Source organism: Mya arenaria, chromosome 11, assembly GCF_026914265.1.
Source record: "Mya arenaria isolate MELC-2E11 chromosome 11, ASM2691426v1".
In the NCBI taxonomy this organism is placed as follows: Eukaryota; Metazoa; Mollusca; class Bivalvia; order Myida; family Myidae; genus Mya; species Mya arenaria.
In genome coordinates this window covers 69,940,785-70,084,963 of record NC_069132.1, presented here as the reverse complement: position 1 = coordinate 70,084,963, position 144,179 = coordinate 69,940,785, and the positions used below count along the sequence as shown (strand labels likewise).

Here is a 144,179-nt window from a genome sequence, read left to right as displayed (position 1 = left end):
TCTACCTTATGACACTATCGTTGATCGCTGTTATTCTTTATGGACCCACCAGGCATTTAATATTTGTGCATTTTTTTGTATTTTTCAATAGTTTATTATCTAAGGCAAAGCAAACATATAAAAGCCTTTTATAAAGCAATGAACGTTCAACACTGTTGTAAAAAGTATTAAAACTTTGGAACTTCTATTCATTCTTATATAGATTCTCATAGAAGCCATTAAGACCTTATAAGATATAACAGATTAGTATGTTATGTATTTTAAATATTTTTCAGGGGTGTTGTGTACACAACAGCCATGCTTTTCCGAGAAACAAACCTGATTGAACGACTCATCAAAAACAACATCAGGCTTGAAGTTGTGAAAGAACAATTCCCTCTGTGGACAATAGATGGGCTCAAATTATAATCCCTTGGTGAACAATAGATGGGCCCAAATTCTTGTCCATCTGTGAACAATAGCTGGGACCTCACTATCAAAACTAACTTTATCTTTGCCATCTAATGTAATTTGCCATGACATTATGTCATGTGAGACTTTTGTATGTAAAAATCTATTTTTTACAAATTATGACATGCCTTTGTAAAGAAAGCAATAAAGAGTATGTTTATATTAAGTAAAATAATTGAGGCTCTTCGGATTCATAAGTCATAATTTTAAAGCTTTCTAAACCTATGCTTTGAGGTACAATAAAAGGTACCTGTATACATTACTATACATAATATATAAATACTAATATATGTAATATTAACTATAGGTATATTCTAGTATTTTTTGCAATCAAAAGACACACCGTAATTCAAAAGCTTTCTAATAATTTACCTTGAGTTTTAATATTAGCTACCTGTGTATTCAAACAATATGGGCAATCAAAAGTCGTAATTTAAAAGCTTTCTTAATCTATATAGTTTGCGGTACGCTATTTTCTACATGTATATTTTTGATAAACCCAAAAATAATTGCTAGTATCATAAATCAAGTCACATGATAATTATGATGTAAGTGGAAAACACCGAGTCACAGTTCTGTGGCTAAAAATAGAATGAAGGCACCCATGTGTGACAAGTACCTAAGTTATAGATATTAGATGTACATTTTAGTAGGGGTTTCAATAATTTGTATCTTATTAGGTCTATTGAAGATTGGATGCACACTTGTGTACTAACATGGTAACATTATTCGTTTATAATTATGAATAACAAAAACATATCTAATAAAATCCCCAAAACTGATACAAGTAATTCAGCATAGCAGAATACCTTATATTTATCAACCACTTGGCTTACTATAATTATTAATCGGTATTATAATTACTAGATGTACACAAAAAATACATAGTGTAGAAACGATTACATTCTTTTCCTTGTATAATTAACGAACATTATTGGTTGTAATTCTTTGCATTGAACATTGCTTCCTTATTTGCACATGTATTCGTTTTGTTTTTACTGTATATGACTTTCTATATAACGATTGTTCTTACTTTTACATTTATAAGCTAAACTTATTATTTCCAACTGTTAATGAAGTATCGCTATAAAGAAGATAATAGAAAAGAGTTCTTATTGTTTTTGAGTTAATGAAAAAAATGTATTTTAATATTCTTAGGTTGGAATCTGAGTTGATCATGACTTGAAAAATATTGATGCTTGTTGAACATTATTAGGCAATTGAACGAAGTCTTGTCAGTGTGCAGGCAAGTGAACGAAGTCCTGTCAGTGTGCAGGCAACTGAAAATAATCCTGTCAGTGTGCAGGTATCTGTACCAAGTGCTGTCAGTGTGCAGTCAATTATCAAGTCCTGTCAGTGTGCAGGCAACTGAATAAAGTCCTGTCAGTGTGCAGTCAATCGACAAGTCATGTCAGTGTGCAGGAAATGTAACAAGATGTGTCAGTGTGCAGGCAACTGTTCTGTCAGTGATTATCCAGGCAACATGTTTGACCAGTATGTTTTTCAATATTCTTTGAGAACAAATATCAAGTTATATTGATTACAAAGATTAAACTCTTTTACTCAGGTGAGCGATTTAGGGCCATGATGGCTCTCTTGACAAAGGTATTGACATATGTAACTTGGATTCACATGCAATGCAAATTTTCACATACTCGCCAAATACAACGTATTCGATATTACAGGCCTTGAAGACAAACAAATGATTTCCGATAATACTCGATCTTATAATCCCTTCCAGCTACTCAAAAAAAATGTCAAATAGCTCTGACTAAAATACTTGTCGAGTTATGACCCTTAATCAGCTGATAAATAGAAAATTGGACTCGTTATAGTTTATTTATTACTGCATTGCCTTTGCTTTAATATGGATTATTCTTGGTTGCAAATCATGCAAGGAAGACCATGGAGCACCTTACAAGACACCTAACTCTAACTGAAAAACATGCAGAGTTATTCCTCTTGATCAACTTAACAAACATAAAATCATTGTCCACTGCTTGCAATACTCTTGTCTATACCCTTTAGTATAACATTGTTTTATTGCTTTATTAAACATTGTCGCATGGAGTTATTCCTTTTTACAGGTTGCAAGAGAGACGAAAGCTTTAAAATGTAGGGAACGTCATCCACCATCTTAAAATGAGGGAATTTTCGAAACTGCTTGGGTTTAGCAGGTTTTCTAATATAATATATTTTCCCACCATTTTAAAAATATAATTCTTTACACCGTTTTCAAACACGTGTACGTATTATTTCAATTTTAAATGTAAACCGTTCAAAACTTTGCCGACTCAAATGGACACCTTTTTAAGCTGTATATTTTAGAAGTTTACTTGTAATCATGGGATATAAGTGGAATCAAACAAATAACTAGCCAATTGTTTTATCTTTCTGCTATTCACGGTTTATATAGAGTGTATTACCAAAGTCACCGTGATATGTAAGTAAGAAACTCGTTTACATGATAATTAAGTCGATTTCATCTAACATAGCAAGGGAAATAAGGGATGTAACGTGACGCATAATATGGACAGGAGTTATTGGTTTAAACTTGTTTAATACATATGATTTGTTTCTAAAATAAAACTCAAGATGAAGTTAACCGTACTCAGACTAGAAGCAGTTGATAAAATCAAATTTTCTACGGTTGAAATAGAATATGTTTTTTTCTGATCTTTATAATTTTGCTTATATGTTTGCTAAAAACTGTTTAGTTGCTTCAATTCCTTTAAAATCAGACGGGGGGGGGGGGGGGGGCAAAATGACAAAAAAAAATCGATCGCTTATTACATATTATTTTTTTCAAAAATATAACACAAGATGAACAGTGGTAGATACAAAGTTTTTGTACTCTGTTTAATTAACGAGGCCCCATAATGCTTATTTCGTATTTTTTATATTCTTTCAAGTTCGTTTTCTACCCAACGTTCGATCACTTGCTCCCAGCCGTGCGGGTTGTCCTGCGTCCGTGAATGACCAATCCTGTCTGACGTAGGGTTTTAATGTCTCGATTGGGCTTTCATTTCCTAAACGTTACTAAGCGTTTCAAAGTTGTCTCTTTTCGGACATCTGTCCTCTCGCTGAACTTCCTGCGTTTATCACGAAGGTCAAGTTTGGCCTTTTGTGGGTAATAGTCGAATAGTTTATTTGATATTGGTGTCCTGGGATTGCATTAATTAGTACATACTTTGGTTTGCTACTTACAGGAAACATTTAAGCATATCCCCGCCACATAATAATTGAAAGGTTCTATCTAACAGTTTGACCAAAAATGAGATACTTTTGTTTTTGCGGTGGATTTATATAAAGTTATGCAACTACTTTAAAAGATCTTAGGTACAATTTTAATATTTTTGAAATATTGATTAGAGATCAAAGGCTGTGTCCACGTTTTCATTTTTCAGATGATTGTGTAGCCTGTATGCTTTCATGTATAATGTATGCTAATAAGATAAAGAAATTGTAAATAAACAAGACCCGGGTGATGGTTGAATGTTTAATATTTAACTACTGTGCACATGTACAGCAAACATACAACGACCAGAGCCTCGGTCAGACTGATTGGGCTGTGTCATTCAGTATGCATGATAAAGCTATGACCTCTTCGATACCAGTTGTAGGTCATATTCCCTAGCTAACGGCGATCAATCATAAATTCTCCCACTGTGTAAATTCTCACAGTTAGGCCAAAGCCAAATACAATGCAACTTTGTACATTGAAACGTTGTGTTTAAGCGCAATAACGCATCGTGATCAATACTTATATTTATATATTATTTTAAATAATTATTAAACATGATTAAAATTAGCAGTTTATTCTGCAATTGACTATCTGTTCTAAAAGAAATGTTACCGACAACATACTTGTGTATTAAAGAATAGCTGATAAAAGTGATATCATATATCATGGGTTAAATGACGTCACGCTTATCCAACCAGACCACAATACTGAAATCAACAATGATGGCATAATCCATTGCGTATTATGCAATATGAAACTCCAGCTGTATCTACACTTAAGACTTGGCGAATACAAAAATTGAAATATATATATGTTTTGCCTGTTTCAAGGGATTTGTTCATGTATCTTAGTGTCAGACATCGATTAAATATTTTGTGTAAATTTTAAGAAAATGTTTGTTCCAAAGCTTAAACTCCAACTGAAGTTCAAATGAAACCCCCTTGTATATATCAATTTATGTGACAGGAAATGTTCAATTTCTAATAAAGAATGTTTTTATGCTGGATTTACAAACTCCTTTTCAAAAGATCAAGAGTATCTGTAACTCCGTTTCCACAAAGTCGAATTCTTATTGTATTCACCCTAACCTCGATGAAGGAGTCCCTTTAAAAGACAACTGTCTTATACAATGTAGATGTGAAAAAAGTGAAGAGAAGATGCATCTACTGTAAAAGCCTGGGGGCATTCGTGTACATCGTTGGGGCATGTGGGTTTGACAGCGTGCCCAAAGATATGGTTGTAGCCTTCGCAATTCAACAGTTTAAGGCAATAGTTCATCAAACTTAGTGATCAGCTTGATTACAATTTGTGTCGTTTGGTTCTGCTTATTTTTTTATATTAACGGTATACAATTAGTTTGACAATTGAAACTATTGATTTTGCTTGGCCAGTAATTTTAAAAATATAAATTTTGCTTTATGTTACTTTATGTACATTTTCGCATGATTTCTTGAAGGAGATCTAAATTCTGTTGAACTGTTCATTTCTTTGGAAGCTTGGCCAGATGTAACGCTTAAGGTATTTTGAATTTAGGTTTGAATAAAGATTGCTGATAATTTCCATCAAACTCGAAAGGTTGTCTCCAATAGTAATGCATAGTCAAGTATTAAGACATAATTATGCGTAAGCAAATAGAAATAAAAAAGTATCATACTTTTATGTATTGTTCTATATCAAGACTCACTAGCCTTAGACAGGGTTATTTGTCATGTTCCTCTGACAGCTCTTGTTTCCACCTTAAAACTTGATAATAAATTTATACTCACAATACAAGTATATCATCCATTCAGGGTCTGGCCGGCAATATGACAACCCTGGAAAGTGCCCTGCATGGTTTTAGCCGTCGAGCTAAAAATCTCTCTACCCAAACCGTCTGTCAAGGAGCAAATACCCGCTAAAAACTAGGTGAGGCATTGGAGTGCTTAAGGCATTTATTGACAATTATCACCATTTTCATTTTGACATTCATTTGTAAGCGAAGGTAAATGTGAATGTAAATAAAACCCCATTTTGTCAACTTACAAGGTGACTGTCATTGGATGAGCACGCCTTAATTTAAATTCGAGCTTGGCAGTGTTGTCAACTAGCTCTATTATATGAAATACAGGATTTGTCTGCAAATGCATTTTACCAGTGTCAAGAGGGTAAACATATTACAACCTGCATTGGTTTGATTGAGGTTTTTTGTCTGAGCTGCGAAGTGGCGACAAAAAAATTACAGCTAATAAAGCATCTGGAAATTAAAATACGAAGCAAGTTCCTGCTTAAAAATAGGTGAGATTTCCATGTTGGCATAGGAGTGCTTAAAGCTTACCTAACAATTCTTGATAAACACAACTTGTTTTCATTATATGGTATAAATGTGTTGTTGTGGAGATTTGTGCTGTTGTTCCATGTTTCTTGTTTGTGATATTTTGTTTTTGTGTTCTATGTCTTTGGCTTTTACCCTGTGCCATATAACTTGTTTAAACCTTTCGCTACGGTGTTTCTGTAGTTGTTCACATAAGTATTCATTGACCATTATCACAATTTATAGCTTGCAAGCCTTACAATCCGAAGGTGAACATATTATATAATATATACTATCTACCAGGTGAAAACAGATTCCAAAATATCTATTTTTCAAAACATTTTGCACCAATCTTGCAGCTCAGACACAAAATCCTCACTTAAACTGTTGCTGATTCGTAAAAAATGTATCCCTCTGTGTAAAGCTTTCAGGCTTTTGCCAATATTTTTCAACTCAAAGAAAGACCATTATTGAATGATTGTGTCAAACTGAAAAACTGTACATTGCAATAAATGTTTGTTTAATCGTCAGCCCATATGTTAACGTGGACCCATACGAAACTAACTCTTAAATCCAGTCCTAGTCTACACGAACAAATGATAATAACCTTGGACACAGCTTAATATGATATATGCTGTAAAAATACATGTGCATTTATTACTCTTTCAGGATGGCTGGTTTCATGCCAGATGTTGAGAATTGGTGTCTGATATTCCAAGGCAGCGATCGAGCAGTCGTGAACAGAAGCGTCAGATACAACTATGAAGTCAATATTCAAAGACCGGTATGATTATGTTTTACAAACGTTTACTGTTCAAGATGTAATCAAAGTTACTTTGTACTTCATACTTCACACAGTTGTTCAGGACCATTAAACAATAAGGTTACATAACTCCATATCCTCCTACAAACAAGAATGGTCCCTGATTGACTTAAGAACTTCGGTTAAGGTTTTAGGGAACATCCAGTCTGGTTAAAATTTTATGGTAATATTTTTTTTACTTATAACTTATATATCCTTATTCAATTGACTTTATACTTTACACAATTGTTGACTGCCATCAAATAATTAGGTGACATGACTCCATGTAAACCTAAACAAAAATTATTTCCTTTGATGGACTAAGAAAGTTTGGTTAAAGTTTAAGGGCAAGTAGGGATTTTCACTGAGATCTCAAATACAGTTAATTCAATAAACTTCATACTTCACACAGTTATTCACAACCATCACACAACTAGGTTAATAACTCCATATCATCCATTATACAAATTAAGGCCATTGACTTGTGTCTAAGATAGGTTGGTTAAAATTTGGGGGCAAGTAGGGATTTTAACTCAGATCACACATTCAGTTCATTCAAGGGACTTTATACATCACGCAGTTGTTCAAGACAATAACTCAATTAGATTACATAACTCCATATTATCGTAAATAAATTTTGGCATTTGATTTGGTTTTACAATATTTTTGGGTTTTAACTCAGATGTCAAAAATTATTAACTCCATGGACTTCATACTTAACACAGTTGTTCAAGGCTTTCACACAATTAGGTTACATAACTCTTTATGAAAATAAAGGCACACTTTTTAATAACTTTCCAATAAAAGCTGAACTAGCATTGCAAAAACTTGGCTGTAAGTTAATGACCATTCAAGATATTCACATGGAACTTTGTATACACTAACCAGTGAGAATCTGCACATGTGTAGAAGGCCCACTATTCTTGCTTCTTTATGTGTCAAATTATGCCCCTTTAATGAGAAAGAAAAGACACGCTATATGGTTCGTTGCGGTGACATCAGGCTATATCCATTCAAATGATTTTATTTTTTTTAAATGTAAAGGATAACTGATAAAATGAGAAGTTTGTTTATACAGGAGATTCATAAATAATTAAGGGCTTTTGGACTTTTATTGTGTAAATGAAAAGAGCAATATAAAATTCTGGAATAGAATTATAACAAAACGTACAACAACATTTTGTTCTCTTTGAATATGTATGATATGTTTTAGCATTTTTATAGGTCTGTTCATGGAACTTTTCTAAGCCAATTCTTAGAATGGGACATATTATAGTTTCACCTGCATTCAAAGAACGGGACATATTATAGTTTCACCTGCATTCATAGAATGGGACATATAGTTTCACCTGCATTCATAGAACAGGACATATAGTTTCACCTGCATTCATAGAATGGGACATATTATAGTTTCACTTGCATTCATAGAACATGACATATAGTTTCACCTGCATTCATAGAACGGGACATATAGTTTCACATGCATTCATAGAACAGGACATATATAGTTTCACCTGCATTCATAGAACAGGACACATAGTTTCACCTGCATTCATAGAATGGGACATATAGTTTCACCTGCATTCATACAACAGGACATATAGTTTCACCTGCATTCATAGAACAGGACATATAGTTTCACCTGCATTCATAGAATGGGACATATAGTTTCACCTGCATTCATAGAACAGGACATATAGTTTCACATGCATTCATACAATAGGGCATATAGTTTCACCTGCATTCATAGAACAGGACATATAGTTTCACCTGCATTCATATAATGGGACATATAGTTTCACCTGCATTCATAGAACAGGACATAAAGTTTCACATGCATTCATATAATGGGACATATGGTTTCACCTGCATTTATAGAAGAGGACATATAGTTTCACTTGCATTCATATAATGGGACATATAGTTTTACCTGCATTCATAGCTTGGGACATATAGTTTCACCTGCATTCAAAGAACAGGACATATAGTTTTACCTGCATTCATAGAACAGGACATATAGTTTCACTTGCATTCATAGAACATGGCATATAGTTTCACCTGCATTCATAGAATGGGACATATAGTTTCACCTGCATTCAAAGAACAGGACATATAGTTTTACATGCATTCATATAATGGGACATATAGTTTTACCTGCATTAATAGCTTGGCACATATAGTTTCATCTGCAATCATAGAATGGGGCATATAGTTTCACCTGCATTTATAGAACAGGACAATCATATAGTTTCACATGCATTCATAGAACAGGACATATAGTTTCACCTGCATTCATAGAAAATGACATATAGTTTCACCTGCATTCATAGAACAGGACATATAGTTTCACCTGCATTCATAGAATGGGACATATAGTTTAACCTGCATTCATAGATTGGGATATATATTATCATCTGAATTTAAAGAATGGGACATATAGCTTCACCTGCATTCATAGAACAGGACATTTAATTTCACCTGCATTCATAGAACAGGACATAGAACAGGACATGATAGTTTTCACCAGCATTCATAGAACAGGACATATAGTTTCACATGCTTTCATATAATTGGACATATAGTTTTACCTGCATTCATAGCTTGACACATATAGTTTCATCTGCAATCATAGAATGGGACATATAGTTTCACCTGCATTTATAGAACAGTACAATCATATAGTTTTACCTACATTCATAGAACAGGACATATAGTTTCACATGCATTCATAGAACATGACATATATTTTCACCTGCATTCATAGAACAGGACATATAGTTTCACCTGCATTCATAGAATGGGACATATAGTTTAACCTGCATTCATAGATTGGGACATATATTATCATCTGAATTCAAAAAATGGGACATATAGTTTCACCTGCATTCATAGAACAGGACATTTAATTTCACCTGCATTCATAGAACAGGACATAGAATTGGACATGATAGCTTCACATGCATTCATATAATGGGACATATTGTGTCACCTGTATTCATTGAACGGCACATATAGTTTCACCTACTTTCATAGAACAGGACATATAGTTTCACCTGCATTCATAGAACAGGACATATAGTTTCACCTGCATTCATAGAACAGGACATATAGTTTCACCTGCATTCATAGAACAGGACATTTAATTTCACCTGCATTCATAGCTTGGGACATATAGTTTCATCTGCATTCATAGAACAGGACATATAGTTTCACCTGCATTTATAGAACAGGACCATAGTTTCACATGCATTCATACAATGGGACATATAGTTTCACCTGCATTCATAGAACAGGACATATAGTTTCACCTGCATTCAGAGAACAGGACATAATAATAGTTTCACCTGCATTCATAGAACAGGACATATAGTTTCACCTGCAGTGTAAGGGTGTTGAATCATTGGAGTCCAGTATGTTCTGTGTCTTGAGGAGCATTTGTCCACTTATCACAAAATTTGGTCAGAATGTGGATGGGCATAATATATGGCATAAGTTAAATCAAGCCATATTGCCTATGTCAATTGCAGACATTTGAATCTCTGGCAATGACAGAGAGGTACATTTGGGTCTACAAGTCGGTAGATTGGGTTAAAAAGCGATAGAATTTCTTAATCCCTTTTATTTTTAACTCAAAAACAATGATGGACAAAATGTTAACAAAATCTTGATGGTTGTTTATATTTTTAGATATTCTGAAAATACGCATGAAATACGTCATGATTAAATTGGTTCAGGGTCTTGTCAAATGTCGGTGTTTTATGTCTGGCTAGTGAAATATGAAGTTTATATTAAGACGAGCTCTTGATAATTCAATCAGACTGCCAAACAGGTCTAGAGTAGACGACTGCAAAATTGTGTATGTTAATGTTCTATTAGTAGGATGCCAATTAACAAAGAATGCTGAATAGTAGGATGCCGGTGGTTCTGAGTGCCGTAACTCAGCAACGATCTCGGCCTAGGTGTCAAGTTATTTGACAGGTTGTTTATTGCACCATTTTCTTAAAATGACAGATTATGCGGTATTTAGGCATGGTTGATATATATTGAGGGTTTTCAAATGAAATTTTAAGGCCAAAGAGCGGTAGTTTCCATCACATGAGCAGTAGAGCGATAGGGGGTCTCACATACTGCTGATTTTACATACTGCCGGTAGAGTTCACATGTCTGCAGTTGAAGATGATGGCCATTTGATTATAGAAATAACCTAATTTCAGTCTTGTACGATCAATAACTTTAGAAGTCTTTGTTAAATCATCACCAAATTTGATCAGAATGTGTATGGACATCATAACTTGGAAAATTTGGCACACAGCCATATTGCTCAAGTTACTCGAGAGTTATCACCCTTTGACTATAGAAACTCTCTAAAAAGGCATAATATCCGTAAGTATGATAAACCTCATCTTTGGCACTGCATAATTATAACCCTTTAATTGGGAAAATGTATTTAAAACGATCATCATTGTATTATTTGCAAGAGGTCTTAATTTCTATCTGATCCCAGTCACGTTTAAAAATGTTGAAAACCACTCGGTGAATCATTAAGGCCGGATTCTTTGTTTTTCCAAAGATTGAAAGAGCACAAACGAAAAGCAATTTTGTATGTACAAAGTTCAGAAATAACCCAGCATTCTAAAATCTTGCATTCATTTCAACCTATTAATAGGCAACACGTATGGGGAATTCCCTTTGAAACCAGATCATTATATACATTATGGGCATGCCTATTATACTTAAAATAATTTGAATACAAGATTTGAAATATGATCTCTGTCATGTACGAACAACCAACATGGAGGCTGACATTTTATTATATTAAAACAACACCGTATAGAACAAGGTTACACACAACCATTAGTAATACAATATCTGACATCTCCCCCTCTCTAAAGAAATGTTACCATGGTTACATAAATAAATGTATCAATCTTGACATTAAATGATATTACTTCTAATCTAAGTTCATAGTGAAAAGACAGTTCCATATTCATTCATGTTCAAGTATCTCAATAGAATAAAAGCAATGCATATAAATTTAGTATGTCTCATAGCCCCTATTTTTATAGAACAGTTCAAACATACACTTTCACATTCATACAAATCAAACAAGTTATCTGTCATATCATGTTTTAAAATTAACTTTCATATTATTTGAATGATAATGGTATACTTATACCTTAAATCTAAATATCAACAATTGTTAATGTATTGATCTTAAAAGTACATGCATACACATAAAATATACATTATAATATTAGACTTAAGTGTATCATGATAATAATGTATCTTTAAAACAAACTTTTAAACAAAATAGTAAAATCAAAGCTGTGACTCTTGACTCTTCTTCTGTACTACTGGTCTTGTTCTCTGGCACATAATGAATTCTTCTGATTTATCCACCATATTTACTCATTATATATTTCACTATACTTTATTTTAACACTTATTTTGCATTATAATGACATTTACACAAACACTTCAACTGGATTACACACCTATTCATCATACTTGGCTGGCATTCTAACACTTCTTCCAGATCTTGTGACTTTTTCTTCACTTTGACTAGATCTTTCAACACTACTCTGTTTAGCTTTCTCATTCTCACTCTCATCTTCTGGCACTATTACATCTTCACTAACTTTCTCTTGACTAGAGCTTATAACACTCGACTTATTAGCACTATTTTCACTATTTTCTCCCTGAACTGGTTTCTTCGGATCTCTGTAGACTTGTGTAGAATCACTCACTTGTTGAAACTGTACTCGTGAAGGCTTCAAGTGTTGTCTATTCCTGCGAAGAATCCTGCCCGTGCTGGTCTCGACGACGTAAGAACGTGGAGCTTCATGTTTCTTGATGACTTTCCCAAGTAGTATTTTACCATTATGTCTAATGGTAACATTTTGTCCTTTATTTCGTGGTTGTAATGGCGCACCACTATGTCTGTTGTAATATTCTGCCTGAGTTTTTTGGTGTTGTCTATGCTTTTGCAGTAAATCTTCTTGGTTTACATATGTCGGTTTCAAGAGTTCTGTTCTTGTTGGTAATGTAGATTTGAGTCGTCGACCAATATGCATTTGTGCCGGTGAAAGTTTAATACCTTCCAGTGGTGTATTTCTGTAGTCCAAAAGCGCTTTGCTGGGGTCGGCACTTTTCTTGATCAGATTCTTAACTGTCTGTACATATCTTTCTGTTTGTCCATTTGCTTGACTATAATGTGGACTTGTAGTAGTACAGTACTATTAAGACCAAACTTTACACCCTTGTGCACTAGGAGTGAACTACTAGTGAACAATTTGTGCACTATTGATAAACTAATGTAGTCTGTAGTTTATTTGATAAGCCAGTATTGATTTTTCTGGTCCACTGAGATTGGCCTTACTATATTGATTTTATATCACTGATAAGATCTTTTCCTCTACCAGTTCATTTCAAAACTTGTGACAAAATCTTTTAGTATTCACTGATGACTTTATGATGTAAAGCCATTGTACTAGGCTTATAAGACAAGGGGTTTCTATATTTGTCAATTTTATTCTATTGTCGATAAAAAAAGAATATTACATTTCTTAAAATAAATACATTAAGTTTATTTGTAAGCCAATATTTTGAAACAGGAGTGTTATATAATATAATTATGTTACTATTATAACATCTGAACAATTATGACAAGGGGATACATGTACTATATTTTTCAATTTTATTTTATTGTTGATAAAAAAGAATATTACATTTCTTAAAATAAATACAATAAGTTTATTTGAAAGCCAATATTTTGAAACAGGTGTGTTATATAATATACTTGTGTCACTATTGTAACATCTGAACAATTATGACAATTTTTTGTAATTCAGACATTTGATTTAAGTCATTAAGTGATAACAAAATATTAATTCTGAATGCTTTGTATATACAGTTAACAGCACTATTTCTATCATAATATTTACAACACATAATACTGTTTTGCTCCCTTAACAGACGTAAGCTAGAACAGATGAAATGTCAAATTTCTTCCCAACAACTCATCACAAGTACACATTGTTTTTGTCCATAACACGCACACACTCAGCCCACACCTGATGATGTAAATCATTTTTTTCGGGCCAGTAACTAAAAAAAAGGGGGACCCGTCATTTACTGGTCATATTTGTCAATTTTTAATTCTAATGCAGATGAAATAAAAATAAAACATTTCTTAAATAAATTATTTCTTAGCCAATATTTTAAATAAGAGTGTTATAAATATAATTGTGATACTATTGTAACATCCAAACAATTATGATTTTTTTTTGGTAATTCTAAATCCTACGTATGAAAGTGAACAGCACTATTATATATTCAAACTGTAAATACAAAATCATTTATGATAAAAAAGTAAATGTGCTTTAACAAAAGAAAAAATGCATGCGGTTGAAAAAAGATCTTGCCTTAATTAGAATAATTTAAAAATAGTAGCTCAAGCTATTTTTCAGAATTTTTTACGTAACTATATTCACGATATATTTCATTAACTTTCCATAAAGAAACATCTTTAAAGCCTAGTTTTAGCATTTGATACTAAATATATCTATTTATCTTTTTCTATAAAAATAGCACAAAGGGAATTGTCCTACCAAATGGCCAACTAACCAGGCATTAAAATTAATTGAATATCAGCAAAATGATAAAATGCTTATTCATACTTTTGTAATGAGATTACCCATTGTAACAGTGTTAGCCCCAATAGGTCAGAGCCAATAAACAATACACAGGAAGTATCAGGAACCCTGCTGTGATAACATTCAAAATGGCAAAAGATGAAATTATCCTATGCATTCAACCATTAACCAGGCATTACAATGAATATTATTTCATATTAAACTTGCTATTTGATGTTAAAATACATGATATGCATGGTAAATATTAAATATCTCCACTCTTAATAATTTGATTAACAAATGATGAAAAGTGTCATTTAAGATTTACCAAAATTAATAATATTGTTTTAATATTCCAAAAAGGATGAATAAATGTCAACAACAATGGTTCTTATAAGGGTACCGAATTTAAATTGAAAGAAATGAGCATAAAACACGCTATCTCTACCTTATGAGACTATTGTAGACTACAGTAATGTACAGTAAATCTTTTAGCCAATATCCTGTGTATTTGTTTATTGGCTTGGGGCCATTTAGAGTAGAAAATAGCATTAGCTCATTAATACACAACCACTTCTTGCATAAACATATATGCATAGCAAATGTATTAATTTGACTGATTGGGAGTAAATAATAAACAAAAAAGTAAAAAGGGTTTTATTCCATTTAAGTTGTAAAATATAAATAATTTTAATGGGATATTATAAATAATACTACTCATATTCTTATTCTAAAGCATTTGATAGTTAGCAAGAGGCAATAAAGATAAAAATCAATACACAGTGTACTATGGGGGGGGGCTCTTAAAGAAGGATTAAATTAGCCTTCAATGGATAGTATTTCATTAAATAATGGAGCAGCATAATCAATAATACAAAATGCCTAAAATATACGTTTATCTATTATGTGTATCAAATTAGAAATGCAATTAATAAATCTGGGTACAATGTAGAAAATATACTATAATATTTAATGGTGTACTTATTTGATGATGATTGCTGTCAGGCTGTCACCTTAAATCCGAACACATTTGTTAAACAAGAATAAACATAAAATTGAAAGTTTCAGAAGAATTGGAAGAAAATCTTTGTTAATATATCCTTTGAATGAATCAACAATGGCACAACAATTTCACAGTCTGAGCTTGGAACAATATATAAGGCGTGAACTTTGATATAACTATTACAAATAACGAACAACGTGTAATTATCACCTTGTGAAACTTTAAAGAAAGGCTCATGAACTCCTTTGAATGTTATGTCATAAAAGTATTTGAAGATGAAACCCTTTTATTTAGAACCAAAGTTATATAATTAAAGCTATCAATTAATATGAAAATAATGCAATGCATATTTATAAAGAAAACAAAAACATTTAAATGTCTAAATGTTTGACAAATTAACTTTATTTTATAAAACAACATCAATTATATAATTCTATATTGTTAAAATGAAAGGTCAAAATTGATTATAATTATTGTATAAAATAGTTTACATTTAAACATCTGTTGAAACTAAACACATCATTCTAAGTTTCACTGTAAAGATAGCATTTATTATAGACTGAAGAAGCCTTATCTGGTCAGCCCCTTGTCTCCATTTAGTCTTTCCCTTGTCTTACCCTTGTCTTACCCTAGTGCACTACCAAGTGCACTACGAAGTGAACTGATAGTGAACACGATGTGCACTTACTGTCAAGTTTGGTCTTAACAGTACTGTATGCTTGAAATTGCATTCTTGTGCAAACCTTTTGAATTCAGCACTACTAAACTGTGGCCCATTGTCTGTTACTAGCTCATCTGCATAACCAAATCTAGCAAATTGCTTTTTTATGTAGGCTATGACATTTGCAGAGGATAAATTGTCCAACTTTTCTACCTCTGGCCATTTGGATTAGTAATCAACAGTTAGTAAATAATGCTGGCCTTTCAGTTCAAATAGATCAGCTCCTATCTTTGCTGATGGTCTGTCTGGCATGTCATGTGATATCATACTTTCCTTTCTGTTCATCTTCTTATCGTTAATTGCACAAACTTCACATTTTTGAACAGTTTCTTGTATTTCTGTCATCATTCCTGGCCAATACATGAATTGTCTAGCCCTGGCTTTGCACTTGACCACTCCCATGTGTGTTTCATGGACAACCATTAGCATCTGTTTCCTTTGTGCTTTAGGAATGATAACTTTCTGCCCTTTGTACAATATGCCATCAATAGAAGTAATTTCATCTCTCATTGCCCAATATTTCTGAATTGGTTCTGGTGTTTGAGATTTATTTTGCGGCCAACCATCTTCAAGCATTTTATGCAGTAACTGTGATTCACTATCATTTTCAGTGTCCCTTTTCAGCTCATTATATTTTGTATCTAAAACTGGCAGATGGGCATTAAGCTGTACTTCATTAACTGATAGATCAGGAACTAGTTCATCATTTGTTTCAGGTAAGTACAACCTTGATAAGGTGTCTGAGATCAGCATAGTCTTTCCAGGTTTATGCACAACCTTGAAGTCATACTTCTGCAAGGCGATCGCGAATCTTTGCACTCGTGGTGGCGCTTCAGTGATTGATTTTTTGAAGATACTTTCAAGAGGTTTGTGATCTGACTCAACTATGAAATGTGTTCCATATAAGTAATCATGAAACTCCTTACATCCGAAGACTATCGCTAGAGCTTCTTTCTCAATCTGACTATACTTTTTCATTGTACTATTTAATGCTCTACTGGCATATGCGACAGGTCTCTCGTTTTGTAGTAGAACTGCCCCGAGCCCACAGGAACTTGCATCAACGTTCAATACTACTGTTTCATCTTTGTTATAAAATGCCAATACTGGTGCTTCTGATGCCATCTTTTTCAATGCTTGAAAACTATCTTTCTGTTCTGTTTCCCAATGCCAAGCTTTGTCCTTTTCTAACAGCTTTCTCAATGGAGCACTAACTTGTGACATATTAGGAAGAAACTTCTGAAGATAGGTGATGAACCCTAAGAATGTTTGTAATTCTTTTGTATTTGTTGGTTGTTTCATTTCTTGTACTGCTCGCACCTTTTCTGGATCTGGCTTCAACCCTTCTTTAGTAATTTTGTGACCCACATATTCTACTTCATCTTTCCTAAACTGACATTTCTTCTCGCTCAATTTCAGATTCCACTCTTCAGCCCTTTTTAACACTGCTGAAAGTCTTTCATCATAATCTTTTTCATCTTTACCCCATACTAAAATGTCATCAACAATCACTTGAGCTCCTTCAAGGCCTTCAATCATTTCTGTCATAGTCCTTTGGTATATTTCTGGGATTGACTTTATCCCAAACGGAGCACGCAAGAATCTATATCTTCCAAATGGCGTGTTGAATGTTGTCAGCTTGGAACTTTCAGTATCTAACTTAAGTTGCCAAAATCCCGAGGTTGCATCTATAGTACTAAATACTTTTGCTTCTGGCATTTCTGCAACAACTTCCTCAATTGTTTTCATAGGGTAATGTTCTCTTTGTATGGCATTATTAAGGTCTTTTGGGTCAATACAAATTCTCACTGACTTGTCAGGTTTTGTAACAGTAACCATGCTATTCACCCACGGTGTAGGCTCTTTTTGTCTCACTATTACACCAAGTCTTTCCATTTTCAGTAGTTCTGCCTTTACTTTGTCCTTAAGCATTATCGGAACTTTTCTCGGTGGGTGTACTACTGGTTTTGCATTTTTGTCAATTTCAATTTTCACTTCTCTTGGTAAACATCCTAGTCCCTGGAACAGAGTGCTATATTCATCTTCTATGTGGTAGATTCTTTTAATCAGCCCAATACTTTCAGCTGTTTCTCCACTGAGAATTGACTGTGACTTTGTGTCTACTACATAAATTCAACTGCATGTGTCTCTTCTTTACACTGTAAGTTCAATGTTATCATTCCATCCGGAACCATTCTATGCCCCGAAAATGATCTCAAAGCAGCAGCTGGTTTTCTCAGAGGTCCGTTGATTTTCAGTGCCTGAAAGTCTCTTCTCGTCAGCACATTACATCTTGCTCCTGTGTCTAGCTGAAATTTTAGTGTAACACCATTTACTAACAGATTCTCTGTAAATGTGTCATTTCTTTCCTTCTTCTTATTCATACTTGTGGAAAGCATTCCAACAAATAAGGCATCAAAGTCTTATCATCATCTTCATCTAATTCATGAATTTTTCTTTCTGCTCTGGTTCTACAGACTTTGGCGAAATGATCTTTTCTGCCACATTTCTTGCAGGTTTTCCCTTTCGCTGGACAAGTTTGACTTTGCGTGTGTCTGTATCCGCAACGACCACAACTACTTGGAGGTGCATTAAATTGTTTGTAGGGTTTCTGAAAATTCTGTGTTTTTTGCGTCTGTGGCACTTTTCCTTTTGCGGCTTGATTTGGTGGTTTATAATATTTCCGTTGTTTCACGACATGTATATTTTGATCTTCAGCATTCATTGTTTTCAGCTGTTTTTGTGAAATTTCATAGGACCTGCAAATGTCTATTGCCTTCTCCAATTTCAAACCTGAACCCTCTTGAATTAACTTCTCTCTTATTTTCTGGTTCTTTATGCCAAATACGATGCGATCTCGAATTGCGTCATCCAAGTGTGTCTCATAGTTGCAATCTGCAGCTAGAACTCTCAAATCAGTAATATATTCCTCACAGGATTCCGAGTCATTCTGTACTCTACATTGAAACTTATAACGGTTGAAAACGATGTTTGTCTTCGGTTTAACATACTCCTCAAACTTCCTTTTCAGCTCATCAGGCTTTTTCTTGTCCTCATCTGCCATAGCAGTCCAGGTACTATACACCTCTCTGCCCCGTTGGCCTACCCATATCATCAAATATGCCGATTTTTCTTCGTCACTTTTCCCTTGCAAGGGCCCATTAAACATGAAATTAACATGTGTATAAAAGTCTTTCCATGCCGAAACAAGATCAGCACTTTGCCAGTTCATCATCGGCGCACTACCGTGTAAACCCTCCATCATAGGCTATTACCGGTTTTGATTGATAGGGCTTGGACTAGATTTTTATTTGGCCTTGATGATTTAATCTGTTCCCTTCCTATGTGGACAGAATTCGTCGACTTCTGACACCATGTCATGTACGAACAACCAACATGGAGGCTGACATTTTATTATATTAAAACAACACCGTATAGAACAAGGTTACACACAACCATTAGTAATACAATATCTGACAATCTCATTTAACAATTACCTTTTGAAACTCATGATCTTACACACAAGTAGTTTATGTATCAGAAATGAAGTCAAATAAATGCTTGATTTAAACATGTGTATATTTTGAATAAAAAAGTAAACAATAATCCACTACATGATATATAAATGCAATATACATCTTAAAGGAACTATTAATTCCATAAATTTAACCCATTTTAAAATAAATCATGAATAGGGGTGACTGTTTGTACTTTTGCTGCCCAGTATGACTGGGGTATTGGGTTAGGGATGACTGTTTTCCCTGTTTCTGCCTGTTATAATGGTGGTATTGGGTATGGTTGACTGTTTTCACTGTCACAGCCTGGTATGATGGGGCTATTGGGGGAGGTGTGACTTTTTTCCCTGTTGCTGCCTGGTATGATGGGGGTATTGGGGTAGGGATGACAGTTTTCACTGTTGCTGCCTGGTATGATGGGGCTTTTGGGGTATGGGTGACTGTTTTCGCTGTTGCTGCCTGGTATGACTGGGGTATTGGAGTATAGGTGACTGTTTTCACTGTTGCTGCCTGGTATGATGGGGGTATTGGAGTATCGGTGACTGTTTTCACTGTTGCTGCCTGGTATGATGGGGCTATTGGGGGAGGTGTGACTTTTTCCCTGTTTCTGCCTGGTATGATGGGGGTATTGGGGTATGGTGACTGTTTTCACTGTTGCTGCCTGGTATGATAGGGGTAGGGGGGTAAGGATGACTGTTTTCGCTGTTTCTACCTGGTATGACGGGGGTATTGGTGTAGGGATGACTGTTTTTACTGTTGCTGCCCGGTATGATGGGGGTATTGCGGTAGGGATGACAGTTTTCACTGTTGCTGCCTGGTATGATGGGGGTATTGGGGTATGGGTGACTGTTTTCACTGTTGCTGCCTGGTATGATGGGGGTATTGGAGTATAGGTGACTGTTTTCACTGTTGCTGCCTGGTATGATGGGGCTATTGGGGGAGGTGTGACTTTTTCCCTGTTTCTGCCTGGTATGATGGGGGTATTGGGGTATGGGTGACTGTTTTCACTGTTGCTGCCTAGTATGATAGGGGTAGGGGGGTAAGGATGACTGTTTTCGCTGTTTCTACCTGGTATGATGGGGGTATTGGTGTAGGGATGACTGTTTTCTCTGTTGCTGCCCGGTATGATGGGGGTATTGCGGTAGGGATGACAGTTTTCACTGTTGCTGCCTGGTATGATGGGGGTATTGGGGTATGGGTGACTGTTTTCACTGTTGCTGCCTGGTATGATGGGGGTATTGCGGTAGGGATGACAGTTTACACTGTTTCTGCCTGGTATGATGGGGGTATTGGGGTATGGGTGACTGTTTTCACTGTTGCTGCCTGGTATGATAGGGGTAGGGGGGTAAGGATGACTGTTTTCGCTGTTTCTACCTGGTATGACGGGGGTATTGGTGTAGGGATGACTGTTTTCACTGTTGCTGCCCGGTATGATGGGGGTATTGCGGTAGGGATGACAGTTTTCACTGTTGCTGCCTGGTATGATGGGGGTATGGGTGACTGTTTTCACTGTTGCTGCCTGGTATGATGGGGATATTGGTGTAGGGATGACTGTTTTCACTGTCACTGCCTGGTATGATAGGGGTAGGGGAGTAAGGATGACTGTTTTCGCTGTTTCTACCTGGTATGACGGGGGTATTGGTGTAGGGATGACTGTTTTCGCTATCGCTGCCTGTTATAATCGTGGTATTGGGTAGGGATGACTGTTTTCGCTGTCGCTGCCCAGTTTGATGGAAGTATATGGGTAAACACCAATACAAATTATTTTATTTTTTTCGAATTTTAAATGGGAAGTTGATAAATGTACATGTTTCTTTAAATTTAGTAAATTTTTAATTTTACATTTAATACTTGCAATAAAATTATGTTCTTAATAATCTGACCAACATATAAGCTAGTTTTTTTATTAACAATGTTAATTTATTTTGCCATTTTAATTTTTAATTAATTAAAAAGCTATTATTGCTTGCTGGTGTATTTTATATTAGATACATGACTAAAAATTATTTTAATATAATTAATTTTTACATGTTGTAATTGGTATTTTTGCCAATGATTTCAACTAAAATTGGACATGAAATGACAAATGGGTTTAAAAACAATATGGGGTGTCATATAAGTAATTGTAGGTCATATACTTTAAAGAAGAAAAGCTGAAATTGAGATAAAGATGACCAATAAGTAATTATTTTACAATATACTGAAAATATATGGTACCAGGTCTAATAAATTTGAATGGCAAATAAGAAATATGATTTGTATGTAAAGAAAGACCTACACACATGCACTATAAATTATAACATACATAACAGTTACTATGCTTAAATGCTTCCTTTTTGACAGATGTATATATAGACATGTACAAGATTGTTTAAATTCTGAACCGTAAAGTAAATTTCAATGGCAAATAAGAAACTATGATTTCAATGTAAATAATTGATCCTCTCCAGTATATGGTTAACAGCCAATGAAGTGGGATGGGTTAAATATTGTGTTTAAAAAAGAAAGTAGACCTTTCTGAATTAATAGTTTACATTTTGTCAGCAACATGATGAACATGAAATAATTTTTTTGATTTTATGTGCCTTGCTGCTGGACTCTTATAAACTAAGTTTAAAACATCAAGCTATGGATAGTGATAGGGAGAGCGAGAGACTGTTTTCACTGCGGCTGTCCCGGGTGATGGGGGATATTGGAGTCAGCAGATGGATGATAAGAAGGAGGAGGAGAAAACATTTGAGGATTGAGACTATGCACAATGTTGGTTACTTGTTAAATGATATAAATGTAACTTCATACATATTTGGTAGTCAGAGTGAAGGCACCACAACACCTGGGATGGAATCTGACACTGACTTCTTGTATTGGAAAAACAATGAACATGAGGCTCTTAACTTGGCAACCTGGCAGTATGGAAAGCCAAATCTGCTGGTGTTAAAGAATGAGCTCACTCCTCCTCAACACTGCTACTTACAGAGACTTAGAGGTGACTGCCCACTGCCAGCAGTACAACCAGAAGGACCTGATGATGTTCTAGATGGGGAAGGGAGAATAATATTGACTAATACAAGAGTCAAATACCAGGACATTGCACAGCAAGGAAGTGAATCTGGTGAAATAATAAGACATGGCCCATCAATGTCATATGATGAAAGGATTGACATAGTCGATGGATACCATTGTAGCAAGCTGCCAGAAGAATGCGAGTTCATGTTCCACAGACCACGCCCTGAACACTGGCCAAGACCTGAAACATTGGCCAGTGCCAGGGAGACTGGAGTATTTTTAGTGCCACAGGGCTACACAGAGAGCCCATCTAAACAATCATTGTGTAGATCTAATGCATTAATGATCCCTTCAAAGTTAACAAGTTACCCTTATTCAAAATGGCAGTGGAGGTTTTCAACTTCGTTAATGGAACGGTTATTAATGTTTGATTTTAACACTGTTCAAGTGAAGGTATATACACTGACAAAAATATTGAGAAAAACGTGTTTCAAACCTTGGTTTGATGACAGATTCAGCACATTTCATATTAAAACAGCAATGCTATTTACAATAGAAAACTATCCTACAGAAATATGGAGGGAAAACAAGATTGTGAAATGTGTGTGTCTACTTCTGACAACACTGAAAAGATGGTTTAAACAAAAATGCTGTCCCCATTTCACAATATCTGGAGTTAATCTGTTTGTTGGAAAGTTGCATAATTGGGAACTTCCAAACATATGCAACATTATTTCACATCTCATCAACACAAAACTGCAGTGTTTATTTTGCACTCATATGGACAATATTGATGTGAGATTGCTTCAATGCTCAAATCTTGAAAATGTATCATATGAGCATGTGGGCACAAGAACCCAAAACTATAGTGTTGTTCTACAGGAACTACTGTTTGATGAATTAGATGATTTGACTGTTGTTTTAGATGGATTGATAACTGATGACATTGAAAGGCACTATTTCATTCTACAGAGTATGTCTGATTCATCAAGTGACCTTGAACAGGAAGTAGTTTCTATGCTGACCCCATTCCTATGCAGCACCCTTGCTTCCATGCTGGCTTCAAGGTGCATCTATCTGGGAAAACCAATCACACAGGATATCTTCAACTGGTACCAGCGGTCTCTTGACTCAGACCTTATGTCCAGTAGGTTGAAATTTGCCTCCATGTTATACTGCAGAGGGCAGTATGAGGAAGCTGCAGAAGTACTGACTTACTGTGAAGGGCTGCTAGGGCCAGAAGTGTGGCAGTGTTGTAAACATCCTGGAAGGAAATACCTGGAACCAAGCACTGAGTATAAGAAAAAGTTCATAGTCAACTCAAACACAGAGATGCGGAAGAAATACATAATGATGTGTATATCCTTCACAAAGGAAGAAATAAACTGTATTCCACAACATCTTGCATTTGAAATGCTGAGAAGGATAGAAGGTGAAGACATACTATCTCGTGACAAGTGGAAGAACAATGTGGTCACTGACTGTGTTCCATTCCTTTATTACTTACAGCATCTCACATACTGGGAGCTACACCAACCTAGGAGAGCACAAACAGCCCTACATAACCTACATGAGTATACAATGGGACCACTACATGGCCACATTGACACAGCCCACAACATGCTGGGCCACTGCTATGAACTTCAGAACAGGCTGGACCTGGCTTGGATGTGCTACAACAAATCAATGGAAATCTATGACAGAGACAATGTTTCCATCTGGCATGCAGCCAGGATCCTTAATCAGTTTTTACAAAGCTGATATCCACATTGACACAGCCTTAACCATTCTTGGACATGAGTTTCATAACATGTAATGCTTGGATGTGCTACAGCAGATCATTAAAGACACATAACAGAGACAATGTCTCAATCTGCCAGTAGAACACTCGAAACGTTTTTACATTCAAACATAACTGCTACTTTTAAACGTGTTATTGCACTGCCTTAATGTGTTATTTCACCACTTACCGGTAATACATGTTTACAGATGTAAAACTTTATTTTGTTTGTGTGTTCTAATTGTATGAAACCCCACTTAATAGTGAAAGATGAAGAACAACATTTTAGAAAATTGTTCACTTATTTCTAAGAAAAAAATGTTGCCACAAAAAGAAGTCTTTAAACAGACAATATAATCTTGTGGGTAGATGACGTTAATATTGTAAAGTGGTAAACACTCTCTTGTGCGTAGACTAAATATTGATAATCAAAAATTATAAGTACAAGATCTCATTGAAAATACACCAAGCAGTAGTAGAGTGTACTAGTACACTCTGTCATGTGAAAAGATGTATCAAGTTTTAGAGCAATCTCTCTTAAATTGTAGAAGTCGCTTGCTCCAGAAACTTCAATAATAATCTGTGAATTAATCTTAAGTTAAGGGGCACATGTCTCTTTCATGGCTTTGCTGAAACTGATTGAAACTTTATTTAGCACTCGAACCCAAGGTGAGCAAGTGTACAAAGCATAGAAACAACTCTTCTAAACTGTGGAAGTAGTCACTCACTCATAATTATAGCCGTAAATGTGTAGATCAACTACAAGGGCATGTTTATTTAAACCGAATTGCCGCAATTTATGAGACCAATGTCAGACACTAATATACTGCATGGTGAGCCTATGTACTAAGTTTCAGACCATCTCTTATGGAATTAAACCTAAAAAACCTGTATTGTATTAAAGCGAATTTGTCATGCAACTAACACAAATGTTCAATGCACATGCTTCTTTGTAATTTGTTTCAACAATCCATTCAATCTGTTCGCAGAAGTAGTTTGCTCAACAAATGTTTGCAACAAATGTAAGGCCGACATACTGAAATGCTAACTGCCAAACAGATAAACACGCCCACCCACACGTGCGTTAATGCGCACCCACACGCGCGTACGCCCCCCCCCATAAACACACAGACACGCACGCACACACACACACACACGCACACACACACTTTTGCCTTTCACTGACCTTCACATATGAGGCACTTATAATGAGTTTGTTTTGTCTTGATTGTTTAAATTGTCAATGGACAAATGTTATCAAAGGTTTGATTTGAAAATGCAATTTTTAAAACAATGAAATAAACAAAATGGTGTGGCATTTCTGATATTTGAAGTTGATCATCTAAAAGAGAAATTATATATAATTTGATTTCTTTTGATACTGAAGAGAAACAAATTTCTGTATGATTGGTCAATAAGTACAAAATGTCTCTTTAATAAAAAAATTGTGTAGTATCTGAACTCCTGATCAATCCTGAAGTAATATTAGTAAATCATTAAAAAGACAAAACTTTTCATGTTAATGACACAGCAATCATGACTAATTTACAACTAATTCATAATAAGCATAAAAGCTATCTGATAGCCAATATTAAAGCACTTAGTATATAACCCCAAGTTTAGATAGCTACTTGTATAATAGCCAAGTGAGCCGTAAAGTGACATAATTTTCCTGCTTAATGTAATCTAGCCTGTATTTGTCTTAATCTTGGTGTAAGATTATGCTTCGATTTTCCATAGATCTAGATTGTATTACATTGTTTTCAAACAAAAGTTGTTGCTGTTTTCAAAAATGACTGCCATACTTTTAAACATAATATTTGATTCACACGGCGATATACTAAATTCTAATACTAATACATTCATTTGTTCTAAATCACATTAAAGAATTCATGATCGATAATTTGCATTGTTTGCTAAAACTGGTCATACTCTGCCTTGAATAAAGCGTCTAATGTAAAACGAAAAGGTAATTCTTACATGATTCTCACTTAAAACAGATTGACTTATGATAATTGGAATGACGCTAAGTCACCCGATTAAATGTACTGCAAACATGTATATAGTTTTCAATGTTAGTTGCACAAGGTCCATGTTAATAATTGCAGCATACTAAGTGAAGCAATGATCAAGTACATTAATTTTTGAGTCGCCTAACTAGGCGACATAAAGGGGTTACTTTTGTCCACGGCGGAAGCCGTCGCGTCCCGTTTTCACTTTTCCGGAGCATATCTTGTAAACTATGAGTGGTATCATCTTCATATTTTATATGTTGATAGATCTCATTGAGGGCAAGTGCATTGCTTAAGAACTGTTACTCTTGCCTTCATATTTTCAGAGTAGTTGCCCTTGGTTAATTTCCATGTTTTAAGTTTTGTCCGGGGTCATATCTTGTAGTATATGAGAGTTATCAACTTGAAACTTCATATGTAGATAGATCTCATGGAGTGCAAGTGCCGTGCATATTAACAGTAACTCTTGCTTTCTTAGTTTTAGAGTTATTGCCCTTTGTTAATTTTTTGCTAAAGGCTCACTTAATAAATATTTCTTGAACTTGTTACATCATTGTGTGTATTTTATGACAACTTATAACAGATCATGTATACATTGAGGTAGACTGTTCGTATTTTCCAGTTTGAAGTGGCAGCTTATGCCTGTGTTCCAAATTTCTTCTATCTGGCGGTCACCCTGCTGTTTGGACTCATCGTTGGCATCTTGGCAAAGTTCAGCTTTGGACGAGCTCTAATTCTGAAAGTAAGTAGTCTTAAGCTGTAAGGGACACTGTGCAGCATGGCGTAAAGCTGCAACGTTGTGTTGGATTAGCTCAAATTAGGCATGAACGATTAGAGGAGTTCTTTTTGACACATTTCTTGAAATACTGCACTGTCAACATTCCCTGTCTAAGGTAGATATTGAGCAATTCAGTTCTTACCTTGTGTGTGTTTTAAAGGAAAGAGTTAAGATGTTGTCTTAGAATACAACCTAAATTTACAGCGAATGAAATTGCAGATAGGCAATCTTTAAGTTTTAGGCTGAACCTTTAACTATCACAGGTGTTTAAAATCCGATTTTGCGCGAATTTTGGCAACGTTCACTCTGCCCATTTTTTATCATTAAGATTTAAAAGCATGTCATCAAACCATTAAATAATCTTGGTGTTATCGTCTTTGTTGTCGAAGCTCTAAAATTAGGTTTTATAATGCAACTGTATACCCATGTTGACAGAGACATATATGCACAAGTATAGCAAAGCCCATATCTCCAGCTTTAATAACTGTTGAGTCAGATCCCTGTTTTTACTGAAAGAAAAAATACTTGGTTAGTCAGCTGTATCTATGTCCTATCCTATGTATGAATAGATAGTAGTCATGAAAAAGTATACGATAATGCATTATGCTTATGCATTAATTCATTTTCTTTCCACAGTATCCACACATATTTACGTTCGGTGTGTTCAAACAAGGAGGACCTTCCAAGAAACAGGTAAAGTGTGATATAAGTAAACAATGAGGGATATGACCATTTCAGTGAAACAGTAATAGAAACAATGAGTTATTGTGAATATGACTTTATCCTAAAATATATCTTTACCTTTTGTATTTCAAGGTCAGAACATTAATGGTTGAATTTAAATCCATTATAAAATCCATCCATTTTTAAGGCATCACTTGTATATTATGCAAGTTATAGAGGTTAAAGTTTTAGGCCTAAATTTTGTCTAAAGAAATCAGAGCCTGCCTTATTATAACTTTTATTTATTAATAGTTGCTTATTTAAGGCGCCCTGAACCTGTTTTAAAGCTTCTCCTGTGTTCATATTTTAATGTTTTTCATGTTGGTCGGATAACCGGACAATATTCAATGATGATGATGATGATGAACATGATGATGAGGTGGTGGTGGTGATGATGATAATGATGAAGATAGTGATGATGATGATGATGATGATGATGATGATGATGATGATGATGATGATGATGATGTACATGATCACTGATCTGTTTCAAAATATTGTCTTATGTTTAAATGTTGTAGATGTTGTAAAAACATGAACTCACATTAATCGTAGCTTACCAGTCTGTCATGATTATCAGTATATACTGCGCATAACCTCTGCTTAATATCAGGAGGACCACAGCTGTAACTGCATTAGAATGTGCAGCAATACCCCTTATTCTGGCTGAAATGGTTGGTAAATTTACCACCTTGAATTAAAAAGGATAATGGACAAGAGTTGGCATCTCTCTAGGGTGTTCTCTTGTTATGAAACTGATTTAAATCTTCCCGACAGATGGAGACAGGGACATTAAGCATCACTGTGGTCGGCAAGGGTTGGAAGGAGAAGCTTCCTGATGCCGACACAGAGCATGACACAGCCCCCGACACCCAGATGATTGTGCGGGTGTCGGGCCCGGAAGCGGGATATGTTGCCACGCCCATTGTCATGGTTCAGTGCGCCTGCACTCTGCTAAAGGAAATCTCCCAAGACAAATTGAGGTATGATTAAAGCTGCGTTCTTTCTGCCAAAAAAACAGTACCGTAATTAATGTAACTGTTTAAATATATTAGAAATGATGAATAAGTATCGATAACAATAATTCTTATAAAGAATACAGAGATTCAGTTAAAAGAAAGGTGCATAGGACACGATATTTCTACCTTATGACACTATCGTTGATCGCTGTTAATCTTTATGGACCCACCAGGCATTTAATATTTTTGCATTTTTTTGTATTTTTCAATAGTTTATTATCTAAGGCAAAGCAAACATATAAAAGCCTTTTATAAAGCAATGAACGATCAACACTGTTGTAAAATGTATTAAAACTTTGGAACTTCTATTCATTCTTATATAGATTCTCATAGAAGCCATTAAGACCTTATAACAGATAAGTATGTGATGTATTTTAAATATCTTTCAGGGGTGGTGTGTACACAACAGCCATGCTTTTCCGAGAAACAAGCCTGATTGAACGACTCATCAAAAACAACATCAAGTTTGCAGTTGTGAAGGAAATATTCCCACTGATAACAAGAGCTGGTCCTAAATTACCATTCCTTGGTGAACAATAGATGGGCCCAAATTCTTGTCCATATGTGAACAATAGCTGGGACCTCACTATCAAAACTAACTTTATCTTTGCCATCTAATGTCATTTGCCATGACATTATGTCATGTGAGACTTTTGTATGTAAACTTCTATTGATACAAATTATGACATGCCTTTGTAAAGAAAACAATAAAGAGTATGTTTATATTACTTAAGTAAAATAATTGAGGCTCTTCGGATTCATAAGTCATAATTTTATAGCTTTCTCAACCTATGCTTTGAGGTACAATATAAGGTACATGTATACTATACTATACATACTATATGAAAACTAATATATATAATATTAACTATATGTATATTCTATTATTTTTTGCAATCAAAAGTCACACCGTTATTCAAAAGCTTTCTGATCATTTACCTTGAGTTATAATATTAGCTACCTGTGTATTCAAACAATATGGGCAATCAAAAGTCGTTATTCAAAAGCTTTCTTAATCTATATAGTTTGCGGTACACTATTTTCTACATGTATATTTTTGATTAACCTAAAGATAATTGATAATATCATAAATCAAGTCACATGATAATGATGGTGATAGTGGTAAACACCGAGTCCCAGTTTTCTGTGGCTAAATATAGAATGGAGGCACACACACATGTGTGACAAGTACTTAAGTTAAAGATATAAGTTGTACATTTTAGTAGGGGTTTCAATTATTTGTATCTTATTAGGTCTATTGAAGATTGGATGCACACTTGTGAATAAACATGTTAATATTATTCGTTGTTTTTATGAATAACTTGAACAACTTGAATTAAATAACCTGCCCAAAACTGATTATAGTAGTTCAGAATAGCAGAAGGCCTGATAAATATCAACCACTTGACCTACTGAAATTATTTTTCGGTATTATAATTGCGAAATGTACACAAAAACATGCATAGTATCAAAATATTACATTATTATCCTTGTATAATGTTCGAACATTATTTGTTGTAATTCTTTGCATTGCACATTGCTTCCTTACTTGTTCATGTATTTGTTTTGTTTTTACTGTATATGACTTTCTATATAAAGATTGCTCTTACTTTTACATTTATTAGCTAAACGTACTATCTTTGACTTGCAGCTGTTAATAAAGTATCGCTATAAAGAATGCAATTGAAATAGTTTTTATTGTTTTTAGTTTGTGAAAACTATTTATTCTAATAGTCATGGGATAGAGTCTGAGTTGATCATGACTTGAAAAATGTTGAAGCTAGTTGAACTTTAACTTGGGATCCACATGCAATTTCAAGTATGCACATACTCGCCAGACACAACGTATTGGATTATACAGGCTCTGAAGTCAAACAAATGATTTCCGACAATACCTGATCATCGTACAATCCCTACCAGCCACTCATGAAACACATAACTCTAACTGAAATACATGTTGAGTTATGACCCTTGATCAGCTGTTGAACAGAAAATATGTTTTGCACCCACTTGAAGTGCACTTGGGTGCAGTTTATAAATTACTACATCGCTTTGACTTTATTATACATTTGTCTTGCTCGCGAATCATGCAATGAAGATCATGTAGCAATTTCTTGATCAACTTTACAAACAGAAAACATTGGCAACTGCTTGCAATACTCTAGTCAATATCCTTCAAAATTTCATTGTCATAAGACTAATAATAATACATTGTTGCATGAAGTTAAACATTCCATCTAACTTGTTGCATTAAAGAGGCAAGCTTTAAGAACCATTTCAAAGGAAATGCGATCCGCCATCTTGAAACGTCGGAAACATGGAACCTGGTCAAATAGCCCCCAAGTCAAATAGCCCCCATTTTGGTCAAATAGCCCCCATACTTTTGGTCAAATAGCCCCCACTTGGAAAAAATGGTCAAAATGACCCCAATTTGGTCAAAACGCCGCCATTTTGGTCAAATAGCCCCCACTCCTTTTTTATTTGAAATTATATTTAAAAGTAAGTTGTAATATTTTTAAGATATTTGAATGTAAGTTGTAATATTTTTAAGATATTTGAATCATAATGAATGTTTATTTAAAGGTAAGTTATAAAAATTTTAAGATATTTGTATTTATATTTGAAGGTAAGTTGTAACATTTTTAAGATATATTGCATTTACATAATTGCTAATCAAACACTAGGATTTGTTTGATAATTAAAATGTTAAAATATAAAAAATAATTTGCACATATTAAAGATTTATTAATTAGAGAAGGTAGGGCATCTAAATTATCACATTGTGCAATAATCCTTTGAAGAAAGATTAAAGTGGGTTCACACTTAGTTTTATAACTGACTTCAAATAATTACTTTTGATTTAGTTTAAAATTATTGATTGTGAGCAAAGTTTCATAGTGGAATTGAGTTAATGAATGTGGTGCTGGATGGCAATATTTAAAGTGAATATTGGATTATTCATGTTTGTTAAGTCGTATTGACAAATTTTTAAGTGTATATTGGATTTTTATTTTTTTATTAAGTCATATTTATTAATTATGAGTGTTTGGTTGCAAAATGGACTATCCTTGTGTAGATTGTGAGAAAGAGGGGGGGGGGGGGGCTAGGCAGCATGGAGTGGAATGCAAGTAGTGCGGGAGATGGCACCAAAGTTACAATATATACTGAGTTTCATGGCGATCAGTATGCAATTGTTAGTAGTTGTACACCTCTCTTAGCCTGTAGCATAATACAATGAAATTAGTCACATATTGATACATGATTATTTTTTGTCTTTGAACGAGCCAATTTTTGCGAAAATCCAATGAAACCAGTTATATAAGACTGCTGACAAAAATTAGATCGCAGATTTTTATATTTAAGTTCAAAATTAATGTTTTATGCATTTTTCTTAAACCGTTAGTAATGGTTTAAGCCATAAAACATTGATTTTCGAACGGAAATATGCAAATCTGCGGTCTGATCTTTTGTCAGCAATCGTTTATCATTTGTGTGCAGATATTTACGCAAATTTGTTTTTTTTCCAAGACAAAAACATAACAAAGTTGTAAAAACGGTAAATCTGTGAGAGTGCAGCTTTAAAAAGAACATGGTGCAATAATTTTAAAAGAATACATAAAAACAAATTAAAACTGTTCCATATTTAGGTACTCCAAGGACAAAAATGGCAGTCCTTGTTTTCGCGGTTAATAAGGTACTTTTCATGCAGATTGGTAATATCTTGAAAAAATGTCATTTATATCAACCAATTGGTTTTGAATCCTAGTATGCTGATGGAAAATTTTGTAGTTGTGGTTCAAGTCTAACTAAAAATATTTCAAGAATAGTGCCGAGAGTGTTCCTATTTAGGTACTCACCCAGTACATTCAATGGTTTCAAACAAGAATTATACATAGGATTTTAGCTAAACTCACATTCTGTTTGTCTGAAGAGAAAACTTTGATTCATAGATGTGAATAAAATGTAAATTATTTCAAAAAAATTTTTTTTTATATAATTTCTTGCTTTTACTTAATTTCGATGCGTAATCAATATTAAAATAAAGAAAATCACAAAAAACTTATGGCATTTAAAATGTAGATTTGATGTACTAATATATTATTTATAAGTAATATTTTGAAACGTTTGATATTCTTACTTGGTAAAATTATCATATGTTTTAATATACATAGGTTTAAAAATGCTTTAGAATAAATAAGTATGCATACATACAAATGTGGGGGCGTTTTTGGGGGGCTATTTGACCAATTTAAAATGTGAGTGGGGGCTATTTGACCAAAACGGGGGGGGGGGCTATTTGACTTGGGGACTATTTGACTTGGGGGCTATTTGACTAGGAAGCGGAAACGTACTCTGGGATAGACGAAAACATTTTCAAAATTTGATATATTCTAAAATGGACATTATAAAATGGACATTTTTAAATTTAAACCTTGATGGTACAGCGTTATGCCAGCGCGAATAACTATTAATCGACTGTATATTTTAGAGATTTACTTGTAATCATTTGATTTTAGTTAAATCAAACACATATCTAGCCAATAGTTTGATCGTTCATTTCCATTTACGGCTTTAATAGAGTATATTACCAAAGTTACCATGAAATGTGAACAAAAAGCCTGTTTATAAGATAAATGAAGTCAATTTGATATAAACAGCAAGGGAAATAACTGCTGTAACATGATGCGGAATACGGAGATAAGTTATTCGTCCAAACAAATATGTATATGATTCGTTTTTGTTAAATACAATTCCAATCGGAAATCCTCGGCTAGTATCAAGATATTTCAAGAGTTGTATTTTACAAAAACGAATCATATATAAACTTGCTGGAGATGGCCGAGTTGTTACGATTGTTACAACTCAAGATAAAGATGCATTTGTTTGCTCTAAACTATGTATTAATTTCATTCCTTTTTCAATAAGTTCAGTTTAGTACATAGTTGTTTTAAATATAACTCAAGATGAACAGCGGTTGATAAAAAGTGTTCGTATGCTGATTTACTAGGCCTAATAAAGCTTATTTCGTGCGCTCTCAAGTTCGTTTTCTACACAACGATCGATCGTTCTCCCGCGTAATTATCCTTAAACAAATATAAATAGAAAAATATCATACTTTTTTGTATTTGTTCTACATCAAGACAGACTAGCCTTAGTGAGGTTTATTTGTCATGTTCATCGGATAGCTGTTGTTTCCACTTTAAAACTTGTCAAAAAATTCATACTCACTTAACAAGTATATCATCCATTCAGGGTTTAGCCGGCAATGTGATAACCCTGAAAAGGGCCCTGCATGGTTTTGCCCACGCAGCCGAGTTGAAACCACTACGCTTATTTATCTGCCAAAGAGCAAATTCCCGCTTAAAAGGGTTGGTGTGTAAGCTTATTTATACTCACACTCGGGCCTTGCCCATTCGGCGAGTTCTCCAATAAGATTGTTAGTAATTTTAGGTTTTTGAAGCATATTGCACAGACAGAATGTAACCCTGGTTAGAGCTACCCTGGTTCTTTAGCGTGCACCAGTGTACAGCACTGTCACACGGGGCCCCCATTTAACGTCCCTCCCGGAAGACGATTAGTATTTTTAGTGATGCGACGGGGAATCGAACCTGCGACCCCTGGATTGATAGTCAAGTGTGTTACCACAAGACAACGGATCCGCCACATCCCCGCTTAAAACTAGGTGTGATCTCAATTTATAATGTTACAAGTTGGCCTATGAATGCTTAAGGCTTTTATTGACAATTATCACCATTTACATTTTGACATTCATTTGTAAACCAAGGTGAATGTAAATGTAAATGAAACCCCATTTGCAAATTTGTCAACGTACAATGGTGACTGTCACTGGAATAACACGCCTCAATTTAAACTCGAGCTTGACATTTGTTGTCAACTAGCTCTCCTATATGAAATACAGAATTTGTCTGCAAAAGCATTTACCAGTGTCAAGGGGGTAAACATTTTACGACCTGCATCGGTTTAATTGAGTGTTTATTTTGTCTGAGTTGTAAGATGGCGGCAATAGGTTACAACTAATAAAACGTCTGAAAATTAAAATACCATGCAAGTTCGTGAAAAAAGGGTGAGATCTCCGTGTTTGCATAGGAGTGCTTGAGGCTTAATCGACCATAATCACAATTTATAGGTTGCACTCCTTACACTCAGGGAGGTGCACATATTATATAATATATACCACCTACCAGGTGAAAACATATTCCAAAATATCTATTTTTCCCAACATTTAGCACCAATGTTGCAGCTCAGACACAAAATCCTGACTTAAACTGTTGCAGATTCGTCAAACATGTATCCCTCTGAGTGTAAAGCTTTCAGGATTGTACTTAATTTGATAACTTAAAGAAAGATGACCATTATTGAATGATTTTTTCGAACTGAAAAACTGTACATTACAATCAAAGTTAGTTTAATCATCAGCCCTTAGGGCCCCATACGAAACTAACTCTTTTCATTCCAGATGTTCAGAAATGGTGTCTGATATTTCAAGGCAGCGATCGAGCAATCGTGAACTAAAGCGTTAGATACAACTATGAAGTTAATCAAAGACCGTAATGATGATGATTTACTTTTCAAGATGATATCTAAGTTACTTTGTACTTCATACTTAGAACAGTTGTTCAGGACCATTAAACAATAAGTTAACATACATGTAACTTCATATCCTCCTTTATGCAATGCTTTCATAGAACAGGGCATATTTTTTCACCTGCATTCATAGAACAGGACATATAGTTTCACCTGCATTCATAGAACGGGACATATAGTTTCACCTGTACTCATAGAACGGGACATATAGTTTCACCTGCATTCATAGAACAGAACATTTTATTTCACCTGCATTCATAGAATTGGACATATAGTTCCACCTGTATTCATAGAACGGGACATATAGTTTCACCTGCATTCATAGTACATGGCATATAGTTTCACCTTCATTCACAGAACGGGACATATAGTTTCACCTTTATTCACAGAACGGGCCATATAGTTTCACATGCATTCATAGAACAGGACATATAGTTTCACCTGCATTCATATAACAGGACATATAGTTTCACCTGCATTGAAGGCATTGAATCATTGGAGTCCAGTATGTTCTGTGTCTTGAGGAGCATTTGTCCACTTATCACCAAATTTGGTCATAATGTGGATGGGCATTATATATGGCATAAGTTAAATCAAGCCATATTGCCTAGGTCAGTTGCAGACATTTGAATCTCTGGCAATGACAGAGAGGTACATTTGGGTCTACAAGTCGGTAGATTGGGTTCAAAAGCGATAGAATTTCTTAATCCCTTTTATTTTGAAGTCAAAGACAATGATAGACATAATGTTAACAAAAACTTGATGGTTGTTCATATTTTTAGATATTCGGAAAATACGCATTAAATACGCCATAATTAAATTGGTTCAGAGTCTTGTCAAATATCGGTGTTTTACGTCTGGCTAGTGAAATCTCAAGTTTATATTAAGTAGAGCTCTTGATAATTCAATCAGACTGCCAAATAGGTCTAGAGTAGACGACTGCAAAATTGTGTATGTTAATTTTCGATTAGTAGGATGCCAATTAACAAAGAATGCTGAATAGTAGGATGCCGGTGGTTCTGAGTGCCGTAACTCAGCAACAATCTCGGCCTAGGTGTCAAGTTATTTGACAGGTTGTTTATTGCACCATTTTCTTAAAATGACAGATTATGCGGTATTTAGGCATGGTTGATATATATTGAGGGTTTTCAAATGAAATTTTAAGGCCAAAAATTGATCAGATTATTTTTGTCAAGAGCGGTAGTTTCCGTCACATGAGCAGTAGAGCGGTAGGGGGTCTCACATGCTGTTGATTTTACATACTGCCGGTAGAGTTCACATGTCTGCAATTGTAGATTATGGCCATTTGATTATAGAAATAACCTAATTTCAGTCTTGTACGATCAATAACTTTAGGAGTCTGTTAAATCATCACCAAATTTGATCAGAATGTGTATGGACATCATAACTTGGAAAATTTGGCACACAGCCATATTGCTCAAGTTACTCGAGAGTTATCACCCTTTGACTATAGAAACTCTCTAAAAAGGCATAAAATCCCTAAGTATGATAAACCTCCTCTTTGGCACTGCATAATTATAACCCTTTAATTGGGAAAATGTATTTAAAAAACCATATTTGTATTATTTGCAAGAGGTCTTAATTTCTATCTGATCCCAGTCACGTTTAAAAATGTTGAAAACCACTCGGTGAATCATTAAGGCTGGAATCTTTGTTTTTCCAAAGATTGAAAGAGCACAAACGAAAAGCAATTTTGTATGTACAAAGTTGAGCAATAAGCCAGCATTCTAAAATCTTGCATTCATTTCAACTTATTAATTGGCACCAAGTATGGGGAATTCCCTTTGAAACCAGATCATTATATACATTATGGGCATGCCTATTATACTTAAAATAATTTGAATACAAGATTTGAAATATGATCTCATTTAACAATTACCTTTTGAAACTCATGATCTTACACACAAGTAGTTTATGTATCAGAAATGAAGTCAAATAAATGCTTGATTTAAACATGTGTATATTTTGAATAAAAAAGTAAACAATAATCCACTACATGATATATAAATGCAATATACATCTTAAAGGAACTATTAATTCCATAAATTTAACCCATTTTAAAATAAATCATGAATAGGGGTGACTGTTTGTACTTTTGCTGCCCAGTATGACTGGGGTATTGGGGTAGGGATGACTGTTTTCCCTGTTTCTGCCTGTTATAATGGTGGTATTGGGTATGGTTGACTGTTTTCACTGTCACTGCCTGGTATGATGGGGCTATTGGGGGAGGTGTGACTTTTTTCCCTGTTGCTGCCTTGTATGATGGGGCTATTGGGGGAGGTGTGACCTTTTTCCCTGTTGCTGCCTGGTATGATGGGGGTATTTGGGTATGGGTGACTGTTTTCACTGTTGCTGCCTGGTATGATGGGAGTATTGGGGTAGGGGTGACTGTTTTCACTGTTGCTGCCTGGTATGATGGGGGTATTGGGGTATGGGTGACTGTTTTCGCTGTTGCTGCCTGGTATGATGGGGGTATTGGAGTATAGGTGACTGTTTTCACTGTTGCTGCCTGGTATGATGGGGGTATTGGAGTATAGGTGACTGTTTTCACTGTTGCTGCCTGGTATGATGGGGCTATTGGGGGAGGTGTGACTTTTTTCCCTGTTTCTGCCTGGTATGATGGGGGTATTGGGGGAGGTGTGACTTTTTTCCCTGTTTCTGCCTGTTATAATGGTGGTATTGGGTATGGTTGACTGTTTTCACCGTCACTGCCTGGTATGATGGGGCTATTGGGGGAGGTGTGACTTTTTCCCCTGTTGCTGCCTGGAATGATGGGGCTATTGGGGGAGGTGTGACTTTTTTCCCTGTTTCTGCCTGGTATGATGGGGGTATTGGGGTATGGGTGACTGTTTTCGCTGTTGCTGCCTGGTATGATGGGAGTATTGGGGTAGGGATGACAGTTTTCACTGTTGCTGCCTGGTATGATGGGGCTATTGGGGTATGGGTGACAGTTTTCGCTGTTGCTGCCTGGTATAATGGGGGTATTGCGGTAGGGATGACAGTTTTCACTGTTGCTGCCTGGTATGATGGGGGTATTGGGGTATGGGTGACTGTTTTCACTGTTGCTGCCTGGTATGATGGGGGTATTGGTGTAGGGATGACTGTTTTCACTGTTGCTGCCCGGTATGATGGGGGTATTGCGGTAGGGATGACTGTTTTCGCTATCGCTGCCTGTTATAATCGTGGTATTGGGTAGGGATGACTGTTTTCGCTGTCGCTGCCCAGTTTGATGGAAGTATATGGGTAAACACCAATGCAAATTAGTTTTTTTTTTCGAATTTTAAATGGGAAGTTGATAAATGTACATGTTTCTTTAAATTTAGTAAATTTTTAATTTTACATTTAATACTTGCAATAAAATTATGTTCTTAATAATCTGACCAACATATAAGCTAGTTTTTTTATGAACAATGTTAATTTTTTTTGCCATTTTAATTTTTAATTAATTAAAAAGCTATTATTGCTTGCTGGTGTATTTTATATTAGATACATGACTAAAAATTATTTTAATATAATTAATTTTTACATGTTGTAATTGGTATTTTTGCCAATGATTTCAACTAAAATTGGACATGAAATGACGTGTTTAAAAATAATATGGGGTGTCATATAAGTAATTGTAGGTCATATACTTTAAAGAAGAAAAGCTGAAATTGAGATAAAGATGACCAATAAGTAATTATTTTACAATATACTGAAAATATATGGTACCAGGTCTAATAAATTTGAATGGCAAATAAGAAATATGATTTGTATGTAAAGAAAGACCTACACACATGCACTATAAATGATAACATACATAACAGTTACTATGCTTAAATGCTTCCTTTTTGACAGATGTATATATAGACATGTACAAGATTGTTTAAATTCTGAACCGTAAAGTAAATTTCAATGGCAAATAAGAAACTATGATTTCAATGTAAATAATTGATCCTCTCCAGTATATGGTTAACAGCCAATGAAGTGGGATGGGTTAAATATTGTGTTTAAAAAAGAAAGTAGACCTTTCTGAATTAATAGTTTACATTTTGTCAGCAACATGATGAACATGAAATATTTTTTTTGATTTTATGTGCCTTGCTGCTGGACTCTTATAAACTAAGTTTAAAACATCAAGCTATGGATAGTGATAGGGAGAGTGAGAGACTGTTTTCACTGCGGCTGTCCCGGGTGATGGGGGATATAGGGGTCAACAGATGGATGATAAGAAGGAGGAGGAGAACACATTTGAGGATTGAGACTATGCGCAATGTTGGTGGCTTGTTAAGTGATATAAATATAACTTCATACATATTTGGCAGTCAGAGTGAAGGCACCTCAACACCTGGGATGGAATCTGACACTGACCTTTTGTGTTGTGATAACAGGAAACATGTGGCTCTTAACTGGGCAACCTGGCAGTATGGAAAGCCAAATCTGCTGGTGTTAAAGAATGAGCTCACTCCTCCTCAACACTGCTACTTACAGAGACTTAGAGGTGACTGCCCACTGCCAGCAGTACAACCAGAAGGACCTGATGATGTTCTAGATGGGGAAGGGAGAATAATATTAACTAATACAAGAGTCAAATACCAGGACATTGCACAGCAACGAAGTGAATCTGGTGAAATAATAAGACATGGCCCATCAATGTCACATGATGAAAGGATTGACATAGTCAATGGATACCATTGTAGCAAACTGCCAGAAGAATGCGAGTTCATGTTCCACAGACCACGCCCTGGACACTGGCCAAGACCTGAAACATTGGCCAGTGCCAGGGAGACTGGAGTATTCTTAGTGCCACAGGGCTACACAGAGAGCCCATCTAAACAATCATTGTGTAGATCTAATGCATTAATGATCCCTTCAAAGTTAACAAGTTACCCTTATTCAAAATGGCAGTGGAGGTTTTCAACTTCGTTAATGGAACGGTTATTAATGTTTGATTTTAACACTGTTCAAGTGAAGGTATATACACTGACAAAAATATTGAGAAAAACGTGTTTCAAACCTTGGTTTGATGAGAGATTCAGCACATTTCATATTAAAACAGCAATGCTATTTACAATAGAAAACTATCCTACAGAAATATGGAGGGAAAACAAGATTGTGAAATGTGTGTGTCTACTTCTGACAACACTGAAAAGATGGTTAAAACAAAAATACTGTCCCCATTTCACAATATCTGGAGTTAATCTGTTTGTTGGAAAGTTGCATAATTGGGAACTTCCAAACCTATGCAGCATTATTTCACATCTCATCAACACAAAACTGCAGTGTTTATTTTGCACTCATATGGACAATATTGATGTGAGATTGCTTCAATGCTCAAATCTTGAAAATGTATCATATGAGCATGTGGGCACAAGAACCCAAAACTGTAGTGTTGTTCTACAGAAAGTACTGTTTGATGAATTAGATAATTTGACTTCTGTTTTAGATAGATTGATAACGGATTATTCAGCTGATAACATTGGAAGGCACTTTTTTATTCTACAGAGTATGTCTGATTCCTCAAGTGATCTTGAACAGGAAGTAGTATCTCTGATGACCCCATTCCTATGTAGCACCCTTGCTTCCATGCTGGCTTCAAGGTGCATCTATCTGGGACAACCAATCACACAGGATATCTTCAACTGGTACCAGCGGTCTCTTGACTCAGACCTTATGTCCAGTAGGTTGAAATTTGCCTCCATGTTGTACTGCAGAGGGCAGTATGAGGAAGCTGCAGAAGTACTGACTTACTGTGAAGGGCTCCTGAGACCAGAAGTGTGCCAATGTTGTAAACATGGGAGGAAATGCCTTCAACCTATCACTGAGTATAAGAAAAAGTTGATAGTCAACTCAAACACAGAGATGCTGAAGAAATACACAATGATGTGTATATCCTTCACAAAGGAAGAAGTAAACTGTATTCCACAACATCTTGCATTTGAAATGCTGTTAGGTATAGAAGGTAAAGACAGATTACCATCTGAGATGTGGGAGAACAATGTAGTCACTGACTGTATCCCATTCCTTTACTACTTACAGCATCTCACATACTGGGAACTACACCAACCCCAGAGAGCACAAACAGCCCTACATAACCTACATGTGTATACAATGGGGACGGAACACGGCCATATTGACACAGCCCACAATATGCTGGGCCACTGCTTTGAACTTCAGAACAGGCAGGACCTGGCTTGGATGTGCTACAACAGATCAATGGTAATCTATGACAGAGACAATGTCTCCATCTGGCATGCAGCCAGAATCCTTAATCAGTTTTTACAAAGCTGATATCCACATTGACACAGCCTTAACCATTCTTAGACTTGAGTTTCATAACATGCAATGCTTGGATGTGCTACAGCAGAATATTGAAGATACATAACGGAGACAATGTCTCAATTTGGCATGTTGCCAAAACACTCAAAAAGTTTTTACATTCAAACATAACTGCTACTTTTAAACGTGTTATTGCACTGCCTTAATGTGTTATTTCATCACTTACCGGTAATACATGTTTACAGATGTAAAACTTTATTTTGTTTGTGTGTTCTAATTATCAGAAACCAGATTAAATAGTGAAAGATGAAAAACAACAATTGCATATTGTTCACTTATTTCTAAGAAAAAAATGTTGCCACAAAAAGAAGTCTTTAAACAGACAATATAATATTGTGGGTAGATGACGTTAATGTTCTAAAGTGGTGAACACTCTCTTGTGCATAGACTAAATATTGACAATCAAAAATTATAAGACAGTACAAGATCTCATTGAAAATACACCAAGCGGTAGTAGAGTGTACTAGTACACTCTGTCATGTGACAAGATGTATCAAGTTTTAGAGCAATCTCTCTTAAATTGTAGAAGTCGCTTGCTCCAGAAACTTCAATAATAATCTGTGAATAAATCTAGGTTAAGGGCACATTTCTCTTACATGACTTTGCTGAAACTGATTGAACATTTATTGAGCACTCGAACCCAAGGTGAGCAAGTGTACAAAACATAGAAAAAACTCTCCTAAACTGTGGAAGTAGTTTGCGCCACTTTGTCACATTATAGCCGTAAATGTGTAGATCAACTACAAGGGCAAGTTAAATTAAACCACATTGCCGCAATTTATGAGACCAATGTCAGACACTAATATACTTCATGGTGAGCCTGTGTACTAAGTTTCAGACCATCTCTTATAATCTGTGGAAATAAACCTAAAAAACCTATATTGTATTAAAGTGACTCAGTTATAGGGCCATGCCTCTAAAACGAATTGGTCATGCAACTAACACAAATGTTCAAGGCACTTGTTTCTTTGTAATTTGTTGCAACAAGTTTCAAAACAATCCATTCAATCTGTTCGCAGAAGTAGTTTGCTCAACAAATGTTTGCAACAACGTAAGGCCGACAAACTGAAATGCTAACTGCCAAACAGATAAACACGCCCACCCACACGTGCGGTAATGCGCACCCACACGTGCGAACGCCCCCCCAAACACACACAGACACGCACACACGCACACACACATACACACACTTTTGCCTTTCACTGACCTTCACATATGAGGCACTTATAATGCAATTGTTTTGTCTAGATGTTTTAAAATGTGAATGGCCAAATGTTATCACAGGTTTGATTTGAAAATGAAATACCACATGTACATTGATTTCTTTTGATACTGTATGATTGGTCAATAAGTACAAAATGTCTCTTGAATAGAATTTTTGTGAAGTATCTGAACTCATGATCAATCCTGTAGTAATATTAGTAAACCATTAAAAAGACAAAACTTTTCATAAGTTAATGACACAGCAATGATGACTAATTTACAACTAATTCATAATAAGCATCTAAAGCTATCTGATAACCAATTTTAAAGCACTCAGTATATAACCCCAAGTTTAGATAGCTACTTGTATAATAGCCAACTGCACGTAAAGTGACATAATTTTCCTGCTTAATGTAATCTAGCCTGTATTTGTCTTAATCTTGGTGTAAGATTATGCTTGATTTTCCATAGATCTACATTGTATTGCATTGCTTTCAAACAAAGGTTGTTGTGTTTTCAAAAATGACTGCCATACATTTAAACATAATATTTGATTCACACGGCGATATACTTAATTCTAATACTAATACATTCATTTGTTCTAAATCACATTAAAGAGTTCATGATTGGTAATTTGCATTGTTTGCTAAAACTGGTCATACTCCACCTTGTATAAAGCGTTTAAATGTACAACGAAAAGGTAATTCTTACATATTCTTACTTAAAACAGGTTGACTTATGATAATTGGAATGACACTAAGTCACCCGATGAAATGTACTGCAAACATATATATATAGTTTTCAATGTTAGTTGCACATGGTCCATGTTAGTAATTGCAGCATACTAAGTGAAGCAATGATCAAGTACATTGATTTTTTAGTCGCCTGACTAGGCGACATATAGGGGTTAAGGGGTTACTTTTGTCCGCGGCAGTGGTGGTCGAGTCCCGTTTTCACTCGTCCGGGGCATATCTCGTAAATTATGAGTGGTATCATCTTCAAATTACATATGTAGATAGATCTCATGGAGGGCAAGTGCATTGCTTAAGAACTGTTACTCTTGCTTTCATATTTTCAGAGTTATTGCCCTTGGTTAATTTTCATGTTTTAAGTTTTGTCCAGGCCATATCTTGTAGAATATAAGAGTTATCAACTTGAAACTTCATATCGCGGGCTTAGCGCAAAACGGTTGTAACTGACTTTTTTTCCAAAAGTGATATTTTCATATTTTTTAACCTTTTTTACAAGCCTCCATAATATCCCAAAAAAATAGCTCTGTAATAAGGATAAATATATATAAAGCCATATTTGTCAAAAGTTTGTATCTGAAAATGGCAATTTATTTTAGCGCAAAACGGTTGTAACTGCACTTACAACTGTTTTGCACAGAAAACTTTGAATCAATAAACCATTTGGATGGGATGTAACTCCAATATCATGATGACATCATTGATTACATCATGATTATTTAACATTGTTTTTGAGGAGAGACAGTCATATTGATGAAAAATGATTTGTTTTTAAAATAAACTCCCAATAAAATGAAAAAAATGCATGTTTAAACATCACAACTACGAATAATATCTCATGTTTTATTCCTTTAGTCCTATTTATTCATTTATATTAATAATGTGTATGATATACTGTCCGATAAGATTAAAAAGTCATATATTTAGGAAAAAGAATTGAAGAATTTGATAGTATCTTTAGGCTCTTGCTTAAGAAAAAAATATGATTAGGAAGGTAAATTTAAGTTTAAAATTAAATATCCCTTTTTAGAATTTTATTTAGTTTTCTGTGTAAAGTTCGGACATGATTTTAAAACAGGAAAAGAATGTGTGTGTTTTACAAGAATATTGTTTCTCTTAGTAGTTTTTATTTGTAAATATTAATTATTTATTTATATTTTGTGGGCTGTTTATGGTAAAATAAGTTTGCATGTTAAAATTTTATATTTTGGCAATATTGACATGTTTTGTACACAGAATCATAACTTTTATAAACTAATGAAAACCAAAGGCAATTGATCTAATTATTAAGGTACATCATTATTGGTGAAAACACAAATTAATTCCCCTACCAATTCTAGAATAATGTTATATACTTTAACTGAATATTTCGTATCCTATAACACGCTTATTTCCAGCGTAAAACTTTATCCTTGGAAGCTATTTTGCAACCGATTTTTTGCATTTCTTGACACTCTCCGAGTCAAAATTAAATTCCTTCTTTCTTTTTGTTCATGTGATATTCATGAGCTCTCGCTTGATTGAATGATCTTCAATAGCAAAAAAGTAGATCTATTGAAGTCATTTCGACATTCGTGAGTTCTGAAGATTGAATCAAATCTTATGGGTGAAATTCTGATGTTCATGAGCTATATAGTTTCATGCCATTCTGATGTTCATGAGCTATATAGTTTCAAGCCATTCTGATGTTCATGAGCTATATAGTTTCATGCCATTCTGATGTTCATGAGCTATATAGTTTCAAGCCATTCTGATGTTCATGAGCTATATAGTTTCAAGCCATTCTGATGTTCATGAGCTATATAGTTTCAAGCCATTCTGATGTTCATGAGCTATATAGTTTCAAGCCATTCTGATGTTCATGAGCTATATAGTTTCAAGCCATTCTGATGTTCATGAGCTATATAGTTTCAAGCCATTGTGGTGTTTATGACTAGCGAAGATCTAGTGAAGTCATTTTGATATTCAAGAACTCTGGTGTTTCAAGTCATGCTGATGATTTTGACTAGGAAGAAGTAGATCTATTGATCATTTGAATATTCATGAACTTCGTAGTCAAGTTCATGCTTGTGTTTATAAATTTCGAGAAGTACCTATGTAAAGTAATTCTGATATTCATGAGCTATACAGTTTGAAGTCATGCTGGTGTGTTTATGACTGGCGAAGAAGTAACTCAATTTAAGTCATTTTGGTATTCATAAGCTATGTCAGTTAAGCCATGCTGGTGTTTCTAACTGACTGGGTAGGCAGTATGAATAGTTGTAAAATAGTAGGTATTTGGTGTAACTATTATGATCATTCTTTTTGCATTATATTTTGTTGCAAAATATTAAATAATAATGTTTTAAGTACAATAAAAAATAAACATTTAAACTTAAAATTGGCCTATCATATTTAGTATAGAAATGATTGTCTATTAATATAGAATTGACTCAGATAACTTACAATATCATAACTTGATATTATAAACATTATATATTATATTTTGTATTTTTGTCATCATATTTGCAACTTGCATAACTTCAGTAATTTCTTAAGCAAACACTTAATTCTTATTTTTGACTGTTGTCACTACATTTTAGCACCTTTTTTGTTCTATAGTTTTGCTAATCATAAGAATAAGGCTTTAACACCTATGCAAGTTGTGATAAGCATATATTAGATCAAAGAAACAAAGATTATCTAAAGGAAACTCTTAATCCTTAGCCGAGTAAAACTCTTAAGATGACAGTGCCAGTTGTTGGCAACTTAAACTCAAATTTAGTATTTAAACCCATGACTTTCCAGTCCAGGTTGTCATTTAACCTTGGACAATAAACATCGGAAGTCTGATTTGGGTACTTGTCATCTTATAATATCACAGGGACGACCCCCTCTAGCAATCTTCGCTGTGCCGTCGTCGGGTTGTAGTCCGACACCGAAATAGCGTCATAAAATAATCATTGTCATGGTTGTCATGATGGTTACTACTGGTCACTACTACAAGTAACTACTGGATAAAAAATAGATAGAAATCAGATCTGATGGAAATCATTCTAATTTTCATAAACTAAGTTAATGGAAATCATGCTGGGGTTAATGATTTTTTTCGAATGGATCGAAGTTATTCTGAAATTCATGAGCCAATTAGATGGAAAACATGCTGGGGTTAATGATTTGTTTAAGAGTAGATGGAAAGTATTCTGATATTCATAAGCCAAGTAGATGGAAATCATGTTTGGGTTAATTATTTGAGAAGATTGAAGACATTCTGATATTCATGAGCAAAGTAGATGGAAATTATGCTGGGGTTAAAGATTTGTTTCGAGAAGATAGAAGACATTTTGATATTCATGAGCCAGTTAGAATGAAATTGTGCTGGGGTTAATTTGTTTAGAGTACCAGATGGAAGTAATTATGATATTCATGAGCTAACATGGAAATTGTGCTGGGGTTGATGACTGGTTTAAGAGTAGATGACAAGTATTCTGATATTCATAAGCCAATTAGATGGAAATCATGCTGGGGTTAATAATTTCTTTCGAGAAGATGGAAGTAATTCTGATATTCATTAGCCATTTAGATGGAAATCATGCTGGGGTTAATAGATTTGTTGAAAGTAGATTGAAGTCATTCTGATTATCATGAGCCAAATAGATAGAAATCATGCTGGTGTTAATGATGTTTAGTGTAGATGGAAAGTATTCTGATATTCATTAGCCAAATAGATGGAAATCATGCTGGTGTTAATGATGTTTAGTGTAGATGGAAAGTATTCTGATATTCATGAGCCAAATAGATAGAAATCATGCTGGTGTTAATGATGTTTAGTGTGGATGGAAAGTATTCTGATATTCATGAGCCAAATATATAGAAATCATGCTAGTGTTAATGATGTTTAGTGTGGATGGAAAGTATTCTGATATTCATTAGCCAAATAGATAGAAATCATGCTAGTGTTAATGATGTTTAGTGTGGATGGAAAGTATTCTGATATTCATGAGCCAAATAGATAGAAATCATGCTAGTGTTAATGATGTTTAGTGTGGATGGAAAGTATTCTGATATTCATGAGCCAAATAGATAGAAATCATGCTAGTGTTAATGATGTTTAGTGTGGATGGAAAGTATTCTGATTATCATGAGCCAAATAGATAGAAATTATGCTAGTGTTAATGATGTTTAGTGTGGATGGAAAGTATTCTGATATTCATGAGCCGAATAGATAGAAATCATGCTAGTGTTAATGATGTTTAGTGTGGATGGAAAGTATTCTGATTATCATGAGCCAAATAGATAGAAATCATGCTAGTGTTAATGATGTTTAGTGTGGATGGAAAGTATTCTGATATTCATTAGCCAAATAGATAGAAATCATGCTAGTGTTAATGATGTTTAGTGTGGATGGAAAGTATTCTGATATTCATGAGCCAAGAAGATGGAAATCATGCTAGGGTTAAGGATTTGTTAAGAGTAGATGGAAAGTTCTGATATTCTTGGGGCAAGTAGATGGAATTTGTGCTGAGTAAAGCAGTACTGGAAGATGGAAGTCTGATATTTATGAGCTTTGGAAATATCTTAGCCCTTAAATGATTTCATCGGGATATGATGTTTTGGTACCGGATTTGGTCATTGTCAATTTTAAAATAGCTTTCATTTATTACCTATGATTTTACTAAATGATTATTTTAAATTTCAAGTTCTTGTATATTTTGTACAGATTGATGGTCATTATAAGAGCTGATATGTCATGAGAATGCTATGATGACTTATAAAAATGTTTCTGGATATCATTTTAACTTAAAAACTAGAAATAAGAAATATACATGCATATCTTAATTAGTGAATGAAATTGCTATTTTTATCACAATTGTACTTACAAAATGCTGATATTCATCATTAACAGTTTGAATTAAGCTGATTATTAACTTAAAATATGATGTTGAAGATAACTGCAGTATATATTGTTGTTGTTTAAATAAATTTATTATTTAATTGTCTTTCATATATATAATAATTTAATTGTTTTTTATGTATTATAAATGTGATATTAAACTAAAATTTTACCCAAACCCCTGTTTGTGCTAAGTATATTAACAAAAATATTCATAGAATATAAGATGTTCTATACACAACTAAATTTTCAAAAAAAGTGGAAAATATCATAGCTATTATCCTCAGTTGATGTATTTAAGTATAATTTACATTGCAAGTAATGGTGCTTTAAAGTCAAATATCTTAAAGCTGTCAAAGAAATTTTAATAAAAAAGATTCAGTTACAACCCTTTTGCGCAAAATGTATTTAGAAATATCTTCAATTTTTCAGGCAAAACAGTTGTAACTGACTGTTACAACCCTTTTGCGCAAAAATAAATTTAGAAAATTCCTCATTTTTTTGTGCAAAATGGTTGTAACTGACTGTTTTACAAATATCTCTTTTAGAAATTGAATGCAAAATGTTATTGTGATTTATTCATGAAAAGTACACAAATATAAAGCTTTAATAAAAAAAAACAAAGTGAAAATGATAGGAACTAGGAAAATAAATCAGTTTTTATGCTCTCCTGAACAATTTTAAAAATGTCAGTTACAACCGTTTTGCGCTAAGCCCGCGATATGTAGATAGATTTCATGGAGTGCATATTAACAGTAACTCTTGCTTTCTTAGTTTTAGAGTTATTTCCCTTTGTTAGTTTTCATGCTAAAGGCTCACTTAATAAATATTTCTTGAACTTGTTACATAAATATGTGTATTTTATGACAACTTAAAACAGATTATATGTATACATTAAGGTATACTGTTCGTTACTGTTCGTTTTTTTTCCAGTTTGAAGTGGCAGCTTATGCCTGTGTTCCGAATTTCTTCTATCTGGCGGTCACCCTGCTGTTTGGACTCATCGTTGGCATCTTGGCAAAGTTCAGCTTTGGACGAGCTCTCATTCTGAAAGTAAGTAGTCTTAAGCTGTAAGTACACTGTGCAGCATGGCGTAAAGCTGCAACTTTGTGTTGGATTAGCTCAAATTAAGCATGAACGATTAGAGGAGTTCTATTTGACACATTTTTTGAAATACAGCACTGTCAACATTCCCTGTCTAAGGTAGATATTAAGCAATTCATTTCTTACCTTGTGTGTGTTTTAAAGGAAAGGGTTAAGATGTTGTCTTAGAATACAACCTAAATTTACAGCGAATGAAATTGCAGATAGGCAATCATTAAGTTTCAGGCTCAACCTTTAACTATCACAGGTGTTTAAAATCCGATTTTGTGTGGACAATGTGTCGGCAAATGAGGTTGTATTCTAAGTTCTTTAGATGACCTGAATTTGCAACGTTCACTCTGACCAATTTTTTCATAAAGATTTATATGCATGTCATCAAACTATTATGTAATATTGGTTTTATCATCGTTGGAATTGTTGTCGAAGATCTTAAATTAGTTTTTAAAATTTGTATACCCATGTTGCCAGAGACATATGCACTTGTATAGCAAAGCCCATAATGATCTCCAGCTTTTATAACTATTGAGTCAGATCCCTGTTTTTACTGAAAGAAAAATACTTGGTTAGTCAGCTGTATTTATATCCTATCCTATGTATGTATAGATAGTACTCATGTAAAAATATGTTATGATTAAGGCTGGTCATTAATTAATTCATTTTCTTTCCACAGTATCCACACATATTTACCTTTGGTGTGTTCAAACAAGGAGGACCTTCAAAGAAACAGGTAAGATGTGATATTGGTAGCCAATGAGGGATAAGATCATTTCAGTGATATAGTTATAGAAACATAGGGTCATAGTGAATATGACTATATATCCAATAAATTAAATGTTTCCTTATCTTGTGCATTACGAAGGTAGAAAATTAATAGTTGAGTTCAAATTCATTATAAAATACATCCATTTACAAGGCCTCACGTGTATAATATGCAAGTTATAGAGTGAAGGTTTGGGCCTAGATTCCGTCTAATGAAATCAGAGCCTGCCTAACTATAACGTTTATTATGCCACAATTAATAAAGAGTTCAAATGAACTATCTTATAAAAATGGCGACATGAACCTGTTTTTAAGCTTCTCCTGTGGTCATATTTTTTACATTTTTCATGTTGGTCGGATAACAGGACATTATTCAATGATGATTATGATGATGATGATGATGATGATGATGATGATGATGATGATGATGATGATGATGATTTGTTTCATGTCTGTTGGTGAGAAATGTACATGTAGTAAATCTATCAGGTAAGTTAGTTAGCATGGGTAACCAGAGATGTTTCCCTTCTTTGGACAGACTGTCTGTGGCATTTATCTTCAATTTTATTTGGTGAAAAAAATATTACACCATGATTTATCAACATTTAACACCGATCCTTGAACAGTTTCCAAAGATTGATTAATGTTGTATTGTTGTGAGGGTCAATTTTGAATGTAGAACATGACCTCACATTAATCGTAGCTTTCTGGTCTGTCATGCTTATCAATATATAATGCTCATAGAGTTTGCCTTATATCAGAAGGACCACGGCTGTAACTTCATTAGAATGTGCAGCAATGTCCCTTATATTGGCTGATCTGGTTGTCGAAATTTATAACATTTTTTTTTTACTATTAAAATAAGATTGTTGGACAAGAGTTGTTATCTCTCTGGTGTTCTCTTGTAATAAAAAACTGATTGGTGATTCCCCAACAGATGGAGACAGGAACATTTAGCATCACAGTGGTCGGCAAGGGTTGGAAGGAAAAGCTTCCTGATGCCGACACAGAGCATGACACAGCCCCTGACACCCAGATGATTGTGCGGGTGTCGGGCCCGGAAGCGGGATATGTTGCCACGCCCATTGTAATGGTTCAGTGTGCCTGTACTCTGCTGAAGGAAATCTCCCAAGACAAATTTAGGTATGATTAAAGCTGTGTTCTAACTACCAAATGAGCAGTACCACAATTTATGCAACTGTTTAGATATATTAGAAATGATAAAAAGTATCGAAATCAATGGTTCTTATAAAGGATACAGAGATTCATTTGAAAGAAAGGTGCATATGACACGATTTGTCTACCTTATGAGACTATCGTTGATCGCTGTAAATATTTTAGGACCCACCAGTCACTTAACATTTGTGCATTTTAGCTATTAAATACACCGTTACAATCTTGTTTTTAATTAAGGGGGAAGTTCAAATATTGTTGTATTTTTTAATATTTTATTTTCTAAGACAAAGCAAAAAGTAAAAAGTAATAAAATCTTGTAATTTCTATACATACTATTTTTATATACAGGCTAATAGATGCCATTAAGACCTTACAAGAGATTAGTTTGTTATGTATTTTAAATATCTTTCAGGGGTGGTGTGTACACAACAGCCATGCTTTTCCGAGAAACAAGTCTGATTGAACGACTCATCAAAAACAACATCAAGTTTGAAGTTGTGAAGGAACAATTCTCACTGTGAACAATAGATGGGCCCAAATTATTGTCCCTTTGTGAACAATAACTGGGCCAAAATTATCGTCCCTCTGTGAACAATAGCTGGGCCCAAATTCTGGTCCCTCTGTGAACAATAGCTGGGACCTCAATATCAACACTAGTTTTATCTTGCCCATCTAATGTCATTCGCCATGACATAAGTGAGAATTTTGTATGTAAACTTCTTTTTATACAAGCTATGACATGCCTTTGTGTAAAAAACAATGAAGAGTATGTATATAATACTTAAGTAAAATAACTGAGCCTCTTTGGATTGATAAGTCATAATTTGTAAAGCTTTCTCAACCTGTACTTTGAGGTACACTATAAGGTACCTGTATACTATTATATGTATATACTATATATAATTATACTAATATATGTGATATTAACTATCTGTATATTCTAGTATTTTTTGCAATCAAAAGTCAAACCGTAATTCAAAAGCTTTCTGATTATTTACCTTGAGTTATGATATAAGCTACCTGTACATTCAAATAATATGGGCAATCAAAAGTCGTTATTCAAAAGTTTTCTTAATCTACATTGTTTAAGTAACACTATTTACTACATGTATATTTTTGATAAAGCCAAAGATAATTGCTAGTATATACATGTAATAAGTCACATGATAATTATGATGTAAGTGGAAAACACAGAGTCCCAGTTTTCTGTGGCTAAAAATAGAATGGAGGCACCCATGTGTGACAAGTATTTAATTTAATATAAATGTACATTTAAGTAAGTGTTTCAATAATGTGTATCTTATTAGTTTAATTGAAGATTGGATGCACACTTGTGTATAAACATGTTAATATTATTCGTTTGTTATTGTGAATAACTGAAACATATTAAATAACATGCCCAAACCCTGAAAATAGCAATTCAGAATAGCAGAAGACCTGATTGATATCAACCATTTGGCTTATAAGAATTATTTTTCGGTAGTATAACTTCGATATATACACACAAAATGCATAGTGTCAAATTTTACATTGTTTTCTTTGTATAAGGTAGGAACATTATTGTTGTAATTCTTTGCATTGAACATTGCTTCCTTATTTGTACATGTATTCGTTTGTTTATTACTGTATATGACTTTCTAAATAACGATTGTTCTTACTTTTACATTTATTAGCTTATTTGTGACTTGCAACTGTTGATGTATCGCTACAAAGAATATAAAAGAAAACAGTTCTTATTGTTTCAGTTTATGAACAAATGTAATTTAATAGCATGGGTTGGAATCAGAGTTGACCATGACTTGAAAACATGTTTTAGCTAGTTGATCATTTTGAAGGTATTAACATTTAACTTATATCGCACATGAAATTGGCAATATGCACACACTCGCCAGATACAACATATTCGATTATACTGGCTTTGAAGTCAAACAAATGCTTTCAACGTATAAACCCTACCAGCCACTCACAAAAAAAATAACTCTTACCGAAATACATATTGAGATATGACCCTTGATCAGCTGTTAAATAGAGAAATGCACTTGTTTCTACTATATAAACTACTACATTATTATGGCTTTATAATACATTATTTACGCTCGCGAATCATGCCATGAAGATCTTGTAGCAACTCACATGGCATAATACTTTGACTGAAATACAATGTTGAGTTATGACCCTTGATCTGCTGTTAAATAGAAGAATGGTTTTGCACCCGCTTGGAGTGCACTTGTCAATAGTATATAAATTACTACATTGCTATTATTTATCATACATTATTCTAGCTGCTCAAAAATCATGCAATGAAGATCATGTAGCAAATTACAAGACACAAAACTCTGACTGAAAAACATGTTGAGTTATTCCCTTGATCTGTGTTAAACGGGATAAAGCGTTTTGCACCCACTTGAACTGCACTTGTTTATCATATATTAATAACTACATTGCGATTGTTTATTCTTGCTCGCAAATCATGCAATGAAAATCGTGAGGCAACTTACATGACATCTTACTCTGACTGAAATAGAAGTCCAGTTATTTCCATTGATTAACCCTGCCAGCCACTCACAAAACACACAACTCTGACTGAAATACAATGTTTAGTTATGACCCTTGATCAGCTGTTAAATAGAAAAATGGTTTTGCACCCGCTTGGCGTGTTTTGTATGTAGTAAATACATTACTACATTGCTATGTCTTTATCATACATTATTCCTGTTCACCAATCACGCAAGGAAGACCATGAAGAAACTTACAAGACACCTAACTCTGACTGGAAAACATGTTAAGTTGTTTCCCCTGATCAACTTAACGAACAGAAAAACATCGACAACTGCTTGCAATACTCTGGTCTATACCCTTTAATATTACATTGTCATACTGCTTACCCAAACATTGTTGCATGAAGTTATACATTCTACTCGTTGCATGGGAGACGAAAGCTTTAAAACGGAAATGTGATCAAATATCTTCAAAATGACAGAGTTTTCGAAACCTCTTGGGCGTAACGCTACGGGATTTCTGACATGTTTTTCCCAGCGTTTTTAACACGTGCGCTTACTATTTGAATTTAAAATCAACACCTTTTTAAACTTTAAATACCAAAATGTAAACTTGAACCATTTTAGAGGGGTAGAACGTTGACTGAATGATACTGCACATTCTTGTGAAACATTATATACATGCACTGAGGTACACATATTATTCACTGTTGGCCTGGGACGGCACATAATATTTACGAAAATTTGTACTAAGAGGGCTTTTTTAATTAACATTTGAAACATGATCTATTTTTTTTCCTGGTTTCTAGCTAGGCCAAGGTTGGCGCTTAAGGCCGTGGTCTCATCCGACCCGCGTAGGCGCAGCGAGGGGTCCATGCAGATATAGGGGTTGAACATGGCCATCCGCAGGTTGGCCGCGCGCACTACGCTAGTGATTTTTAGCTACCTGACCCCCCTCTTTTTATTAGCATTAATTTTCTGACATTTAGAAAAAAATGGACATGCAATGTTAAGTCTTGGTCAGCGATGTTTTGTCAGGACTATCGCGTGGCTGGTGTGTGAGTGGTACGTGGGGTACGTAGTTTTTTTCCGTTATTTGCTGGGTATAAGCTGGAGAATAGAACCGAGTGCAACCCACGTAGCAACCACGTACTTCCAACGCACTGACCACTTGATCACCACTGCCCCCTTTGTCTTGCCTGCGTAGCACCTGCGCGCCAGGTACTACTCAAGTAAACTAAAAAAAATGCATTTTCTTCGTAGACCGTACGCAGGTGATGTGACTGCTCGCAGGTACAATTTACACACGTGTGCGCTACGCCAACGTGGGTCGGATGAGACCAAAGCTTACCTGACAGTCAAAGAAAACGAACCTATAACTTAATTTGGAAAATATATTTCTAATCTTAACGCGTTTCATTTCCATTTATTTTTTTAAATGTCTGGAACTAGTTTTAATGGTTAAGCGATTCATTTCAATATGATTGCTACGATTTTGCAAATGTCTGTCACTATTCATAATAGTAAATCGTTTAATTTCCATATATTTTCAAATGTATGGAACTATTTTAATTGTAGAGCGATTAAGTTTCCAACTATTTTAATGGTAGAGCAATTAAGTTTCATATATTTTCAAATGTATGGAACTATTTAATGATAGAGCGATTAAGTTTCATGTATTTTCAAATGTATGGAACTATTTTAATGGTAGAGCAATTAAGTTTCATATATTTTCAAATGTATGGAACTATTTTAATGGTAGAACGATTAAGTTTCATATATTTTCAAATGTATGGAACTATTTTAATGGTAGAGCGATTAAGTTTCATATATTTTCAAATGTATGGAACTATTTTAATGGTAGAGCGATTAAGTTTCATATATTTTCAAATGTATGGAACTATTTTAATGGTAGAGCGATTAAGTTTCATATATTTTCAAATGTATGGAACTATTTTAATGGTAGAACGATTAAGTTTCATATATTTTTAAATGTATGGAACTATTTTTAATGGTAAAGCGTTTCCAAATATTGACTTAATGTTTTTGAAACCTTTTTTGCAGAAAAATCAACACAGTCAAAATACAAAAGTCAAAACTGAGGAAGAATATTGTTATTGGAATTGGATTTATATAGTATTTTGATAGATAATCATTATACAAAATGTTTTGCAGTGGGACAGTCCTGTTCAGAAAAACCCACTAATACTGATTTAGTAGCTACTAGGAACTACTTAGAGCTACCAAGAACTACTTAGAGTTACTAGGAACTACAAAGAGCTACTAGGAACTACTTAGAGCTACTAGGAACTACAAAGAGCTATTAGGAACTACTAAGAGGTACTAGAAACTACTTAGAGCTACTAGGAACTGCTAAGAGGTACTTTAAAAGCACTATGGAATATAACAATGAAAGGAAATAAATGTATATGACAATACTTGAAATTCAGAAAGGAAGTTTATTCTCAAGTTGTTCCATGTATCTTCATATTTATAGAAAAACTGCCCATGAGAATCTTCGATGATAGGTTGTCATATCAAGTTGTTCTTAGAAAAGTGGTCTCAATAAAGGTATATTCAGAACAAATTTATGTTGATGAACTTGTAAAAATTAAACTGAAAATAAAGCATCTCGTATTTTATTTATCTGAAACTTATATATTTGTTTATTTAAATTTGATATAATTTCATCGGGTTGTGTACTTTTGATTGCGTATAATAGCGCAGGAGTGACGACAACAACATGCGAAACGTCCAACAGCTCAATATCAGACACGAACAAATTATACTGTACACAATACCACCCAAAAATATTATGAATAGTTTAACATTAAGTTCATCTATTAATAAAAGAGTTTTAAATAACATCATGGAACGAAGCTGTTATGACAATATTCCAGAATTAATGCATATTCAAGTAAAATAACATGTATTAGAAAACATATTTATATACAAATGGAGAGTTTAAGTTATACTATAGACTACCTTTTGGGTGATTTAATTACTTAACTAGTTTAATTGGTGTAGATATTTGTGTTTTTAAATTAATTTGTAACCTTTGTACATTTATAAAAAGTACATATAAAACATATTTTGATCATCCATACTCCTTATAGATCTATGAAATATACAACAAATGGATTCATAATATTAATAATTAACACAGAGACGGTTTGCTTATTCATTTCCCCACTCAAACATAACACAATATAATAAAGGGACATCACTTGTATTACATGCAAGATTACTATTCAACTTGGTTACTTACCTTACTTTGGACTCATTAGCGTACCTTTTGGGCAATTTGGTATTTATCGGGCTCTTTTATGCAGTATGCTACGGTACAAGAGTCATCCTCATTTCCGTTGCGCATTTGAAAAAGTTTGAAAATATACATCGACTTTGGTTTATGCGCGAGTATATTATCTAGAAATGTGTAATATTCATGATTGCAACTTGGTTGTCTAGAACCATCATGTCCATCATCAGGGTAGTCAGTCATCTCAGTACTTGTGTACTGGGAGAAGCAGTCATTGAAACAGTATTTATTGTTCAGAGAGCATTTGAGCGCCACCTCGCTGGGCAAAAGGGGCACACTGGACATGGCTGTTGACCTACCGATAAGCTAAATATTATGCAACAGTGATACCATGGTGGTTTGGGGTCCACTTGGGTCAGGAGTAAAGCCATGTAATTACTGACCATTCAAAGGTACTAGATACCAGATGGTCCATAAAACGGCAAATATAGTATTTCCCCAAAACAGGCATAGGGTTTTAAATGCGAGCTAGTATGAAGCCGATAATACATTATTTGTTATTGAAATAATAAACGCAACAATCGTGTAGCTGTATTATCTTTGTTTCCCCGTTTATGAGTACAGTTTATATATACCGGTGGTATTTAAACTTACTGGGATTTACTTCTTAGACATCCCCAGTAAATTTCGAATTGGAAAATGCGCAAAAACTGCGTCGTAAGCGATGTGATACATCAGTAATAAAATTCAATGCGTTGTACTTAACAATGTCAGTTTTATGTCACTTTTCGACAATTTTATCTTTTCATGCAAGTGTCTAGTCCCTTTAAACGTTCAGTGATGAGCGAAAATCAGTTTAAATTTTTGTCACACGTTACGAGTACAATAAATCCATATAATTATTATTGTTTACTTTTTCGCTATTAACACTTATATGGTGTTGTTGAAATTATAGCATGATACCTTGAAACACATATACATCCACATGATATGACATTAAGTTAATGTGTTTTTAAAGAAAAGGCAAAACATTCAGGTTCTATAGGAGATCACAAAACTGCGAGTTGTTTTCCTTTGATAAAATGGAATGTGGTCAATATCAGACTAAATAAACAACAACAAACACATTAACCATATTGTTTTTTTTTCTTTTGTCTATTATTTACAAGCTAACAAACACCAGTGAAATTGTACAAGTACAACCCCTGAATTGTTTTACGTATGTATTCTATGGAGTTCGAGGCACAAGCCTGTTAAGAGAGCACCAAACACTTGGTCGACTGGTACATCTGTGAACATTTACACCGTGAAGAACCAATCCTGCCTGACCTTGTGTTTCTGTGTCGCGAAGGGGCGGATTTTCCCTAAATGTTACCAAATTAGTTCTTCTCCAAGATCTTTCCTCTTCAAACTCTTGTTGGATTTTTTTTCTGCGTTTATTACGAAGGTCATGTTTCGCCTTCTGTCGATAATAATCGAGGTAGTTGGATATTCTTGGTGCAGGTACTGTAATGCAAATGTTGAACGTATTTCTCTGACTGCAGTTACTTTCATCACTATATTTATTAGCATTACCTAACTAGACTAGACATTGTTGTAATCGCTACAATCAGTACATAACTTGTCAATATCGTGACAAACATAATATAACTAAAATGTTTATTTTTCAAAATCGTTACTATCAGAACCTTATTAGACTAGTTATTGTAAATAATATAACTGTCGGTACCTTACTATACTAGCATTGTCAATATCGTTACTATCAGTACCTAACTAGACTAGTTATTGTCAATATCATTACTATCGGTACCTTACTAGACTAGTTATTGTCATTATCGTTACTGTCAGTAGCTGACTAGACTAGTTATTGTCAATATCGTTACTGTCAGTAGCTGACTCGACTAGTTATTGTCAATTTCGTTGCTATCAGTAGCTGACTAGACTGGTTATTGTCAATATCGTTTCTCTCAGTACCTAACTAGACTCGTTATTGTCAATATCGTTACTATCAGTAGCTGATTAGACTCGTTATTGTCAATTTCGTTGCTATCAGTAGCTGACTAGACTGGTTATTGTCAATATCGTTACTATCAGTAGCTGACTAGACTAGTTATTGTCAATATCGTTACTGTCAGTAGCTGACTAGACTAGTTATTGTCAATATCGTTACTATCAGTACCTAACTAGACTAGTTATTGTCAATATCGTTACTATCAGTACCTAACTAGACTAGTTATTGTAAATATCGTTGCTATCAATAGCTGACTAGACTAGTTATTGTCAATTTCGTTACTATCAGAAGCTGACTAGACTGGTTATTGTCAATTTCGTTACTATCAGTAGCTGACTAGACTGGTTATTGTCAATATCGTTACTGTCAGTACCGAACTAGACTAGTTATTGTCAATATCGTTACTATCAGTACCTAACTAGACTAGTTATTGTCAATATCGTTACTGTCAGTAGCTGACTAGACTAGTAATTGTCAATTTCGTTACTGTCAGTACCTGACTAGAGTAGTTATTGTCGATTTCGTTACTGTCGGTACATAACTAGACTAGTTTTTGTCAATATCGATTCTGTCAGTACATAACTAGACTAGTTATTGTCGATATCGTTACTATCAGTAGCTGACTAGACTAGTTATTATCAATTTCGTTACTATCAGTAGCTTACTAGACTAGTTATTGTCAATATCGTTACTATCAGTACCTAACTAGACTAGTTATTGTCAATATCGTTACTGTCAGTAGCTGACTAGACTAGTAATTGTCAATTTCGTTACTGTCAGTACCTAACTAGAGTAGTTATTGTCAATATCGTTACTATCAGTACCTGACTAGACTAGTTATTGTCGATTTCGTTACTGTCAGTACATAACTAGACTAGTTATTGTCAATATCGTTTCTATCAGTAGCTTACTAGACTAGTTATTGTCAATTTCGATACTGTCAGTACATAACTAGACTAGTTATTGTCGATATCGTTACTATCAGTAGCTGACTAGACTAGTAATTGTCAATTTCGTTACTATCAGTAGCTTACTAGACTAGTTATTGTCTATTTCGTTACTGTCAGTACATAACTAGACTAGTTATTGTCAATATCGTTACTATCGGTACCTAAATAGACTAGTTATTGTCAATATCGCTACTATGGTACTGCAGTGATAATTTTACTCAAGAAAGCTTCACAATGGTCATGTATAATCATCACTACGGTATTGAGAACCAAGCTCTTAGTGGGTATTTGTTCAAGTAGTTTTTCAATATTGTAAAAATTTGTAAGTAGGACTTCAAAAAGAGCTGTCGTTATATAGCGCGCTCGACTTGACGTCTCTTTGTCTTAGAAATGAAAATAAATTGTTGTTATATTTGTGACTGTCAGAACAGTGTGTGTATACCACGTGATAAATCACATTAAAAATGCTTCGTCGGAATGCAGTATTTTGCTTCGAATGTTATAAGGCATCATTCGAAGCAAAATATTGCCTCTGACGAAGCATATTTGACGCAATAAATGTCGGGGTATACACACACTGCACACGCAATTAAAAAGGTGAAATTAAAAAGTAAACAAGAAACCTCGCAATGTGACGAAACCAAGTTTTCAATGGTAAACATAATTTCATCAGCCTTAAAGCTTTTTTGTGAGATTCATTTTCGTCTGTTCTTTTTCTAATTTTAGTAACAGTTACCTTGTCCTTGGCCATTATGGTCATATGGAAGTCCTAAATACCAAGTTTGGTTACAATAGGTCAACCCTAACATAGGTTAATCAGTAATAAACGGTAATATATTTAAAATAGCAGTGACCTTGACCCCAGGGGCCCCAAACGCAATCCAATGAAATATCTCCATAAACTCTCCCTTTATACCAAGTTTGGTCCCAATATGTCACCCTTTTTTTTAAGTAACAGTGACCTTGACCCTACTGGCCATAAACGCAGTTTTATCACTTTATGAAAAAACTTACTATTCAACACTATTGTCGAGTTTGACGCTGCCCTACCGCCGGACCGACCGAAACACGATGTACGTTATTCTAATAACATGGTTTTAACGGATCTTCAAAATTGAGTGATGACCAAAAACAACTGAGTGATATATGTAGTTTATTGAATGAAGGGTATATAAAGTAATAAGAGGAAATCCCAACCTACCCGACAACTTTAACCCGACGCAATGTGTCCTAGAACTTTAAGCGAAGTTCCTAAGTCAACTAGTGGCCATCATTTGCATTAAAGATATTTTGAAAATGTTACCTCATTGTGTGATGGTCCTGAATTACTGTGAAGTATTTAGTGATTTGAATGAAGGGTATTTGAGTTTTAAGTGAAAATGCCAACTTGCCCTAAAATTCGAACCAGACGCCGACGGTGGGGGAGTAGTAAAGACTCCTTATTTTCCAAATGCCTTTAGAAATACCCTTAGATACAAACTACATTACATACACATGCATTGATTTCGGGATATTTTTTAAAGTTTTCTTGATATGTCTTCATATGTTTACATAGTTTGTAGCATTTATATCAAAACATGAAGGTAAGAATATCTATGTGGCCGGGCGAGCAGCGTCAACCATTTTTATTCGAGATATTTTTAAAAGCATATCAGAAATGACCTCCATAATGATCAATGTTCAAAATGCCTTATATTTTGCTTGTCCATGTTGCATAGGAGGGGGGGTTAAAAATTAACTTGGCACAAATGATCACTAGATGGTAAGAAAATGTTTCCGTGAAAGAGTTATGTATGTATGTCAACGGTTAAGATTGCCGGTTATTTGTCAAAATTCATTGTATTTTGGTCCGTGTGTGCTGTAACTTTTCCTTACTTAAGAAGTAAATAACTTTGAAATAAGATTTCCAGCATGACTTAACAATGTGTTGCTTGTAAGTCATTATTTGTAGGTCAAAGGTGAAGGTCGGATTTAAGCATTACTGATCAAATTAATTGGATGTTGGCGTGCCTGAGTTGTAACCAGGCAAGGCATTGACTGATTATAAAAAAACTTAACAAAAACGATTGTCATGTCCGTAGGTCAAATGTCAAGGTCAGACACGAATAAAGGTCATTACATAAACATCCATTATTTTTCAATGTTTTTGGTATGAAGCGAAAGCGCTTACCACTTCGCTAACAAGATATTTTCAGTTTAAATGACTGGTCTCTCATCTAGTGTCGTTTGGCCTTACCTTGTGCCTCGAAACAGGGTTAATTTGGATTGTTGGACTGCTGTGCTTGTTTCATTGTATTTTCATTGTTTCCTTCTCCCCTTGTCCATCATAAAAGCTAACTAAATCAATCTCATAATTTCATCCATAACCATCAATTTTTAGAGTGAGTCAATTTTATGTAGATTCTTTTTGTCGATCTTCACAGACCTTAGCTTACAAGATTGGATGCCTAAGATCAGACATAATGCATATTATACTCGTATTAGTGTACATAAGCCATTCATCATCACAAAGCAAACCAACCAAAACAGAACACTCGGTATGATTAGATTTATTATCGGATCTTAACAAACCATGCTAAACATGCCAATTCTAATCTAAAACATAACCCATTTTCAATCAAATCTGTAACAAATACTCATGCCGTGTTATACAAAGATCGAAAATCTACAATACTCAAGAAGACGGACTGATTCAACAAACTCAAGACATAAAAACAGTTTTGAACATGCGTAAAATGATATGTATTTGTAGTCAGACATCAAATATTATTGCGTAGAAATTTGTTGAACTTGTTTACACAATCATATAAAATGATTCTAATATTTAAAATCAATGCATAAAAATGAATCACAAACATAAAATTTGAGGGATAAACCTTTTACCTCGTACTAAATAATAAAGCACTTAACGTTAGAAATAATTAAATAAACAAACAAACAAAAATGAAATAGTTTGTAGAACATTACTGTTATACAGCGTTGTTTGTCATTTTATAGTTACAATGTAGAATGTGTTGTTTGACAAACTACCTGTATGATTAATTAACAGTCCTGAAACACAGTAACAGTCTTTATTGTGTCCAACCATCACTTTCTTATTCATGTTGAAAAATGTATTGTGTTTTAAATTTTCTGATTCATGTTAAACAATTCATTGTGTTTTAAATTTTCTGATTCATGTTAAACAATTTATTGTGTTTTAAATTTTCTGATTCATGTCAAACAATTTGTGTTTTAAATTTTCTGATTCATCTTAAACAATTTATTGTGTTTTAAATTTTCTGATTCATGTCAAACAATTTATTGTGTTTTAAATTTTCTGATTCATGTTAAACAATGTATTGTGTTTTGAACTCCCAGCTGATTCACGGCTGTTCAAAATTATAAGTACAAAAAGTCTGTCAACATGTTGATTTAATATTCACCTCAATTAAATTACCAAAATTATTAAGGTTATCATTTAAACATTTTCTATAATTTTTTGTTTAATGTTTGACAAACAATCTACATTTGTGTAATCATTTTAACCTTTGATAATACACTTTGACATTTATGATAAAGAGAAATTAAATCAATCACAGGCACTTTGGTATTTTACATTTGAAAAATATAACCAACATTTCAAAAGGAATTATTACAAAAATGTATGCTATACCTTACAGTTGAATGGTTTATTTATTTGCCGGATTGTTTATTTAGCAAATCAAATTCAGAGGTGGCATTCAATATGCAACTTAGGTCAATCCATTAAACAGCTTTGTCTTCATTCATTGGATTGGTCGGTTATTAATACCACGCTATCTGATTGGCTACATTGTCCTTCGATCCAAATATGACCAATATCGAATTCCACCCTTGGTTGCAAACTTAATACCTTTCAAAAACATAAAGTCACTAATGAAGATTAAGTAAAAGTCTAACAAATCTGAAACCTTTGGTTTATGTGACCAAGACAAATCATTTCTGAAATAGTACCTTTAGAAAGAAAAATATAAAAAATACAGTAACATGTTATAAACATTTGTTTATTTTAAACAAAATAGGAATTAACACAATTTAATATTAAAAGAAAAATCCGATTTCATTTTGAATTTTTAAACGAATGCTATGCTCGGCATTTTGAATAAAGCCAAAACTCATGGTTTTACATTAGCGATTCTGAAAACAGTCCTTCCAGTCCCGAAATTTGGACTCCTAGCCATCCATTGGCGAATCATTTTCAAAATAGTCTCATATGACACGGACACCTGAAGCTGCGTTGTCGTGGATACAGGCGGTGGCGTCGTCATGACTGGAGTAGGTAAAAGTGGAGGAGCAGTGGAGGCTAAGCAAAACGTGAGAAAGAAAGTTAGAAGAGTAAACAGGAGAACCACAAATTGTAATCTCCTTTACAGTGGTCTCCATTGGCGAGCAGATATTTATTTTTTTATTTTTCTCACATTCAATTCTATCAAATATTTAATTCAAGTTTTATCACCTAAGGCTTCAAGATAAAAAAATCCCCAAAAATCAAAATAAAGAAAAATTTAATTTTGAATGAAATCATGTTATTTTTATCATTGTCGCATGATTTGCGTTACAGCAGAGATTTACTGTACCGCAAACGGAAGTAACTGCTGCATGGAATTTGCACAAGTGGTTGTCAACGCTTGTCTGTTCAACTGATTTTAGTTTGGCAACAGGAATGGCTCTAACAGCATTTAAGAGTAATGGGATTTCATACAAAAAGGTCAAAATGTACCTAATGTCATTTGAACAATGTTAACATAAGTTATATATCTTGAACGCTGTTAAAGTGTTTGCCAAATATATATTACCGTTGATGCACCACAATGACAACGCCACAGTTTCATTGTTTGGCATTTTCCTTACCTACATTTTAAGTTGTGGGTATGTAGAGACGTTTTTTTTCTTATTAATTTTACTTCCTTGCCTCCTTATATGTACAAAGCAAATGTAAAACAATGACCACACAAGCCAAAATAATGCTAAATCGGGGCGGCAAGAATTTTTGTGAGTCAGAAGTGAAACACCAAACAAATTATAAATTGTGGGCCAATACCTAAATTATTTTCTTAAGAAAAAACAGACAAGCTTGTTATTGAGAAAGTGAGTAACAGTGAAGATGGAAAAAAGTTACCCAAGTGTATATTAAAGTATATAATTAATATTTAATAAAAAGGGTTCTAAAGTCAAAGAATGAATGTAAGCTTGTATAACGTCAGACTTTTGTCCAGTTGTAAGTACTGATTTTTGCTTAGAAATTTGTATCAAACACAGTAGGAAGTATGTTGAGATTATAAGTAAGTAAGTAATTATTTTATTATAGTGACATGTGTATATTTACATCATTACAAATCAATACAAATATAAATAATTTAAACAATTACACCCGGCCCATCGGCCTATAAGTCACCTTAATTATCTTTCATGGCTGCTTGTGTAAGATAGGCTCATCGCAACCGGAGCGTTGGGTGTTTTGCAGAAACGAGGCTTACCAAGTTTCCGCAGAACAACTTTCGTGGGGGCAGGGATAAACCAGCGGACATTGTGGCTGCTTTTTTCCCACCTCAGTTAAAAGGAAGTTTTAAAAATGTGTTATTTTTCTGGAACTCTTTTGTGCGTAGTGAAAATAATTTGTTTTAAGATATGTAATAATTTGTGGTTGTCCAAATAGATATGCGAGCAATGATTTAAAATATGTCAATAGATAAAGCACTTTTTAAATTCTGAATATTTCTTGAATGCAGCATGAAAACATTTTTGAGTGCCATTTTAAACAAGAAATGATTTATTTGGTTTTAAATATTGCCAAAAAAAGTTTCATGGCGCTACAGTCCGCGGTCGTCAACAAGGGAGTTAATCGCGTGATGACAATAAAAAAGTAGTTCCATACGGGTACTTATGTATCTTTGCCCATGGGCAAGATAAGGATTTCCAGCATGACCTTATAATCAATTATCTGGATCTACTTAACTGAGGTGGAAAAAAAGTTTATGACTTTTGAAATAATTCCATAAGGGGTCTAAGCCCCTTTATCATAATTTGGGGATCAACCACTCATACCCAAACAGAGTGCCTGTTATTGTTCGAGACAATTGTCAGTGATAGAAACCCAATATAACAAATGTATTCATTTATAAACAGATAAAGTTATGTTGGTGTTTTTGAGATAAATGAAGTAACATATCCTTACTAATATATTTACCAAAATAAATCATTCTATATAAAATTGTATAAAAAATGCATTGAATTTGAACTAAACTTACTAACATAGCAAAGATAGTAAATAAGTTTCAGCATTAAGTATTAAAAAATATACATGAAAGAGAAATATACAAAAGGGAGACAGTTGTGGGATATTGGAATTAATCAGACATGGATGCAACTGTAAAAATTGAATAACAAATCTAATACATAATTATGATGTATGGTAAAAAAGAGCATTGACGGCAGTTAACATATATTTGACTTAAAGGGACTCTGTCATAGTTGCTTTAGCAAGTAATAACAATTAAAACACAATACATATTGATCTTTCACATTGAAGTTGATCTTGCAAGGCCAATATATAGTATTTCTTGATATTCCAGACAACATGATCAATATTGAACGGGAAACAAATATCAGATTTTGCAAAAGCACCAGTCCTGCAGTTTAAAAATGTGTCATGTACTGGCATTGAAAGTGTTGAAATTTTAACAGCTATGCACTTGTGTCCCTCTATGACCTTTGCAAAATTGTGTTTCTAACGCAGTTTGTAAGTATATGACTTCAAAGGTATTAGTTTTGAAAAAAAAAAAAAATATATATATATAATAGCCATTTCTTTCTCAATGGTGCATGCCTTCAGTAAATTAACTTTGGGCTCTATTTACAACTGCCATAACTTGAATTCAGCTTAAAAGTTGTTGCTAATTTCCAATCTTTGAGAGAGTCCCTTTTTCATTTCTATTAAAATCTTACAATACTTGAATGGGCAGTTGACAAGATATTGCCATTTGTGATTATTTAAAAATGTCTCTCTAATAAGCTTCCCCTGACGTCTTCATCATTAAATATGAACCTGTTACAAAACTACATGTACCTCTATAATAATGTGTAAATATTGGATACTAAAAAATAGAGATTAATATTCCTGATAAGAAAACCTAGGAACCATTTGAAAGACATAGTATTTTTGTGGATCATAATCTGGTACCACATATAATGCAAAATATACATGCCAGTCTTGATATAAATTAAAACATGAAACTACAAATATGAATATAAAAGCTATACAAGACATTTAAAATTTGTAAAACATTTTTCAAAACAACACCAGCTGTTATTGCTAATTCATAAGGCCAAACACCAATAACTTTGTGGGCACATTTCCCTGATATACCTTTTTATTTAGTCATAACCCTTATTCTGTTTTTTGTAAGAGTAAAAATATGTACACATATATAGATATAAAGTTTATTTGTATGATGTAAGATTCTAGGGGACATTATATTAATGTTAACAATAAAACAGTATACATACATTTTTGTAGACAATAAAAAAACTGCCTTAATAATATGGTTTCCCTACCAACCTAGCCTGATTATTTCTAACCATGTAACAGGAACCACAACTTTATTTTTGTTTGGCCTTTGAATGCAGTAAAAAACAATAACAAACAATCCTGCACCAACTGCAACCATATAAAAAATTGTCCTAATACATACATAACCAAGCAAATCAAGCTGCTGAAAATGCCACTTTGATGCATGACTTTTTGAAAGTCAATTTCTCCAATTTAAAATAAATACTCCAAAATATATGGTGCAAAATATATTGACAAAACTTGCTCATATACATGTAGAAATTCAATTCTTAACTTTAATGATCAATAAAGGCCACTGACGGTTTATAAATGATTGTAACATGCTTGCTGTGAGGCAAAAAATGCCAGTACTTGATTGTTGTTTTTCTTAGTCCAACAAGGGGCATAATTTGAAAATAATTTAATCCATTGTAATGGGTCTTGCTATACATGAACACATTGTGACTGGTAATATGTGATCAATGATTCTGTAGAATAACATCAAAATATTTTTAATTATTAAATAAGTCCGACGAGGGGCATAATTTGGTTATTATTCAATCCATTGTTAGGAACTTTGCTACACATGTGCAAATTATGACTGGTAATATGTGAAATATGTGAACACTGTTTCAGTTGAATTAGTACTTCAACATATTGTTAATGCCCCCCCCCCCGAATACGAGATTCTAAAGGGTGTTTTTTTTCATTAAGTATGCTAGTCAATTGTCAGTATTCCATCAATATGACCATTATTGTAAATATAGAAACAAATAAATACATGTATGATTAACATTGGTCCACTTGAGTTCAGGGTAAATTTCATCAAACTGGCTGAACTCACTGGAGAATATACTGTTGTTTTTGTTCTTACAGTAGTACCTGATTCTTGTGCAGTATTTTTAACTAGATCATGTTCTGTTGTATGTGTATTTGGCAAACTCTCGCTGCTTGAGAAAGCTGGACTTGTGTTATTAATTTGAATAGCAGCAGTTGAACTAATACTCAGAATTGTGGAAGTTGACTTCGAAATGATACTCGAAATTGTAGTAGTTGACACCAAATTTGTTGTAATACTTGTAAGATCAGCACTGTTGGTGGATATCTGATGGTCTTCTGTTGTAGAGTTATCACCTGTTAAAATGTGTTTTTTTTGGTTAATTATAGCAACTACAATATTTAAGCCAAACCATAATTTATCATGCAAGCCAAAAAAATGCATTTATAAGGTTCCAATGTTTAAATAATCAGTTTTTCTTTTAACCAATCAATAGGCAATAACTATAAATTTTGGATGATACCAGGTGAACCTATGATTGTTGGTATAATTTGTTATCATTTAAAAGGGCATTTCTTGCTGATAACTGAACAAATATAAATGACAAAAAAAATGTAATTTTGTTTTATACTTCCACAATAATCAGCAACTTTGCAATCTTTCAAGGCTAAAAAAGCATGTTTCTGATAAAAATCCTATCAAATGTACCAACATCATATTTTGGGGTCACTAGGCCTCAACAATTCACATTTTACTGAACACTGGATACCTCAATTTTCAGAACATATTTTTAGCTTGAACAAAATAATTTTTAGATTCTCATCTGGACTTAAATGGAAAAACATACAGCAATCGACAAAGGGGATTTCAAAGCTCATTTGTTGTTTGTTAATTTCAGCTGATAAAAAGGCATAACTCAATTTTTATTTAACCCATAGTTATGGATCTTGATAAACATGTTCCTATTGTCACTGACAGGTAACATGTGTATTAAGTTTCATATGTACATCTTAAGTGGTTCTGAAGTTATGGCCAGGGTCAAATATAATGAACTCTGACAATAACAGTGACCAAGGCTATGACGTTAAAGCAACCTTACTTATTTGAAAAAACAGACAAACCAAAAATTGGGAGATGGGTGGATTTTACTTAACTTTTTCACCACAATTTTTTTTATTTTGACCTCAACTACACGACAAAGGCAATTCTTTTATCCTTAAAAAGAATTAAAGCAGGGGTTGTATTTTTTTTGGATGAGAATCCACAATTATTTTTTTCTCTTGCCTAGCTACATCATTAAAATTCAAGTCATATATTTAGTTAGTTTATTTATAAAGTGCTTTCCAACAACATACATGTGCTATTTTGTTAATCTAAATACTTTATTGCATTTATTTTTCAGATATACACACATATACACAAGCAGGTATGCTCTAAGGAATAATTCATACAAATTGAAAAATGTTTTTGCCTAAATTCTATCAATAAAAGTAAGGTTCATGCAATTTTGATGAGGGTATGTTTTTTTGTGATATTTGTATGTGTGTGTGTGTGGTGTAAGTTTGTTTTTGATGTGTATATTTGTGTATGTGATGTCAGTTTGTTTTTGGTGTTTGTATTTGTTAATGTGATGTCAGTTTGTTTTTGGTGTTTGTATTTGTTAATGTGATGTCAGTTTGTTTTTGGTGTTTGTATTTGTTAATGTGATGTCAGTTTGTTTTTGGTGTTTGTATTTGTTAATGTGATGTCAGTTTGTTTTTGGTGTTTGTATTTGTTAATGTGATGTCAGTTTGTTTTTGGTGTTTGTATTTGTTAATGTGATGTCAGTTTGCTTTTGGTGTTTGTATTTGTTAATGTGATGTCAGTTTGTTTTTGGTGTTTGTATTTGTTAATGTGATGTTAGTTTGTTTTTGGTGTTTGTATTTGTTAATGTGATGTCAGTTTGTTTTTGGTGTTTGTATTTGTTAATGTGATGTCAGTTTGTTTTTGATGTTCGTATTTGTGTACGTGATGTCAGTTTGTTTTTGGTGTTTGTATTTGTTAATGTGATGTCAGTTTGTTTTTGGTGTTTGTATTTGTTAATGTGATGTCAGTTTGTTTTTGATGTTCGTATTTGTGTATGTGATGTCAGTTTGTTTTTGGTGTTTGTATTTGTTAATGTGATGTCAGTTTGTTTTTGATGTTCGTATTTGTGTATGTGATGTCAGTTTGTTTTTGATGTTCGTATTTGTGTATGTGATGTCAGTTTGTTTTTGATGTTCGTATTTGTGTATGTAATGTCAGTTTGTTTTTGATGTTCGTATTTGTGTATGTGATGTCAGTTTGTTTTTGGTGTTTGTATTTGTTAATGTGATGTTAGTTTGTTTTTGGTGTTTGTATTTGTTAATGTGATGTCAGTTTGTTTTTGGTGTTTGTATTTGTTAATGTGATGTCAGTTTGTTTTTGATGTTCGTATTTGTGTATGTGATGTCAGTTTGCTTTTGGTGTTCGTATTTGTGTATGTGATGTTAGTTTGCTTTTGATGTTCGTATTTGTGTATGTGATGCCAGTTTGCTTTTGGTGTTCGTATTTGTTAATGTGATGTTAGTTTGCTTTTGATGTTCGTATTTGTGTATGTGATGTCAGTTTGTTTTTGGTGTTCGTATTTGTTAATGTGATGTTAGTTTGCTTTTGATGTTCGTATTTGTGTATGTGATGTTAGTTTGCTTTTGGTGTTTGTATTTGTTAATGTGATGTCAGTTTGTTTTTGATGTTCGTATTTGTGTATGTGATGTTGGTTTGCTTTTGATGTTCGTATTTGTGTATGTGATGTTAGTTTGCTTTTGGTGTTCGTATTTGTTAATGTGATGTCAGTTTGTTTTTGGTGTTTGTATTTGTTAATGTGATGTTAGTTTGTTTTTGATGTTCGTATTTGTGTATGTGATGTCAGTTTGCTTTTGGTGTTCGTATTTGTGTATGTGATGTTAGTTTGCTTTTGATGTTCGTATTTGTATATGTGATGTTAGTTTGCTTTTGGTGTTTGTATTTGTTAATGTGATGTCAGTTTGTTTTTGGTGTTCGTATTTGTGTATGTGATGTCAGTTTGCTTTTGGTGTTCGTATTTGTGTATGTGATGTCAGTTTGCTTTTGGTGTTCGTATTTGTGTATGTGATGTTAGTTTGCTTTTGGTGTTTGTATTTGTTAATGTGATGTCAGTTTGCTTTTGGTGTTTGTATTTGTGTATGTGATGTTAGTTTGCTGTTGGTGTTCGTATTTGTGTATGTGATGTTAGTTTGTTTTTGATGTTCGTATTTGTGTATGTGATGTCAGTTTGCTTTTGGTGTTCGTATTTGTGTATGTGATGTTAGTTTGCTTTTGGTGTTCGTATTTGTGTATGTGATGTTAGTTTGCTTTTGGTGTTTGTATTTGTTAATGTGATGTCAGTTTGTTTTTGATGTTCGTATTTGTGTATGTGATGTCAGTTTGTTTTTGATGTTCGTATTTGTGTATGTGATGTCAGTTTGTTTTTGGTGTTTGTATTTGTTAATGTGATGTTAGTTTGTTTTTGGTGTTTGTATTTGTTAATGTGATGTCAGTTTGTTTTTGGTGTTTGTATTTGTTAATGTGATGTCAGTTTGTTTTTGATGTTCGTATTTGTGTATGTGATGTTAGTTTGCTTTTGGTGTTCGTATTTGTTAATGTGATGTCAGTTTGCTTTTGGTGTTCGTATTTGTGTATGTGATGTTAGTTTGTTTTTGGTGTTCGTATTTGTTAATGTGATGTCAGTTTGCTTTTGGTGTTCGTATTTGTTAATGTGATGTCAGTTTGCTTTTGGTGTTCGTATTTGTGTATGTGATGTTAGTTTGCTTTTGGTGTTCGCATTTGTTACTGTGATGTCAGTTTGCTTTTGATGTTCGTATTTGTGTATGTGATGTCAGTTTGTTTTTGGTGTTCGTATTTGTTAATGTGATGTCAGTTTGCTTTTGGTGTTCGTATTTGTGTATGTGATGTCAGTTTGCTTTTGATGCTCGTATTTGTGTATGTGATGTCAGTTTGCTTTTGGTGTTCGTATTTGTGTATGTGATGTTAGTTTGCTTTTGGTGTTTGTATTTGTTAATGTGATGTCAGTTTGCTTTTGGTGTTTGTATTTGTGTATGTGATGTTAGTTTGCTGTTGGTGTTCGTATTTGTGTATGTGATGTTAGTTTGCTTTTGGTGTTTGTATTTGTTAATGTGATGTCAGTTTGTTTTTGATGTTCGTATTTGTGTATGTGATGTCAGTTTGTTTTTGGTGTTCGTATTTGTGTATGTGATGTTAGTTTGCTTTTGGTGTTTGTATTTGTGTATGTGATGTTAGTTTGCTTTTGGTGTTCGTATTTGTGTATGTGATGTTAGTTTGCTTTTGGTGTTCGTATTTGTGTATGTGATGTCAGTTTGCTTTTGGTGTTCGTATTTGTGTATGTGATGTTAGTTTGCTTTTGGTGTTCGTATTTGTGTATGTGATGTTAGTTTGCTTTTGGTGTTCGTATTTGTGTATGTGATGTTAGTTTGCTTTTGGTGTTCGTATTTGTGTATGTGATGTTAGTTTGCTTTTGGTGTTCGTATTTGTGTATGTGATGTTAGTTTGCTTTTGGTGTTCGTATTTGTGTATGTGATGTTAGTTTGCTTTTGGTGTTCGTATTTGTGTATGTGATGTTAGTTTGCTTTTGATGTTCGTATTTGTGTATGTGATGTCAGTTTGCTTTTGGTGTTCGTATTTGTGTATGTGATGTTAGTTTGTATGTGTCTACAGTTCATTGTCGCTTGGGCCCTTGCCTTGTGTCCCAAAACAGGATTTATCTTTTAATATTCCACTACTGGGCTTGTCCATGTATTTTTCATTGTATTCTTGTGAAAGTCCCTGGGCAAGACAGGTTAAGGGCTTTGCCACATGTAAAACTTTGCCAAATCTGAGCAATGTCTGTAAAAATCCATTCATTTAGGAATTGTACTTCTATGTTTTGAAAAAAAATGACAAGTGTATCACATATTGTAAATAAATTGCACCTTAGAAAAAATAATAGCTGTAGTTCAAAAGAAGAGGACTCAGGTTCTTTTATTGAACAGATATCATATTAATTTTTTTAAGCAGTTTAATTCATTCACAGTACCTTCCTTACCTTAAAACATAAACATAGTTGACAATAACCTTTTTAGCTCATATCCCATGATGCACCAGAGCAACTTCCTGTCAAAGCCAGTGCCCTACTGTACAAGCCAGTACCCATGCAAACAGGCATGAAGACAACATACCAGCCACAGGGGGGATAGTGGATGGAGCATGGCTGACCGTAGCTGTGGTTTTTTGAGGCGTGTTTTCTTGAGGCGTAGTTATTGTTGGTGGAGTCTGGACATCATATCCTTTGCAGTCCTGTGGATTTCCACGTCTTATGTGGTTGAAAAATAGAGAGTCAAACAGTTTGAAAATAAGATACGATAAAAACACTTACATATGCAAATACTGGACACAGTGGCCAAAATAAGCACAAGCCTGGTGAACTGCTTTAACGACATGCTCAGATAATTAATTTTATGTAGAAGATTGTTTACATTTGTTGATGGCAAGCAAAAGTATAAGGAATCAGACTTGTTCATCCAATATTCTAATTGTGATAACTGAGAACTGAAACAAGAGCTGTCATAGAGACAGCGTGCTCGACTATTCCGCAGCTTTTCAGTGTAAGGATCGAAAAGTTTTGGCGAAAACATGCATGGATCAATGTAAAATTAGATTAGAATGATGCCTGCAAAGATTTGTGTAAAATTCAAAAACATTCAGCCTTTAATGAAATACAGATTTGATGGAAATAGCATGCAATACATTAAAGGATTATAGGTTATATTATAATATTCCAATAATAAAAGGCCATTATTTGCAAAATACAGTTATCTAACTTAGTTGTTCAAGTAGGTTGGGTGGTTGAGTACCATTGTATAAAGTCTCAATGCAATACATCAAGTAGTTGCTGAGATATTAACCTATGTGTGCTAACATGCAAAACCTTAACCAGAATTTATAATTCGCATAATAAAGGGGCAAACATTATAAAATATAGAAGATAGAGTTATCTTACTTCATTATTTAAGAAGGTTGAATGGTTGGGAGCCTGTGTACAAAGTTTCAATGTAATACATGATGTATTCGCTGAGGTATTGACTTAAAAGTGGTTACATGAAAAACCTTAACCAGAATTTCTTTGTCGAATAAAAAAGGACCATTATTTTAATTTAATGCAGACTAGAGTTTTCTAACTTGGTTATTTAAGTAGATTAGATGGTTGAGTACCATTGTATTAAGTCTCAATGCAATACATTAAGTAGATGCTGAGATATTAACCTATGTGTGCTTACATGCAAAACCTTAACCAGAATTTCTAAGTCAAATAATAAAGGCCCATTTTTTGCATTATATTCAAATAATTGTTATCTTCATTAATTTAGTAGGTTAGATAGTTGGGAATACATATCCAAAGTTTCAATGCAATAAATGATCTATTTAATGAGATAATGACTTACATGCAAAACCTTAACCAAGATGTGACGCCAATGCCGACACCAGGGTGAGTAGTATAGCTCTCCATATTCTTCGAAAAGTCGAGCTAAAAATCAGGTTTCTGATGACTGTGCAAATGAATAGTGAAATATTTCATGTGCATGAGTACTACAATCCAAAATGCCTTTAGAAATTTACAAAAACAAGAAACGCCGCAATGCGACGAAACCAGGTTTTTAATGATTAACAGAAGAACTTCAGGCTGTGTCTGTTTTTCTATTTTTAGTAACAGTGACCTTGACCCTAGGGACCCCAAATGTAATCCATTGAAAGGTATCCATAAACTCTTCCTTTATACCAAGTTGGGTCAGGATATGTCAACCCTAACTTAAGTTATTCAGTTTCAACCATTATTCTATTTTTAGTAACAGTGACCTTGACCTTGAATCTAGGGACACCAAACGCAATCCCATTAAAGGTATCCATAAACTCTTCCTTTATACCTGATTTGGTCAAAATATGTGGACCCTGACTAAAGATATTCAGATTCAACTGTTTTCCTAATTTTAGTAACAGTGACCTTGACCCTAGGGACCCCAAACGCAATCCCATGAAAGGTATCCATAAACTCTTCCTATAGACCAAGTTTAGTCAAGTTATGTCAACCCTAACAAAAGTTATTTAGTTTTTCTATTTTTAGTAACAGTGACCTTGACCTTGACCCTAGGGACCCTTAATGCAATCCCATGAAAGGTATCCATAAACTCTTCCTATAAACCAAGTTTAGTCAAGATATGTCTACCCTAACTAAAGTAATTCAATTTCAAACGTTTTTCTATCTTTAGTAACAGTGACCTTGACCTTGAACCTAGGGACCCCAAACACAATCCCATAAAAGGTCTCCATAAACTCTTCCTATAGACCAAGTTAAGTCAAGATATGTCATCCCTAACTAAAGTTATTCAGTTTCAACCGTTTTTCAATTTTTAGTAACAGTGACCTTGACCTTGACCCTAGGGACCCCAAATGCAATCCCATGATAGGTCATTATAAACTCTTCCTATAGACCAAGTTCAGTCAATGTATGTCATCCCTAACTAAAGTTATTCAGTTTCAACTATTTTTCTATTTTTAGTTACAGTGACCTTGACCTTGACCCTAGGGACCCCAAACACAATCCCATGAAAGGTACCCCAAAACTCTTTCTATAGACCAAGTTTGGTCAATATATGTCAACCCTTACTAAAGTTATTCAGTTTCATAGGTGAGTTTGATGCCGCCCGCCCGGCCGAACATTAACGTTCGTCATTCTAATAATCAGGTTTCACTATGTGAAAACCTGGTTAATAAAAGATAAGAAGTACAGCATTCTATCAACAATGAGGACACGAAAAACAACTTTACAACTGCAATAAGCTTACCTGATGGGGTCGACAATCTTGTAAACAGTTCCGGCACGAACAGTTGTGGAGGCATAGTCGGTTGACAGCATGTACACCTCCCCTGAAATGGTAAAAAATATTTATATTAAAGATGCACTCATACTCCCAAATAAGATGTACATGTACCACAATTAATACAGTTGTTTTAATTTACCGAAAAGGAATTAATTAATATCGAAAACAATGGTTCTAATGAAGGATACTTTGTCTAATTGGAAAGAAAGGTGCAGAAAACACAGTATTTCTACCTTATGCGATGATAGATGATCACTGTAAATCATTTAGGACCCACCAGTCATTTAATACCTGAGTGTGCATTTACAGTATTAAATACACTGTTACAATCTTGTTATCAGTAATTAATATTTTCCATAAATGCATTATTTAGTAAGTAGTTAAAAAAGCCTTATCACTCAAAATTAATGTTTGTTATACATGTGTATTTGTTGATTTTAAATATGAGTGTCACTTTAAACAACTTTTTTTTGATAGGTTTAATACAACATGAACTTTACCACAATGCAAATTTGATGAATACAATCAAAGGAGCCTAAATCATCAAAAATATAAGTACCTACAGAACGTAGTACAACATCTTAGTCAAATTGCAGAAAACTGCAGATATGGTAGCATATACACATGTATTCCACTGAATTAAAAACTTTTAGATTAAGATTGAGATTGTTTCAGTGAAATACTAGGTGGAAAGCATTTAAGCCTAAGCAAAAATAATATGTTTGGTTAAGGTTACATCTTGTCCAAAAACAGGTTTGGTAGGGAGAATATTTTTTTCATTTTTGTTTTTTTTGTTAGGCTTTATGCTAGAACTTTATTGTCATCATTGGGGAAGGGCGTAAATGAAGTATGCAGTATCAAGCTTTTTAAACTACCTGTAGATATTAAAATACACAAAAAAAAGACAAAAAAACTGACAGACTTTAAAACCGCAGGGTGGGTCTTTATTTCGTAGGCAGCCTCAGGTCAGGCAACCCAAACTAAAAGTGTTTTTAAGGCCATATCTTAAATAGAGGGAGGCGTTTAAACATTTGATGTAAAAACACTTAGATAGTATGTAAAACTATGTTATCACAGGTGTTGTTATTACAATTTATACAACAACAACCCTGTAAATAGCTCTCAGCCAATTAAGTGCCTGCCATTCACCATGAAGCAACTTCAAATTTTGTAGCAGATGGCAAAAACATTTTTTTGGACATGCACATTTCAAGACTAAAATGGAAGTTAATATATTAAGAAATGAAGACTTATATACTAAAGATCATTTATGACAAAATTTAGATAAATCTGTTCCGTAATTCTATTGTAAATTGTGTTACACCTCTGACAATTCAAGTTTAAAGCACACTGAAAGAGTAGCCATTTTTCTGATTCTCTCCCTTCAAAACATCTTTCCCAGTTTCCTTTCAGGCTTGTTTCTGGTTCCCCCACTCGTGCCCTTTGGTCAGATTTATATAATTATGCCTATCTTCCAAACTTCCAAACAAAGTATACATATAATCCTTATATACTAATTTTATAGACCTACCATCCTCATCCTTGCTGATATGATGCTGGTATAAAAGTTCGTCATTAGCAGTGGTTACAGATATCAGAAACACCCAATTTAAGTTCTTTAGGATCCAAATAACATTTTATACCCACCCTCCTCATCCTCGCCAAATGATATGATGCTGGTGGCGTAGTCGTTGACGAGAGGGGGTACACAGACATTCGAAGCACACATCTTCAGTTCCTTGTTTGTCCACGTGTCATTGTTGGCATGGTGGAGAAGACGGAAAAGACGCCTGAAAAATTCATGGTCTCAGTGTCAACTTATTAATATAAAAGAAGTTGTTGAGCACTTCTTGTGCTTGATATTTTACATCAAATTCATTCATAAGCATTTATTATTTGGACTTTTTTCTTCTTAATTTCCATACATTTGTATCCCATATTTTCTTGCAGTAGGTCAAATGGTCACAGTAAAGGTCACCTGAGGACAACATTGATATTTGTTTTCAAAATTGTACACATGGTCCAAATTTCAGTGCTGTAGCTTAAAACGAAAGAAAGTAGGTCAACAGGACACAGTTTAGGTCATCAGGGGACAACATTGATATTTACTATCAAATCTGTAGAGAAGGTGTAAATTTCATTGCTACAGCTTCAAAAATAAGAAAGCAGGTAAAAAGGTCACAGTGAAGGTCATCAGAGGACAACATTGATATTTATTATCAAAACTGTAGACAAGGTCCAAATTCCATTGCTGTAGCTTCAAAAATAAGAAAGTAGGTCAAAAGGTCACAGTCAAGGTCATCTAAGCACAACATTAATGTGTTTGCAAAATTGTACTCATGGTCAAAAGTGGGCCAGGATAGCTAATAAATAAATGAGTTTTTAATTTTTTAAGCTGTCTGACTATAACAAACATGAATGAGTCCATTAATGCTGTGTTTTTTATACAAATGTGCCACACCTATGACACAGACAATTTCTGCACGATTATGCAGGCATATAATTAAGTAATTCTCTGTAGGTTTCCTGTCCGTAAAAACAACAGATGATTGAAAAGGCAGAAGAGGTTTAATGAATTAATTAGTGTCAAAGAAATTGATGATTGAAAAACCAGTCTGTATCTGTTAAAAACATTAACCAGTATCAAACGCACTGACTGCCTGTTTGTAATGAAAATAACAGACTATGCAATCACTTTCGTACAAAACAGAAATTTTGGAAATATTTATATTTTCTCCTATTTTATCACTGTTATTCCTTACTCATCAAATAAATCTGTACAAACCCTTTAGTTCGGCCAAAAAGTAATTTTCAATAATTTCTTGAAAAAGAATTTGAAAAAGACCTTTTGGTCTAAACATCAATAAAGTCATTTTTTTAAACCAACATCAAACGTTTCTTTTCGCATTATACATTAAATTTTCAATCTAGATTCAATCAACTAAAAACACTTAAAACCACATACCCACTCATAAAATCCCCATATATGTAGTAGCCCTGGAGATTTGGGCTTTGGCAACCGCGATAAAAATGGCCCCCGGTCACAGACTTTCCAAAGGAATGTGGATAATCCCAGATGGGGGCTGTCACATTTCCTCCTGATGCTGAAATGTAGCAAAAGGAATAACTGATATTAATAAAACACATGTATAATTTAACACCATGTTCTTGTTTCAATATATATTGTTTCAAATATTAATTTCCAGTACACATCTTATCTCTTATTCAATCTTAAATAAGCTCTCCAATAACTGCAAAAATTTCAGAAATATTAACTTATTTAGGTTTAGAATAATGTAACAAGCACTACCTACCATATTTACATGCAGAGCAGTAAGGGGCTGTACCCTCCATTTTCTTCCACCCATAGTTAGCTCCCTTCTCTATCAAATCAATTTCTTCTCTGGCACTCTGCCCAACATCTCCGCAAACAATGCGACCTTTTCCAAATTCTGCAAAAAATAGTTTCTTTTATTCCCATATAACTGGCATAATAAATATAAGCACAGTGACTTATTTCTGTCCTGTTGCCAAGGGAAATAACTCAACAATATTACAACAAGGTCTGGTTAGCCTGTGGTTGGCGCACTCGCTTTTCACAAAAGCAACCTGAATTTCATTTCTGGCCTGGGCGCAAGTAAGTTTGCTTGGTGGTCACCAAGCCTGACAAATGGGTTTTCTCCTGGTTCTCTGATTTTCACAATATCACAAGACCACACTCTTGCGCAACATCATACCGACAAGAGTTACTAAGAGCATAAGTTGATATACTTTCTTCACTATACTTGTAAAATATATCAAGATGAAACTAACTACAACAATTACAACAATAACTAGAGCTGTCACAGGAGTGACGAATACCCCCAAATGCCGCCTGGACACAGGAAAGGCAAACCATTCCTTTGAAAAGAGACAATAATTCCAAGGTTACTGCACACTGCATCTTCTTTTATCATGCATGTATTGTTTTGTTTAAATCTGTTGAGTAATTTAGAAGTTACACTACTGACAAGAAAAACTAGCCTTTCATGAGTTATCGTCCAGAAACCGTTTTTCTATTTTAGTAACAGTGACCTTGACCTTGGCCCCACCAGCCCCAATATAGAACTTGACCTGTATCTTCTGATGTTACACCTCTGTACCAAATTTTTTTTCAAATCTGTCTAGCCTTTCATGAGTTATCATCCGGAAACTATGAAAACCAACAGACCGACCGACAGACCGACCGACAAGCTCACTCCTATATACCCCCTCCAAGTTTGTTTGTGGGGGTATAAAAAGGCCCACATGCCATGACAAATATTTTATGATTAACCTAGACAGTTTTTGGTAAAAAAATAATAACCCATGTTGTATTTGCTTGTTAATTAAAATAGAGTCATTATAGTAAATATACTTAAAAGAGCTTACACAATTCTTTAGATCTCAAGATTCATGTGTGGTTGGGGGTGGGGGAGAAGGGGGGAGGCTGTTTTATCAATAATCCTTGGAGAAATTTTGTACCTAAGAGACACCATCTACATGTATACTGAAGCTGTACTGATATTGCCAATCTTCTTCAATACCGGTTCCGCATCTACCATATCGATAGGGAACAAAATCACCCCTTGTAATCTTGATAAAAAGGCCCTCAGTAAACTATATAGGTCAAATGCTAAATACCCGTTTTGACCTTATCAAAGAAAAACATGAATAAAAAGTTCATCAATTACGGTTTCATATCTCTAGAAATTAGTGCCTCATCATGTTTTATCACCATTTCATCACAAAAGAGGTGCTTGAAGCTGTGAAATATCTGATTAATTTCTGGAACAAGGGTAGAACTATATACTTCTTAGATTCTATTGACATCTAAATTGATTGTAAGATCATGCATGCTAGGCTTTGATGAACTCTTCTGTTTGAAATAAGATTTACTCCAGATAACTTTGTACAGCTCTACTTAAGTAAACACACCTTTTTTTAAGTATTCAAACCCCTTATTTTAGGTCACCAGCTCAAAATACACATAACTTCATAAATCATAATAATTCGATCTAGTTGCATAGCATGAAATATATAAATAAAATATCATTTACACAAATAGAGCAGGTATTTACATGTTTATCATATTAACAAATGCTAATCAACAAACATAGCTAATTGTGATATAGTATCCTCTTTTTTGGAACCAATCCAAGTGTAATAAGGTCACTTTAAGTGCATCAGACTCATTCACTAATCTTTGATTAGAGATTATATTTACCAGGTGTTAATGATAAGAAAATAGAACAAAGATCAAATTGATATTCCACATGTTTTTTTGCCATTTTATCTTTAGAAACAGGTTAATTATCCAAGTCAATTAGGTTATAAAATCAAGTTCATAAAGGGAAAACCAGGGGTGTTGTAATGAATGATGATGATTGTTTAGAGAATATTTGCTGCGCCATCAAATATTATGAAAGTATTGCTTCCTGTGATCAGCAAGTGGAATTTATTTTGATCTTACATCAAAACTCAACAAATTTTCTTTGTCTTTCTTAATGACAAAATTATTGTTATTTGGAAAATCACATGTCAGGGAAGCATTTAAAGTCATGATGTCATTTAAAAGATTCAACACAGCATTATAAGTGAATGCTCAAAAACACTTAGAATTCATACCTCTCCCTGCCAGAAAAAATAACGTAAGTGAAAATAACATGATATTTCATCGAAAAGCATGTGAAATAATTTCTTAAACAAGATGCAAAGTTTTATTCTGTCAGGTAGTTAACTTTTAAGTAAAAACAAGAGAATCGAAAAAGAATTATCTATCTTAAATGAAATATTTGATAACACTTAGAATGCATTAAATGTTTATCTTTATTCAAAACAGTGAGCCTTGGGTCCTTCAAAATGACTTAACCTTATAAAATAAAGTGACATTGTGGATTATATGCTAATAAATATTTTGATTCATTAAGCACTACTTTGATGATGGGTATTCTACTCTAGATTCAATTGTATGAAGGAACATCTTATCAGTGATCAAATTGATGATTGGTAAATCCATTAGTAACAATATTATCAATCTTAAAGCAAACTGTTTTATTGGGAATGTTCAACACAGACAGTTTAAAATTTTAAATAACACTTTCAATATAGTTAGTGACTCACAGCCAATTCTATAAAAAACAGCTATTTTTAGGTTTGGTAAAAAGTAGTCAAAATGTTCAATGATTGGTCATTATTTATCCAATAATCCGTTGACCAATTAAAATGCTTGCATATTCAAACTAATAAAAAGATAACCTGCGGATAATTGATCCAGTTTAATACAATTGGCCCCATAACACAATGTTTAACACAAGTTGATATTAAAATACTTAGTTATAGCGTCTTTGTTAAAATGGCTGCAATATGATAAAAAAAGTGAGAATTTAATTAGCTGTGCATTCTTAATATCTCATTTAAAGACAAAAGATAAAAATAAAGTTGTCAAAATTGTAAATCTGTGAGAATCCAGCTTTAAATGCATACTGTTAAGTGAAAGGGGGAGACAATTCAATGACTGAAGCTAGGATTATGGTTCTTGGCCACTGCACTTGTCCATATTGCCCTCTGTCTATGTTTGAAGTTTTATTAAAACTCATCGGTAGTTTTGAAGTGTTTCTCTAGACAAGGGTAGGATGGATGGACACAGGTCGGACAGACAAAAAATGAACTATAAAAAGGCCAAAGAAAATTTATTTTGTGGTTCAAGGTTACATCTTGTCCAAAAAAAGGTAGGGTAGGTAGGTGGATTTCTTATAAGGCTTTGTTAGAATTTTATTGTCATAATTGGGAATTGGTGCAAAAGTAATTTTCAGGTTAAGCTTCTTAAACTTCATAGTAAAACACATGCACAAAAAAACTGATCTTTTTAACCAATTGAGTACAAAAACAGTCACGTAGACACCTTTTTATAAGGTAGGGGTGGGTAACTCAAACAAGAAGTTTTTTGTTTTATTTCTTGTTAGTTAAAACCTGTTGGCTCTATATCTCTTAGCTTGATTTCTTCATTGGCTCGAAACTTGATGAAAAGTACTGATTTTTTTAAACTCTTTATACTATATGTAAGAATTCCCATTTGGTTCAGTAATTGTGTGGCTGAAAGTATTTTGGCCTGTAAGCCTCGAATATCGAGCCAGCGGACTTTGAATATACAAGTACAAAATCTTGAATTCTAATAATAAAAAAAAAACTTACTAGTGATAGGGTCCCCTCGGTCTTTTCCACACCTCCAAATGTTTCGGACACCGTATGCATAAACTTCAGGCAAAGCCCTTATGTCGTTGACGAACGGATTGTCTGGTGGAATGCTGTACTCTGTACGTCTAACATAGTCTACATTGTCCACATCTATACGCAGTACTTTCCCGAGCAGAGAATTCCTGAAAAGTTATGAAAACAATTTGCTGTGTATAATGTCTAAATCTACCAAATTAGAGAGTGTTTCTTTTGTTTTCTCCTTTATTGGAATTGTAACAAAGGGGTGGCACTTAACGGTCCAGTTACTTGCATGCATGTACCCATAAATTGCAGGCTTTTCATTTATACCAAATGCCAGTTATTCAGCGTTGTCCTTGACAACGAGGTACAAATCAGTAATGTCATTCACTTAACCTTCATGATTGAAATTATTCAAATGTGCTGAAGCAATCATTGTACAATTTCCATAACTTGGTTCGAGTGTCCCGTATTACTTATTTCTTGGTTCGAGTGTCCCGTATTACTTATTTCTTGGTTCAAGTGTCCCGTATTACTTATTTCTTGGTTCGAGTATCCCATATTACTTATTTCTTGGTTCGAGTGTACCGTATTACTTATTTCTTGGTTCGAGTGTCCAGTATTACTTATTTCTCGGTTCGAGTGTCCCGTATTTCTTATTTCTGTTTTTTTTTTCGGTTCGAGTGTCCCGTATTACATATTTCTTGGTGCGAGTGTCCTGTATTTCTTATTTCTCGGTTCGAGTGTCCCGTATTACTTATTTCTTGGTTCCAGTGTCCCATATTTATTATTTCTTGAGTGTCCCGTATTACTTATTTCTTGGTTTGAGTGTCCCGTATTTCTTATTTCTTGGTTCTTGAGTGTCCTGTATTACTTATTTCTTCGTTCAAGTGTCCCGTATTACTTATTTCTTGGTTTGAGTGTCCCGTATAACTTATTTCTTCGATCGAGTGTCCCGTATTACTTATTTCTTGAGGTTTGAGTGTCCCGTATAACTTATTTCTTCGTTTGAGTGTCCCATATTACATATTTCTTCGTTCGAGTGTCCCGTATTACTTATTTCTTCGTTCGAGTGTCCCGTATTACTTATTTCTTGGTTCGAGTGTCCCGTATTACTTATTTCTTGGTTCGAGTGTCCCGTATAACTTATTTCTTCGATCGAGTGTCCCGTATTACTTATTTCTTCGTTCGAGTGTCCCGTATTACTTATTTCTTGGTTTGAGTGTCCCGTATAACTTATTTCTTCGTTCGAGTGTCCCGTATTACATATTTCTTGGTTCGAGTGTCCCGTATTACTTATTTCTTGGTTCGAGTGTCCCGTATTACTTATTTCTTCGTTTGAGTGTCCCGTATTGATTATTTCTTGGTTCCTGGGTGTCCCTGGTATTTCTTATCTCTACAATAAATGTTTGGTGAGACTAAGCAGTACTGTTTCACCATAGAAACTTCAGGTTATTCAAATGTCTTAGAATGAAGCATCATTGTCTGATACATTGTCATCGCAAATCCTGATGCAGGAATTGTGTATCGAATGACTGGCAGTATAGCTAGGCAACATTTAAAACCCTGCAAAATTCTTAATGATTAAGCGTTAGTACTTAATAATTTAATGATTGCCTTTCTATAATTTCATTTACTAAAACGTATGCTTTTTATCGTCATAAAGTCATCGAAATTAGTACTATTATGGATGTTAAGCACAAATTCATATATTACTGCTTGGCATAACATTTTTGAACAAGCCCTGATGCACAAAAGCCAGAACTTGAGCAAGAGCGGAAAGCATTTTACCAGTGCAGGCATTACGCTAATTTTGACTACTAATAAGACTGATGGATTTTTTATAGATACATACAAGTCTTGGCCGGAGTTGAGCGGATCTCCAGCCATCCCTCCGTCCCCGATAAACAAATACAGGTACCCATCGTCTCCAAACAAAATCTGAAATAGTTCATTACAATTTTATAATTAAAAACATAAAAGATCATACTCCTCAGTCCTGGAGGAAATTTAATGATACTGTTGGACACACATATGACATCCAAAATAGGCCATTTGCACAGGAAAGATTTTAGCCAGATTTTGCACTGATCATAAATTGCTACAAGGATTACCCGGTATCAATTTCTACATAGTTTGAATTTCGATTTTCATTGTTTAAATTATATAGATAAAGAGCTGAACTATCTGTGCAAAACTGTGCAGTATAAAATGCACCAAGAGGTATAAAAAAAACAAGTGGTTAATTGCTAAAAAGCCTTTTTATAACATTATGCTACATATATAAATATGATAATTTACAAGGTTTCTGAAGCATTTATGCTGAATGGACCCAAAATCTTAAAGGATGAAAACGAAAAAGGAGTATCTCTTTCTCTGCTGAGTAAATTAGAGTAATTTTGCCTAAAGCTTTTTGCATATTAAAATAACACTTCTTTCCTAAATAACAAAAAATCATTTTTTATAAATATTTTCCACATTATTATTTAGAAAAATCACAAGACATTCATTGTCTCATAAGTAGTAAAACAAATGTGTATTTCCTAAGTAATATATAACTTAGAGCAGTATAATGTTACAATACTTATTATTATAATCAACTTGACATTGATTAATTAAATTTTGCCCTACTAATTTCGAGTCCAACATAACATCCTGATAAATGAATAAAATATTCATTTTTGGCATAAAATGTGTCTGCCATGTCATTAAATAATCTTACTTTCATTGCCATAAAATACCAAATGTTATAGTACATTAACCCATGATGGAACCATCTCCAGAGGACAGCATTTTATAATCTATCCTTAACTTATTTTTAACTGATTCATAAAGTTTTGAATTAAATCGCAAATGACATTCAGGCGCGTAGCTGCTTATACGCAAGTAACCTAAAACCTTCCATTTTCCAATACTAAAAAAGCACCTCAGAATGCACCATGGTTTACAAAATTTTCTGAGGAGGCGTGCTTCCGGACATCCCTGACACATTTTATGAATCCACATAAATAGAGGGCTAGCTATGCCCCTGACATTTAAGATCCTGTATTTAACACCTAATGAAGATTATTTTCCTTTCATAAAAAGGCATGAGGTTTTTCTATGTAAATTGAAACATTAATCAATCATTCATGATAAATATTATGTTATAATTAATGATAAATAAACACAAACATATTGACAAATATTTTGTAAACGTGACATAACTTAATTAACAAAATATAAACAAAACCTAAAACGTGCATTTTTGAACATTAACCTATACCTACCCTTTACCTTCATGATTATTGGATTGAATTTCCCCCATGTGTGTTTTTTTTTTAAGGTAAACCATCCATCATTAGGATGCAAAGATGAGTTAGCGCATTTAGATACAATATATTGACATTTAGATTATTTATATGTTAAATTTACATTGATTTAATATAATATATTTTTTTGCATAGATTTTTGTACAACATCATTTTAATAATGATGGTGCTATTAATTGCACCAGTCAATTTTCACCAAGGTCTCTATTATAAGCCCTGGGAATAGGGGGGACTTTTACTTTCAGTCCAGCCAATCCCGGATAAAAAACCCACCCTGCAGGGACAAACTGCTAGTAAAATCCACACCAAATACCTCCGCACGCCGGGGACATCCTAGGTAAGGCCCATTTCCAGCTATTTTCAGTGCGAAAACAAAACCACCGCTTTCCCTGGTATACCCCTAGACCTTGGGCCGGGAGGGGGGGCCTTGGTTTAAATTGACTGGTGCACTATGATATGATATATCTAAGGAAGGTAATAATTAAAAATTGTGCAATGATTACGTAGCAATTCTATTTGTTTCTTTAAAATAACATAATGCCTATATGATACGAAGCTCTGGGTGAAAACATTACAAGTATTTGAAACAAAAAAAATACATACTTCAAAGTAGCAATTGTTAGTATAAATATGACATTGTATTGCATGGATAACCTTAAATAATTTTAAAGAAGAACACAGACGTAATCTGATATGGTTTTGATATTATTATAAACATGTATTAAACTGCTTTTAATATGGACAAGTACGTGACTAGAACATTATTATTGCCACATCATGATATTGAAAGCTTTAAATAGTTTGAGTTTCATAATGTAAGAGGGTGGTTTTGCATAATAGATAAGAAAAATAGATACGGTAAAAAATTAGAACATAAACTTAACGATCTGGTATTCCATATATGCAACTTACTAGATTGAACTTTAATTTAAGATAAGAAACTAAGTGTTTTGATTGGCCTGTATATTTAGCTGACCAATCCTGTGAAAGGAACCCTTGAGGCAAGGAAAAGGGTAAGATCAATATTGAATACTGGCCCTCAGATGTTCAACCTATCAGGTATGCATGCAGGATTCATATAGTATGGAGCAAAACAGGGTTCATTGCCCCTCACCCCAGGGCAGGAACAGAAGCCGACCAGCACCCCCCACACATGACGGGCCTCATCACAGTGCCAATTTATTGAAAGTTTTGAGGGGTTGGGCAGAAATAGGGTACGAGAGCAATCACAATTCAAGCATTAAGCATGAAATGAACGCATGACTTAATAATGAAATCATAATCACAATGGCACAATTTTGAAATACACATATTTTAGTCAGGTGCAAAATCTTAATTTATTGTTCACGGTTAGTGGTCTTTACTGCTATAAATAACATAAATATCTTTAACAAAAAGGGTACTCTGTATATATGAAAATAATTTATTTGCAAATATGAAGCACAAAATTAAGTGTAGAGTTGGCTTGAATTTACATTATTTATAAAAGGAAAGCTATTTACTCAAGATCGTTCTTATCCAAAGTTTTATTATTGGAAATATAGGCTTATTGCCTAGGCCTAAAAAAAAAAATGTTTGGTTAGGGTTACATCCTTTTCAAAAATAGGTAGGGTAGGTAGGCTTTTTTTTTTTTTCTTTCTTTTTTTTATTAGGATTTATATAAGAATGTCATTTTCATCATTGGATAATGGTGTAAAAGTTATCTTCTGTATAAGCATTTAAGGTTTTAAACTACGTATTGAAAAGCAATAAAATATGTACAATATGATAATAAAATGAAAGCCTTTATCTGTAATTATTCAACATTCTAATGAATTGTGTGATGTAAAGATTTGGGGATTATTGAATTTGGAAATCATTTTTCATCACATTCAGATAATTAACTGTCATGATTTATTGCAATTGATATCCAAACTTACACAGAATGATATTTTCAGCTATTTAAGATCCTTTGAAAGGGAAAAGAAATTTATATTTGATAATTTCCTCATTTGCTTGAGACAGGAAAACATGATCTATAACTGTAAAATATCCCAATGTATTATGTAAAGGGGTTATTTTTCTCAAAATGGTATATTTCGCGACGCAAATTTTCCTAATATTTCTAAGGTCTTTTTCCCAGATATGGGCAAAAAAGGCCTGCCCTAGCCAAACCAATTTATTGGGCCCTATAACAAACCTTGAATAAAGACCTGTAGAGGTATACATTGAATTTTCTTAAGCATCCCAAGCTTACTGTAAATCTTCAGAACATCATCAAAATAAAGTATTACACACTTGAGACACTTGACTTTGTACTTTGAACTGAGAATAGCTGGTTAAGTTTTTTGTACTTAATGGTTTCGGCCTACTGATACAAATTCAGCAACTTTTTGAAACCCTGTGAGGCCACAAAATTATAATAAACAAATCCATCATCAAATTATTACAAGCCTGAATATAGCCCAAGCTTGTAAAAAAGCCATTGTTTTGTATTCAGTCAACACATGAGGCTTTGCTTTAAATCATATATTTTAAGGCTTTTTGTAACCCAGTAATCTTGATAACTTCAAAATAAATCTGTGATAATTTCTGTTCAATGAGAGGATTTCTGTATTGAAGTACACAATGTACAGATACAAATGTAAATTTGAAATGTGACAGTTTAGAAAATAATAGAATGATGAAACTTTTTTCTATAAATATTCTAGCATGCCAATAAGTTTTAATAGCATATTTGAACTTTGTCGACTGATCACCCTCCGAGGGCCTTAAATTCAAACCCTGAGGAACGCGGACAGTCGATAAATTCATTGTGTTGGCCGCGATAGACAAAATCCACGAAGGGAAATGGAAAGTTGGTCTTACTCGTTGAGTGTACTGTACGAAGGTGTTGTTGTTGTTTTTAGTCTACAAATAAACTTCCATAATGAAACGTTATAACTAATAGAATGGCGGTAATAAACCATTATAATATACAATCTATATAAATGTCTATATCCACGAAGGGAAAGTGGGTCTTACTCCTTAAAAGTAGTCTTGCATTGAAAGTGTTGTTTTGTTTTTTGTCTACAAATAAACTCCTATAATGAAACATTTACAAATAGAATGGCAGTGATTAATTAACCATTATATAACTACTGTGCTGATAATTAAGAAAGCTTTCCCCTTATACTGGGTGCTGTTATTGAACAGAGTCGTTGACAACGTGGTACAAAATTGCATGATCATCCCAACCAATACTTTTTCGATAAAGGGCTCATGTATAATCTAAATATAACTCAGGTGTTGCGGGTACCATAACTATAACAATTATAATCTATATAAATGTCTACTACAAACAGTTTAATATTTGCATTAATTACCAGTATCCATTTCTTTAACAATTCCACTCTTACTAAAGAAGTTATAATAATAAATTATGCATGTGGAGCTTTCTAAGTGTTTATGTTTATTTGCAGTTTCTAAAACCAAATATTGATTTTTTTGCAGCGTTTTTCACAGTCTTGTTTGCAATATATATATATATCGACTATTGTCAATGAGCAATGGTTGATTTTTATTTCTCAAAGGCTCAGAATATACATCATTAATTATACATGTAACTGTTCTAAGCGTAGACACGTATTGACAAATGAATGTACAAGTTCGTAAACCAATAATTACAAAGCTGACTTGGATCACGTCTGCCAAAGTTAATGAATGAGTGCAACCATGTTACGTCGTAAGTAATTATCCACGTCAATGCTATAATTAGTAAATTGATAAACGACAAATTGTTTTTTGCTTGACATGGTTAGCTGACATAGGACATTTGATTTTGCAAAATCATTACAACGCACATCATGAGTCTAACAGTAAGTTAAAGGGACTCGTTCATGTTTTATATAGTCAGATATCATTTTTTATATTATGAGTAAAAAATGGAAAACAATGATTTTTTAAAACATTAAAAAACGATAAAACATTATCAAAAGTTTAAATTACAGCTTCACAGTCAGTGCACAGTATTGTTAATAATTATTTAAACTGTGACAGAAATTCTTTGTTTAAATTAATTTTGTTAAGGGTTAATCTTCATAATTATATTTTTAAATCAGTATCTCTCAGGTGTTTGCTAAAAAAAATGTAAGCAATATAACTCAATTTCGAGAAAGGTGAAAAAAATGTTGCAAACATATAAGCGAGCAAGTCCCTTTAAAGTGAACCTGAATTTACGCTTTGTTCAGGATCCTGCTAGTTCTATCCAGTTATTATGATTGTTTTTAGCTTTGATGACTAATAAATGTTTAACAAATTGGGACTGAATTTGTTGTCATGGAATATGTTTATTTTTGTACTTACATGACAAGATTTACTCTTGAGGGCAAATTCCCCTCCCCCCCCAGTTGGCAAATTTACTTCAGAAGCATATAATATGTTAATATGTACATATAAACGCTATATCAAGTCTTTCCTATGTTGCAATTGTATGACAAGAAATACATGCTTTGGTAAATTATACCCTTCGGGAGAAACAAGCCAAAAGTCTGGGGGTGGGGAAAATTTGCCCCCATGGGTATTTCTTGTCATATAATTGTAACATAAGACTACATTTGTAAAACAATTGGTGGACCTCAGTTTAATTAACTTTAATTAAATCACAATTGAATATTATACTGACATCATGTGCATATAATTATTTATATTTAATCGTTTAAAAACAAGCCAATCAGAGCCAACCATGCACTCCATTCTGGTTATTTGCTACATGATTGTATCAAATAATTTAATAGGCTAAGTGATCTTTAAGGATACTTGTTAGTCATAACATTGCTAGGTTCAAATTCATGTATAACAAATTAATCAAACTTATTCATATGGTCACTGTTGCTCTATAGGAATAATTTAGTTTAATTTATAATACATGAACAATAACCTACATGTATCGAATCATTTCACTTAATAAATCTCAAGTGTAAATCAATTAATGTCAATACTAACATCAGCTTCTTTTCCTACGGCATAACTATAAAGATCCTCATGAAACTTTAACTGCCAATGATTTTAACATAGTGTTAACTGGCCACATTTATATTTGAATCATTGTTAACAGATCAGTGTGTGTGCTTTTTTTTAGAATTTTGGGAATGGGGCCAGGGCAATTCTGATTGGGATCGATGCCTCATTTTGACTTGCATGGCAATTAACAAGAATGATTTAAAACTGCACTCCTACAGAGTTTTACAACTTTTTTTTATTTTTTGTCTTGGAATGAGCCAATTGTTGGCGTAAATATATATTATCATGTGATGCTGCTGGCAAAAGATCAGATTCCAGACTTTTATATTACCTTTCTATAATTAATGTTTAATGATAGTGTTTTAGCCAGGAATTAAAAAGGGCAGGGTGGGCCAAAAAAAGGGCAGGGTGGTCCAAAATAGGGGCATGGTGCTTTCTTAAATGGGAAAACAGTGCGCACAATATTAGCTTTGTATTGTAACATAAAACAACCATGTACCTTATCAAAGTACATGCATGCTCATGCACACATTGCAGTACTTAATATCTCTACAGAATTCTTCTTTCGTGTTCATTTTCACTTCAGACACTTTCTTTACCATCTCGGGTTGTTGTCACCAATCGTTAAATTAATGGCTGAAAGGGTTACTAATACTTTAAGAAAAATGATAAACCATCAATTTTGAACATAAACATGAAAACCTGCGATCTGATTTTTTAGTCAGCAGTCTTATTTAACTGGTTTCCATGCAATTTTTCAAAAAATGGCTCGTTCCAAGACAACAACAAAAGTTGTCGAAACATTCAATTTTATGAGAGTGGCAGATTTAAAAAATTATAAAACAGGAAAACTGAACAAATGTGATAATGGTTTAAGAATGCAAAATCACCTCCATTATACATAACCAATTTCAGTCCATTTGGTCCCTTTTTAATTGACAAAGACATTCAAAATTGGTAATTTGATTATAACATTTAAGAAAAAGTGTTTTTAGCATTTGAGATGGGGTTGAAATTTTCAGGACAAAAACAACAACACTGCATTATTTTTTTAAGAGTGTGGACAGTAGCATGATAAAAATAATATATTAGTTTTGAGAATGGGTACTTAGGCCTAAAAAAAAAAATATTGGTTAGGGTTACATCCTTTTCAAAAATAGGTAGGGTAGGTAGGCTTTTTTTATTTTTTTTTATTAGGCTTTATATAAGAATATCATTTTCATCATTGGATAATGGTGTTAAAGTTATAAAGTTATCTTCTGTATAAGCATTTAAGGTTTAAACTACATATTGAAAAGCAACTATTTTTTTTTTTTAGTTTTTCATTTTTTTTTTAAAACTGACTATAAAAACGGTAGGGTCGGCGCCTATTCCGTAGGTAGGGTCGGGTAACTCGAACCGAATGTATTTTTTTTTAGGCCTTACAAGTAGGATAAACTGTATATGCAGTGGGTTATTTCCATTTTTTGTGAATGGGGCCTTTAGACTTGTAAAAATAGAGATAAAATGCATAAATAGTGAATTAACCATACAATGCAGTAGTGGGTATATTTCAAACAAAAAAGCAAAGCCTCATCTGATTTAATTTTTGGGGAATTGTGACATTTGAGTTGATTTTTTGGGAAAAACATGAACTTTTAGGAATTGCGAATTTCAACCCATTATTCAGTTGAAAACACCACAGTATCCTCTAGTAATGCTAGCACAGGGCTTCATTATGGCAGGGACAGTCAGTTTCCTGATGTCGACCTTTTTTATGCCAGATAAAAAAAAATCACCAGAAATGTATGCACATTATCACTAGGTAAGGCAAACCATAATGATAGGTGCATGATTTTTTTTTGAGATTTGTATTTATAGAAGGGAGACATACACTGTACAGCATAGTTGACGCACCAATATCACAAAAATTCTTGTCATATCTCAAATTCAAGCTCAACACATTTTTCCACATTTATATACAGTATAAATTTGCTACTGTTTTACTCATTTTAAAAACACAATCTCTTGTGGATTCATGTTTTTCTTTTTCAGTAACATCATTGCTCAATATTCGTAAGAATATTACTGTTATTTCTAATTCTAAAGCACAATTTGACCAAATATTGTTTTCAACATAATCTATAAGATAATGAGCTTTAAGAATGAGTAAACGAAATCATATAAAATTTTGAATCATGCTATGCGGCTATGTGGTTGAGACTGAGAAATGACTCAATAACTTTTGTGATATAGGGGCCAGGTGTCTGCAAAACCGGGCCATAGTTTGTTCAGGTGAAAATGCCTTAAATTGATAAACAAAGCATAGAGGTGTTTTTGCAATAAAGCTTAATAACATTAAAAAAATGTCTGTGATTACCTCTCCCCCGTTATGGTTCCAATATGGTTCATAGACCTCCAAGATGACTCTGCTGTAACTGGTGTTAACACTGTTAGGATTGTCATCCCGAACCTTAAATTCTTCAATCCTTATTTTATGGTCTGCTCCGCTCTGAATCTGTTCATAATCACTTATGTGAGTTGAATAATAAATGTAAAATAACCCATTATTGATATAGTTTGGATGAAATGCCATTCCAAGCATTCCTCTTTCATCGCCCTTAGAGCTTGTTGTTTTGATATCATATGTTAAATCTAAGAATGGTTCCTCCAATACACGACCATCTGGGTACATTATATGCACCAGCCCTATCTGTTCGCCAACAAACATTCTTTTAGAACTGTCATTTGCATGCTTCAGAAAAATAGGATTTCTATAAAAAACAGTACTCATAGGCTCTAAACATAAACAACCTTCTTGTGTTACTTTTTCAATCGTAATGTTCCCATTAAGTATTGGGTTTGTTAGTAGCTCCGGAAAGCAATAGTCATTATCGATCAACTTGGTGCCATTTGTACAAAATTCCATCTGACTTGATAAAGCTTCGGTTAATCTCAAAGCCTCTTCCATATAGCCGCTACCAGCCTCATCCATGTAATATTTCACAAAATCTTTGCATTTTTGATAGAAAGTGCTGCAGTAGTTTTTACATAGACCAGGAAAGGCTCTCGGTTTAACGACAATATCTTTGGTGGTTTGTTCGGCATCAAAAATATGAGCAGCATAAGGAGAGCATTCTTGACAGACGAAAGTTTTGGCATACTCTGAGCAATCAGTCCAAATCTGCTGGTTTTCCGGAGGAATAAGTTGTTGTATTCTATCATATCTTTCTTTCAGTTGCACATCGTCTTGACTAGTACAGCATCCATAGTCCTGATACTGCGAGCAAAATGTTAAACCTGCCCCTTTAAAAGGTGGTCTAGAATCCAAACATTGAGGATGGCATTTTATCTTAGCGACTATCAAAACCAAGAACAACAATCCAGAACACCAGATAACATTTAATTTTCTGCACGCGCGTCCCATGTTGACGGATTGCGTGTTATATAAACACTGACACACACAAACACCAGCTTTCTAAATTATAAACCTACATCGCAAGACTTGACTTGCAGTGAACCGAATCGCCAGTAATTACTTCTACTTTACCTGGCTTGCTTTGATCCTTTGACAGCTGTCATGGTCGAATTGACATTTGGCGCAGTTTTAGCCGGTGCGCTGTAAAATGATAAATCACGAGAAATGTTCATAAGGCTATAAACAACTAACATTCTAGTCTACGCTTTCTTCTCTACAAGGTAACGTAGTGGCCTGCCCCTGAATTGTGACTTTCAATATGTTTTACGTGTTCGAACATGAGTATGTTATTTGTATGTTTTAATATAAATGCTACTATATAAGGTAACACGATCCTATATATGGCTACACTTATATCGTTTTGGTTATTCCGCAGAAAGGTTTTAAAGAACACTTAATAGGGAGAACTTTATATAAATTTCAACATAACATAGCAATCCTCAGCACCCCACCGTATTCATAACATATAAGAATACGCTGGGGCGACAAGGATTGAAATAGCGAGATTAGCTAAATTTCGTTATATATCGTCAAATCGATCGGGGACAGAATTTCAAATATACACCATACAAGAATCCTAAATGCTTGTAGCAACCTTAATGCACATCTCCACATAAACTTTCTTCGTGATACTCCTATTTGTGACTGTGGACAAGGCACAGAAGATGCAGAACATTATTTCTTTAAATGTAGTAGATACGGCGAAGAACGCGTGTTATTTTTTCGAAATACTATAATATTTCACTCTTTAAGTACATCTAAATTATTATTTGGGATAGAAGATAACACAGTCGATGAAAATAGTGTGTTTTTTTATTGAAGTTCTAAAGTACATAAAATTAACGAAACGTTTCTTTTGATATCACCCTCAATCACGATATAAACGGTCTGGTATGTTATTACATTGTATTTTCTTTTGGTAGCAACCAATTCTTTTCTTCTTTTTTCTAAAGTAATTAACGTTACCTCTTTTTTCTAGTTACGTTTAATTATAGATTTAAACGACATTGACGCTATATTGACGCCTGGGAAGGGCTGAAACTAATGTTGTAATGACTTGTAGCCCAACCAATTTGTTCTTTTTGTTTTATTTGATTGTAAATGTACATGTAAATTGTATGCAAAATAATTCTTTACAAAAGAGCAATAAAATATGATTAAACAAAATCGATACGTGTGAGGGAAATGCATCAAGAACATTGCCATCAACATTATACAAACAAACACGCTAAATAATGATTGTATATTTATTTACAATAGTTCAAAATTAAGCATTGTTTAAAGGATAAAAGTATGCAAATAAAATGGTTATAGTTGATCAGGTGTATTACTTTATCATTACTGCAAAACATCTGATTATCAATATATATTCTGATAGAACATCCTCGTCTTAACTTACGGTAAGTAAATTGCAATCATGTTAATGATAAATTTAGTTTTTGGCAATAACGTACAAACAGTCCAACGTGATTGAAAGTAAGGCAGATGCGTTATTCAAGGTTCACAATAAGAATGGACACACAAGTAGGAAATTATATTCACTGTTATCAGAGTTCATATTACATTTTGTACGTACTCTATTTTTAATTATTCGTTTTTTAATAAGATAAACTGTTTCTTTGGGTTTAAAATTGTTTAAGAAATCAGCTCCATTGGAATTATTTCCAATATGTTTTTATGTCGGGATTTCTCTGTTATAGTAAATCACAGTGATAGTGTCTACCAATTGAATGAACGTCCAAGCCCTGCTGCGGACTTGTTCTGATGTACTCGCAGCTAGTTGAATAATGGGAACAAATGGCTTTCCTGCCAGGCGCTCGGCATAAATGAATCGGATGTAAATATGTTCATTGTTCAAGGTGTCTCATACGTTCAGCGGACTGACACTTCTATGAGAGGGACGACGCTATAATAAAGAAGAACTGTACTATACTCACTTATAAATATGACAAATACAGGGTGATGAATCACGTGACTTCATAGGAATTCTCCCATGGGTCACCACGGGTCACAACCGCTGTTAAAAAACAAGTATTTGACACTAATTTCTATAAAAAAAAATAACAGAAAAGATATGAATATATTTCTAAGCCTATAAAAGACTATGCTAATTTTTACTTCTACAGGTGTGAAATATTTTAGATTTGCATGTATTTTGATGATGCAATCCTTTGCCACAATTTCAACTTCGACGGACTGTTGTAGAACGATGTAACGCTGTAATTTTGGACAAGGATTACTTCTCCGACCGTTATGCGAAACCATGTTATGACACAGACAATATTTATAATTATCATATTAACGTATATCTATCATGTGTTTCGGGTCCGGATAGAAAAATCGACACAGGTAAGCCGGTATCGAAGTTTGTCGAGTTATCGAAAACGCAGCGTGCCCGAGGATCAGGTTTTTCAATCCGGACAAGAACCATACAATTGTTTATTTTCGCACACCTAAAAGAATCCATTTGTGATTTTCTTTGTACATTTCACCAACGTACATGTCGTGCGACATTGTATAATGACGTCAAGACGCGTATCAACTTCAAATCAATGTTAACGCCAATACAATGTAGATCCTCTAAAAAATCGCGTTTTAATGAATATGCGTTTTCATTTTTGAATAAAGGGCGTATACTATCATATATTCCATTGCTCTTAATGGCCATTTTCATGTAAAATACAGTAAAGAAATAAGAAATTGTGCCTTGTTGCGCGTGACCCATCTGGCAACAGCACGCTCATGTATGTAAAATATACTTTGGCTAGTTGAACTGATTTATTATGACTTTTTATGAGCTCTTGCCATCAAGCCACTGCATGTGCTCCAATTGGCGTTTCTCACGCGCCGCCTTTGAACATCGTTACAACTCGGCCATCTCCGGCAAGCTTCGAGATAGACTCTTGAAATTCTGTTGGATAATGGCCGAGGTCTTTCGACTGGCTTTGACCAAAACGAAAATAAATGTTGTCTGCCGCAAGATTTTCATTTTTGCAATATATGACCATCAGTTTGACAGCCCGTCGTTAACAATTATTAATATTATTAATTTATTATACACCCTACCCCCTCCTCAATTTATTCAATAAGTATCTTTAAAAAAGATACTCGGCCGTGGTAAACCCGAGGAATAACACCCCATCCCCTCCTCAATTTATACAAGAAGTATCTTTAAAAAAGATACTCGGCCGTGGTAAACCAGAGGAATGCCACCATGACACGTGTCCGAATGGCTTGAGGTTGTTCGACATTAAATAGAGGTTGTTTTTGGTTTTATTGTTGTTGGGTAATCCCTGAGTCAGTGCAGCTTTTTGGTAGTAGAGTATCAGAACCATGCACAGTTTTAAATAGATTTGCACTGTTTGACTAACACGATTTATTTTCAATACAGAGATGTTTTCACCCATAAGGCCACAACAAATTGATCATTTGTTCGTCGGATTTGCCGCACCTAAAATTCGAAAAACGAAAAAAAAAAATAATAACTTTTTTTTGCGCCCGCACTTACTATTTGGCCGCGCATATTATTTTTTTTTTTTTTACTTCTGAATTTCCTCTATTTTCTGAAGTTTTTTTACTTAAAATTTGAACCTGCAACGTCGACTTCGCCTTTTTTTGAAGGTATTTCCATGCTTTACATTCTCCGCGAGCAAACTTTCCTTGTATCAGGACAAAATCAGGTCCGGGTAACCGCAAAACAGCCGATATTTGTTGACAGTCTTTTTTGTCGGGAATATTTTGCAGGACGCACCGTTGTTATCTATTTCCGGTAATTTGCAGGGTACTTTCAGTTTTCGTTAATTATGTAAAATACACATTTTTAATTGAAAATCAGTGTCATAGTCAATGGATTATAGTCTTCAGTAAACAACAACAGTTTCACAGCGTCGAAGGCAATAATTATTTATGTGTGTTTTAAGTAATTCATTGTTTTGTACTCAAAATTTAGTGTTAAATAATAACTAAATCAGATTTTGAGTGCAAAACTTATATTAAAATACACGGACACTCGACTTACAACAAATGAACATGTTTTCGTGAGTTATTTTTTAAATTCTAAAATGCATTTCTCAGTTTTATACTCGTAATTGATAAAAATAGAAGGACTTGTAAATGTTTGAGAAACAGTCTGTATTTATCGGTTATGCACCATTCAATTGTAACCATGCCCCCCACCCAGGACCGGGGGTATACCGGAGATAGCCGGTGAAATGGGCCGTGTTTTCGCCTTCCAGGTGGCCCCGCAGTACCGTTGGTTTTATCCGGGGTTGGCTGGACCGAAAGTCAAAGTCCCCGCTATTCCCCGGACCTTGGGGGTCGTGGTTACAATTGACTAGTGCATTACACATACATGTACAGTATAAAAATAACCTCAGTAAAATCAGAAAATAAAACATTTCATTAGTAAAATGACTGTTTTAATTTTGTCAATTCTTTGTTCTTATCCACTTGTTTTCTTTGATCGATTTGTAGTAAAGTGGCCTGTTATTAAAGTGGCCTGTTTCTTACGGGCATTGAAGCTATGGAGGGTGTCATGATTTTTTTTTTCAAGGCACGGACCTATAAACCATTGGTTCGTGGTAAAGGCGAGGTCTTGGAAGGGAAACATCTTTATTCCACCACCTGCTCTAATATAATGACCGGTGCCCCATTTGCAGATTTGTTTAATACTGCTTCAATTGTGTTGTCCCGCAATTTAATCGGCAGTGTCTTAAGTAATAGTAAAGCACTGGATCTTATTGCCATTTGTTATATATTGAGACAGATTTTTATGTGATACAATCAAAACCTTTTCATTTATATTTAAACTAAGAACCTATGTTTGCAATTAAAAAGCATTTCTTGATATTGCATGATAAATTTAGTAAGAAATAAACGTTTTAATTTTTTTTTATTTTTCGCCTTGCGCTCGCCTCTGAATTGCCTTAAATTTAAAAAAAAAGTTTTTTTTTTTTTTTTTCGCTCGCTCGCTCCTACTTTTTTTGGGCAAAATCCGTAGAACAAATGATCAATTTGTTGTGGCCTAAAAAAGGTAACGAAACGCCAAAAAGTACATAATGAAAGATGCCATACCTTTCTGGTGTCGTTCTCGGAAAAATAAAAATCTTCATCTTTATGAAAACATCTAGATATATAAAGAGCTCCGTTTCCGATACTCATTTATTTTTTTACTAGTATTATCATGACCCATTGGTTTTTGAGTTCAAGTTTTTTTTTATGACCAATAATAATCTTAATTCTATTCACTTAATTTTTGTAAGAGACGGCATTACGGCCGAAAAAAGTCATATTTCATTGATATATTTCGCACATGTAGGCTTATATGATTGACATACACAATAAAACAAGAGGGCCCTGAATGCCCTGTATCGCTCACCTGATCCAATTAAAGCGTGAAAAAAGTGTTTTCAGGGCGAAGGCAATTGTGACAGGGGGTTAGATCCTTCCTAGTCACCAAGTTTTTTTTAATATCACGAATGATTTTTTTAATATCACGGATGACCCAGTTGCAAACCTTACCTTGCTGTAATAAGTACATTCTGACCAGGTTTCATAGAGATAAAGTCGAACATATGGCCTCAATAGTGTTTTAACAATGTTTTCTATGATTTGACATCGTGACCTAGTTTTTGAACTCAGGTTACCCAGTTTCAAACTCTACCTTATGATCATCAAGAATAACATTATGATCAAGTTCCATGAACCTATGGTCATAAATGTGGCCTCCAGAGTGTTAACATGCTTTTCCTATTATTTAACCTGGTGACCTAGTTTTTTCCACACATGACCCAGATTAGAACTTTGCCTAGAGCTAAATCAATATATACATTCTGACTAAGTTTTATGAGCATACAGTCATAATGTGACCTCTATAGTGCTAACAAGCTTTTCCTATGATTTGACCTAATGACCTAGTTTTTGACCACACATGACCCGGATTCAAACTTGACTTAGAGATTATTAATATAAACATTCTCACCAACTTTCATGAAGATACAGTTATAAATGTGACACCTGGTGACCTAGATTTTGACCGCACATGACCCAGATTTAAACTTGACTTAGAGATTGTTAATATAAACATTAAGACCAACTTTCATAAAGAAACATTTATAATTGTGACCTCTACATTGTTAACAAGCTTTTCCTTAAATTTGACCTGGTGACCTATTTTTTGACTGCACATGACCCAAATTCAAACTTGACTTAAAGATAATAAATATACACTAATTAAACATTCTGACCAACTTTCATGAAGATACAGTCATAAATGTGACCTCTAGAGTGTTAACAAGTTTTTCCTTCAATTTGACCTGGTGACCTTGTTTTTGACCACACATGACCCAGATTCGAACTTGACCTAGAGATTATTAATTTTAACATTCTGACCAAGTTTCCTGAAGATACAGTCATAGATGTGAACACTATAGTGTTAACAAGCATTTCCTTTAATTTGACCTGCATGGTGACCTAGTTTTTAACCCCAGATGACCCAATATCGAAATAGTCCAAGATTTTATTGAGGGTAACATTCTGACCATGTTTCATTAAGATTGTGCCCAAATTGTGACCTCTAGAGTGTTACCAGTCAACAGACGACGACGGACACAGGGTGATCACAATAGCTCACCTTGAGCACATCGTGCTCAGGTGAGCTAAAAAACCCTTTGGGTTATGAACGGAATGCTAGAGTAATCCAAATTTTATAGTAAAATATTGTAAATTTCCTTCTTTATGTATTGTTATGTCTTATCTATTTGAGTGGTTTAAATAAGGCTACAACTGCTTTTCCACTATAAAATGCCAATTAACAGTTAGTCTAGTGAGTTTTCCGGGAACCACAGTTGCAATTTATGCAAATATATTTGTGCGTGTAATGGTTAAGAAACTATATATTTTGGAGAAAGAAATGGGTGAATACAGCTGTTATCTGTATGAGTTTCTATAGACGGTAAAATAAATGCTTCCTTTATTATATCCGGGAACAATTCTTCAGAGAAACTATTTTTAGGACTCCTTTTATTGTAAGGTAAATATGACAACCGCATAGTTGTAACTTTAACTTCCTTCTGCAGGTCGTATATTTTTGTATAAACGAAATATCTCTTCCAGTATAATCACAATTTAAGTGCTAATGTTTTATGGATCATGTTCCAGATCTATACAATGTACATATGTATACACATACATATGTATAAATATACGAATTATGTATTCAAGCACAATGAACCAAAACACATTTATTCAATTACACTGAACCACCACATCTACAATAAAATGAATCTCATTTTCGACGTCATTACAATTACGTTTAGATATTGCTTGATAGTATTGCCCAAACCAATTGCTAGATTTCCAATTAAAAGAGGTGTTTATTTTGTGTAGACTGACAAGTCAAAGGTGGAAGTTTCAATTTAATTTTCCATTTAATCTGCCAATCTTTGACAACATCTAAACCAGTAAAACAGTTGTTAAATTGCGTTACATTTACACAACAAAGAAAAAAATAGTTTTCATTTTATAAACGTATCACTTCAAGTAACTCTATGTATAGATTAAACACTTTTTTGGAACAATTTCTCTCATTCACACTTAACATAGCACATACAGAAACACAAATATGTTAATCATTCAAACATTTCATTTGAAATCGTATTGTAAACGTATAAAAGTAAACTATATAAACTACAATGAGGCAATGTGTTCAATCCACTAAAGATTAACCGTTTGATCGGGCCTGTGAAAACTGGGTGTTCGCTTTAAACACTGATACACATTTTCTACCAATTTAATAACACCACGCATTTGTTAAATAATGCATATTAATTTGCGAGGAGTAATTACATGTTAGAAAAATCATCTTTCGATGCATTTTCTTATATTAGTTTGGAACAAGAGCACTTCAAACGGATACCAACGCAAGTCTGCTTTTTCTCTGTCAATCAAGGACTTTACTCGACTATCATTAAAGCCAGAGTTATGGGTCTTCAAACACATTTGCGTATTGTTGCTGGTAACATGGACATTTTTGTAACGACACTAAGGCTATGGCAGTACCCTGACATTTTTCCTCAAAAAACAGACAAGATAAATTGATTTCATGTTTACGGTAGTTACTTGCTGAGTGGGGTGTTCGGTTTGGCGGGGAAACTTTTGAAATAATGGCCTTCTCAATAAAATGCACTGGTTTCAGACCATTGATTAAATTTCGACATGACAGTTTAAATTACTGCGTACTTAAATGCAAACGATTTTGCATTGAATAAAACGATGTGCTATTTCTATCGATTTAATTGTTAGAACTCAAGATTTATTTTTCTGATGAAATTAACAAAAAAAGCTCCTTCAAAAATGTAAACCGTAAATTATTTAAGTAGATATTTTTAAGGTTCTACTAAGACCTCGTCAAAACAAAGTCTGGTTTGTAATTCATTTTAGTGTTGTCAAGTACAATGGACACTACGGGAACAAAATTCTTCTTAAATGAAATGTTTTAAAATGACGCATTTAACATAGAATCTGAGATATATTTGATGACTGTTAGTTCAGATCTGTTAGTACTCGAACTTTCCTAGCCTGGTGATGATGGTTGAAATAAATGCGTTAACATTCATGTGTTTAAGCAATTTAGCACATATTTAAAAACACAATGCTAAACTATATAAGAGATCAGTCTTATTACAATAGAAAAAATATTGATAACATGAAATATACAAATATCATAACAAAACAATTGAAAAATACTGTTTGTTTATACACTGACAGATAATGTAGATGCAAAAGGTATTCAATACACATTTCACAATCTAAATGCAAAATAAACCTTTAAAAATGATTTCTTAGTCATAACGACGAACATTGAAAATGGTAAATGAAATCAATTTCTATGTCATAACGATGACATTGAAAATGGTAAATGAAATCAATTCTATATTTCAAAATATGTTTGTAACGTCCACAAAAACACACAAACTCAAACCTTTTGTTGCAATAATTTGACAAATGACTGTAAAATAATAAGCTTTGTACACAAATGAGTATTGACTTTTAAGCTCCGCCTTATACGGGAAAAAACGCAGACAAATATACAAATACAATGTTGTAATGGAAAACGGCGATAGAGAAATGAAAGAAGCAGATAAAACAACAAAGCAAATAACATGTTATCGAGAAAGAAGATTACTTTGAATTCATATGCCAATTAAATATCAATTTTAGATGTAACAATGATTCACTACTATTAGGCATTATTTCGTATTATCATGAATCACGTGCAGACAATCAACAAATAAATATATCATGGTAAAATAATATTATTTCTATAAAATAAAATATAAATAATGTCATAACTGTAAAGTACCACATGTTTAAAAGCAATTTCATTAACAATCAATAATTATTTTTCGACTGTCGTGATGTTAGACATTCAATACGATTATCTTATTTCATCGGACCATCGCGACTTCAATAGGTATCACTGGGTACGGATAAAGAGGCGCGTCCCGGTTTCGAAACTTATTTGCGTAATTTTTCAATTGAACATGGTTTTCATTGAATCCCCATTTGAATTTCTACCTGTTGAAGTAGAAGTTAAAACTGCTTATTTCAAATGTAAAAGAATGACTTCTCAGTTCACCCTTATCTGGTGCATTATTCATCAGAATCAAAACGGTTTTATATAAATACATATTTTGATATAATTTTACCCAGTGTTTTTTGGCATTCCAATTGTTGTTCCGTCGACCATTTTTTACACTCAAATTAGCTTAGTAAATTATGTAAGAACTACTCTTTAAAGGCTTGTAAATGAAAACGGCAGCTAATGTATACACCCTTTTTGTGAGTGTTCTTTGAAACTTATTCTCATATAATTTTATAATAGTGAAGAAGAAAAAAAAAAACATCTGTTGAAGAACAATCATTATGTCGACATATGTAAGTTAAAAAGTACACATTTTTCAATGATTATCTCAGAATACGTTTGATTCAGTTATATTTTCACATCATTTTATTGACATTACAAACTTGACCTTGGATAATACATACAGAAATGCTTGTCATGATCTACAAAATACTTATATAAAAGCGTGTACTCCAAAAAGTGTACCTTTATATTATTAATTCTGGAAGACGTGACATGCCAAAATTTTATTTTTATGAAAATAAAAATAAATAATTACATAAAAATGGTTAAAAATAAACACGTTTGTGTGATAGGGCTATTATTTTTATATAGACAAAAGAAATTAGGTCTCAAAACCTTTCTATGATTATTTACAGGTGTTTTCAACAATTAAATAATTAAAACGATTTCTTTCCCATTCAAAGAGTGTTGCAGTATCATTTTGTTGTGTTACAGTGTATTCAAAATATATTAGTAATAACCTTTATTGGTACTTGCATTTGACCCCCAAGTTGTACTACATATGCAATACTCATTGTTCCTTCAATATATATCTGATAAACTTCGGATTGCTGCAGACTTTTTAATTGTTCCCCACGAGGTAGGTACTTCAGATACATCATAACGATAATACTTTTCCAATTAGTCCTTATGACTTCCGACAAACCAAAGCCAAAATTTGGCACATTCTAAACTGTTTGAAGATGGACTTATTTCCCACTTTGGAAAATGCTGCTTATATTCTCTATAAGGATGACCAACTTGTTTCTTGCAGCCACATGCCTTTTTGATGACTGAACACCTGTATTGAAATTAAGTGCAATAGATGCATTGCATGTCTCTTTGGATATTTTTTCATCGGACACGAATCTTATGCCTACACACTCTTTTGGTCGATGTTGAACGCAATACTGAGGGGAATTGCCGTGTTCTTCCGATTTTGCACATGGTTCCAGACAAAATGGACATTGCTCGTTACAACCCCACATTTCATTCAATATTTTTGAATATGGAATTTTCACTTTTGAGAACATTTCTTCGATTTCAATCAAGACTGATGATGTCTTATGTTTCAATAGGCCTTCCTCGTCGTTTTGTCCCAACACAATATTAGTAAAGAATTCGATGTCTTGAATATATCGAAGATTACAAAAGGTTTGAAAGTCAACATGATCAAGAGTTGTACCGGAATGTTGCAGATAAGTCATTATCATTGAGGACCATTCTGACATATTTACCGACGTCATTGCTTTAAATTTTGCGCAGCATAATTTTACACCATTTTCAACCGCTGCAGTCATGTGCAGCACTTCATGTCGAGCTTGTTCTATTGCAAGTTTTGATATGTTCAGGTTGTCTTCACATTGATGCTTGGTGTTTAAACAATATAGCACATATTTAACAACACAATGCTAAACTATATAAGAGATCAGTCTTATTACAATAGAAAAAATATTGATAACGTGAAATATACAAATATCTTTAAAACATCATAACAAAACAATTGAAAAATACTGTTTGTTTATACACTGACACATAATGTAGATGCAAAAGGTATTCAATACACATTTCACAATCTAAATGCAAAATAAACCTTTAAAAATGATTTCTTAGTCATAACGACGAACATTGAAAATGGTAAATGTAAACAATTCTTTATTTCAAAATATGTTTTTAACGTCCACAAAAACACACAAACTCAAACCTTTTGTTGCAATAATTTGACAAATGACTGTAAAATAATAAGCTTTGTACACAAATGAGTATTGACTTTTAAGCCCCGCCTAATACGGGAAAAAACGCAGACAAATATATAAATAAAATGTTGCAATGGAAAACGGCGATAGAGAAATGAAAGAAGCAGATTAAACAACAAAGCAAATAACATGTTATCGAGAAAGAAGATTACTTTGAATTCATATGCCAATTAAATATCAATTTAAAACTGCTTATTTCAAATGTAAAAGAATGACTTCTCAGTTCACCTTCATCTGGTGCATTATTCATCAGAATCAAAACGGTTTTATATAAATACATATTTTGATATAGTTTTACCCAGTGTTTTGGCATTCCAATAGGTTGTTACGTCGACCTTTTTTTACACTCAATTTAGCTTAGTAAATTATGTAAGAACTACTCTTTAAAGGCTTGTAAATGAAAACGGCAGCTAATGTATACACCCTTTTTGTGAGTGTTATTTGAAACTTATTCTCATATAATTTTATCATAGTGAAGAAGAAAAAAAATCTGTTGAAGAACAATCATTATGTCGACATATGTTTAAGTGAAAAAGTACACATATTTCAATGATAATCTCAGAATACGTTTGATTCAGTTATATTTTGTTACATCATTTTATGGACAATACAAACTTGACCTTGGATAATATATACAGAAATGCTTGTCATGATCTACAAAATACTTATATTAAAGCGTGTACTCCAAAAAGTGTATCTTTAATAATTCTGGAAGACGTAACATGCCAAAATTTTATTTTTAAGCAAATAAAAATAAATTATCACGTAAAAATGGTTAAAAATGAACGCGTTTGTGTGATAAAGTTATTATTTTTATATAGACAAAAATAATTAGGTCTAAAAATCTCTCTATGATTATTTACAGGTGTTATCAACAATTGAATAATTTAATCGATTTCTTATCATTGAATGTGTTCCAGTATCATTTTGGTGTGTATTTAGTATGTAATAGTAATAACCCTTATTGGTACTTACATTTGACCCCCAAGTTGTACTACATATGCAATACTCATAGTTCCTTTAATATATATCTGATAAACTTCGGATTGCCGCAGACTTTTTAATTGTTCCCCACGAGGTAGGTACTTCAGATACATCATAACCATAATACTTTGCCAATTCGTCCTTATGACTTCCGACAAACCAAAGCCAAAACTTAGCACATTCAAAACTGTTTGAAGATGGACTTATTTCCCACTTTGGAAAATGCTGCTTATATTCTCTATAAGGATGACCAACTTGTTTCTTGCAGCCACATGCCTTTTTGATGACTGAACACATGTAATGAAAATTAAGTGCAATAGATGCATTGCATGTCTCTTTGGATATTTTTTCATCGGACACGAATCTTAAGCCTACACAGCCATTTGGTCGATGTTGAATGCAATAATGAGGGGAACTGCCGTGTTCTTCCGATTTTGCACATGGTTCCAGACAAAATGGACATTGCTCGTTACAACCCCACATTTCATTCAATATTTTTGAATATGGAATTTTCACTTTTGAGAACATATCTTCGATTTCAATCAAGACTGATGATGTCTTATGTTTCAATAGGCCTTCCTCGTCGTTTTGTCCCAACACAATATTAGTAAAGAATTCGATGTCTTGAATATATCGAAGATTACAAAAGGTTTGAAAGTCAACATGATCAAGAGTTGTACCGGAATGTTGCAGATAAGTCATTATCATTGAGGACCATTCTGACATATTTACCGACGTCATTGCTTTAAATTTTGCGCAGCATAATTTTACACCATTTTCAACCGCTGCAGTCATGTGCAGCACTTCATGTCGAGCTTGTTCTATTGCGAGTTTTGATATGTTCAGATTGTCTTCACATTGATGCTTCATCCAACCTTTCGCAAACAGTTTTGGATTTCTTAAATATTCAACGAATTGGTCGAGTTTGTTATTGTTTGCCAAAGTTGTACATATGGCTTTTATTAGATTATGCTTTGTAAACGGTAGATTGCCTTTAAGATGTTCTTCAGTCTTCAAACGGAGATGACCGGAAATATGTTTTTTTAAATGAGTTACAAACTCCCAAACAGAACAATTCGGCTGCCCTATGTTCTGCTGTCCGGTTAGCAACATCTTCTTGAAAAAGAATGTACAACTCGCTTTTATACCGGTTCATATGTGCAGTCATACCAAATTCGTTATCATAAAATTCATTGTGTCTTTTAAACGCACAAGAAGCAAAGGTTAAAACATGCATGTCTAATTTAATGTGAAATATCTTTTTCAAAGTTATATTGCCAACTTTTGAGGTCAATTCTTGAAACAAGTCACCTACATTTTTGCAAAACGACATAAAGTCTACTGTGAGTAGTTCTTTTGTTTCAGTACAAATGTCTTGGATCACTTCTTCCACTTTTTGTAAATAACAGTTAACATTTACTTCTAATTCTTGAAAAAGTATTTCTTTTTTAGCTTCACTTGGTTCTTCAGTGTTTATATCGGTATGACAAATACGACTGGAGGCAAAACTATTACTTAACCTAGTTGGTTCTGTTGTATGCTTGATCACTTTCCTGAGAATTTTTATATTATTTTTGAATTTTTCAAGCACATGTTGCTTTGTTAAATCTTGAAAGTCAATTTTTTATACCTTTTCCATATCTTATTAAATGAACTATCAATGGTTTTTCGATCAATTTCTTTCCCTTTTTTGCGTAATGATTTTGCTAGCTTAGTTGCCTCCGATTTCAGCAAGGTTCGTTTGTCCTCCATTAGCTTTAAGGTTGAAAGTTCAAAATTTTTGATTTCACAACTGTTGTTAAGTTCTTTAACTAAACTACTATGTATTTCATCAGATCTTTTTTTAATATACAAATGAATGTCGCATTTCCATTTAATTGTTATATCTTTATATTCACTCTCACCAAACAAATCTTCGCACATGGTAAATGCTGACTCTGTAAATTGTTCAATCGCGTTGGAAATTTTAAATCTCAGTTTATTCCTTTTGTCTTTTACATTTGTTTCCAATTTACATTGTGAAAGGCTGCGATGAGAACAAGTCAGTACTTTCTTTCTAACAGACATCTCCTCACGCCACAGCGATCTGTTTATTTGTTCCATTATCGTGCAGTATGCTTTAATTTCCAACCTGTTCCGGAAGGAAAATACAAAGTTTTCTGAAATAACTCCTTTCCATAAATCAACTGCTTGTATTCCAAAATCAGTAAATGTTTTGCCTGAGCCAATATTCAGTGTCGAGTTCATGAGACAATGTTTTAACTTGATAACAGCGGAGCTATACTCAGTGTTAACATGCTTTAAGTGATAAACCCCTTGCCAAAGACAGGGTATATATTGCACGCTTGAATCATGATCAAATTGAATGACGTCAGTGAAACGTCTAGATAAAGAACCTTCTTGAATTGCAGCCTCTTCAGTTACACCGTCTAAACATTCCACGAACCTTTTAATCCCTGCTGACATCTTTTTTTTAGCTGCGTGTTCTGACACATTGTGGTGCACAAGAAAACATCTTTGATCTTTTGGAAGAGCATTATTTGCTTCATACAGGCGTAGCAGGGCATTGACAACTATCTGTAAAATGTCTTTCAGATCGGAAATATGCTCTCCCATGATATTCATGATTGAAATATTTCCTAATCCAGTAACAAAAGTAGCCATTTCGTTATCGCGATTGTAACTGTATAACACAGTTAAAAGGTCTGATGACCTTAGACCCTCCGAATCAACAACCATTAAGTAATTGAAGGGAGAGATTTCTGTACGACCGTGTCGCCTCACTGGCAACAACTGTGCATATATTCCTCTTGAACATCGACCTGAACTGACTGAAAAATGTACACATAACATGGTATTCAACAAAGTTGATTTGCCCGAGCTTTGTAATCCCAAAACAGACACTGTAATCAGCTTCGAATTGATCAGTTTTGTATCGATCAAAGCAAGTACATTTCTGATCCAAAGGGTCGGCATGTAAAAATTATCGCTGTCAATAAGCTCTAGATGAACTTGTCCCTGAATGACCAAATCAGCGTATGTGTTCGTTATTTTTTCCAGTGATGGTAGGTTTATCTGTTCTGTATCTTCCGTTAAATATATAAATGAATCGCATATGTGGGCTGTTTCTCTGAAAAGAAAATCTACACCGAAAGTTAGATTTTCAATTTGTTTCTCAATGTCAGTTATAGTCAGTTCTTGTTGTTTTATTTCGTGTTCTGTTGCATTGTTTAAGCGCAGCTGTTTTAAGACTTTCTCTTCGTTTTCCTTCATCAATTGTAAACAGGGCATACGTTTTCTCATTTTTTTTTCCATTCCAAGTTTCAACCAGTTGATAAAAAAATGTCTTTCAACTTTTGTTCTGCATTCACACAGATTTTGTACAAAAGAAGCAACACTCTCTGTTATATTTTGTGTTTGCTTTTTGCGGATACCCAATATTTGATCTTGAATTTTTTCCGACTCTTCCGATGATTGCGATACTTCAAGCGCTCTAATTAGCTTACTAAGTTCACTAGTGTAAATCGATGAGCAGGGCGTTATTGAATGTCTGCAGTGATTAAGATCATCGTTTATTGAAATGTTTCTGTCATTTCTCCAGGCATTTATTTCCTTAATGATTTCTTGAAGTACACTATCTGCAACCCGTTCGGCATTATCAGATTGTGCTTTGTAAATAGTTTCAACTAAAAGATCTTGGCAATTCTGTTTATCAAACCGTGTGTGTAAAGAATCGCCCCCTTTCCCTTTTAAGTGCTCTGCTAGAACCTTTAATATATTTTTTACAATTTCACCAGTTTTACTTACATCCTCACCTTTATTGGTTTGAATAAATTTTATATCAAAGCTTGATTCTTTTGCAATTTGATTTATGTACTGTAACACCCTTAAAGTATCTGGGTCCCTGAAAACTAGCCCCGACATTATCACGACCACAAATCGAAAACGTTTTAGAATATGTTCATAAGACTTAATGTTTCTTTTGAGGTCATCAATGTCAGTAAATACAACTAATATATCAGCTAAATTCTTCGTAAGATTTAAAAAAGATGCATTAAAATCTTCTGCTAAATTACCTCTCATGTTAAAAAGAGTTGTCATGATATCCATATAGTTTTCTGGTCTTGGATGCAACCAAAATAAATCAACAGTTCCTTGACTCACAGACCTCGTTTCATGTTGTGACTCGCATGAGGAATCATAGAATACAGGAAATTTCGTTTTTGATTTTTCGTCGGAGAGAATTTCATTTAATATACATGATTTGGACAGCGTCGGTCTACCAAGACGTCCAAACGCGATCACATGAGTTGAAATGTCAAAAGCGTGCTCACTAAACGTCGATGATTCATCGAAAGACAAACTTAAATGACGCAGAGGCCAGATGAAGGCCTTAACTAAAGGCGATCTATAGTCTTTGGATAGAAAGGGCACGGCCAAGTTGCAAATATATAGTTTTCTAACAATAATTTGTTTTACGAAAGGGTCACAGCAATGAAATAATGTCCAAAGAATGTCAAGCCTGCTTATTGATCCTCCTTCCTCTGTTGTTTGTGGTGCAGCATCATAAAAGTGTTCCAAATCTACAACTAGAGTTCCCGTGTCTCCCAATTTTGAAAGTTGGTTTGGCACAGTATCCCTTGAGTAATAAACAGCTGATAACAGACTTTTTAACAAAATCCAAGGCGCCTTTTTAAGATTGTCCTCGTTGCTTCTTTCCTGTTGATCATCTATATCTACTGCAAGAGCTTCTACAACAGAAATCTTTTCGGGAAATTTGTTTGTCAAATCAAGTTGCAAAAGAAGGCTTTTCAGTTCTTCGTTGAAAAACGGTTGGTGTCCTGAAAATAGAAACAATAAAAGTATTCACATGTATCGGTTAGACAGTTAACTCAAAAGAAGTAGCATACATAACTTAACATTCCAGCAAACACGGAGTGGGTAGAGGACTATTACTGGAACTTTAATGATTTTTGTCAAGCCTATTAAAAATATATATTTATTCTTCTGTCTTGAATATATATTTGAAGATATTGTATAAAAGAAACATCAAAGAGCTATTAATCAACATCACCAAATTGCTGACAATTAAAACCCTGGTGAACACCTGTCAATGCTTAACAACAAAACTTTATTTGGGTCAAATATGCTAGTATATTTGAAATCATTTTTTATGCTTTTTTGGTTTATAGAGATTTATCAGTGAAATTTGAAATTTACTGTTTCAAAAAGTGAAAATATCATTATTAGCACGTTTTTACGTCCGAATCAAACAACAGCGTGCCAAAGGCTGGGACACAATTCCGATGACGCCATTTCGGAAATGGCTATGTTCACATATAATTTGGCGCCCTTTTTGAAAAAATACAATTAAATGGTTTTTTATCCCTTTCAGGAATATACTAAAAAGAATGTTTGTTTGTATAAGCGTACGATCGCAAACTATTTCAACTTGTGAACACCAAAAGTATATTGTTCCCTCATAGCTACCCAACTCGTGAAATAAAGCTTTTGGTGCTCACTCGGTGAAAAATATTGCGATCTTGCACAGAAACAAACAATTATCCTCTGTATAGTTTTCTAAAGGTAATAACCAAAACAAATAAAACAAGGCAGTCCAAAGGACGGCTATATCCCCCGCCGTTGTTTTTAGTATATTTTGTTTTTCTCGCAACCTGACTGGTACATCGAATCTGACCAAAATTGTACACAACCACTGGTCAAGAGTGGAAACAGGAAATACAAGTTGTTTGATCGGTAACCTAAATATTCTTGGATATTTGAACATATTATAAAAGGATATTTGTTAAAGTTTTACATATTGTGTGTAGTGTAGTAAGATCACTGTCAAGGTTATTTTGGCTAAAATAGGAAGGAAAATGAGTCCTTGATTTATAACATCGATGAAATAGCAAGCCTTAAGTATTTTCGATAAAGTGATACATATATCTTGTGGTGACGTCATAACATTGTTTTACTGCTTTTGAAGAGAAAACACATATTATAAATATATTATCACATTTGTGTCCATTGTTTTTTTAAATATTAAGCTTGTTGCACATACTAATAATGCTTGGTAGAGTGCAGTAAGTATCAATCTGTGCAACTTGTTTAACACTTTCATTTAACATTTATATCTTATCCTCTATTTAGCATTGTCATAATATGGACCCAAAACTTAATGATGGATTACTGGCACAAATTGCAATTGGTTCGAGTTCTTGGATCAATTCAGTTATTGTTGCTAAAAGTACATGAAATGTATAAGGTCAATAAATCCAGTAAGAATTGACATGCCTACACTGCTAAATGCAAAAAGCCTGGACACAAGCATGTGTACTGTGACCTTTAAATGTCACATTTCTCAATAAGGACAACATTTTAACCAAGTAATATGGTAATCCATCAATGCATAAGTAAGTTATACCGCGGACACAAGCATGTGTACTCTGACCTTTAAATGTCTCGTGTGACCTTGACCTTTGAGGTATGGACCCGGGTGAAGGTCACTGCACATCATCTCAATAATGACAACATTTGTACCCAGAAATATGGTAATCCATCAATGCATAAGTAAGTTATTGCGTGGACATGAGCATGTGTACTCTGACCTTTAAATGTCTCGTGTGACCTTGACCTTTGAGGTATGGACCCGGGTCAAGGTCACTGCACATAGTCTGAATGAGGACAACATTTGTAGCAAGTATTATGGTAATCCATCCATGCATAAGTAAGTTATAGCGCGGACATGAGCATGTGTACTCTGACCTTAAAATGTCTCGTGTGACTTTGACCTTTGAGGTATGGACCCGGGTCAAGGTCACTGCACATCGTCTCAATGAGGTGAACATTTGTACCAAGTAATATCTTAATCCATCCATGCATAAGTAAGTTATAACCCGGACACGAAATGTTACAGCCAGACGGACGGACAGTCCCCTCCCCACTTCGTGGCGGGGGATTAATAAACAACTACTTGTATGAGTATACATGGAGAGAAAAAAGAACGCCTCTTAATCATAACATTACGATGCGAAAGCAGTTTGCGTTCATGTGTCCCTAGGTATGAACAGCTCGGTCAAAATGTGTGATACTAATTTAAATCAAAGGGATATAAATCTGAGAGTGATATGTCTGGAAAACGTTTTCCTCTTGTGTATTAGCTTCACGTGAGTTTCGCTGAATTGAAGTTAATGTTTGTTGGAAATAGCCCGTGCAATTAAAAAAAATTGGGTCAACAGGACAAGCGATCAAACAAAAGTAAAAAAAATAAACAAAAGGACGAAGCGGCGACTATATGATACCCCAAATATTTTTCGGAAAGCAAACAATGGTGCAGATTTGTCCACCAGATATGCTATTGTGGGTAATTGTTTAAAACAAATTTTGCTCTTGACATAATGATATTCCGTTACATCTTATCAAGGCAATTAAGATAAATGCCTGAGTTCCATTCAAACTTAGAAGCCAGGGACGCTCATCCAGGTTGAACCCTTTTTCTTCTTTATAAATCCGATATCTTGAAATGAGAGGATTTTCGGAACTACTCGGGCAGTATGTTATCGAATTCCAAGCAGACACCATTTTTAATGCGGACCGGGTTAATCTTCCGAGAGCATTCAGCAATTGTCTAATATAAAAACGTTTGCTATTAGTTACTTTGAATTGTATTCCTTTCTTCTGCAGATAGAGTTGGGATTCCTTATCATAAAATAACTTGGGTATTACCTTTTATTATTTTTTTATGATCGGTTTCATTTTTAAGATTCCTCAAGGTAATGCATACTTGAATAAGATTTACCTTTTACGTGTCTACTTTATTCTGGATCGTTGGGATAAGTGTGCGGTTGTGCACATAAACTAGTCCAAACCCCCAGTACATTTACATTTGAATGACGTTCAAAGACGATACCCAACAGTCCTTAATATACACCCCTCAGTTTTATACATTTAAAAACCGTTAATCCGAATTTCAATTTTAAGAGAATGTGAGCACAACTGTAGTATAAAAAATCTGTTTCAATTCAGATCAGATTAGCCTTAACAAAGAAAGTATAACAAAATATTTACAAATGTACATATTTAATCCACGTAGCCGTAACAACACTATACGGAAATAAGAATCATTAGAATGTTCATAAGATTATGATTTACATACGCAGGGCTGGATATTTTTTTTAACTTACAAATACATAACAATACAGAGGAAAATGACTCAGCCGACCAAGAAGTATGAACGCCAATATACTTTTGCAAAATCTGAGGTATATATTAATGGATAATGATAGGACATATGTTTCTTACATCTTACATACAATGGTACTGGGTATAGTTCATACATTTAGCTAATTTAGCTAACAGTACAGGCAGAAGGGAGAAAATCGCACTGAATTAATTATGTATTGTATATTTGAATTCCCGCATTGTTTATATAATTATTATGCAAAATCGCTCCAATGAGAACAAAACCAGAACTTAACCTGTCATATCCGTGTTTTATACGTGTGTTTTACTGTAATATATATATATATATGCAAAATATTACATACTCTTACATGAACTTATTTTGTAAGTCAAATACAATTCCAGGTATGCTTCACAAACTGATTATCATAGAAATCTGGTACTTTTGAGAATGATGTTCAACTCCACATGGACTATTAGTTGAATTTTGTGGTTTATTTTAAAAGTTTTGAGCTGAAGCTTAAGCCTAAAAACAAATGAAATTTGAATTTAACGGATTAACGATATTTCAGATTGACAATTATTAGAAAAATTGTAAGAAAATTACAGTGTTGACGAATAATTTGTGACTTAAAATTTTTAGTCGTGACGATTGCAATGTCGGTTACACATTACCAAAATGTTAATTAATGTTTAATGTTATTATACTTTTGAATAAAAACAAAGATGCATATAAAACAAAATGACAACACATGAATGTATTAGTAACACAGCACAGCTGATATAAACATGTTTAAATATATGTAGCATTGAAAATGAACTAAGTTAAGGTATATTCCATATGTTGTGTGTTGTTTGTGGAGTTTTGAGTTGTTGTTCCATGTTGTTGGTTTGTGTTGTTCTGTTGTTCTGTGTTTCTGACTTTGGCCCTGTGCCATTTAACGGGTTTAAGCTTTGGACTACTGGACTACTTGTTTCTGTACTTTTTCATATAATCATGGAACGGTACCTTTTTTACAAAATTGCCAAAGGCGCCATTTGTTAACCGGCCTTGATATAATTTAAATGTAAATTTCCCGGTACAATCTAGCACATGGTACGATAACGTTTAAATTATTCAAAATGTCCAATACCTGGTTAAAATCAATACATACACATGTATAACAAACATAAATTGTGAGTGATAAACCTTTAACTACTTACTAAATAATGCATTTATGGAAAATATTAATTACCGATAACAAGATTGTAGCCGTGTATTTAATAGCTTAAAGCGCAAAAATATTAAATGATTGGTGAGTGCTAAAGGATTTACTGCGATCTACTATTGTCTCATAAGGTAGAAATACCGTGTTTTCTGCACCTTTATTTCAAATTAAACTCGGACTGTACATTGTTTTTGGCTTTTATTTATCCTCTTTAGTATATTAAAGCAACTGTATTAATTTTGGTAAATGTTATTTGGGACTGTGACTGCATCTTAAACCATCTTTCTAGCTGTTATCAGCTAGAATGAATAAACCTACGATAATAATAGATAAATATTGATTGCACAACGACTACAAACACGTAAGCTGCTTATCGGTAGTTTGTTACTTCTGCATACCCGTTTATTTATACCGCGTATTTCCATGCTACATCTGACGAACCATCTCGGATTGGCGGTCTTAAGGATTATTAAACACTACTATATAATGACAATTTCTTCTCTGTGTCGGATCCATTCACTCTTTCAAGATCAGATTGATAAAAATCAAAGATAACGAAGTATGATAGGACCTCCCCCCCCCACCCCCCTAATAGATCAGTTAACCTTTCCAAGCTTCAGAAAACAGGTCGTCCAAAATGAGTACATTGTTAATTTCGGGATAAAAAAGAGCAAAGTTCCGCACAAATTCCATGAACAAATTTCGCTCTCGGTAACACAGTCCAGTTAATGATTGAATACATCAGCTGCCACTTCTTGTAAAGCGGATTACAATGTTGGAGCTTATAGTGTTATCAGATGATGTAGCAAATTCTAAAGCGGATTACAATGTTGGAGCTTATAGTGTTATCTGATGATGTAGCAAATTCTTAACAAATGTTGTCTTTATCATGAATTCATCAAAGTAAATGGATGCTGAAATGCCATAGTCGTGACTCATAATATCGCTCAGTGGTTGTGATGGTGTTGGCACTCCCAAATACGCCCCGGCACTCAAAAATGCACTCCCTGCCGCGCTACAAGAGCTCCCTGGCGCTTCCATCAATTTCTGTGACGCCTCCATCACCCCTGCAGAGGACGGCGGCGGCGGTGGGTCCCCTGCAATGATGGAAGTGTCGGCGGCGAAGAAGATTAATTAACTTCACTCCCATGCGGATAAGATTTAATAATTCCTTCGTGTATATTTCATCGATGTCTAAGCACCACATAGTTCCTCGAAAAGTCACGACGCCATTCTGGACACGTAGAGTACATGTTGCCATGTCTCCTGCTAGCCCACAAATAAGTCACAGTAAGGTGAAACAGGTATTTTAAAGATATTTTTGCAATGTCTCACTAGACCAGAATACAGAGACATACACCAATCAAAATGGACTACCACAATTGCCCTTGCACTGAACTACCTAGATGGCCAATTAAATTTATCAAAGACCAATCAGAGACTTCTTATTTATAAATATTTAATGCGTTTATATTTTGATCATTTGTCTTTTCAATTCCAGATGTCAAGGAGTAAACATGGCTTACCAGTGCGAGGTGTACGGGCGAGTCTAAAAACTGAGTCAAATGAATACTGATAACCATTGACCTCGCTTGACGTGCCCTGAGTGCAAGAAGACGTTTACACGCAAACACAACCTCACTTGTCATGTGAAAAGAAACAATGATGAAGACACTCAACAAATGATTGGAGTGCTTGAAGGTGTTTTCAAGAGAATATGCCATGAAAGTATACATATGCCATCAATATGGTCGGGCAGATGTTAAAACGATCGTGTGCCGAACAAAGTAGAGGCGCCGCAAAAAGGAGGCTAGCAAAAGAAAATAGTCCATCAGATTTTTACAGAATTGAACGATTTAGTGAGAAGACAATTGATAAATCCAAGACAACTTCACATACTAATTAATGTATATCAACGATATTGAAGCTTCCGGTCTTCCTGATGTATTCAAGGCGTTTCAATTTATGTTTCAGTCATTATGTTACAGACAAAACGACAGAAAGAATAGATCCTGGTGATTTGATAAGGGTATCAATGGACAACCCAGAGTTAGATTTCCCGAATGTTTTACTTTTCATGAGGAGATCAGCATTGACTGAAGATCCACTATTGTTAGAAAAAGAGAGAGTATTACAGTCCTACAAAACAAATTCTCGATGATACATTTGGCATATAACTTAGTTCATGTATACGCGCCCTTTGGAAGTGCGCACAATGCGTGGATATATCCAAGCTGTTGCTGACCGAAGGCAGTATCATTCAGATCAGATAACTAATAATGACGACCTTTGTTTTGCCCAAGCGCGAGTGATAGCGATACTTTGCATAGAGAAACTTCTGCAATATGACAGCATACAAAGAAACTATGCTATTGACTTACATAGGAAGGCTGGCGTGCCTTTACAAAAATGTGGCATGGAAGAGGTAAAGCAGTTTTTTTACAGTACTGGCTAAGTTTGAGATACATGTGTTATCTAAAGAACGCTTTAACGAGATCATATATGAAGGTCCAGAAGGCATTGTTCCAATCTATTTATACCACCACAATGAACATTTTAACTTTTAAAAAAATGTCAGGGTTTCTAAATCTAAATTATTATTGAATTGAGTGCAAGAAGTGGTATGGCACCAGACGTTTGCAATAAGCCGTGTGAATGAGACATGTTTCAAAATACACAACAGAGCCCTGTAGTGCTACTGCTACTACGAACTTAATGATTGGAGCATTTAAAAGAACAGGTATATAGAGGCTGCATGCTACATGTAACAAATCTATGTGGGAAGGCGACTTAAAAAAATGACATCAACTCAGACAATGCGAACATTCGTAGAATGTCGTTGAATACCGCGTCAGCTTTAGAACCATCAGACGCTTATAACTGTGAAATGAAATACTACGATGTGACCTCGCTATATTTGTATACAAACAAAACAAGGGAGATTCCAATAGGACATTTGGAAATGACCACTTACAATTTCAAAGACATTCGTGAATTTGAGGTTAAGTCAAATGCTAACTTCTTCCTCCACGAGGTCTCTACCAACCGGTCTTGCCTGTCAATTCTAATGCTAATGTTGTTATATCGATCCTTCTCAGGCGAATATAGTCATGACAGTCATCGTGTGAGCACACTGATGACGAATAGACATCCCTGGTAACTTGGGTCACGGACAAAATAAAGTAGGTACCATCGAATGGCTATCGAATACTTCAAATATACAAAGTCTAGCACTTCCAGGAAATATGCAGTACATTATCCAGTGTCAACATTTGGTGGTATATTCACTATGTGATAACATTCCTTAATATTTAACATAAAAAAAGCGGCAGCCAGGCTGGTGTAAATCTAAAGATGACAAAGAGTCGTAGGCGTTCATTTAAAAAAATATAAGAAAGAAGGAATTCCTTTGAATTACGAAAAAAATCCAGTTCCGATCACTTACAAGCTGATGCTTAACTTGTTCTGGAGTAAATTCAGGCAAGGTACAAAACTTACTCAATCCACGTATTGACAGACCCATAATAATTTATCGAATTGATGACAGTGACAAGCAGAATGTTAAACATATTCGGTTTATGAATTACCAATCAGGGCAAACGGACTGGATTTATCACTTTGACTTCATAGAACCTGCTTGTTGAACAAACTTCTGTACAAGTATTGGGCAAACTATATTGTTGGGATATTGCCAATACAAAGACTTACTACCAGGTTAGAGTCAAAAGTTAATGGGATAGTGTTTGACAAACGTCATTGATAACGACTTTGTCACATATCCGTATAGATGGATATTCAGTGTATGGCACATAATCGGTTGTTATTATATATTGTTATTTAGCTCATATGGTAATAATGCATTGAGAAACTAATTACATTTGATAACAAATTATGGATCCTAAGATATTAATTGTACAAACATTTTAGACTTAAACATTATAAACTATTGCAATTATTTGTTATAATTATGATATATATATATATATATATATATATATATATATATATATATATATATATATATATAATTATAATTAATACACAATTGATTTAATTTTGCATGAATCTGTTGCATCTTAACATGTACCTACTTAAATAAAACACTTAATATAGATATAAGATTTGTTAATATTTAACCCTACTTAATACAATGTATTACTATTAGCTTTAAAACACCTTATTAAAAACAAGAAACGCCGCAATGCGACGAAACCAGGTTTTCGATGATTGACAGAAGAACTTCAGCCTGTGTTGTGAGAATTGTAACTAAGTTGATTTGTTGTGTGTATGTATAAGAACATGCCAAATCGGTTAGAGGATATACACAGAAGACAGGAAGCATGCATAAGAGTGAAAATAAATATTAAAGGGAAAGGTTAATCAATTAATAAAGATGATTATGTTACTTTGTCATGGCACATACAGATATTGTTATCATCGGTGATCTTAGTAAATCATCAAACTCTTGTGCTGGAAAATGAAAATGATTTTAAAGGAACTTGTTCACAAATATTTGGATTAAAGATATTCAGTTTCAACCGTTTTTCTATTTTTAGTAACAGTGACCTTGACCCTAGAGACCCAAAATTCAATCCAATGAAAGGTCTCCATAAACTCTTCCTATAAATGTACCAAGCTTGGTCAAGATATGTGAACCCTGACTAAAGTTATTCAGTTTCAACCTTTCTTCTAGTTTTAGTAACAGTGGCCTTGACCTTGACCCTAGAAGCCCTATACGCAATCCCATGAAAGGTCTCCATAAACTCTTCCTATAAACCAAGTTTGGTCAAGATATGTGAACCCTGACTAAAGTTATTCAGTTTCAACCATTCTTCTATTTTTAGTAACAGTGACCTTGACCCTAGGGACCCCAAACGCAATCCCATGCAAGGTATCCATAAACTCTTTCTTTATACCAAGTTGGGTCAAGATATGTCAACTCTAACTAAAGTTATTCAGTTTCAACCATTCTTCTATTTTTAGTAACAGTGACCTTGACTCTAGGAACCCCAACCGCAATCCCATGAAAGGTATCCACAGTTTGGTCAAGATATGTCAACCATTACTGAACTTATTCAGTTTCATAGGTGAGTTTGACGCCGTCCGTACCAAGCTTGGTCAAGATATATGTGAACCCTGACTAAAGTTATTCAGTTTCAACCATTCTTCTGTTTTTAGTAACAGTGACCTTGACCTTGACTCTAGGGACCCCAAACGCAATTCCCATGAAAGGTATCCATAAACTCTTCTTATATACCAAGTTTGGTCAAGATATGTCAACCCTTACTGAAATTATTCAATTTCATAGGTGAGTTTCACGCCGCCCGCGGCGCCCAAACAACGACGTTCGTCATTCTAATAACCAGGTTTCACTATGTGAAAACCTGGTTAAAACACGTTTAAATATCAGTTGGCTGATGGTTCACTCTCTCATTTCTATGAAAAGACCCGTCAAATTTCGTTATAAGTTATAAATAGGTCTGCGCTGGGATACCTAAATGGTAAGTCGTATTAAGGTTAATGATATATTCAATGGTTACTTGGTTTATTGAATAATGGTTATAAATAATCAGAATTAAACCAAATAATCTTATTTGAAATCATTGGAGTTAACGCACTTCCCGTGTTAGTTTAAAAAAATGGCGAAAAAAAATATCGTCCACTAGGAATCTGCTAGCATTACGCAAAAGCGAGTCCGAAAATTCCCTAACTTCCGAAATGTGCAATTTGACTCGATGAGCGTCCTTGACTACTGCCATGTGTTTATTTTTCCCTTGATCCATATGAGTTCGACCCGCACTGTAATAGTACAATTTGACATTGAACAATACATAACAAGACCCCAATGCGGCTTTTTAAAGCCAGATTTTTCTTTGATGATGCAATTTTGCAAACCTAGGATTTGAGCTAGTGACCTAGTATTTTTAACCAAAAAGACCCATATTTATACTTATCGGAGATATATCATTCATACAAATAACCTGATAAACAGAAACAATTCCATTTGTGTGAGGAAAAATGTTCCAATAAGATCTGTCCCAGAGACCTAGTTTTTGACCCTAGATGACACACTTTATCATCTAAGATTTCATTTTTTTATGACATCGGGAAAATAATTCCTAAAATTTGACCTAGTTTTTTATCTGAGGTGACCCATATTCACCAATGTTTAAGTCAACATGTAGACAAATATTCTGACCAAGTTTCATAAAGATTTGACAAAAATTAATGAATTTTTTATGACCGTGGAATTCTTTCTCCTAAGAATTGACCTTGTGACCTAGATTTTGACCGAGGATGACCCATGTTAAAGAACTGTTAAAGAACTCAAGATATTATGCAGACAAATATTCTGACCAAGTTTCATAAAGATTTGACTAAAATTGTTGAATTTATGACGTGGAAAGATTTTCCTAACATTTGACCTAGTGACTTAGCATTTGACCCGGGATGATCGATATAGAAATAAGCAAGATATTATGCAGAAAAATATTCTGACCAAGTTTCATCAAGATATGAAAAAAAAATGTTGAATTTATGATGTGGAAAGATTTTCCTAACATTTGACCTAGTGACTTAGAATTTGACCAGGGATGACCGATATAGAAAATAAGCAAGATATTATGCAGACAAATATTCTGACCAAGTTTCATCAAGATATGAAAAAAATGTTGAATTTATGATGTGGAAATATTTTTCCCAAGATTTGACCTAGTGACCTAGATTTTGACCCGGGTTGACCCATATTAAAAAATATTCAAGATATAATGCAGAATAGCATTCTGATCATGTTTCATCAAGATTTGATAAAAATTGTTGAATTTATTTCCGTGAAATATTTCTTCTAAAGATTTGACCTAGTGACCTAGTTTTTGACCCGAGATGACCCATATTCATATATATAAGATAACATGCGGACAAATAGTCTAACCAAGTTTGATAACCATTGGATCAAGACTCTTGATTTTATTACATAAAATGAAAACTTTAACGCAGAATTGTTAATGCCCGCCCGACCCCCCAACCGCCCGCCCGGTTTACGCCATTCTATAACCCGTAATTTTTCGTTGAAAAATCCGGCTAAAAAGAGAGTGTGGGCATCTAGTCACGAATTACGGAAATAGAATAACAAGGCTGGCGTGATGGCCCTAGATCACCCAAACGGAGCTCAATATATGAAAATAGACTTTGATGTCAAATACTAATCTATAGATTAGACTGACTGGTTTCAGACAGTTAAAAGATGCCATAAAACTATGCATGAAAAACAAGTCCCAACTCTGGCAGCCATGGGTTTTCTTTCAACAAATCGCCAAAGCCAAACAGGTTTGGCAGAGTGACAACTTACATATAAATTTTTCCGTGAGATTGTTTAAAAATCAGTCCACTCAATTCACACAATAACACATTTTGTATAGAGTAACCTTTAAAACGTTCCTGTTCAATTAGTTCAACATCATTCCATCCGTTTCGTTTCGGTTGTCACGGCAACCGAAAACTATAATGCCTTAAGGCTTTTAAAGAGCATCACCCAAGGATCAATCAAGTGCATTTTGTTTAAAACTGTAGACATAATTTAGGAAAAGTATTCGTTTGTAGCAAATGTAGGAGTAATTTCAAATAACTTACCAACTAATGAATAGGTTTCCTCGAGTTTTTCCCAGTTGACAGTTAGCCCCGGAACATCTTGAAGTAGAGTAAACAGCTTTGTGAATGACGCTTTATTTCTCTCCTTCTCAAGCCATTTGTAAAGAAGAGATCCAGCTTGTTCTATAGACCGTCTATTATCCATCTGAATTTGTTCAATTTGTGCTTTAGAAAATCCAAGAACCAGCCCCAGTGTAAGAAGTCCTTCTCCAATACAGGCAGCAATGGCAACAATGTCCCGCTGACTGATAATACTGTCTGGCCACTTTCCTAATGAAATAAAATAAGACATGTATAGAGGATCTGTCATGGAGTCGTCATATAATACACTAATATTTTTAAGTAATCAACATATTTTTTGTCCAGTGAGAAGACACTTTAATACTTCAAATTTGCCAATACATTTATTTCAGTTAATTAGAAGTCAGTCGTTATTGATCTGAATAAGGTAACAAGTAGATATAAATAATGCCTGGCTCACTGAGTGGGTAGTTTACACAATAGTATGTAGACCACTCAAAGGTTAAAGGTTGTTAGCATTTACATACACAAAAGTTGCCAAGTGTATGAGTGTGAGCTAGACCTATCATAGTGCTAATTACTACTTATTTTTAACAAAATGGTTGATCGAGTAATAATATAATTAAATGTTTATGTTTATGTTTAAACTTTTGGCTACTGAGCTTGTTTCTTTAGTCTTTCTGTTTGACTTTACTAGAATAATGGGTGTCAACTGATAATGAATTTCAACCGGAAGTTATTTGAACATCCTTATTTATGTTTTTGTGTGGCCTTGTATGTTATATAAATGCCAATTTCAGAAGCCCTCATAGGACATAAAACTTGTGTTATATTTGAATTTGACATGATAGTATTGTCTTATTGTGTTACCTTCTTTAAATAAAGTATTATTATTGCTTTTAAGCTAAAATATGTCAATGTTGAAGTGAAACATAATTCCCCCAGACTATACACTCCATGTTCATAATGTAAAAAAATGTGAGAATAATCCAACTTACAATAGTTCGCTTCAATGACTCCCATATAGACAAAACATATACACATTTGTGTAAGGGTCACTTTCTTAGTGCAGGGTCATTCTGTTATACCCGAGTAACGTATTACATGGTACGGTATGGTTCAAATGTCCGTCCGTCCGTCTGTTTATTTAGCTTCCGATAAATTCCTCAAACTGATTGACTAGATCCTAAAATTTCACTAGGATTTTGTTCATAATAGTACACAACGCGAATTGATTTCGAGATTAAAGGTCGAAGGTAAATAAATAGGATGCAGTTATCTTAAGATATATAATGGTTTTCCGATAGTTAATAAAGAATGACGAAGTCAAGGGTCTCCAATTATAAGAAGAAGAATGTTCAAGTCAAGTACCTCAACATCTTAATATTTTGTTAAAGGGTAAATGAGCAATGTCACAGTGACCTTCAGAAGTAAAATATGTTTCAATGAAGACCTCAAAAACGATCAAGCACAGGTTTTCAAATTTCAAAAGCTGTGAGTTCATTACATTCAGTTATATAAACATAGGAGTTGTAGAGTCAATGGGAAAATACGATTTTCTAATAAATACAGGTTTTATATCATGATTATTTGTGACGATGGGTTTTTTTGACACACTGATCATGAAATGTGACAGGTAAATTAACGCGTAATACAGCTTATGCACTGGGCCATCTTTGACCGATGACGTAGGCGAGCTCGCGTTCCAATATCGCGAGAGTTAACCGCGCATGCGCAGTAAGCGCCCATCTGTCAAAATGGCTTCTATGGACAACAATAACGCCGATAGTTCAAATAATTACGAAGATTCTTCGTCTGATGATGAAAACCCATTGAATTTAGATGATTTAAACATACAGGCATATCGCTTTGAACCGCAGCGAGATACAGACGACGAGAATTCCGAAACTGATGGGGATACTGACGAAGAAAGTTTGCAAGATCATAATATTATTGGAAATGATCGAGTTGGCAACGTTGGAGCCTGGTGCCTATGCGGATGTTGTTCAGATATGCAGAAAGAGATTGACTGTTTATGTTGCCGTGAATTGGTTGCAATAAATGGAAAGGAAAATAACGAACAAATTCAGCTTGATTGCATATGTAACCACCCGAAGTTCTCTACCCTCTGTCTGGATAGAGATGTTTTGGGAGTAGCAGCCATAACTGTATCTGCAATGATGGGAACATTTCTACCAGTGCCAGTAACTGACACGTATGTTTTAATGACAAAAAGAAAAATATTTAAATATTGAAAATAATACCACTATTATCATATTATTGATAAACCTGATTGAAATGCTAAAAAAAATATTTTTAATGCCGAAAAAACTGGTTTACCTACATTTACCCTAGAATATCAGTAAATTTATTAGAGTACAGCTTAATTACTATAGCAAAGTAATTTAAGGAAAACTTTAAATAATAATTTAAATTAATGCATATAGAACACATACTAAATAGTTCATGATTTTCCAATAACCATTGGTTATTAAAAATGTTGTAATGCCCGTTTTAAGACGATGTTGATCTTTTTCAGTTTTTTTCGGTTGACGGCATATAGACAATTTACGCTGTGGATCTATGGCAAATTGGGTCGACATAACAGAAGAGTGGTGCCAGCTTGTGTTGTAAACAAGGTTCGCCTACAGTTCCCTAACCTTGATGGAAGAGACAATTTTGTGGGGTTCGAAGAGGCAAACTGAGATTACTATTATTGTTGTGTACAGCAGTTTGAATCGGCATATAAATGTACAATTTAGAAATTTATAGGTGTATTCTTGAAGTCTTTGTGTAAACACATTAGGGCATTAATTAAGATAACATGTATGTTTCACTTTTAACAACCAGTTTCACAGAAAAGCAGTCAATGGATAGTCATAGCCTTTGCATGTTTTAGTTGGCATTGCTTTTGTAAAAAACCTTAGCTCGTAAAATTAAGAAATGTCTAAAATTACATGTTTGTATTGATTCCATGACACTCCTGTATTAAGTACAGCATCTTTTAAAACAGTCATCTTAAAATATTTTTGCTGAAAGTACTTCCAATAGGCTAGTCGCCATACATGTACAATGGTGATGTTCTAGGAAGTGGGTTTACCAACAATTTTGTTGTATTGTTTGAAAAAAATATTTGTCAAACAGAAGACACAATTAATGAGCTCAGCTTTGTGAAGAACATGTTGAATGTAAATAAATATGTTTAAGCACTGCATTGTTTTTTATTACTTGCAAAACGCTTTGAGGAAAGCAAAGGTAAAAATTTAACTCCGGACATTTATGTTATATGACTATTGATAATTGATCTTGACCTACTGACATCGAATATGGTACGAGAATATCTACTGCTCACGGGCAACCTAACCCTGAAGTTTCATGGTCATTCGTCACTCAAGTTAGGATGCCACTCATTTAAAACATTGTATGTACTATGTACTAGTAGCTCAAAAACATAAAGATAAAATCCAACTTTCTACATTTAATCTGTTGTAATGAAAATGACAATCACATTTTAAATGAAGCATAAATTAATGATAATATTTAAAACCAGTAAAAAGCAAAACTTAACATTATAAAATTAACAAGATAAACAAAATCCATAACAGAATGCAATAACAAATAACATTTAAGTCACAATGAATCCGAGGTCATAATCATTTTCCAAATCGAGAGACTCGACCTTGAACTATGATCTCTTTTCTTGGTTTTTCATTCCTACTGATGTTCGGTGGGAGCGATCTTCTGTTGGGCCGTGTGCAATTTAATTTTTCAGTTTCTAGCGTTTTTTCCATCAAAATTTCTAAATATTCATATGACTTTTTCTCATACATTTTCTTCGCAATCCATGATTTGGAAAGTTTGGAAAATTCTGTTCTAAACCGTTTCTCCCCTTTCCTGCTTCCTGTTTTTACTGTTGCCTGCGCCCTGTTTACATTATGGTTATGGTCAAGGGCAGCCAGCTGGGTTCTTGCTATCATGCCTTCCAGGCTGTAATGGATCCGCTTCGGCATGTACTTCAGCAGCAAAGCATGATAGCTTTCCAAAGCACCAGTATGACAAAATAGAGTTAACTGTCTGATATCCTTAACCAACAGCTTGTTGGTTACAACATTTGTAAGTGCCTGGTGCTCTGGTGACTGCATCTTTAGCCATTTCGTTTTTCTTTCAACTGTTGGCTCTAGCCGTCCATGGCAACATTCAGTGACATGATGTCCAGGAAATACATGGCGGTTACACACATGATGGACGATGGATAGCCACTTTTCCACCAACACATCTCCATTTCCATCACATGTGGCACAACACCACCATAGGTGATTCACCACCGACTTAATCCAAGTCGAAAGCCTCTCGCAACCTTTTTGCTTACTTTTCTTGCTAAGTTTTTTCCCAACTGATTTGGCAAGATGCCATACATCAAACTGATGATTTATATCAGGCCATTTGTCAGTCAGGTATTTCCTTATTTGCACATGGCGGTCAGTAGCCAAAACATCAACAGTTATTTCATTGTCTTGAAGATGACCAAGGCATTTTTCCAAACCATGTTTCTCCATGTGGACAGAGCTGCTGGTTTCTGTACACTGAGTTACATGGAAACCTAAAATGACATTTGTTTGAATGTCCATCACCGTGTAGGTTCCATACTTGGCAGAAAATCCAGGGCTATCACATCTGCCATCACCAGCTAAACACACTATTTTTCCTTTATATGTTTCTAACAATTCAGACTGGTGTGAATTCCAGGCATCATTTACAAGTCTGAAGAGGTGAGACGACTGAATGGCATTGTAAGAGGTTCTGTGCAAGAAGCGTAAGCCAAGAAGTGCTGCAAACTGTGTGAGCACACTATAGTTCTGGCCACTGAACAAGGCTGCAGCAGCAATCTGTAGATTTCCATGAGGAAATCTCCCAGATGATTGCTGTGTACTCCATTGAAAGTCATGGAAGTTAGAACACTGGAAATACACAGTCAGAGATGATCCTTTCATGTAAGTGTTTGTAATCATGCATTGTTTGTCACACTTGATGCAACGAACACCAGCTAGAAGTTCATTCAAACACTGGCCATAAACAATAAAACTACTTTCATTCAAGTCTTCTACAGACAAAGAACTTCCTGAGCTTGAACTGGTGATTTCCTCGGTCGCAGGTTCAAAGGTTGGATCACACTTTTCATCATCAACACACATTTCTGACTCGTCCGAGGTCAACTCAAACTCGAGATCTGTAGAGTCCAGTAGGTGAACTGAGCTGATGTCAAGTTGCGGAAGTTCACCCAGTTTCCGCGACTGTGTAGACATCTTGGGGCGAGCTGGTGAAGACATCTTGGGGCGGGCTGGTGTAGACATCTTGGGGCGAGGGGGTGAATACATCTTGGGACAAGTATATGAATGGTCAATAGATATACTGGCGGGGTCACACTGGGTGGAGCTGTCAACTGGTTGATCCTCTGTCTGTGTTTCAGCATGCTGGGCAATATAACATGTCTGTGTGCTGGCGTCCACCATGGCCCTTCGAGGCATCTGAAAATAAGTTATTTACAATGATCAACCAATATGCCTATACATGAGTATGCAACTGAATCCACATGATTCTGTCAAGAAATCTGCCAATGTTGCAGTTTGTTAACATGAACCTAAAACTGTCAATTTTCCAGTACTAAATAGCACCCCAGAATGCCAAGAATGCACCAGATTGCAACAATTTTTTTCCGAGGGGACATGTCCCCGAACCCCCCCCCCCCCCTGCACAATTATGAATTCACATAAATTGAGGGCTAGCTATGCCCCTGGTCATGACAAATGCAGTGAAGGATAGGCATCAGCAAGTAGTTACTCCCATTAAGTAAGTGAGGCAAAAACTTGATAAGAATTAGCGCTCCACACAGAGTTTCAATTTTTATACCCGACCCAAAATACTTCTTAACTTTATCCTTTCATAATATAGCCTAAAAGCAAACATTTTTATCGACAATGAACTAAATCTTAATTTCTGGCTATGAATGCATCATGTTAATTTAAAAAGATGAGTAGCCATCTGATACTCTACATTTTTTTACAAATAGAGTTCTTTAATCTGCACTTTCACAGATTTACCATTTGACAACTTTTTTATAATTGTCTTTGAATGAGCAAATTTTTGTATTTTTGCAAACCAGTACTAAAAGAGTGCTGACAACAAATCAAATCGCAGATATTCATTTTTAGATCAAACATTTATATTTTATGCATTTTTCTTAAAGCTGCACTCTCACAGATTGAACGTTTTGACAACTTTTTATTTTTTTTCTTTGAACGAGAAGTTTGCTCATTCCAAGACAAAAAATAAAAAAGGTGTCAAAACGAGAGTGCAGTTAAAGAGAACAAAATAAATAATCAGAAAAAAATAGAGACTACAGTCTATGAAACAAACAATGATGTTTACATTTATAAGTACAGTGTACAAAAGTATATCCAACACTTTTGTAAGAAATGTTTAGTCACTACATTTGTAGAGCAGTCTTATGTTTAGTTTTTTGGTCCATACCTTTCTTGGAACTGCTGAAGAAACAACTGGATGAGCTGGACTTGTACAATGGAGAACTGTGTTCGTCACATCTCCCAGAACATCACGAGAAGGACCCATCTGAAAAAGCAAGCCAAGAATTTTCATTTTAATGAATATCAAAGCAACAAATATATTGGTGGCATTGTGCATTCTTTATTCCATTTCATTTAAACAAAAAACTGCTGAAGCTGTCATCTCCAAAAGCTTGTTAAATTTCAGCTCAAAATTCCCTTTGAATGGAAAAGAAGGCATATACCAGTTAGAAATACCATATTATTAAGTTTAATCAAATGACATGCAGTAGTTTTGCAAGTTATGCTATGGACCAAAAAATAACAAAGGGCAAAAGTAACAGTTTTTACGTTCTGCACTTTACCATCGTATCAAGTTAAATTAAATCCTTCCGTTTGTTTTCAAGTTATGCTCCGGACAAGAACAAGTGCAACCAACCAACCTACTGACCAACCACAAAGAGACTAATAACCACTCTCATACTTTTTTGTCAGGTATATTCAAAATCAATAAAGTAATCATACTTACATTTATATTTGCAATATTAAGATCAATTGAACCATACTATTATAAATGTCAGGTTGATGCAAACAAACTAAATCAGTATGCAAAATGCTCAAAGTCAAACTATATTATACCAATGGCTTTTTCGGTACTGATGGAAGCTGACTCTCTGTATATACTGTGAGACGGGTAGGTTGACCATTGTGCTCTGCATTGGGACATTCACTTGACTGAAATGACACAATAAAACAACATGCAAATCCAAGATCCCATTTGATCATGAGTGTAGGATGATATCCCCCCCGGATGATTGCCCCCCCCCCCAGACATTAGCCCCTAGGACCATATCCCCCCCCAGATGATAGCCCTCCCAGACAATAGCGCCCCCCCCCCCCAGACAATAGCCCCCCCCCCCCCAGACAATAGCCCCCTACATATATATAAATGACTTTACATATATACAATCTTTTAAATTTGCATATTTATAAAACTCATAAAACATAAAAAAGTATTATTTGACGTTCAATTAGACAAACAACTTTGATGTTTCCACCATGTGAATAGTATACTATTATGCAATTAATGTGTAAGGTCAATCGGTAATTATTAACTGGATTGCACTAAAACATCTTCAAAAGAAATAAAACATATAATGTCATTATCGAATAAAGGATTATCACCCTATTAAATAATTAAAGGTCAATGCAAATGATAATTAAAGGTGAGAACTTACTGATAAAAGATTATTAAATAAGTCCTTAGTCAACAAATTACAGAGAAAACAATTAACTTTTAAAATAATAAATGTCTCATTGTAAAATCACATGCTTTTTCCGTTTATTTTTCACTATTCATGATTTTTTTTCATTGATTTATGCCTTCGGGTTGTTTCATATGATAATAAAAATCATTGTTTTGCAAATTTGCTTAAATAAAATGGTTATAATATGCATTTTAATATTGGGGGGATATCGTCCATTTTTTCACTAAGACGGGGGGGCTATCTTCCGGGAGGGCTATGGTCCTAGGTGCTAATGTCTGGGGGGGGGGGGGGGGGGGGGCAATCATCTTGGGGGGATATTATCCGTACCACTTTGATCATACATGCTATTGGCCTTTACAAGTGATTTTAAAAATTTTATGTATTAAAAGTAAAACATGGTAACATCACTTTACAGTAATGAATGTGCTGTAATTCATTTAAATGAAATTGTGTACTGAAGTTTTATTTTTAAAGAGATCAAAGCTTAAAGGCAGGGCTCAACTGTTTAAACATGCAGATGGCAAGCACTAGATGTATATACCAGTATTGGGGCTTTTTCTAGGTTATTCTATATTATTTTATTATAAAGATTGCTGAATAAAAATAGCTTTAAAAAGTGTTTTTGACAAGATAAATAAATCATCATTTTTTTAATCCAACGTATATTGAAACTAATTAAAAAAAACATCAATTGTTACATGTCATTGCACATAAGTGTAGATATTCTTACATATATATATTTGCAAACTGATTTCAACTGAACCTCAAAGGCCCTGCAGAAAGGGCTCATTTTATGACATGCAACTGGACTAACCATAAAGTCACTTTTTAATTTTCATGTGCAGAAAAGTTTTATGGCCTACAGCTGGTCAAGTTTGTGTATACAGAAGCAAAACATATGTTTTATGACATGCAGCTGGTCAGGACTGTCTGGACAGTGCAAAAACTAGTTGCTGGGGTAACTAGTACATATATTTGATACAAGATAAGCTATGAAATGAATTAAAGTAATTATTAAGTTTAATGGTTAAGTATTCTGTCTATTGAGGAAACAAACATTAGGCATATTGGTCATCAATCTAAGTCCAACTTCCAAGTCTTTACTCAATTTCCATTTATTCAATAAATATTTTCATGAAACAATTTTGTCAAGATATAATATTTTACATTTACAACAGCCTACTGTTTGTATTCAAATAATTTGATAGTTAAAAAAGGTAAAAACATGTTTTAAGATAAAACAGCAGACTCCCTGATAATACAAATGACTATAATATTAAAAGAAAATCTGTCACTACAAAGAAATCAAATTGCAGTAAAAACAATATTTAATGAAGATCAACGGATAATTTTGACTTTGGTTGATCAAATTATATTTAGCTTGCAGAAATAGATCAGTATACATAACTTAATGGCTGGTCATGATGTGCATTATAGATATGACACCAATTTGTCCCTAACTGATATTTATGGAAGCATGTAATAAGTAATGACCAATGCATCTAAATGGCTGTCAAAGAGTTTTGTGACAATTTTATGACAAGGGCAGACTGGAGACTGCAGGGATACACAAGAAATTTCAAAATACTAGGAACCTATCCCTGAATGCCAATTTTCTAAGCTAAAAAGGTATAAATGTTCTTGCGCATGCGCGAAAAAGTAAACATCGCGGAAAATAAAATGTGGAAAAAAAATTAAATATTTATAGATCCTAGTGTCACCAGAGGACAGTTTCGATATATTTTGAATGTGTAAACCACAGTTTGTAAGTTTAGCCCTAAAAATGTCAATGTAAGTGTTCCCTACTTCGGTGCCGGTGCGTGTCTGGAAACCCCTTGTACCCCACCCACCTGCTCACACTTGGGCACGAAACACAGACCATGGAGCGTTACATTATGACCCTTGGACTCCTCACTGGCTTTGTCATGGCACTCTGCACAACCAAGACAAGAGACTGCTCGCCTCTCCTCCAGCTTCCATCCGTCCAAACTGGAATTTTTGCACGAATACTCCGTCATCGGTTCCACCTTGGGATTGATGAGCAAGCATCCCCCAGTAGAGCCTGCACGCTACTTACATGCCTACTACTTCTCTGTGGGGATATCGAGAGTAATCCAGGTCCAGCAAATACACCAGTCTACCCTTGCGGTCTTTGTGAAATGCCGGTTACATGGGAACACCACGATGGCCTATGCTGTGATGGTTGTGACATATGGCATCATAGATCATGCATTGAGCTGTGCTCAGCTGACTATGACCTACTCGCCAAACATAAAAGCGTCCAGTGGCTCTGCTGCAAGTGCGACAGCGTCAACATGACATCATTTACTTTTAGAAGTTTCGAGCTCAGTACTACAAATAGTTTCCATTGTCTTGCTGCACATGATTTGAATTCCACCGTTGATTCACTTGCTTCTAATCCTGTGTTCGACCCCAGCCACGTAAGCAGTCCCACCGACAGGCTAAGTACATCTCGCAGGCGTCAGTCATCCTCCCACAGCCAATCCAGTACGAATACTTCATCGCTCTTCTGTGTTTCAGAGAAGCGGAATCTTCGCATCATGAACGTCAACTGCCGCAGCCTAGGTGGTGGAAGGCATGCACATCTCGAAGCCGCCCTGAACTACATCAAACCTGATATAGTATGCGGAACAGAGTCATGGCTCAAGGGAGTCAAACCAGGTAAACCTCCTTCCCCTGACGCAACCAAATCCAGCGAAGTTTTCCCAACCCACTACCGTGCTTACCGTAATGACAGAGGTTCCCTTGGCGGAGGCGTGTTTGTATTGATACACGAAGACCTTGTAGCTGAGGAGAAACCAGAGCTAGTGACTGAATGCGAGCTTGAATGGGTCAAAGTGAAACTTAAAGGTCGGAAAGACCTTCTCGTAGCCTCATTCTACATGCCACACAGGAGAATGGAGGATGTGAATGAACTGAGGAAGTCGCTTGAGCTGCTAGACAAACAGAAGGATAAAGTTACCTTCCTGGCCGGAGACTTCAACTGCCCTGACATCAACTGGCAGAACCTCACAGTGGAGGACGGTGCCTCCGACAAGGCAGTTCAACAGGCGGTACTAGACCTCTCCGTCGACTTCAACCTCACTCAGACCCATGATGAGCCCACCCGAGAAAACAGAATGTTGGACCTGACCTTTACTAACAACCCGTCTCTGATAAAATCAAGTACCACTGCTCCAGGGATAAGCGACCATGATATTGTCGTCGTGGATTCGAATACAAGACCCTACTACAGCAAACAGAAGCCAAGGCGATGCTTTATCTTCTCTAAAGCTAACTGGGATGACCTGAAGACGAACGTTGCCGCCATCTCAAATAAAGTTGTACAACTTTATAAAGACGAAACATCAGTTCATCAACTATGGAACACATTTAAAGAAGACCTCCAATCAGCAATTTCCAAACATATCCCGTCAAAGATGAAAACACGAAAGAACTCAACACCCTGGATAACCAGATCCGTCAAACGCCATCTACGACGCAAAGGCAAACTTTACAAAAAGGCCAAGAAAACCAACAACTGGACCAAATATAAACAGTGCCAAAAGGACTGCAAGCGCCACCTACGGCAAGCCGAATGGACCCACATCAACAAAGTTATTGATGAAGGCCTGAAAGAAAACAACACCAAACCCTTTTGGCAGTACGTCAAATCCAAGAATGAAGACAACATAGGCATCGCACCTCTACGCAGTCAAGGTCATCTTGTCACTGACCCAAAAGGTAGGGCCGAGATCCTCGTCGAACAATTCCAATCCGTCTTCACCAAGGATGACACAAACCAGAAGACTCCACCCTTGCCAAAACGAGTTGACAGCGAAACTCCACCACTCACAATTGGGGCTGAAGGAGTACTAAAACTCCTAAGAAACATCAAGGTCAACAAGGCGGCAGGACCAGATGAGCTACCAAACCGCGTTCTCCAGTCTTGTGCTGCGGAAGCCACACCTGCCATCACTGCCATATTCCAGCGCTCAGTTGACACCGGTGAGCTGCCATATGACTGGAGGAATGCCAACGTAGCGCCTGTCTACAAAAAGGGGGATCGTCACACTGCTGAGAACTACCGTCCTGTGTCTCTCACTTGCGTTGTCTCCAAACTACTGGAACACATCATCTGCCACCACATCCTCAACCATCTAGACAACAACAACGTTCTTACATCTCTGAACCACGGTTTCAGGTCGGGTTACTCGTGCGAATCCCAGCTCGTCGTCACTGCACATGATCTCCTTGGGCATTTCGATCGCAACAAGCAGGTGGATACCATCATACTGGACTTCAGCAAGGCGTTCGACACAGTGCCTCATCAACGACTGCTCCTCAAGCTAGAGAATTATGGAATTCGAGGACCACTACTGAAATGGATCTCCCACTTCCTGACTCTGCGAGAAATGTGTGTCGTCGTTGAAGGTGAGAAGTCCCGGCAAGTCCCCGTTGGATCCGGCGTCCCCCAAGGCACTGTGCTCGGACCCTTGCTGTTCCTCTGCCATATCAACGACTTGCCCGAGAGAGTGAAGTCCACCATCCGACTTTTTGCTGACGACTGCCTGCTATACCGGGCGATTAACTCGTTCCGAGACCACAAACAGCTGCAACAAGACCTAGACGCTCTACAACAATGGGCCAATGACTGGGGGATGAAGTTTAACGCGAAGAAGTGCTACCTTCTGAGCTCAAAGCACAAATCCAGCTTCTTCTACCAGATCAACAACTCCATACTACAACGTGTAGAAACCAACCCCTACCTCGGCATAACATTCTCCGAAGATATGAAGTGGAATAACCACATAACCAACATAGCAAAGAAGGCCAATTCAACCCTTGGATTTCTACGTCGCAACCTCCGGTACTGTCCAAAAGAATGCAGGAGGAACGCATACCTGGCTCTAGTTCGGTCCAAGCTCGAGTATGGCTGCGTCATTTGGGACCCCTACTCAACCAGTGACATCAACCGACTAGAGAAAATCCAGCGATCGGCAGCACGCTTCATCACTAGGGATTACCGCTCTCGACATGATGGTGCAGTCACAGAGATGCTGTCCCAACTAGACCTCCTCCCACTTCAAGAGAGACGTCGCCACCAGCGGTTGACCTTTCTGTACAAGATGGTGAAAGGGCACGTACCGGCCATCAATATTGAACACTATCTCACACCTTTGAGACCGAAACGAACAATTAGGGCTAAACGTTTTGAAAACTTTATCACCAAAAACATTGTGGAAAACTCAGTGAATAATAACAAACAGTGCTTTTCAAATATAGATAGTAGATCAGCCAATTTCAAGAACTCATTCTTCGTGAGAACTGTTCCAGAGTGGAATCAATTAAGTGACAGTGTGGTAGATTCATCAACCATAGATTGCTTCAAATCAGCTCTACTTACAGACAAATAAAAACTAATTTTATGCGCACACCCCCGTCAAGTGAAAGCCAGTATTGGTAGCTTTGACGTACCCATACAGATACAGAAGTAATGACTTTAATAAAGGTTACTGAAAATGAGTACTTAATCCGGTCAAGTCAACATAATTCATTTTCACAAAAACGCCATGTGTGCATAACTTATTTATAAACACAAACATTTGGAACAAATTAATCCTAGACCTAGTTATTATATTTTCTCAACATGTTTACTATCAATTCTACATAAGATGAATGGACATGACATTTTTTGAAGGTTTGCGTAAAAAAGGTTTTTAGAACTGTCATCATTTTTTTTAATGTGATTGGTAGAATGTGACAATAATTTATTCATATCATATATTGTCTTTTTACTTTGTACATGTCATGTAGGTCATCATATTTATAACTTAAAACACACCACGCCTGCTTTAAAAAATATTCATAGAGTATTGAAATTAAATAAAACCATAAGAAATAAAATACATGTCTTACCTTTCCTCTTTGTACAATAGTTGGCACTGAGCCTGGTACGAGATCATATTGGATTTTACCTTCCATGTATTCAACCCGGAGGTTTTTCTGGTAACACTTCCGATGAAAATGTTTATTACACACAACAATTTTTTGTGGTTTACACATCAAGTCCAATCTGTTGACATTCGACAACCATGTCTTTCTGTCCGCTTTCTTTCTAACACTTGGGACATTGTGTACTTTGTCACCTTTCGTTGTGCTACTACTGCAGCCCGCAACAATACACTTCGTCATTTATTAAATCAAAATGCTAACAACATGTATATCTTAGAAATTAAAACAACCGTTTCACGAAATGTCAATATTTCCGCGAATACAGCGTATTCGGAATACTTCGCATTACAATGGCAATTGCGCATGCGCAAAGCGGGGTGCTATAAAAAATTGCCGAATTTACCGGAACGTTGTAAAATATCGCTTATCGCAATTCGCAACATCGATTTAAAGCATAATATGAAGTGAATACAATAATGATGTATGTGCCTGTCAAAAGCAATAAAAATCAAATTAAAAAGTAAACAGTGACCATTATTCTCGGGGTCCCAAAACACAATCTCATGAAAGGTCTTTATAAACTCTTTATATATACCAAGTTTGCTCGCAATATGTCGACCCTTACATAAGTTATTCAATATCAACCATTTTTCTGTGACTAGAAGCCTTGACCTTGACCTTGATCCTTTGGGCCACACAAAAAAACGCAATCCCATGAAAGCTCTCCATTTTCTCTTCCTATATACAATGTACCAAGTTCAGTCACTAGATGTCAAACCTAGCTAAAAATATTCGATACATATTCATAAGGTAACATTGACGCTCAGCCCTCCCACCAGCCTGCCCAAACAATGACACAAGTCATTCTTAAAACTTGTTTTCCCTTTGTGAAAATCTGGTTAAGAATATAAAAATGTGCTTGTCAAAAGAAATCAAAAGAAAATTAAAAAAAGTCAATCAAGGGCCATAATTGGTATTTAGGGTTTAAATACGCCCTAAAACTGTAACCTAAGTTCCAAAGTCAATAAGGGGCCATAATTTGTATAAAGGATAATATGGAGTTATCTTACCTCATTATGTGATGACCCTGAACAACTGTGTGAAGTATTAAGTCAATTGAATGAAGGGTATTGGACTTATAAGACAAAATCCCAACTTGCCCTAGAAGTTTAACCTAAGTTCCTAAGTCAATCAGGGCCATAACTTGTGTTAAGGATAATAAGGAGTTATGAAACCTCATTGTGTGATGGTCCTGAATCACTCTGTGAAGTATAAAGTAAATTGAATGAAGGTTATAGAAGTTATTAATAAATATCCCAACCTGCCCTAAAACTTATATTTAGTCAAATAAGAAAACAACATCTGATCAACTGCATTTGCTCGAAGACTACAACAGTGAAGAGGCAGGGAAATACTCGACTGAGAAGAGAAAGTACTTGTTTGACAAACGTACCGCTCTATTATCATCCATACAACAAGGAGGACCCAGAAGGGAAGTAAAACAGAACAACCCGGACGGCCTGGTGAGACGGATCAAACGTAGGGCAGAAAACGAGTTTGAGAGGATTTAAAGTGCGCCCAAAATAAGCGTTATTAGGCGTTGTTATTAAACAGTGGACACTTGGGTGTAGAATGTAGTGATTACCATCGAAATGTAAATATTATAGTACAGCTTTGCTAAACCTATGTTTTGTAAACAATAAATATAAATTCAGTTTGTTATCATATGTGTTTATAAAATAAAGATAAAGGACTCTTGCGAGCGTTCTTACCTATGGGGTGTATATATGTGTTTATTAGGTATTATTGTCTTATTAAATCTATTCAATTAATAATACAACTGAAGTGTGGCTTTTAAATTAAAATACAACAACTTTTCAAAAACGTTACAACTAAAATATCCTTTCAGATGCATTACATACTGAGTGACCCACGCATATGAGACTTTAATAAATAAAATAAATGTGTTTTGGGAGCAAACTAAACTGTGTAAAACTTGCTCCCCCACTCTTTTGGAGGCTGCTTAGTAACAGCTTCATGATTATTATATTTTGCGTTTTTTATGCAACATAATGCTGTTTTATTTAGAAAGTTATTCGTTTACAAATAATGATAAAACGATAGGAAACCGTTACCTGTCAGAGGCCCTGGGTTTATTTCTATTCCTGCCATGAAAAGAAGCAGTCCTATGAACGATAATGAGCCCGTCATCAGTGACATCAGGAAAATGTCACCCAGAACACTGCTTCCTTTGACACTAGCATTATGTATTCCAGCAGAATTGAAGGAGCCAATCCTCCCACGGTATGTTTGAAGGTCTACACCCATTCTTCTAACCGTTGTAGACCAGTACTTTATTTCCTTTAAAACAGATTCAGTTTGATTAAAAGCACGAGTGGGAAACAGTGGCTCCAGCTCTTTTAGGAGCTGTATATAAAAAGGAGCCAATGACACTTCTGAGCTAGAGCAAAAGAACTGACATCATCATAAAACATAAGTTTGACTCCTTATTTTATCTAATATCACAATTATGAGGGCTTTTTTGAGAAATCGGGGAATGCAGTGCCATATAAATATGTTTAATCTTCACACATATCGGTTATTTGGTAAACATTTTGTTTATGGGGTTATTAAACCGATTCTCCCATCAAACACATGCATGTTTACAAACGAAAGTAGAACATTTTCACCAATTTACAGCTGACTTTCACTCAAGAAGCTTACATTTAAGATAAAACCAGTATTATCGAATGCTTTTATTTTGTCGGGAATAAAAATGACCGCCTGTTTACCAGACTAAGCATGTTTATACTCTTTTTCTGGGTTGATCTGGAGCCAGAACAGAGTTGTTATCTAGAATAAAATCACAAATTAGAAAAAATAATTTTCAACTTTTTTGTATGTTTTAGTTTTTAAAGCTAACAGTTATTCATTTATAAGGCAATTGAGTATAGATGGTGGACAGAAGCATCAAGACTTCTGTTCAATGTTGAGAGGATTTGTGATTTTGAAATCACACGCATTGTTTTGGAAAGAAAGTGCAAATGTACAAATAGCAGGCACAGACTGTCATACCCCACACCGAAATAAGTACAGAAGCATTTTAAGTGTTAGCTATTAAAGCTGAAAAATTCCTAAGTACCTGTATATGATTCGGAAAAAGTATAGCATTTAACAAAGGGCAATCAATTAATGTAACCAAAATACCGAGTTAGTATTCCTGTGCACTGCACTGTTCCTCAATAAGATCAACATGTGTTTGAAGTCTGAAGTCAATACCTTAAAGCCTTTTTGAGTTATGCCCATATTAATTACAAACATATATATACAACATGCAATAAAATACCAAAGACAAAGCTATGGTTTGATTATACTACACTTCTCCTCACAAAGATATATTGAAATATGAAGTTTGAGGTAAAATCCTCAAAGACTCTTATTGGTATGCTTCAGACAAAAACAATAAGTATAACAAATTCAAGGGGTCATAGCTCTGTGAAATATAATTTAACTGAAAAGGGCTGATAATACGCCCAAGTGCAAAACTTCGGTATATTGTAAGTAAACCTTCCCATAAAGTTTAATTGAAATAAAGGCAGTATGGTTGCAGAGGAATACCCCTGTCTCAATTCGCTGAATCGCACTAGGCCGGTAACTGACTATAATACAAAGTTATATATAATTTATGTTAACAATAACAATAAAAATGCTAGCTCGTCTTTATATATATGTTTAAGCTAATTGTCATGTTCAAAATATTACAAATTGTTAAACATATGCCATTCATTCACGAAATTAAAATTAAAACAAGTTTAGAGACAGTGAGCACAATGCCTTCATAAGCCAGATTTTTTTTTAAAAATCCTGGTTATAAGGTGGTTTCCACTCAATAACTTAAGTTAGCATTGAATAACTTGATGTATTTGTATGATGTGAAGACCAATTGGAACACCTCGTTACTTAGGGGCAAAACTTTAGACATGCGTCCCTTTTAGAACCGAAGTTCAAATAGTTGAAATTGTTGCCGGGGGGGGGGGATCATTTAAAAAAAAGAAGCCTGGACGGCATTTTAGAATGACTGGGGGGGGGGGGGGGGTAGTCATTCTTAAATGCTGTCCAGGCCTTTTTTTAAGATGGTTAGTCCAGGATAACCATCATTAAAAAAAAGCCTGGACGGCATTTTAGAATGAATGGGGGGGGGGGGGATTCTAACAATTCTTGTCCGAAATGGTGCTTTTGATATTCTATTAGTTTTCTCTGATATATGACATATTAAGTGAACTTGGACAATTTTACTGTGGACGGGCCGGATGACCCCTGTACTGTAGCATGCAATGATTTTAATATTTCGAAGTACGACTTGAAAAATGAAATCGAAAGTTCAAGTTCAGTATCAGTATGCGACATCGATAAATATCTTTAACAGATTATTATTTTATCAATCAATCAAAATATCAAACAAACAATTAATCCCATTAAATATATTAATATAAAAATATAACTCTTACTGCTTTAAGAACTGATGAACGGAGTCCCGGTCTCTCTCCACAAGGCTAGGTCCGAATAACAAAAAACATGTCGTCGACCGCTTTAAGAAAGCATAAGGTTCCAAAGGGTTTAAAAGCTGTCTGACTCCGGGCCAATACATCAATACATTTGAAATAAAAAAAATATATAAGAATATGTTGCATTCTGTACATAATAAACATACAGTACATTATATACAATACTCTGCGAATACTTGAGGTAAAAGGATGTATAAGGTTGATTTGTGTCGATAAGTTTCCCCCAGGCGTACCCCCACGATAACTACATACTGTACAGTATGCATTATCAAGTTTCATAATTGCTGACGTAATCATGGAAAAACCCACCTGCGTTTAGCTCACCT

At 34.4% G+C, this 144,179-nt stretch overlaps 5 protein-coding genes across 11 annotated transcripts; 1 reads left to right on the top strand and 4 right to left on the bottom strand.

Moving 5' to 3' along the window:
- Positions 1–19,918: 19,918 nt before the first annotated feature.
- LOC128208739 (uncharacterized) lies at positions 19,919–21,548 on the bottom strand. The gene is made up of 2 exons (XM_052912286.1): positions 21,543–21,548; positions 19,919–21,331 (listed from the first exon to the last, which is right to left on the bottom strand). The coding sequence occupies exons 1-2, from the start codon at positions 21,546–21,548 to the stop codon at positions 19,919–19,921; spliced, it is 1,419 nt and encodes a 472-aa protein (XP_052768246.1).
- A 16,103-nt stretch (positions 21,549–37,651) lies between these two features.
- Positions 37,652–38,991, bottom strand: LOC128208738 (uncharacterized). Its single transcript, XM_052912285.1, has 3 exons — positions 38,986–38,991; positions 38,308–38,775; positions 37,652–38,266 (listed from the first exon to the last, which is right to left on the bottom strand). The coding sequence occupies exons 1-3, from the start codon at positions 38,989–38,991 to the stop codon at positions 37,652–37,654; spliced, it is 1,089 nt and encodes a 362-aa protein (XP_052768245.1).
- Positions 38,992–58,704: 19,713 nt separating this feature from the next.
- LOC128209589 (HHIP-like protein 1) lies at positions 58,705–95,877 on the bottom strand. Of its 5 annotated transcripts, none has more exons than XM_052913683.1 (9): positions 94,703–95,877; positions 85,908–85,993; positions 84,032–84,216; positions 80,134–80,271; positions 79,785–79,923; positions 78,467–78,609; positions 76,784–76,865; positions 74,123–74,256; positions 58,705–59,049 (listed from the first exon to the last, which is right to left on the bottom strand). In XM_052913683.1, exons 1-9 carry the CDS (start codon positions 95,747–95,749, stop codon positions 58,772–58,774), a joined length of 2,232 nt encoding a protein of 743 aa, XP_052769643.1. In that variant the 5' UTR covers positions 95,750–95,877; the 3' UTR covers positions 58,705–58,771. The 5 variants fall into 5 exon arrangements, 4 of the variants coding, with proteins under 4 accessions (XP_052769643.1, XP_052769645.1, XP_052769642.1 ...); XM_052913685.1 differs by lacking the exon at positions 58,705–59,049 and adding an exon at positions 63,038–64,828; XM_052913682.1 differs by lacking the exon at positions 58,705–59,049 and adding an exon at positions 68,769–69,208.
- Positions 95,878–103,202: 7,325 nt separating this feature from the next.
- Positions 103,203–143,883, bottom strand: LOC128209587 (interferon-induced very large GTPase 1-like). Of its 3 annotated transcripts, none has more exons than XM_052913676.1 (4): positions 143,797–143,883; positions 141,424–141,649; positions 125,467–125,754; positions 103,203–113,286 (listed from the first exon to the last, which is right to left on the bottom strand). In XM_052913676.1, the coding sequence occupies exons 2-4, from the start codon at positions 141,614–141,616 to the stop codon at positions 110,048–110,050; spliced, it is 3,720 nt and encodes a 1,239-aa protein (XP_052769636.1). In that variant the 5' UTR covers positions 141,617–141,649; positions 143,797–143,883; the 3' UTR covers positions 103,203–110,047. The 3 variants fall into 3 exon arrangements, with proteins under 3 accessions (XP_052769636.1, XP_052769638.1, XP_052769637.1); XM_052913678.1 differs by lacking the exons at positions 103,203–113,286; positions 125,467–125,754; positions 141,424–141,649 and adding exons at positions 129,096–131,030; positions 132,034–132,132; positions 132,705–132,800 and having other exon boundaries at positions 143,797–143,860; XM_052913677.1 differs by lacking the exons at positions 103,203–113,286; positions 125,467–125,754; positions 141,424–141,649; positions 143,797–143,883 and adding exons at positions 129,096–131,030; positions 132,034–132,132; positions 132,705–132,800; positions 139,253–139,600.
- Positions 127,169–128,646, top strand: LOC128209591 (P2X purinoceptor 7-like). Its single transcript, XM_052913688.1, has 2 exons — positions 127,169–127,720; positions 128,045–128,646. Exons 1-2 carry the CDS (start codon positions 127,236–127,238, stop codon positions 128,208–128,210), a joined length of 651 nt encoding a protein of 216 aa, XP_052769648.1. The 5' UTR covers positions 127,169–127,235; the 3' UTR covers positions 128,211–128,646.
- Positions 143,884–144,179: the final 296 nt, after the last annotated feature.

Excerpts from the sequence above, each read along its gene's own strand:
- LOC128208738 (XM_052912285.1), bottom strand. Across the intron at positions 38,267-38,307 it reads CATCATACCAGGCAGTGACG|GCAGAAACAGGGAAAAAAGT; the intron begins GTGAAAACAGTC and ends CCATTATAACAG.
- LOC128209589 (XM_052913682.1), bottom strand. The coding sequence starts at position 95,749 with ATGGGACGCGCGTGCAGAAAATTAAATGTTATCTGGTGTTCTGGATTG. Across the intron at positions 85,994-94,702 it reads GGAACCATAACGGGGGAGAG|ATTTTGTTTGGAGACGATGG; the intron begins GTAATCACAGAC and ends GAACTATTTCAG. Across the intron at positions 69,209-74,122 it reads CACTATCCCCCCTGTGGCTG|GTGATAACTCTACAACAGAA; the intron begins GTATGTTGTCTT and ends ACATTTTAACAG.
- LOC128209591 (XM_052913688.1), top strand. The coding sequence starts at position 127,236 with ATGCGCAGTAAGCGCCCATCTGTCAAAATGGCTTCTATGGACAACAAT. Across the intron at positions 127,721-128,044 it reads CCAGTGCCAGTAACTGACAC|TTTTTTTCGGTTGACGGCAT; the intron begins GTATGTTTTAAT and ends GATCTTTTTCAG.
- LOC128209587 (XM_052913676.1), bottom strand. The coding sequence starts at position 141,616 with ATGGGTGTAGACCTTCAAACATACCGTGGGAGGATTGGCTCCTTCAAT. Across the intron at positions 125,755-141,423 it reads AAACCCAGGGCCTCTGACAG|GAAAGTGGCCAGACAGTATT; the intron begins GTAACGGTTTCC and ends TTATTTCATTAG. Across the intron at positions 113,287-125,466 it reads GGAAACCTATTCATTAGTTG|GACACCAACCGTTTTTCAAC; the intron begins GTAAGTTATTTG and ends TTCTATTTTCAG.